Here is a 144,179-nt window from a genome sequence, read left to right as displayed (position 1 = left end):
TTATCAAAATGCCAAGTCTTTTGAGTATATTTCATATGAGTGATGCATTCATATTTGGCTTCTTATAATACTAAAACCCATCACACATAAGAGTGCACCTTTTTTGTTAATTGTGGACATACACTAGTTTAAGGTTTTTCTCAAAACGCCATATAAATGGTGATCAATACAAATAAAATGGTCGATGACCAAATATGGATAAATATAAACGGAGATGGTTAAAAAATAAACACCATAAAACTGGGAACACAGCATATGTTATATCTCAACATTTGCAAAGGTGCTCTGGTGTATCCCAAAGGGCACTTAATATTCCCTCCCTGCACCTTACAACGTAGTGGCTGGTTGTTATGAGAAAATGGAAATTCCTATGCGAACTTGCTTTGCCAAAATGGTAAACACAAAGGGCCTTATTTATGAAGGCCTTGCGCCGCGTCACTTTTAAAATGGGAAAAAGTGACGCACCGGCGGCGCAAGGCCTTCATAAATAAGGCCCAAAAAATGCAGCCTTTCTGAATTCTCTGTGAATAAGCCTTTGCAGTGCGTATTCCCACAGCTATTGCACTATACCCCAACTTTAAACAGGTGTAGGCAATTTAGGGTGACCAACCGTCCGTAAATTTCACGGACCGTCCGTCATTTTAGTATGATGTCCACAAGGCGTCCGTAATTTGGAGATCCCCAAATTACGGACGCCTTACAGACATCATACTAAAATCGAAATGGGAAATCTCAGAAAGGAATACTGTTTCCCATGCGAGAGGCCCCGTGAGTTTAAAAGATTTCTCTTGGGCCTCTCGCACTTATCTCTTTAAACTGAAGAGGCTGCCTGCAGCGGCCCCTCCCGGACCTCTCTTGTGCAGACGTGGAGTGGCCCATTGTCAGTCTGAGACTGCAGCTGATTGTCATTCTATTAGTGCTAATGGGCCCAATTGTAGTGACAGCATGTGGGATGCCTTCTCCTGCATGGGACTAGGGCAAAGCATTCTGCTTTTGTCTTGGCGCCATGCTGGAGAAAATAAAAAATAAAATAACTAACACCGTTTTCACTGTACATTTAAAAAGACAGATTTCAACATACAGCTAAATAAAAAAATACTATTTATTAATGTTTATTGTTACTAGCACAAATCTTGATTGCAGAAAGGGCCCGATGTCGCTTTGCAAAGTTACGTGCATACTGAAAAACTGTGAAGTGCACGATTGGCTCAACCTTATATAAACTTATTTTGACTTGTATTTATTTTGGTTGTCTATTTACTTACTTATACATATATATATATTATTGTGCCTCCTCCTCTGATATGTCTGTAAAACTTATGTTTTGTCCCAAATTTTTGTTCTGAATTTTGACCTTCTGTCCTGAATTTTTGTACTGAATTTTGACCCTTTGTCCTGAATTTTTACACTGACCGTCCTGAATTTGCACCCTGCCAGTTGGTAACCCTAGTAGGCATGCCTCAAAATTGGAAAGTTTCTCAGTGCACCTCTCTGCTATGGAGATTGTGAGAAGAGTGCTTTCTTTTCTTCACATGGAAAAGATTGTGTTAATGCGACTTGGAACTCCTTGTGTTGCTCACATTTCTTCGCTGTAGAGTAGAATGGAATCGATTTTCGTCTGTTTAACCCCTCGGATGTGTTTGTTCAGAAGTGCTTGAATGTAATAATTGAATTTTTTAACGACCTCCATTCCACCTCTGCCGTCTCCGAAGATTTGAGTGCATGGTGAGTTATTTCAATGTGTATGAAAATGTAATGTAAATTAAATGATCGTGTAAGAAAGTCTTCTGTTTTCCATCTGTGGATAATCTATTTTATTTTCAAATAATGTTCTCACTTTATCTTTCCGGTCAATAACCCCCAGGACAAAAATAAGGACGTTCAGTTTTAAGTACAGATTACATTTTGTTTACAATACCTAGCTGCCATGGTCAGTTTGTTTTTGGACTTTAACCAAAATGGAGTCCAAGAACATACATGAACCCTTACCTAGGGCAGAATTTAGAATCTAGGCCACCTTATCACCTAGGCAACATTGCTTGTTCCCAGTTGTGGCAATGAATTTTGCAGAAGGTTGGTTTTATGCTCATTATCCGATTGAAAATGTGTTGTCTTCATGCAGCTGCTGGATTATCAATGTAAAACGCCAGGTGCAGAGAATAAAGATTACTGTCAGGTTTCTCCATAGTCTCTCTCTGTTAACAACCGTGAACACTGATGACTGATCTAGTAAGCTCGAAAAGATATTTTCTTCTTTCCATCTCTTTGCAACTTCAGTTTATTTAGTCCAATGCATTTTAGCCAGGCCTCAACAATATGCTGGTTAACTGCACAGCGATTCCTTATATGATTGCTTTACAATGGGTGGATTGTCTTAGATATTCATGAAAGTGCACTATTAATGTGTTTATCATGGATTTAACATATTTAGGACACCAAGGCTATTCTTTAATAGATCACCATTGCAAATTTACAGATAACACAATTAGAGCTCATATTCGTTTATTATCACAGTGAGCATAGTCAACATGTGTGTTCCACTCTTTAAATAAAGTAACTTGTTCGGCTATTAGATGGAAAGTAGCTAGGTGTTAGGGCTGATATGATCCTCTATTTTACGTGTTCATTCTCAACATTTATATATGTCCTTTTAATATCGAATATAACTCTTTACATGTGTTGAATGCATAAATTCTGTTTCAAACGTTAAAGCCAGACCTACTGACTGTGGCAAGGCCTCAGAAAAAGTAGGAACAAAGGACTGCTTTCTGTACAGAATCCATATAGGAGAGAATTGAATGTGGTACTGTGATAATTATGTGTACTTGGTAGATGTAAAATTGTCCTGCATTTCAATGGAAGCTATTACTAAAGGGGTCTAAATAGCAAACAGCATGTGATGAGAGAGAAATACTACTCTGGGCGAGCCAAAGTCCACTCTGTGCAAGTTCCAAAGAGATGGTAACAGTAGGTCATGCAGGCAGCTGTGCTGTCACATCAGACGTTAAAGCTGTGAAGATAGTTGACACACAGTAGGGGTGGGTTGATGCGCAGCATATGCTTCGTTGGCAGAGACTTTATGGAACTAGCATTGGAGTGTGGGCTGGACACGGGAAGACATGTGGCAAATGGGCACAAGTTTCAAGGCTGGATGGCGACTAATCCACTACTAGTTATTTTTAAACGAACGTGTCAGAAACACTGAAAACACAACATTCTGCAAGGGTTATCTAAAGAGTAGGAACTAGAGAGGGAAGGAGGGAGGGTGAGAGAAGGACAGAAAGCGAGCTGGAAAATGAAGATATATATATATAGAGAGAATGTTCTTATTTGGCGTGTTTTATTGGAGGGATCTGGGGGCATATTATCAAGGGGGTTTATCTCCGCTTTTTTGGCTTTAAAAGCCAAGAAAGCGCAGATAAAATTATCTCCCTATTACCTAGCTGTTGCTAACACCAGTTAGCGACAGCTAGTAGGAGATAGCGACTATTTGGGGCCCCGCTTTGCATGTCAGTGAAATTTATCACTAATGACATGCAAAGTGGGCGTGCCAAGATGTTAGCGACTGGAAACAGTCGCTAACATCGCTATCTCCTATTACCAACTTTTGGAGATATTCGCGCTTAGCGCGAATATCTCCAAAAGCTAACACCTGCCCCTGAGCAGTTCTTAGCCATGTTATCCAATGGTAGGTGGATAACATGGCTAAGAGCATTAGCTCGGTAATGCATGAATATCGCTGACTTGTCAGCGATCTTCATGCATTTCGGCTGATTTTTATCGCTTAGGAGATAAACCTTGATAATAGCAAGGTTCCTAAGCGATGAAAATCGCCGCAGCTCGACGATAAAAATATTGCCGCTAAGCCAACATAGCGATTATTATCGCTAGTTGTTGGTAATATGCCCCCTGGTTTCTTATTACAATATGCTATTTACTTGGTATTTATTTCAAAGTAAATGATTATTGTGTATATAATACTCTTATCTCTTATTGTGACAGATTTTGCAATAACGTTACTCCATAATTTGCCTAATACTGGTGAAAGGTTTTTCATGTAGTTTAAACAGTGAGCAGAGAACCATGGGCAGTCCTTCATCTGATTGTTGTGTATTTGGCCGCAAGCTCCTCTCTAACTGGGACTTTTGGTAACTGATGGCTAATGGTTGGAGAGTAGAGTTCAAGGAGAGACTAAGGAGTAGAGAAGCAGAGTGAAGCATTGTGGACTGAGGCTGAGGTGCAGTAATTGGTCTGCCACAAAGGTGGTTGGGCGTAATTGGTTAGTGCTACTTAGAAGTGGGAAGTTGAGTGCCTGCTTACTCTCTTACTCACACTGCACATTCATTAAGATCTTTGTATGTCTCTTATAAGACTCCAGAAGCTACAGACTACTCTCACTAGCTACTGTACTCTATACAACATACCTTTACTGAGGTAGGAAGAGAGAGAGTCACATTGTAAGTTATGGAACAGTTCCTTGACTGCTTAGTTGGCTTGCATCGCAGGGTGGATTCCGGTGGCTTCTTATTATTCCTGTGTACTTATCAGACCTAACTTTGACCACTTTCAGTGCTTTTGCTGTCATTGTAACTTTTCTTTGCTGTTATAACTAGGCAAGGAATACATATAGAATGGGGATAGCCCAATGCACAGGAATAAGTCAAATACATTGATAAAGAAATAGATACAAATGGAAGGAGGTGGGGCAAATACTACCTAGTTTGTAAAGGAAGGCCTGGTAGAGTCAAACAAAATTGGAACCTATGAATAAAAGCCCTCATCTGTCTACAATTCGAAAATGTAGAGGCCAAAGTAGTTATAAAAGGAAATATTTGAGGAATACAACAAGAAATTAAAGATCAGATATTGAAGGAGAGTATGGGCACTAAACAACAAAAAGGAGAGAAAGGGTAACTCCACCACAAAGGTGGGGAGGGAACTCCTGGTCCCCTGGACTAGATATATAACAACAAATGGAGGAGTGCCCTCTTGGAAGTTGGTTACAACCTCAAAATTATTGTCCTTAGAAGACCCCTCACTCACCAACCTAGTTGGTGACATGCTTCATCATCGGGGTCCCACCCATACAGCCGAATGCCATCTGGGTGTGCTGCAACACCTGACTACAGTGGAGCTGGTTTCTGTAATTTTTATATGTGCAATTAGCTGTAAGTGAGTGTGTTTTAAAAATTGCCCAATACTACCAACTCATGGACTTTATTCCGAAGTGATTGGACAATGATTAAAAAATGGTGGGACACCTTTGCCTGATTAGGTAGGCTATTGGTGTCAATAAAGATGTGTGCTAAGATGAAGTAAAAAAAGGGTTAAAATGGTCTACATGTTTCAACTATGTGTAATTGTAAGGTTTTCGTCAGGACCAGGTCGCGGTATGAGCACTTACTTGTGGTAGTTAGCACAGAAGCTGTAAACCTGAGCGGTCTGTGGTGGGAACCCCGTAGGTGCGGGATGACGCCCGGCAATGTGAAGTTAAAGCGAGATGCTTCCGGGTGTGTGGGCCCGCCCCCGTCACGTGGGGCATGGTTACTATGGGAGCCGCGCATGACATCGGTGACGTCATGGTGCTGGCGCTCCTTAGGAGCTTGCACTTGACAGCAGGATATAGGTTTTTAAGCATAAAACAGGGATATTTTCGGGCATGAAGCAAAGGGGGGCATAACCACAACGATAAATATGACTGTGATTGTGTGCATACAGCAGGGATTTTGAAGAGCACAACTGTGCTTGTGTGCATTCAGCATGGATAGTCGATGGCGTGGAGAGAAGTTACAAAGAATGCTCCAGTCGGGGGGCATGGATGGGGTGATAAGAAGATCATGCATCTGAGCATGTTCGTGCAGAGTACTTCACTCAGTCCATGTGAGGGTGTGTTACTGACGCACTGATGCCAGTCATGCCAGGGTGTCAAAGCATACATGTCTACTACAGAGAAAAAGGGGGACCTGGGCTACACAGGCACTCATACCAAAGAGTCCAGTCATACAATGTTCACTGCAGTATGATCCAGACCAACTAGGTGTAGGTCTAACAGGTCTTGTGGAGTGGTGTGGCTCACTGGTTAGAGGCAGCAGACCCGGAAGCAGAGAACGGCCCGGGACCAGGGTTCAATTCCCGACGCGGCAGGGTCGTGGACCTAGGGTCAGCGGACTCGACAATTCTCGCCTCAGTGCCTACTCTAACCAGGGATCACACTCAGCAACTCTGGGCATTAAGCTTGCCTCATCTCTACAACGGCCCCCCACAGACGCCGGGGATGCCTGGTTTCACCTTGGAGATACCCAGAAGGGACCATCTCACAGGGAAAGCCAGGACGGGTTCCCCAGCGGTCTTCAGCGCCGGGACGCTTACAAGTCCAACACATTTACATTTACATTTATCTAGGGAGCACTGAATTCCAGGGAATATTATCATTGAGGCCAAGTCTATGTGTGGAAAGCCTATAAATCCACTGTTGTTCCTTTTCGAAAAGTCTTTGTTGTAATCTTTCCCCAGTATTTATCTGTTCAATGACAGTCCAGCTAAGGTCATTGGGGGTATGGTTGGACATTAGAAAATGTTCTGTGAGCTTGGTTATGGATTTCTTGCACCTTATTGTGCTTCTGTGTTCACATATACGTTGTTTTATTTTCCTGCTCGTCATCCCTATGTACTGGAGGTTGCAAGGGCACATTATTCGATACACCACATTGGTGCTATTGCAATTAGTGTGTGCTCGGAGGGTCCACGTTTTCCCTGGTTCCAGGGACAGAGTTTTTGTATTCGTGGTGAGGTGGCACACACTGCAATTTCCGCACTTGCAATGGCCTGTGATGTTTGGTAGTCCCCAGGCATTCAAAACGGTCGGCGGTGTGCTATTTGTGTGTTTGGGTCTGGTGTTGACCACACTGTCCCTTATGCTCCTGGCCCTTTTGAAAGAAAACAAAGGTTTTTCCCATCTCAGGTTGCCAGTGTTCAGCATTTGCCAATGTTTATTAATTGATCTTGTGACGCTGTTTGATGCTGCGTTATATGTGGTCACGCAGGTGAGGGGAATGGTTATGTTGTCTTTACTTGTATTCTCTAAAAGAGCTTCTCGCGGCTGGTTCCGTGCCCGTTTCTGGCATTTGTTTAGGATTTTGGTGGGATATCCTCTGGTTTTCAGTTTGGTTGTGAGTTCTTGTGCTTGCTCTTTGTAATCGCTGATCTTACTGCAATTACGTCGAACCCTTAGGTATTGCCGTAAGGCAGGTTTTCTCTGAGGTGCCTCGGGTGAAAACTTTCAAATCTTAATAAGTTGTTTTTTGCCGTTGGTTTATAGTGGGTTTTGGTGACCAGGCGTCCTTCCTCTTTGCTGATGACGAGGTCCAGAAAGACCATAGTTGTGGGATCTTTTGTGTAAGTAAATTTTAGATTAACATCTCTCGTATTAATCCATTCAAAAAAGGAGATTAAAGTGGTTTCAGATCCTTGCCATATGATTATGACGTCGTCAATGTACCGTTTCCAGAATAAAATCTGGGAGGCAAAGGGGTTTTGGTCATTGAGGATGTACTTCTCCTCAAAATCAAACACATACCTTCCCGCTATGCTAGGCGCGAAAGTGCTTCACACAGAGCGTCCTAGCATTTGAACTGAAATTGGTAGAGTCAATCTCCAGATGTATAAAGGAGCTGACTGAGGCAAGATTGAAATTAGATAAGGACAAAGGAAACATTCCACATAAAAAAATATTTAAAAAGGTGACCCTAGTTGAACAATACTACATTAGGATGCTGCCAAGACACTCGAAACCCTCTATAAATGGCAGGTCCAAGCATCCTAATGGCAAAGTAACAATGGAGTAACTCGGGGGCGTGGCCTGAGGCGTCTAGATGGCGGTTGAACTCTAAGAGTGCTCCAGACCCCTCCGTCATCCGCCTCTCATCCCAATGTCTGTGGCTGCCATCCGAACTCCTTACCTGAACACTGGGAATCCCCGGAGAGGGAGCGCTGCTCTGGCGAGTTCAGACTGTTGATTTCGGGCTCCTGGCACCTTACCAGGCTTTGGAGTTGGTGAGGCCCTCCGGCTGCAGCATGGTGGCCACTGCTGAGACCCGCTGGTGATCGCGGCGCTGTTCATCAGGAGGTGCTGGGCGGCGGTGCTGTAACTTCTACTCAGCGGGGAGTCTGCACGTAGCAGTGCCTGGCCTTGGGGAGCTGCCCTGGATGTCCCACAGCCTATCCGGTGCTCTACCTCTCCCATGCCCCGCACACACAAAATGACGGCTCCCAGCGGCCGACGAACCTGATGGGCCTGACAGCCACCCGGGAGCTCTACTTATCCTGACCTGGCCCTGGAAGGATCGGCTGTAGTGTCGGCAGAGGCAGGCAGAGGAACTGCATTCCAGAGCAGTGAGTGGCGTTCCCAGAGGTTAAATAATTGCGCCGACTCCTGCAGCTGAGGCCTGCCCGGTGCGCCAGGAGGAGGTGCCGCCTGGTGAGTGGGAACGGGACTGGGGATCACTGTCATGTTGGGCAGCGGTGCGGAAGGTCATCACGCAGGCTTTTCTCCCCTCCCTCCCCCCTGCATTCCATGCTGTAGTTTGCCTGGGCCCGCATAGACAGCCGTCAACGAGACACCCCCTGTGCCTGGGGGTCCGGCCGATCCGGGAGCGGGGAACTTGCCTAGTGGAGTGTGGTGGGTGCGTTCGGCTGCACACTCCAGGCAGCGGGCCCCACGAATAAACCCACCACCATCCTTCTGCCCCGTCCTGTGCCTCCCCTGAGCTCTGTGATGGGCGTGCTTGATGCGGGCGGCCTGACACCTTGGAGACTGTGCTGTGGGGGTAAAAATTCGGATTCTCAGGCACGCGCAGGGGTAATCAGTCGGGACTGCCCATCCCCCCTGCTCCTGTGGTCACCCACTGTTAACGAGCGGTCCTCAGGATCGGGGTGATGCTCAGATGGGTCCACCTCCTGACACAACCACGCCTAGATTGCTAAAATAGCATAGGTCAATGGAAGGATCACGCGAGGGAAGGTAGGGAAGGAACAGCAGGGAGGGAGACCTGAAACGACAAACAAGAATTCTTGTAGCAATGCTCTCTATGATACCACTCAAGTCACACTAAAAGAACAATGCTATACCTGTAAAATAACAAAGAACAGCAAGGCAATAGATAAGTCTCTTCTTGGCATAAGGTGTTGTCTGGGTGGCGTTGTCTAGGACTATATCCAACTGTGGTAAGGGAAACAATGCACAGAATGAACCCTATTCCTAGGCAACATATAATATATATAAACCTAGTTAATGTGAAGTGTTGAGACATACCCTACTAGGATCATTTTAGCTTCGCAATCCGCCAGGTTACATCATTTACATTCCTGTAGTATGGTAGGATGATAGAGAATATGAAACACCAAAGGAATAATGTAGAATAAGAAAGAAAAGTTCTTGTTCATTGCGGATATAATAGATAGGGTTACATCACCCCTAGAGAACCCAGAACCAACAGTACCTTGTAGCCTTGTCAATGCCAATATTCCAAACCATCCTCTGCACGAGTGTAATCCATAGCTCACCAACAGAGGGCAGTACTCGGCTGAATATGCTGAGCGGTCGCGATGTTCAAAAATGCCCAAATAATAATACCAGTAACGTCCCCCGCATGAGCTGCAGCCGCTAGCTCTCCAACGGAGGACAACCAAGGAAACTGAGGTAAGAAAAAACGTCCTCTGCACGAGCCGCAGCCGCAGCCGCAGGCTCACCAACAGAGGATGCACGGAGAAAAACGGCCGACAATGCAGTTCGATGCAAGCAGCAAATAACGTCCTCTGCACGAGCCGCAACCGCAGGCTCACCAACAGAGGACACACGGAGAATACCGGCCGACAATGCAGTTCGATTGAAGCAGTAAATAACGTCCTCTGCACGAGCCGTAACCGCAGGCTCACCAACAGAGGACACACAGAGACTAATGGCCGACAATGCCATTCGATGGAAGCAGGTGAGTTTTCTTCGCATAAGACGCCTTAGCGCTTGCCAATGAAGAAGAATCCTCCCAAATACGTCTGGACAGAACTTCAAGGGTACGGGTGGCAGGCACCTCCTCAATGTGATTGGCAAAACAAAATGGAATTTCCGACGCCGTTTCCTGGTATGGGCGTTACTAAATAGGGATTCCCTACGACGTCAGACATGCTGCGCCCGGCATGCTGGGAGATGTAGTTTGTCTCCCGATGTCCGCGATGATCCCATATGCAAAGGCAGAGGTACTCCGTTGTATTGCAATCTAATCTGGCGCATGTAACAGTACATCCCCTCCTACCGAGAGCGCAACAAAGGGCCGGGTTTCAGAGGAAGTTTTATGTGGAACAAGGACACCCGTCTAGGCGCATGAACCCCAGACGCCGGTTCCCAAGAGTTCTCCTCCGGACCATACCCTTTCCATGCCACCAAATACCAAACCTTTGCGGCCACTCCTTCTTGAATCTAGTATGCTCTTTACCCCATACTCCATCTCTTCGTTGACCAGGAGAGGTGGAGGGAGTCTCCTCACAGTGGACAACGAGGGCTTCAGCAGCGATACATGGAAAACCGGATGGATCCGTAAATGCAAAGGCAACTTGAGTCTCATAGTTACTGGGCTAATGCACTTCTCGATTAGGTAAGGCCCTATGAAACGAGGATTGAACACACTGTGTTTCCGAAAGCGTATGTTTCGGGTAGATAGCCAAACAGAGTCCCCCTTCTGATACAAAGGTCCAGGACGCCGGTGTTTGTCAGCTGTGGATTTGAACGCAATCTTAGTGGCCCTCAGATTCACCTTTGCCTTTAGAAGCGTGTCCTTGATGTGTGAGACCCTCTTGGCGGCCTCAGGTACATTGCTTTCCTCGATCGGATGGAGAAATGGAAGAAACGGCGGGTGTCACCCATAGTTGCAGTAAAATGGAGACACTCGTGGTGCACTATGAGTAGCATTGTTATATGCGATTTCAGCAAGCCAAAGATAATCTACCCAGTCTTCCTTGCTGTGATCAACGTAGCACCTCAAATACTGTTTCAGTGTTTGGTTGAGACGCTCCGTCTGGCCATCCGTCTGGGGGTGAAAACTGGTAGATAAGGCTTTGTTCATGTGCAAGGAAGAACACCAAGACTTCCAAAACTGGGCCGTGAATTGAGATTCTCTGTCGGACACTATAACACTTGGCAACCCATGCAAACGGGAAACATCCTTTACAATGCAACTTTTACAACGCAGTGCCTTTCCGACGCAACTATTACAACAAAAACCATTACAACGCATTGCGCTGGGGGGCGCTCTAGGATAGGGAATAGATTTAATTTAATATCCAACACCTTCCCTAGTGTCCATGGGGACTGGAGTTGGAATAGTAAATTGTTGTTGTATATCTTTATTCGGTAAAATTGCTCACCATAAAAGAGTACATTTTACACAATAAAAGAGTACATTTTACACAATAAAACAGTAATAAAACTATCAGCAGTAGAAAACCATGATTAAAAACCTACACAATATACAGTACAATTATGGTTATTATGGACCCCAGTCCAACATTCTCATCAGTTCATTATTTCATAATGGTTAATACCTTCAATTACATCCAGTCTGGTCATTTGGTAACATGGAATGCAACTTCAATCTCCTCGAACGTGTCAGCCATGCACTGCTCAGATATTTAGCCACCCCACATACCATGGCAGAAGATGTTGGGTCCGTAGAGAGTACTCGTAAGGCCAGTCTGTGGCACCTCAACCCCAACCCCCTACATGCTGGTTTCAGCCAGATCTTCCGTGCCACTTTGTAAGCGGGGCAGGCAAAGAGTAGATGGGCCACAGACTCCTTAGGTGCCGCGCACCCAGGGCAGGGTCGCGATGGGCCACCCCGCAGTGAACTCATGCACCGGGAGGGTCCCGTACCTTAGTTTTAAATAAAGGGCTCTATCTAGCGGCTTGGTTATGAGGTCAAGGAAGGGTTCCAACTTTCTAGCCCACTTGAACTCTAGAAACCGTTCAGTGAGTAAACCCCCAGCCCCTGCGTGTTGCCTCAACCTGCACCCAATCCCAGTATAACTTCTTAATCACTGGTTTGGGCGGCGGCATTTGGGTCTCCCACACATCGCTCAAACCCACTTGGATAACCAGGTGCCTCACGTTACTCAGCCACCCAATCTTATTACCAGTATCGAGCAGTATTAGTTCATCCAACCCTGCAGCATATTTGGCAAGCTCCTTGGTCCTTCTCAGCCGAACCCAGAAGAGTAGTGGGCGCAGCCGCACTAGATCTTTTAGGGCTCGTCTGCCCAAATCTAGCCGCAGAGGGATCAACGGAGTAGAAACGGGGAGAGCCACCACATCCCTCAAAAACTTATTTTCCGCTAGAGTTAGCTCAGAAACATTTTCAAACCCCCATAGCTCGGAGCCATATGATGCCGCCGGGAGTATCTGGCCCTCATAGATAGCCATGACCGGTGTCACAGGTTTACTTATTGACTCCCGATGCTCCCTCAAGGTCACCCCTGTTACTCTTTTATGGCCAAGTAACATTTTGGCCAAGTGGTCCTTACAATTCATCTGACTGTTTATCCGCACCCCTAAATAGTCGAATGAATCAACCATCTCCAGGGGGGCCCCATTGAGTGTAAAATTGTTTTTAAATCTTTTGGAGGGTGAAAGAGCCATCAGCTTAGTTTTCGAGGTATTGATAGTTAGGCCTCTGTCTATACAAAAGGTGCTAAATCGATGCAAGAGCTTTTGCAGTCCCACCAGGGATTTAGAGATCAGTATGGTATCATCCGCGAAGAGTAGAGTGGGGATTCTTTCCCCCGCCAGGGATGGTGCATCCGTCTCTTCCCCTCTCAGATGGTCCACCACTCCATTCACAAACAAGGAGAAGAGGGTCGGAGCCATAACACATCCCTGGCGGACTCCCCTCCTCACGGGCACCCTGTCTGTCAGCTGTCCTTGGGAACCCCATCTGATCCTCGCATAATTCCCCTCGTGGAGCCTTGCAATTAGGCTCAAGAGTGAACCGGGGAAGCCCATCCTCTCTAGTGTCTCCCACAATTTTACTCTAGGGACCAGGTCAAAAGCCGTCTTGAGATCTATGAAGGCCATATAAAGGCTGCCCTTTATGATGGTAACTCTCTTCCAATAGATAACAAAAAAACGAAAGACCTGGTCCATCGTACCCACCTTTCGGCGGAATCCTGCTTGGAGGTGGGAGAGGATGTTTTTCTCTTCCATCCATTCGCCAACCCTTGAGATGATGACCCTGCCAACCACTTTCTGGATTACATCTATCAAACTGATAGGTCTGTAATTTGCAGGATCCTCTCTAGCCCCCTTCTTATACACAGTGACCACCTCTGCCCCCTTCCAGGAATCTGGCACAGGGTGCCCCCTGGCAATCAAATTCATTATAGTGGCAATTAAATTGGCCCAGGCCATAGGTTCCTCAATCAAAAGGTCCCCTGGGATCCCATCCGGACCGGCCGCCTTCTTTGGGGTCAAGTGTCTAATAGCCACCACTACTTCCGAGGCCGAGAATGGGTACTCGGCCTCCCCTGTAGATTCCCCGCCCCCACCACTTTCTACCGAATAGTAAATTAAACTATTCACTATCCAGCACCCTAAGCACTATGCGTTGTAATGGTATGCGCTGTAAAAGTTGCGTCGTAAAGGCATGCGTGGTAAAAGCATGCGTTGTAACGACGTACATCCCATGCAAACGCACCATATGCAACATCAACAAATGTGCCAGTTGCCCAGCGGTAAGTACCCTTTGGCATGCTATAAAGTGTCCCATCTTAGTTAAGTAGTCTACGACCACTAGGATTGCTGTGCATCCTTTATCCACAGGCAACCCCATGACAAAGTCCAGTGAAATGTTTTCCCAAGGGTAGGAAGGGGTAGATAGAGGTTGAAGAAAACCCTGTGGGTGACGGTGATCCGATTTTTCAGCTGCACACACGCATGAAGATACCCATTCCCTGATATCCACCCTGAGAGAGGGCCACCAACACTGACGGTTGATCCATTCAAAAGTCTTCTCCACTCCCAAGTGTCCGGCACTAGGAGAAACATGACACCATTGGAACACCTGTTTCCTTAATGGGACCGGAGGGACCAACAATCGACCGTGGTTCATTGGGAAGCCGTCCTTGATTTGCCATTCTCTATGCCTCTGAAGCCAAGCCCTCCAAGTGAAGGTGCAGACCCCTCTTCGTATCCCTTTAAGGGAGTCATCGGGTTGTATCACATATAGTACCCGGGATGGGTCAATAATGGCTTTATCAGCATCGCTGACGGGATCCCTGTTAGACGTTTGATGAGTGAGAGCGTAAGCTTTTTTATTCTCCGCCCCTGGCCTGAAGGTTATGATGAAATGAAACCCAGAAAAGAAAAGCACCCAACGAAGCTGGTGAGGTTAAAGATGTCTTGCAGCGGACATGAACTGCAGGTTCCTATGATCAGTATAGACTGTTACCACGTGCTTGGCCCCCATTAGAAAATGCCTCCACTCAGTGAATGCGTCCTTGATGGTCAAAAGTTCTTTTTCAGCAATCTGGTAGTTGCGTTCAGCATCATTCAACGTTCTCGACATATATGCCACTGGATGCAGTTTTCCCATGGAAGAGTGTCTTTGGGACAGTATGGCACCCAACGCTACTTCAGAGGCATCTGCCTCCACTACATAGGGTTTATCTGGATCAGGGTGAGACAATACAGGAGCAGACACAAAGGCTGCTTTCAATGCCAGGAATGCCTCATGGGCCACAGGATTCCATACAAATGTCTGTGATTTCTTCAATAGTTGTGTTATAGAAGCGACTAGCTTGGAAAATTGAAAGATGAATCGCCTGTAGAAATTGGCAAAGCCAATGAAACACTGTACGTCTCTCACATTCTGTGGAGGAGGCCAATCCCTAACCGCCATGATCTTGCGTTCTGCCATTTCTTGGCCGGAGGGACTGAGCATTACCCCTAAAAACTCTACGGTAGTCACATGGAAGTCGCACTTGCTCAGTTTACAGAACAAATGATGTTTCTGTAGAATTTGAAGGACAGATTTCACATATTTGCCATGTATTTCCTCAGTCTCTGAATAAATGAGAATGTCGTCTATATAGACTACCACATAGTGGTCGAGAATCTCCCGCAGCACATCATTCAAAAAGTATTGGAATGCCGCAGGGGCATTGCAGAGCCCGAACGGCATCACCATATACTCGAACAGACCATAACGGGTTTTGAAAGCAGTTTTCCATTCATCCCCACTTCTCATCCTGACCAAGTGATATGCCCCTTTTAAATCCAGCTTAGTGTAGATGTTAGCTTTCTTGCCCTGTTCCAGCAACACACTGATTAGTGGCAAAGGATATCTGTTCTTAACAGTGATTGCATTCAGGGCTCTAAAATCCACACAGGCTCTTAATTCGCCATTAGCCTTTGGTATGAAAAAAAGTGGGGAGGCAGCCGGAGATTTAGAGGGCCGTATGAATCCCAAAGCCAACAGTTTATCTAAATAGGTTCTGAGATGGAGATCCTCTGGTTCGGTCAAGGCATAGAGGCATCCACTAGGTACCACCGCTCCGGGAACAAAGTCTATTTGGCAATCATACTGCCTATGTGGAGGAAGCTCTTCCGCCTGCACTTCGTTGAATACATCCTCATATTTCAGGTATACGGGGGTAACAATACTTCCTTCTCAGCTTCTCTGGCAATACTTAACCCGCAAGCTAACACTGAAGTTGGCATGCTGGACTCTCGTAACAATTCTTCCAGCAATATGGAGAGTTCATTATGACTGTTCTTGTACCCCAGTGGATGTCTGGATTATGTCTTTCCAGCCATGGTAACCCCAATATGACTCCATATTGAGAGGCATGAATGATGTTGAACCTGATTCTTTCCCTGTAGGTCTTTCTGTATAACATCTCAACTTCATCGGTGTTGTATCCTATGGGACCTGTGACCAGTTTCCTCCCATCTACTGCATAGACCTCTTTGGGTGTGCTCTTGGGCACAAGACAGACCCCTATGCGTTTAGCTTAGCCCAAATCCATAAACATGCCAGTGGCACCTGAATCCACCATGGTATGCATGGGTACCCATTCAGCCTGTTTCACATCATAATGTCTATGAACAAATGGCTGGTACCAGCCAAATCCTTGTTCAATAAAGAAGGGATATATGCATGACTCCAAGGAACGCCTTCGCCATTCTTAGAGCCATCTAGTTTTCCGACACCTTGTCAAGGGCAGCGGTCGTCATTCTATTGGTACGAAACCGATTCGTCTTGGGTTTTACCGGACATTCCCGAACGAAATGTCCCTTTTTGCTGCAATACAAGCAGAGACACTGCTTGCGGCGAAGTTCTTTCTCAGCACTGGTTCCTATTTCCATAGGTTCAGAGCCTGATGCATGGCTGGAATCCGCAGACCTTGGATGCCCATAAGAACGAGCGTGTTGCTCCTTTCTTTTGTGGTCCCCCTTACGTTCCCACAATCTATGGTCCAAGTGTAATAATAAATTATTCAGATCTTCACAGGTTGCAGGCTGGGGGTCATTCTGAGCGATGATATTCTTCAATTCATCACGCAATCCCTAATGTAAAAGAGCAGCTTGTTTGGCTTCAGGCCACTTGGTTTCCGTGACAAGCCGCTGAAAGGAATTTAAATAGGTTAACAAGTCTTGAGTGCCCTGTCTAAGTTCCAACAGTTCTTTATCTGTGGCGTATGAGTCCGCTCTTCTGTCAAACACCTTTATGAACTCAACCCGAAAGGCTTCCCAATCATGTATGATAGGATCATCTCTGTGTACCAGCCGGTAGGCAGACAAAATATCGAAATCAAAATATCGATATACAATAATATCGATGTTTTAATATCGATGGTATAGTATATCGATGTGCCATAATATCGACAGACAGAATATCGAGATTAAGGTATGTATGTTAGTAATATCGAAATTTTGATGTTTAGTGTTATGTATTTTATTATGTTGTTTATATGTTTGCTAAATATGTTTAGAAATGTATGTTTGAAAATTAGTAATTATGTTAACATTTTGCGTTTTAGTATTAGAGCGGGTTGTGGGTTTATAGGGGAATAGGGTGGGAAGTAATTTAATAATAATTAAATAATTAATATATATTTTTAAATATTTTTTAATTAATAATTAATTTGTAATTAATTGAAACTAATTAGTTAATTACATTAATTAGATTTAATGTGGTACTATATTTAATTTAGCGTTATTGTTAATTAACAATTAATTGGTAATTCATTATTATTAATTAGTTAATTAAATTAATTAGATTTAATGTGCTAAGATATATAATTTATTGTTATTGTTAATTAATAATTATTTGGTAATTAATTAATGTTAATTAGTTAATTATATTAATTAGATTTATTGTGCTAATATATTTAATTTAGTGTTATTGTTAATTAATAATTAATTTGTAATGAAATACTATTAAGTAGTAAATTACATTAATTAGAGTTAATGTGTTAATATTTTTAATTTATTAATTTTTGATATTGTTAATTAATAATTAATTGGTAATTAATAATTATTAAGTGATTAAATGATTTCATTTATTTATGTGTAGTGGGTTGTGTGTTTATAGGGAAACAACCATTACAACGCAACTTTTACAACGCACTACCATTACAACGAAGCTTTTACAACGCAAAAACTATTACAACGCATGCATTTACAACGCATGTTTTTACAACGCAGATACCTTTACAACGCATACCATTACAACGTAAGTATTGGTAAGTATATAATTATATTTTTGGGTTTTTGGGTCAAGGGGTATTTTTAGGGTTCAGGGTCAGTTTTTAGTTTTTGGGTAAAGGGGTATTTTTAGGGCACAGGGTCAGTTTTTAGTTTTTGGGTAAAGGGGTATTTTTAGGGCTCAGGGTCAGTTTTTAGTTTTTGGGTAAAGGGGTATTTTTAGGGTTCAGGGTCAGTTTTTAGTTTTTGGGTAAAGGGGTATTTTTAGGGCACAGGGTCAGTTTTTAGCTTTTGGGTAAAGGGGTATTTTTAGGGTTCAGGGTTAGTTTTGGGTTTTTGGGGTACAGGGGTACAGTGTAAAAATTAAAGTAAAATTAATTTTAAATTAAATTAATTAAATTAAATTAAATTAAATTAAATTATATTATATTAATTTTTATTAATTTACATAAAAAAAATATTATATACTTACCAATACTTACGTTGTAATGGTATGCGTTGTAAAAGTATCTGCGTTGTAAAAACATGCGTTAATATTTGTAAAATGATATGTATTTTTAAATTAATTTTAAATTATTATTAATACATTTAAAAAAACGATATTTTTAATTTCGATATTTTTGTACAACGATATTATTTTTTTGATATTTTTGTACTTACCATTATGTAGATATAATGTCGATATTTTTGATTTTGATATTTTTGTGTCGATATTTTTGTATGTAGATATTCTGTCTGTCGATATTATGTCATACAACCGTACCAGCCGGACTGCCCATTGTGCTGCATCACCAGCCAGTTATCAGGTAATAAATGCTACCCTGGCCTGGTTGGTGGGAAAGGACCTCAGTTTACACGAGAAGTGCAAAATGACTTACATGAGAAACACCTGTACGTTGCTGGAATCCCCATAAAACCTCTTGGGTGTAGCCAAGGGTATAGAAACTGGCATTTCCACCATCACTGTATTAGGCGGGGTTGCAGATGATGCCCCTGCACTGAAGGGATTCCTTTGAATACCATCTAATCTGTTTCTCAAATCTGCGGCTTCCTGCCTAGATGCAGCTAGTTCTACCTTAACTATGGCCAAGGCTGCTAGTACATTACAAAAAACAGTGGACCCTAGTAGTTTGGGTGATCAGGGTAAGAATAGACACAAACTGGAATAGTGTTTATTTCCTTTGTCCAGCCGGACAGGAATTTATTTGGCGATGCACACAATCAGAAAGTAATGTCAAGGGGGCACAGCCCTTGACCCACAGTGAACAAGACAAAAAAACAAGTATAGGCAAGAACGAGCAAATCGGTCTGTATACTTATAATCAGTGAACAGACTTGATTGTAGTTTGAGTGACCATTGTACATAGTATTCACAAGCATATTCAGTACATATGATCCTATTGTGTCGACGGCGTTTCGTTGCCGAAAAACAAGATAAATGGCATCATCTTCAGGACAAATAAATAAATCATGTTTGTCTTGGAATTATAAACAATTGCCTTTCATGCTACATACAAATGACATTAGTGGGAAAAAATGAGGGAGAAAAGGGAAAAAAAACACAACGAAATTACGTGGCCAGGCATGTTTAAAACAAAAAACACATGGTGGTGCATTTTACTATTCGCACATCAAGGACCGTTCTTTGCTGGCATGCTTAGTGCTGGAGCAACGATGTCAAACTGTGCACTTAAACATCGGTGCAGTGAGTTTGGCGCATAATAAATTCCTGTCCGGTTGGACAAAGGACATAAATACTATTCCAGTTTGTGTCTATTCTTACCCTGATCACCCAAACTACTAGGGTCCACTGTGTTTTGTAATAAGCTAAACGCCCAAGGTCCCTAGTGTACTACCTTCGGGTTTCCTTGTTTCCCATAACAAGGCTGCTAGTACGTCATCAAGAGTAGCCATTATCAGCACCACTCGACGGGGCGGACACAATTTGTGGGTCAGAAATTCTGTTAACGAGCGGTCCTCAGGATCGGGGTGATGCTCAGATGGGTCCACCTCCTGACACAACCACGCCTAGATTGCTGAAATAGCATAGGTCAATGGAAGAATCAAGCGAGGGAAGGTAGGGAAGAAACAGCAGGGAGGGAGATCTGAAACAACAAACAAGAATTCTTGTAGCAATGCTCTCTATGATACCACTGAAGTCACACTAAAAGAACTATGCTATACCTGTAAAATAACAAAGAACAGGAAGGCAATAGATAAGCCTCTTCTTGGCATAAGGTGTTGTCTGGGTGGCGTTGTCTAGGACTATATCCAACTGTGGTAAGGGAAACAATGCACAGAATGAACCCTATTCCTCGGCAACACAATTATATATAAACCTAGTTAATGTGAAGTGCTGAGACATACCCTACTAGGATAATTTTTGCTTCACAATCCGCCAGGTTGCATCATTTACATTCCTGTAGTATGGTAGGATGATAGAGAACATGAAACGCCAAAGAAATATTGTAGAAGAGGAAAGAAAAGTTCTTGTTCATTGAGGATATAATAGATAGGGTTAAGTCACCCCTAGAGAACCCAGAACCAACAGAACCTTGTAGCCTTGTCAATGCCAATATTCCAAACTGTCCTCTGCACGAGCGTAATCCATAGCTCACCAACAGAGGGCAGTAGTCGGCCGAATATGCCGAGCGGTCGCGATGTTCAAAAATGCCCAAATAATAATACCTGTAACGTCCCCCGCATGAGCTGCAGCCGCTAGCTCTCCAACGGAGGACAACCAAGGAAATTGAGGTAAGAAAAACCGTCCTCTGCACAAGCCGCAGCCGCAGGCTCACCAACAGAGGACACACGGAGAATAATGGTCGACAATGCCGTTCGATGGAAGCAGGAAATAACGTCCTCTGCACGACCCGCAACCGCAGGCTCACCAACAGAGGACATACGGAGAATAATGGCTGACAATGCAGTTCGATTGAAGCAGTAAATAACGTCCTCTGCACGAGCCGCAACCGCAGGCTCACCAACAAAGGACACACGGAGACTAACGGCCGACAATGCAGTTCGGTGGAAGCAGGTGAGTTTTCTTCGCATAAGACACCTTAGCGCTGGCCAACGAAAAAGAACCCTCCCAAATAGGTCTGGACAGAACTTCAAGTGTACGGGTGGCAGGCACCTCCTCAATGTGATCGGCAAAACAAAATGGAATTTCCGACGCCGTTTCCTGGTATGGGCGTTACTAAATAGGGATTCCCTATGACGTCAGACATGCTGCGCCCGGCATGCTGGGAGATGTAGTTTGTCTCCTGATGTCCGCGATGATTACATATGTGAAGGCAGAGGTACTCCGTTGTATTGCGCTCTAATCCGGCGCATGTAACACCCACGAGTAGTGAGCAACGGGCCCGGCCCTGCCTACATCACTTAGCCCAGGGAAGGGTCTAGTCTTCAAGCCCCTGTTCTGGTCCTCGTGGGATGGGGCGCCCTTTCTCCTTCCTTCGGCCGCCATTCCAGGTAGTGGAGTGCGGTCTGGCCTGTGCCATCCTGGTGCCCCCTCGTTTCCTGGAGCGGCTTCTCCTGGGTGCACCCCTCGGATTGAATGTCTCGTCCTTCCAGGGGTGCCCTCTCGAGGGAGGAGGACTCTCTGCACCCCTTTGCTCCCAGCAGCATACTCTCATTTGGGGCATTCTGACTATCCTTGGGCCCATCCATCCGGCACCTGGACCTGTTGCTGGGAAGTGAACTGGCATCGACCAATGGGAGAGACAAGGCCTCTAAATCCACGACGGCCCCTACGCCAACGAAGATGGACCGGTTTATCACTACAGAGCATGATCCCTCCGGAGAGACTGATGGGCCCACCCCCTTCCGGGCAAAGACTTAGCAACCATCTTACAGGCAATAAGCGCTTCGCAGGCTTCGGTGGAAGGGAAGATCGGAGAGGTCAAGGTGGATGTGTCCCTTCTTCAGCAAGACCTCCGCAATGCCACGGCCCGAATAGCAGAGGCTGGGTCTCGCCTCTCGACAGCCAAGGATGATATCCTTCAATTGAAAGAACAGGTGGCCAATTTGCGCTCACACACCGAGGAGCTGCATGGACGTGTGGAGGATGCAGAGAACCAAGCACGCCGCAACAACCTCCACCTTGTGGGGATCCCTCAAGGGGTCAAGACGAACCAGGTATCCATCATCGAGGCTTGGCTCACATCATGGATGCCCAAGGGCGCCCTCTCTGTGTGGTTTGTAGTGGCGAGAGCTCATCGATCCCTCGCACCAAAAGCGCCACCCAGGGCCCCATCTTGCCCTATCATACTAAAGATTCTTAACTTCAAAGACCGGGATGCCATCCTGTGCGAGGCACTTTTTCATGGACCCCTCAAGTTCCAGAACCACACCATTATGGTATTCCCTGTTTATACCAAGGAAATGCAAAACCAGCGCCGCTCCTATATGAACGTTTAAAAGAAATTGCCAAACTTGGGCCTGCAATACCGACTCCAATTATCCGCATGCCTCCGTGTCATTTTCCAGGGCAAAATAAAACATTTTGACTCGCCCCAGGCGGCCTGGACTTGGTTGACGGAGGAACATCCCCTCCGACAGTGGCAAAACATGTCCCCATGCCATTGGGCTCTCAGTCCGCGAGGCCTCAGTCACCTGGGCACCAGCGCTGGAGGCGCACACACTCTCGCAGGAGGTACCAGTTTCAGCCAGCAACACCTAGATCATCGCGCCTGGCTGCCCATGGAATCCGAGACTCTTCAAGCCCATCGGGTTCTTCTCCCCGCCTCAGACACCACTCCACTGGCGGACCATTTATGGCTCCTCTGTCAGCGGCTCAACAGGGCTCACCGACGCCAGATTGGGATCTTTCCCACAGCCCAACTCTCTAAGGACCTGGCAGGCGCCGCCTGAGGCGTGGTCTCTATGGGGACATGTTCCAACCTCTGTAGGGGTTCAGAAACATTGCAGACTCATTGCTGTATTTCATTGTCTTTCTGTCGAAACATTGCACATCTGCCTAAATGGAGGGGTCCTCCACGCAGCCCATGGATTCTAGTTTGGTTCTTGTTTTCACTAGTGGGCCGACAGATGCTTCTAGTATAGGGTGGGTGGAGTGGGTAAGGGGAGGGTTTGGATTGGTTTTCCCAAGGTTATTGTTTCTTATTGTGTTGTTGTACCAGCTATCATGAGACACTGCGATTTCTCCTCATTTGGTATACATGGCCTCTTCACACGGAGCTGTTCACACAGGCGCGACTCCCCGAAACACGCCACCACCCTGCTGACCACCTTGCCCCTGGGTCCCACCATTATCAGGGGTGATTTCAACACGGTTTCCTCTCCACACCTTGACATGACAGGCCCTCTGTCTACCACTAGACTTGCACTAGCGAAACAATTCATGAATTGGTCCGAGTCTATAGGCCTCTGTGATGCCTGGCGTACCTGGCACCCTCACATCAAACAATTCACTCACACCTGTACACCATACACAAGAACGCATAGATGCGAATTTTGTTCCTTGGACTGACTGCATTACGATTCAAGATGTCCGCATACTTCCCAGGGGTGTATCCAACCATTCTCCGGTGCTTCTTAGCACAGGCCCCCCCATCGGCACATCCAACATGTAGGAAGAATGCTTGGTTCCTTCAAGATAAAGAATTTCAAAATGTGGTGGGGATGGCGCTTCAGCAAATACTTCCTGACCAATGATGGGTCGGTGTCCTCTCCAGGTACCCTGGGGGAGGCGGGCAAGGCCACCATCAGGGGCTTTGCTAAGGGCCAACTCAAGCGTCAGTGACAGGTGCAGCTGAAGCAGATCACCTCGCGGGAGGCACAGGCGTTGCGCCTCGAACGTTCCCCCCTACTGCTAATGACACTTCCCGAGAGCAACAACTCGCTCATATTCAGGCGGAGATGAGGCCGCTTTCATTAGATGCCGCCCACCAAGCTCCTCTGGGGATCATCAGTAGGAAGAGTATATGGCTGGGGAGACAAGAATGGCACGATTCTCCATAGACTAACCACGTACCCTAGGGCGAACTGCATTATCCCCGAAATAGTGGACCTGCACGGGTCGGCACACCAATCCCTGGTGGCAATGGCTAGCACCTTTGCCTCCTACTACCATCAGCCCAATGCAGAAAGAACCCCGGAATTGTTGCTCTCTGCCCTACTAGAAACGGGAGACGCTTGCCTTCCCCAGCTGGGTTCTACCGCAGGCGGATTTGGCCCGAACTATCACCTGTGAGGAAATTGGCAATGCCATAACCATGACCTCGTCTGGCAAGACCCCTGCCCCTGACGGCCTCCACCAGGATTACTATGCTCTGTACCATGAGACTCACGTTCCTCGCCTCGCAGACCTGTTCGATGAAGCTTTCAAGAAAGGTTCCTTCCCACCGAGACGGATATGGCCACCATCGTGGTTCTCCCAAAATCTCAGCTGCCATCTCATCGTTGCGCAGACTACCATCCCATCTCTCTTATAAATACAGAGGTTAAACGATATGCCACAATCCTCGCCCAGCGGTTGAAGCCCTACCTGTTCACTTTGGTTCCCCCTGACCAGTGAGGATTCATGCCCACGCTTGGAACTCAACACTCTCTCCGGAGGCTGCATTTGGCCTTGGCTCACCGTTACTTGCTCACCCCCTATTTGGCAATCCTCCTCGTAAATTTTGAGAATGCCTTTGATTCAGTGGATTGGAGGTATCTACACGACGTACTGACCACAATTGGTTTTGGCCATCACTTCCGAGGTCTGGTACGCGTGCTGTATGCCCAGCCCCAGGCGCGAGTCTTAGTCAATGGGGTCTTGTTGGAGGCCTTCCCCATTCAAAGGGGAATGAGACAGGGATGCCCCCTTTTGTCCCTTCTCTTCACCCTGGCGATGGAGCCCCTGGCAACCCTAGTGCGGTCCGAGTGTCGCATTTGAGGATGGGAGTTGCCCAAAACGGAGACGGACAAGATCGCTCTCTACGAGTACGATATATTAATTTATTTAGCTGATGCCACTCAGTCGGGCCCTCAGTGCCTCCAGATCCTACAATCCTTTGGGCAGGCCTCCGGCTGAATCCCTATAAGTTGGTCCTAGTCTCTCTACACTTGTCTAGAGTCTGCTATGACTGGCAATCCACAATACCAATTCGGCATCAGTCCTTCAAATACTTAGGGATCTGGGTTGCCCTTCTACCAGAATTAAGCTGGTCCCTCAATGTTACCCCGCTGGTGAAAAAAGCCAAGGCAGACACTCAGAAGTGACAAACATTACCTTTGAATCCCTTGGGGAGAGTCTCCCTGTTTAAAATCATGATTCTCACCAGGTTCCTATATATCCACCAAAACACCCCCTTTTGTTTTCCGAGGGCCTGGTTTCGGGAACTGGACAGTATGGTCACCAAGTTCCTCTGGGGGGGAGAGCACATCTGGTCCTGACCCTATGCCGGATACCCTCATTTGATGTGGGCATCGGGATGACACACTTATACCTGTACTATTTGGCTACTCGCTTACTGAGTATACATGACTGGTTTAATGGGTGCTGGTCTGACCCGGCCTACAGGCTTGAATTAAGCGGGCTAGGTTTGCCCAAAATCCAGTCAATGATGTACAGGGACTCCATTCCACCCATCTTACCAGATGTAACGCGCTCCGTGCTATTGGCCTGGCGGGCAGCTCTGCATCATACTACATGGTCACATAAGCTGACTCAGTGCACACCTCTCTGGCATTACTCTTGGCTCCAAGAGGTCAGTGGGCTACATGGATTTAGATCATGGGACCTTATAGGAATCTCACAATTGGGTGATGTCGGGGTGAGCGGTCATATGCGCTCCTTCCAAGACCTCCGGACCCGATACTCCCTGCACCCCACGCAATTTTACAAACAATTGCAACGGCAACATGCCCTCCACGTACACATATCAGACGACACAAGGATCCCTGAGTACAGCCCTCCCGGAGCGCAGACTATGTTGGGTGACCTGGGGAAGGGGGGTATTTTCCGCATTTACTGGATGCTGGTTAACAACAACCCAACCTCACTGGATTGCCTTCAAAGCCAATGGGACAAATGGGTGGGTGCTCTAGATGAGGAGGATTGGCGTGATGCTCTCATGGCTCCCAAGACTTTTATTGCATCAGCTAAACTCCGCTTGATCAACTATACTATTTGCAACCGCCTACCTCACAGCGGTACGCCTCCACCGGGCTGGCTTTCACCCGAGCGCTTCCTGCATGAGGTGTGGCCATGAACAAGCTGATTTTTTCCACATGGTATGGGCATGTCCACATTTGGCACAGTTCTGGGGGGACATTGAAAAGTAGCTTACAGAAATCTTGGGGTGGGAAGTCCCTCATGACCCACGACATTCTCTTCTGGGGATTACAAATGGGCTGGATGGGTCTAGGAATGAAAAATTATTTCTCAATATGACAATGGTAGTGGCCAAACGAGACATAGCTGCATCCTGGAAGTGTCCAAATCCTCTTGCTCTGGGAGGTGGCGGAGGGGGGTGGACTGGTGTGCCATGCAAGAAAAAAAGATGTACGAAGCGCGAGGTTGTTCAAAGAAGTATCGCAGGTTATTGGGAAATGTTTGGGTACCATGGAGTAGTCAATGTTATGTGTGCAACGTGTATATATTTATTTGTACCTTGAGGGCTCGGACATTATGGATTAATCATGTATTTGGCTGTGAATTGTTATCCTCAGTGTCTAAGACTGATTTGTTGGTGTTGTTTATTGTCGAAACAATACAATCGATCATCGAAAAAACAATGGAGTAACTCAGCAAAATGTTATGGTCAAAGAAGAGGAGTGATATAGATACACAGCAAAAATCAACTTCACATTTTATGAGCTGATTTTTAAGATGTTTTGTGTGACATTCAGTGCAGTGGCACACTGTTACTATTGTCAGTTTTTCATGCATGTTAAAAATGCTCATATAAATTGTGATTTTATGTAAAGTTGTATCATAGTGATTCTCATGTCATATTTAATCATAGTTGAAGTGTGTTCACGTGCAATTTGCCATATTATGTCATGTTGTGTTACAAGGTTTTTTTAGAGCGCGCATACACCAATGGGGTTTATGGTGCTGGTAACAGAAGCAAAGCCTGCCCCAAAGCAGTTAGTCATAGACTTGTGTAAATAGCCAAGTCTTCAAAAGTTGTCTGAATCTCAAGTAGCATGGGATGGATCAGATCTCCTGAGTAAAGGAGTTCCAAATGGGGGGGGAGAGAGACCTGATAAGGGGAGTCTCCTAATTCTTTTTAATTGGAGGGATAGAGAGGGAATTCATCTGGGTAGACCTCAATTTGCGGTTGAGGATATATTTTTTAATTCTGCTTGATACAAAAGCAGGACCTCTACCATAAATGGACTTGAAGATGATTAAGCCTGTCTTGAAGATGGTACGTTGAGGATCCCTAATCAGGGAGGTGATGTGGCAGTGTCTTGGTTGTTGAAATATAAGTCTGGCGCCTGGTTTTGTGCAAGCTAAATCTATGAAAGAGACCTTTATGAAGTCCAAGACAAAGAGAATTTGCATAGTCGATTCTGGAAATGATTAAGACAAGAGCATCAAAGGTGAGAAACTTGCTGATCTACTTGATTTTTTGCAGGTAAAGGTAAATGCACCTAATTGGGGTTTCATCGAAAGGTCGTTGTTGATGGAGACTCCTAGGCTTATGTTGCAGAGACATGCCCATCGAGAGACCAAAAGGAAGGGTTCCACATCATGTTTTTATTTTGAGTTATAACAATCTCGGTTTTATCAGAGTTAAGTGTTAGGTGGTTGCTGTTCACTTAATCCCGGATACACTTCATAGTATTTTGTAAAATTTCCTTGGCTTCAATGGAGTCATCAATAGTGAAGAGGAGCTGCATATCGTCCATATAGTGATCAATTTTGACCTTCATCTCCTTAAGAGAGTGCACTAGGGGATGAATATACAGATTAAAAAGATGTGAGAACAAGAAGACCCCTGAGGAACTCCACAGGATAACTGTACCTTGGAAGATTTGAAAGGGAATAGCCAGATGGATTACCACTGATCCCTTAAAAATTGTCAGCGATCCCTTAAAAAGTGCTGAGCCCCACGGCCTCAACGCGGCCGACCAGCAGTTCATTGTCAACCAGGCTGAAGGTCGCAAAAAGATCTAAAAGGACCAGCCCTTGGGTAGTACATCTGTTGGCTTCCTCCCTCATGTCATCCACAACTGAGAGAATGCAGCATAGTTAATGTATGCTGCAGATGACACTTAATGTTAACATTCAGATTGTGCATATTTGCTGCTGTGATTCTCTCACTTTTCTCTCTTTCAAGAGCTGGACCGCAGTAGTCTGAATAGGTTAATTGTGTTAGCTTCATGGAATTGATATTATTGTTAATTTCACTGCAACAGATTAATTGGCTTTGTTCGCCTTTGCGCAGGGCGGCCTGACCACGATATTCAATCCTGTATGGGATACTACTGAAGGCCATGCACCAGTGATCTTTTTTTGTGAGATGCCTGGAATGGGAAAACAAAGACATCTTATTGCAAAATGTTAGATTTCGATTGGTTCCTGGTTCTTGGGAATTGTTAGAAGCTCTTCTGTGTGACAAAAGTTATATGTTTAATTGTGCATTCCTAAGTTAGTTAGAGTTATAAACAGTTCCCCACTTACAGAAAAGTGGATGCTCGTGTGTGTACTCTATGAGAGCATAGACTTGAGACCCTATATTAACTTTGTCCTGCTCAGAGAGTTTAACTCTCAAGCAAATATGTCTTTCTTTGCCTGATTGAACCTTCTTTTGGCTCTACCTTTAGAGGATGTTCTTGCTGACACCTGCTGCTTAATTTCCTCCACCTCATCCAAATCTTCAGCTTAGAGTCAGGGAATTTCCCTTCAGGAGATAATCTTTTTCTACTAGCAAGTGACTATCTTAAAATAGCTTGTTTTTGTACTTGCTATTCTGATTCATGCCTCACATCATATTGAAATACGGTTTCACAATTCGATTATTGATTTATGACTAATCTGAATGATAGGAGTTTTTAACTTTGCTAACCTACTAATAAACCTTTATCGTTTACTAATCTACTATTCTCTGTTGTCCTTGTGGGGCAAAATGTGCTTCACCCTCAGTGACATATTGTTGAACCTTTTATGTTAAACCCCAATTCGAGAAAAAAAGGTCCATCCACTCAAGTGCAGTTTGTACTTGAATTTACACCAAAGATCTGCATGGTGCAAACCCCATCCCCAGCTGCCTCATATGGTTTGCTTTGGGGCTTGCAGAGTTAGAATCTTCCCCATAGAAAGTTAGAATTTGCCCCAGTCCAGGCTGTGTGACCGAGATTCCATGGTCCAGTTTGGATATTTGAAGGTGGTCCGACGTTCCTGAATCAGTGAATATAGTAGGGCAGGGTTCTCCAATGGGGCACGGCACCATCCCTGGGGGGGCGCGGGCTCCACTCCGATCTTCCCTTTGTGCCCGTTCCTTTGTCTGGGTGATTCTCCCAGGAGGGGGCCAATTCACGGAGTCGACAGCTTCGGCTGCAGTGCGAGGCAGGGTCTCCTGTGCTAAAAACGAAAGCAAACAAATGGACACGCTTTCAGTTTTAGCAGAGGAGACCCCTTGCCTCCCACTGCAGCTGAATCTGTCAACTCTGTGAATTAACCCCCTCCTGGGAGAGTTAGCTCTTCCCAGAAGGGAGAGAAGGTTTCGCAGAGGTTTTGAGGCAAGGGCGGGGTGGGCTCTGGCCCAGGACCCCAGCCTTTCAAGAGGGGTGGGAGTGAGGGGGAGTTGGGGGGGCGGGAGTCCTTCAGTTATTTTGGGAAGGGAGGGAGAGGTTGCAATCCGGGTTTGGGCCATGAATCGGGACAGTGGGTTCTGGTCTGCGGTCCCCAACTTTTGAGGATCTTTGTGTGGGCACCGAAGTGTCGGTGTTCAGGGATGTTGGTCTGCAGATTCGAATTTGAATCATCAAATGTGTGAGGGATCTCGGGTGGAGCCGGCCACCAGACGTCCGTTATGTTGCCATGTGGGTGAATAGATGTATGGGTGGAGTGGTGGATGTATGGGTGGGGTGATGGGTGACATGGTGGATGTGTGGGTAACCTGGTGGATGTATGGTGGGGGGTGGATGGATGCGTGAAGGGGTGAATGGATGGGTGGGAGAGAGGATGGATGCATGAGTGGAGGGATGGATGGGAGTGGATGGATGTGTGTATGGTTGGAAGGGTAGATGGATGGGTGGAGGGGTGGATGGATCAGTGAAATGGTGGATGGATCGATGGGGGGGTGGATGGTGGACGAGTCGGTGGGTGGATGGATGAGAGAGGTGATGGATGGATTGATGTATTGATGGGTGAAGGGGTGAATGCATGAATGGATGGATGGATGAGTGAAGGGGTGGATGTGGGGATGGATGGGTGATTGAGGAGGGTGGATGGACGGGGATGGATGGAGGAGTGAAGGGGTGGATGAGTGGTCAATGGATGGATTCATGAGTGGATGAGTGGATGGATGAGTGGGTGGATGGGTGAAGGGTGGATGGAGGGATGGGTGGCTGGGTGAGGGGGGAATGGAGCGAGAGGGAGAGGATGGATGGATGGATGGATGAGTGAGGACATGGATGAATGATTGGCAGAGTGGATGGGCAGGTGTGTGCATGGATGGGTGAGGAGAGGAGCATGGAGATGGATGGGTCAGAGAGTGCATCCATGAGTGGGGGGAGGGTGGAGAGCGGGATGGATGGGTGGATGGATGAGTGGGGGTTGAGTGGGAGGACGGATGAGTGACTGGGTGGATGGATGAGTGGGTGGGGGGATGGCTGGATGGGTGAGAGGGCGGGTGGTTGGATGGATGAGTGAATGGATGGGTGGGTGGAGGAGTGTATGGATAGGTGGAAGAGTGGATGGATGAGTGGAGGAGTGGATGGATGAGTGGGAGAATAGCTTGGGTGAATGGTTGGATGGATGAGTGGGTGGATGGATGGGTGTAAGAGTGGATTGATTGGTGAGGGGATGGATTGGGTGAAGGGATGGATGGATGATGGATGGATGGGTGAGGGGGAGGATGGAGGGATGGATGGGTGAGATGATGGATGGAGGGATGGATGGTGGATGGGTTTGCAAGTGGTTGAAGGGGTTTGGATGTGGATGGGGCTCAGATGGAGGGACGTAATGAATGGTGGGGGAGTTGGTGGGTGACAAGGTGTACATGATGGATGGGGAGGGTTGTGATGACCTCCTTTGCTTTCTTGGTGCCATGGGAGCTGTGGTTCAGAGTGGATGTGTGGGTAACCTGGTGGATGGTGGATGTGTGGGTAACCTGGTGGATGTATGGGTGGGGGGAGGATGGATGAGTGAAGGGGTGAATGGATGGTGGGAGAGAGGATGGATGCATGAGTGGAGGGATGGATGGGAGTGGATGGGAGTGGATGGATGTGTGTATGGTTGGAAGGGTAGATGGATGGGTGGAGGGGTGGATGGATCAGTGAAATGGTGGATGGATCGATGGGGGGGTGGATGGTGGACGAGTCGGTGGGTGGATGGATGAAAGAGGTGATGGATGGATTGATGTATTGATGGGTGAAGGGGTGAATGAATGAATGGATGGATGGATGAGTGAAGGGGTGGATGTGGGGATGGATGGGTGATTGAGGAGGGTGGATGGACGGGGGATGGATGGAGGAGTGAAGGGGTGGATGAGTGGTCAATGGATGGATTCATGAGTGGATGAGTGGATGGATGAGTGGGTGGATGGGTGAAGGGTGGATGGAGGAATTATTTGGAATTATTTGGCTGCTCCCTTGCCTATGTGTTACTGTTCTGTATTCTATGTGTGCTCATGTTTGGGATCTATGCATCATGCGTGTGACATTTTGCGTGACGTCCAGCTGCTACTTGAATGCGGGCCCCCATGGGCGAGGTCGGGTTCCATGTTTTGGGTTCCGCTTGGTGAAGCACCCATGGTGTGTTCCCTATAGTGGGTTCATCACGGCAGTCCTCCCTTTGGTTCAATTGTGCATGGTGCTTTACATCCTACAATGTATTTGTTTATTTGTTGGGGAGTTTGTGAGATTGGGTTCTCAGCACTTGCGGTGTTGAAGACTAGGTACCGTTCAGGACTGGATGTGGAGCACAGCCTGAGGAAGGCAGTGGCAGGGATCCACCCACAGATTGAGTGTCTAGGTGTGGCTGGACACCAGCACACCTGTCATATTCATGTTGGTGGTGTTGTTGTTGATCTGTGTCCTGTGTAAGGCAGGGCATCCTAGTGGGGAGAATTTGTGCACATTTTGTCTTGGAGGATTGTGTTTTGAGCTGTGTGGTACGCCTCTGTCGTTTCGCCACACCCACTCACAGGCCTGCAGTTTGCTAGGCACTCTTGTTGTGTTGAGCATTGTTTGCCGAATATGGCCCGTGGTGTGCGCGTGGCAGTCGATCATGTGGTGTGCCGGATTCCCGAGGTTTCTGTCGGGTGGTGGGGGGGCCCAACATCTGGGGGAATTCAGCTGGGGGGCTCAACCTGGAAAAGTTTGAAGACCTCTGTAGTAGGGTTATGCAGTAGGGTTATGCACCTTTGTTTATGTGGTGTTGAGCATTGTGGTGTATGCAGATTTGATGAGTTAGTGTGTTTCTCCGTGTGGTGCTCCTTTGGGTCAGAAGAGCTACTTGCTAAAGGTGTACATTTGAAATGCTGCTTTGTGTATATCACTTGTGCTTGTAAAGCGAAAGTATGAGTTGAACTTTGGTTATTAGAATTGTCGTAGTCTTAGATCCCAGGATGAACCTTGAGTATCTTAATTTGTAACTGATCTAATAAGGTTTGTGGTGTCAGACCATGTAGTACCATCGGCCACACAAAACATAGGGACGTATTAAACTTCTATTCTGAGGATGTACTCATTGAGATTGGTGGTTGGTTGATCCTTCAGATTGGACAAGTCAGATTCTTCCCAGTTCTGACAAAGGAAGACTTACCCCTGAGTTAAAAGACATCATGAGGGAGGAATTCTATAATTATATTAGCAACAATATTGGCCTGATCAAAGATGTAGAACCTGTGTGAATAGCAATTAAACAGATTGCATAGTATCCCCGAATGCCCCAGTATAATCTCTCACTCAAGGCGGTGACTGGATTTACTCCTGTGACTGAGTTTATGTTAGAGCAAGACATCTTAAAAGAGATGATAGGGAACCCCTTCAAACCGCCTATAATGGCCCTTCTGAAACTGAACAAGAAATGGAGCATATTGCATGACCTGAGATAGGCTAATCAGTTTGTTGTTTCATGTTGTCCCATGGTACTGAATCCTGCAGTGCTTTTGTTTCAAGTACCCAGTAATGATAAGTGGGTCACAGTCATCGACCTGTGCTAAGCATTCTTTTACATTGCTTTGCATGAGGAGAGTCAATTCCTCTTTGCATTCCAGTGCGAAAATAAAGGTTTGGCATGGTGCCAAGTTCCACAGGGATATACACAAAGCCCCTCGATCTTCAATCAGATACTGATAAAGTATTTGGAGACTTTGTAGTTTCTGTGCAACTCAGTCTTAGTTCAATACCTCAACAACCTGTTAGTAGTGTTGACAACTCAAGAGGCATGCAGACATTGCCCTGTTGAACCATATGGCTGATATTAGGTGTCCATAACCACATTGCAGTACTGCCATAAAAAAGTCCAGTATCTAGGATGCGATATGGAGAAAGGAGCCAGAAAAGTGTCTAAAGAGATGGGTTCTGTTACACTGAAATTGAAACATCCCACAACTCAAAGTGAAGTTAGGATGTTTCTGGGAATGGTGGGCTACTGTCAACAGTGAATCCCTAACATTTCCCTTGTGGCAAAGCTGCTATAGATTCTTATGCACAAAGATGTGTCTTATCTGCTACCATGAGAAAACAAATGCATGAAAGCCTTCCTTGAGTTGAGATAAAGTCTCTGTTGCGCTCCAACTATAGGAATACAATACTATGAGAAGGCTTTTGTGTTATATTGCAGTGCAAGGGATGGGTGCCCCCATGCTGGCTGTGCTCGGACAGATGCATGCCAATTCCAAACATCCTGTTGCATAGTTCTCAGGCGCTCTTGAACCCATAGCCGTTGTGTTACTGGATTGCCTAAAGTCTGTGGGCATGGCTTATGTCAGTATTCGGCAATGTGAGGGGTGTTTTTCTTCCCCGCTCCTGGTCGGGTGTTTTTCTTCCTGCTCCTGGTCCACGCGGTGTTTCCTTGCCACTGCCGCATTCCTTGAATCCTCCTGATTACCCCTGGTGGGATGAGGGTCCCAGGGGCCACGTTGGTGCTGCCACGCCATCTGCGACAGACTGAGCCTCACACTCTGGGGTGGACTGCAACCCCCAGAGTGCACCGTTGCTTCTACACACCTGCCGCGAACGAGGGGGAGGCAGGGTCAATGTGCTCATAGGACAGCCTCTCCACCCGTGGCGCGGGACGCACACAGGATGAAGCCCGGACCAAGGGCGGGCCCATCAGTGCCGTCCGGGACCGGAAGAGGCCAGGCAGGGCTACCCCCCCTTACATCTTCCACCTTTTGTGCTCTGCAGGGACGAGTGCTCTACAACCCATAATGTATTGTTGGTGAAGTATACGTCACACTCCGTGCCTGTTCCACGGACTTTGCTATCTTTTTTAGCCTCTTTTGCCACGAATTCCAGGATGCTTGGGGGGCCTGTTCTTAGCTGAGTGGAGGAGACATACGATTGTTTTGGCTCAATGACATTACGTATAGGACATAACTATATTCAGCGGTGAACTACTCAAGATTGCAGTCATGAGTAAAAGGAAAATGAGATAGATAACCAAAGCGGCCAATACTAATTCGAAATTAGCCGGCCAAACATCATTGTTGACTTATCTATCTGGTGCTATTGGGGCCATAGAACAACAAATAAATACAGTAGAGGAGACGATTACCAAAGGGAGACGGGGAAAATGTCAGAAGACCTGTCGCTCCTAAGCACTCTGAATATTTCTAACCCGTCCTCAAATGAAAACTTAGGTGTACAGGGAAGATCGAATGGGTGCACACAGGAAATTTCCTATCTTATAGAGAGGAGCGATCAAGATGTAGATTCTTAACCACCATCGAAGCGTATTAAGAATCCGTGTGTGAGCGAGGAGGTGCTAAACCCCTCTTCATAAATCACCTGCATATAAAAAACAGGGTAGCTCAGGAAAAGTAACATTGAACACGCAAATCAAGGGACATACTTTAGCCCTAGAAACTTTATTTAAAAAAAATAGATTAAATGTATGCTCATATGATAGGAACACTAGGGAAATTAACTAATGGAGTGGCGACTCTAGAGGGCTATCTAAATGGAAACAATAAAAACCACTGCAGGGGAAATGAGCATCCAATGTAATGGGAACGTATCTAATTTAAATGCACGTAACATCACAAGTGGGTCAAATAGTAAGAACCATCATGCTACCCGAGTCTTAGAACAGGTACCTAGACTGCATTTTCAAAAAAGCACTGCCAGTGGAAATGAGCAGCCGGAAAAATCTGGATACAAAATACAGGATGTCGGGAAAAACTTGAATCCAGGGAGTGGTGTAGGGGCATTAGAGACAATGATGAAACATACATTAGCGACCCCAGTGGCGGATCAATTAGATATACCCCCGGTGGCCACACCTTACATAGCATTTCTGGTCAACGTCTCCAAGATGCTTACATCAGAGCAGGGAACCTGGGAAGAGCTTCGTAATAAATCGTTGCACTGGTTAGGTCGGCACACTGATCTCAGTTAAGTATTGTTTAAAACCTTCAAAATGGCTAGACGGGTCATGTGGGTGGGAAAAGAACGTCAAATCTTAGAGGGTAATTGCATAGTTTTAACATTCAGTGACCCCAGATTAGTACGTACCATTTTGAACAGGAGAGCAAACTTATCTTTTAACTACAGAGAAATAAATGTCTTACTACTGGGGGCTTTTTATCCCCCCTCACCCCGTATCAGCAAAGAAATAAAACCAGGAACCTGAGTAATAGCATAATTAGACCATGGAGCGTGCCACTCCAAAATCGATTTAAGATTCTAGGGTTAATGGAAGGCTACGGGGCATATTAACAAGACAGGCAAAAAAAATGATCGCCACTTTAGCAGCAGAAAACTGCCTCTAAAACTGAGATATTGGGCTTGATAACATGCTCTATGGAATTCCAATTGAAGCCCATGTTAGATGTGAAGGACATCTAACCTGAGCTTCAATTGGAATACCGTAGAGCATATTATCAAGCCCATTATCGCCGTTTTAGCGGCAGTTTTCTGCCTCTAAAGCGGTGATAATTTTATCGCCTGTCTTGATAATATGGCCCTTAGATTGACCAAAAGCACAGTACAAGAGGAGGAGTGGAATAGGGAGGGAGAAAGCGTTTGCGACAGAGGCAAATACATTGGGAGTCCAGGGACATGATCAAAATCATATTACACAGGGGGAAGCAAGACAAACTATATCGAAAACTAAACATAGCCAGATGGAGGGTGACATATTAGAGGATGTAACTGCAAAGCAACACACAAGTGAACACAGACTTAATAAAGAAGAAATCCAGAGTGAGATAGGGAGCACGTTAGGAGATAGGAAAGAAGAACTCAGAAATAAGTAAAACGTGTAAAATAGTATCGTGGAACATGGCAGGGCTTGCATCCAAGGTGAGAGATTCCTCCTGGTTAACGTTCATAGAGGAATATTTCATAACATGCCTACAAGGAACTTGGGTAATCGAAGAAATACATATAAATGGCTTCGGTACCTTCCATACCTCTGCCAGTTTTAGCACGATGGGAACTCAATAAAGGGGGATTATGTACCTATGTGTCTAACATGGCGGGGGAATTGATTGTGAAGCTGGAGAATGGGTCTGAGTTTTATCAGATATTGTCAGTGAGTATTGGGGGAGAGAAGGGAACAGTTTTAATACACTTTTATAATAACATCCCGAAAACCCAAATCACAAAGGTCCTAGCGGATTTATGTCAAACATTGAGACACATAGAAGAACACTTGCCGGGGGATATGTGCATCATATGGGTCGGTGATTTCAACTGTTCTCTATGTCCATATAGCAACCAGGGCATTTGTGGCATAGGTAAAGACAAAGGGGACTCACTAACCCATTTCTCCCACACAATCTTGGGGGACTGAATAAAATAACTTTCCAATTTGATTTGGGTTACGCGAACAAATTATGCATACCCCCTGTACCGTTTGAGCCAACCTTTATTGGGAGGGGGTGTAATTCAGTAATTTACTTTGACCTTATGTCAAATAGGTACTCCTGCAAGGTTTATATCTGTAAAACATGCGAAATAGCGATGAGTGACCATTACCCGATTAGGCTAGACCGCTTTCTTGGAGGGGACACAAAATCCTTCAAATTAAAGAAATAACTTATAATTGTAAAATAAACCTCGCAAAGATAAATGGATATATTATAAACTGGACTAAAGTGGACCCAGCGGTATTCCTTGAAACCGTAGTAAATAAGATGAACAGGGACTTTGAAACCTGTCTCTCGCAGACAGGCGATGATGTACAAGTCTTCTAAGCCTTCCTTAGAATAACAGAGGAAACACGAAATTTACTTACAAGAGTGCAGAAACAGGGCATGAACAAGGCACAGGGCTGGTTTGACAGGGAATGTAGTAAAGCCCATGCACATTTAATGAAAGTTCTAAAAAAAGAGATCAGAAGTAAAGAAGAGGTGAGACTGGTCAGAATAGATTACCAACAAGCAATTATAAAGCGAAAGACCCAGCTGAAAACGGAAGCATGGCAGGCTTCACATCAGGCATGTATAGCAAAGGATAATACTGGTTTCAGGAAGGCTGTTAATGCTCCCTTTTTCGTACATAGGGAAAGCGATATTATCGATGTGGTAATCACGGAAGACAAATGGGTCAATTTCTTTAGGGACCTTTATAAGGATGAATTTTTAACCCAGAGCGAGGGAATTGCTGCTGCAGTAAAGGGAGATGCTAATGCACATATTACGTCTTTCCCCATTAATATTGTAATCTCCTATGAAGAAGTCCTAACGGCCATTAACAAGAGTGCTGCAGGGAAAGCCCCAGGACCTGATGGCGTCCCCATGGATGAATACAAGTCTAATATTGAGCTATGGGCCCGCTCCTAACAAATGTTCTGAATAGTTGTAACCGCCATAGGTTTATCCCCACTTAGTCAGATGCAATCGTGATCCCTATTTTTAAAAAGGGAGATAGAATTAACCTAGTTGCTATCGTCCAATCTCGTTACTGGATGCACTCATGAAAGTCGCCGAGAGGGTCATTTTAAACAAATTACAACTCTGGGTAGAAGAGACAGGCCTACTTTCCAAGTTTCAATACGGGTTTAGGGCAGGTATGGGAACGACTGAACAAGGATTAAATCTAGCATTAATTATAGGTAAATATACATCAGTAAAAAGGGGAAAGCTTTGAGGAACTGAAGTCTAAATCAGGCCTTGTGAGTAAACTGAAGACACATAGTATCGTTTAGAGATTAGCGTGATGCTTCTATTTTAGTTCAGTATAGGTACCCGTGCATTAGTAAGTTTCACATTGACTAGTTTCTTCTGTGTAGCGATATGGGTTTCTGCCTTTTGACGGGTATTATAACTTAACCCGACCAGCGCCATTTTTGTGGCCTAGCTTGTTTTTAGCATTAGCAGAATTCCACCCTTATAGTCGGTAAGGGTCGTTCCCTGGAGAAATAGCATGACAACTGTAACAAACTGCTGCTCCTGCATGTTAGGCCTGTCAAGGTTAGAGGTGGGGGTAGGCCGGATAAGCACATTCCAGGAGGCGCTATGCTAACCCTCCTGAGACAGGCAGAAGGGAGTTGCCCTTATCGACCTTGCTATAACGAGCTGAGCTGAACTGAGGTTGCTTTGTGTCCCATATATGGTCTTTCCTTTGCAGCAACCTGTACCAACTTGTATTTTTCCTTCTTAGGTAACGGTTTCGAAATGTAACAGTATATATGTGATCTCTTGATAATGTGCCAGCAGTCTTCTTGGCGGACCTCGAGGGGTTAGGTCGCGAGAGGCTCCTCTGGCAGAGTTGTATAATAAATGATTGTACCTTCTTCACTGCCAGCTGACTGGTTATTGGGTATTGGTATTGGGGGCTATCAGTAAGTATAGCTCTATATGGTTTTATTTATTTTTCGGTACTTCAGTTGGCGACTCCGCCGGGACTCCGCGTTGGGGTCATCCCTCCGTAATCGGAAAAGAACTGGACTTTAGAAAAGGTAATCTTGGTCGAGGGGGTGGACTGACTGCAGTTTGGGAGTTACTCCGCTCTCCCGATCAGGAGGGCCTCAGCTGCTAGTGGCCCCACGCCGGAGTCCTACGGGTGTAACTCAGAAGCAGACCGTGTTGGTCTTCAGGAGTTGGCAGTGGAGAAACTTGCAATCGAACCTGAGTGCACCAGGTGAGTGATTCGTCTTGTTTTGTGTTGGATATCCATTTGATTTTGGTTTTCGGTATTTGGTGGTTTGAAACCATGGAGAACTTGGTGGGGGTCTGACGGGGCAGTACTGAGACTGCACGGGCAGACGCTCCTGTTTTGAGAAATCTTGGCGAGTAATAGAGATATGAACTGGACGCCTAGGTGTGACTTGTGATAAAGTTCGCACCCGGCCGGACTGCTCTCGGAAATGCTGGCAGTCACGATTGGGTAGCCCCTGGGCAGATCTGGGGCGACGCTTAAAACACGGGCTAAGCCAGAATAGTCCAGGAGGTGAACCAGGAAGACTGCCGGATGATCCGTAGGTCGGTCTATGGTTTGAAAACCTGTGTGGCTATCTCTAGGTAGTCTAAGGACAAGACTACTTGACTTTGGGTTTCTTTTTGTTAAGAATTGGAAAGTACCCGAGTTCTCCATGAGCAGGAGTCGACGTGCTCTGCCTTTTGTTTAGTACGAATTTGTTTTGTCTTTTATGTCGTCCGAAGATTGTTGCATGTTCATTATATGTGAATAATCGAAATCGCTTGAACATGGCCATGTGTATGAGAGTGTTGTAATTAACTTTCTTTCCCTTCCAGCCAGATAAAATAGACTCTAGAAAGATAAGGCCGTGCTTTAGTAAGTTATGCTTTGGCTGTATTTGTCGGAGAGGCACAAGATTGGATGAAAGCCAACCGGCCCCTCCGGAAGGGAGCCCTAGTCATGATATGTATTGCAAACACGGGATTGCGCCACTCTTGTTTAATACTTTATGGCACAAATATACGAAGGATAATGTAGAACTACAGTGGCCTATGACAGGGTCTTTTGATGAAAAGAAGATTCAATATTTACAAGATCGTCTGCTAAACGCAGCAGACAAGCCATGTTTGACACCCTTAATAAATGGCAGAAAGAAGCAAAGCGTAGACGCATCAGAGCAGAAAAATGTGTCAAGATAAAAGAAGGACAGACTGTTACCCAGAAAGCCATCGCCTATGATAAAAATCAGACTGAACAGAATATTGATTGTTTGGATAGACAGTTCAGATTGCAGATAGACAAAAGTTACGTTACTCGAAATGAAGCTGAAGATGAAATTGAGGATCTATTGGACGTTCGACCTCCCCCACCGTATGCGCCGCAGCGCGTGTATCCCGCTGTCCCCCTCCAGTTAGCCACTGCTCCCCTAGCCCCAGCCCCAGTGGTAACTGTGTCTCTACCTACTGCTGGTACTTCAAGTGCCACACCTACCTCATTAAGAGATACAGCTACTCTAATTCCTGACACACCGCAACCCATGGGGAGTTCTCATATAATTATAGCAACCCCAAGTCCTATATGGACTTCTCAATCGGCTGGTACGACACCTGAAGTAAGGGACCATACTCCATTAGGGGACATAAGTGGACTAAACGCTAGGCGACTATTCACGAGGGCAGCAGTTGGATATAGCGAAAAGGTAGCAATAGCAGAACAAGCAGTTAAATGGATGCGAAAAAATGTGTATACTGTGACTGACTTATGGAGTACAATAAGGGATCTTGAACCCGTTATGCAACAGCATGCATTGTATCAAATGTCTCGTTACCTTATTGAAATTTGGGAGAAATGCTTTTGAGACGAGTTGGCTCCGCAGATACTGTACGACATTTTGGACCGAACTCATAAGTTTGATTTAAGTCCAGGGGAAGTGTGCAAGAACGTAGAGACCTTGATAAAATACCGAAGTAGAATGTTCTTGAAATGTCCCAATTGGGATTCTCAACATCCCATGAGGGAAGTGCATCCCATTTTCCATCCTGAAATACCCAAACTATGCAATGACCAGAACGTAGTAACGAGAGATAGAGTATACACTCCATGGAAAAGAAGTGAAGTCCTGGCCCTAAAATTGCAGCTTCCCGATCCCCGCAAGAATCCCACAGCCTACTATAAAGAATTAACTGAAGCTGCAGCTTCGGCATAATGACCTTAGCCGATGTTGAATTGTTTTTCGGACTGTTGGTCCCTGTGGATATATGGCGACAGGTACATGACACTGATCACGTTGCCGAACCAGAGGGAACCTGGGAACAGTTGAAAGAATGGGATAAGGACTGCAAACCAGGGGACAAGCCGAAAAATGAAATTACTACCCTCCCAGCCAAAATTATTGCTCATATGCATTCTTTGATCCCACCTCGCAAGGTCGATTGGGATAAATTGACAGACTGTAAGCAAAATAAAGAAGAAAGTGTTTCCGATTTCTTTACGAGATTTGAAGGCACATTTATCGACTTTAGCGGACAGGACCTGGCTACAGTGGGTGGGATCCGGTTGTTCGTAAATCGTTTTGTGACCAACTTGTTACCAGAAGTCTCTACCCGGCTACAAGCCGCCGAGAGCACTTGGACTACGTCCACCCCTTCTGTTATACTGAGTATGGCCCAGTACTATGAACATAGGGAAAACAAAAGTAAGGATAAAATAGAAAAGAAAGCTAAAGACCTCAAGACTCTGGTGTTATTGCAGCAAGTTGTCAGAGGACGAGGCGGAGGAAGAGGCGTCCGAGGGCCCGGGTCCAGATGGTCGGGGACAGGAAGGTGTGGAGGCCCAGTCCCGTCGTTGGGGGTGAATCAGTGTGCATACTGTAAACAGGAAGGACATTGGAGAGCCCAGTGTCCGTTACTGTTAGCACAGAACGGAGCCGTCCGAGGGCGGGGACGTGGTCGAGGTGGTCCAGATCGAAGTGATATGCGTAGAGAAGAAGTGGCGCAAGGACAGTTTGAATGAAATCATTTTGATAATCCTCAAGGTAGGCAATACTTTAACGAGGACTACGCATTTAGGGATCAAGATGGGTATGTTTATACATAGGACAGCCAAGGACAGAGTGGGGACCAAGTGTTGATACCAGTCAACCAACAAGGACCCTATGTGAAAGGGGAATTGATGAGGACTTCTGAGAATTTTCTGATTGACACAGGAGCAATGAACAGTTCCGTCGCTCGATCATTGGTCCCAGGGGCTGCTCTGTCCGGGCAAAATAATGTTTCAGTAGGATTTTCGGGAGTTCTGGTGGTAAGCCCCATCGCCAGGCCGCTCCCATTCAATATTGGTCCAGTTACTGTTGATTCCCCGTTTCTGTTGACTTCGCATTGTGGTGAAAATGTATTGGGCCTGGATATACCGGGCTATATCGAAAGTCCTAGCATCTATAGTCAAGCCCTTAAAGCAGTTTTAGACAATTTGATTTTGCCTGCGGGTAATGTGCTCTTACAATATGTGGATGATTTTTTAATAGCATCAGACACTGAAGAGGGTTGTAAAGACGCCACTGTGAAACTGTTGCACCACCTAGCGGCGAAAGGCAATAAGGTGTCCCTGTCCAAATTTCAATATTGTCGACAGGAGGTGACCTACTTGGGTCATCTACTGTTGAAGGAGGGGAGGCGTTTGACTCCTGAACGTATTACTACTATTGCTAACATGTCTGTGCCTTGCACCCAGCGTGATGTTCGCGTTTTCTTGGTATTACCTCCTACTGTCGCCAATGGATTCCTAACTTTTCTCTCCTTGCTAAACCTTTGTTATATTTAACCACTAAAGATGTGCATGAACCCCTTCCGTGGACCGATGAATGTCAACATTCTTTTGATTCTTTTAAATCTGCTCTTTGTTCTGCACCCGTCTTGGGTACCCCTGACTACCGTAAACCTTTTGTACTATATGTGCATGAGGTCGACGGTTGCTCGCTTTCAGTGTTAACACAAGGATTTGGTAGTAAGCAAAGACCTTGTGCTTATTTTTCGGCCACATTGGATAATGTTGCCAGAGCGCTTCCTAGCTGTCTGAGGGCCACTGCGGCTGTGGCAGTGGCCATCCGACAGTCGGAGGGGCTCGTTCTAAATTCTAGCCTAACGTTGATGGTGCCTCATGCTGAGGATGCCTTGTTAAATAAAACGAAAACACAGCATCTTACGAGTGCACGCCTTACTGGTTTTGAATTAACTTTGTTTGCCCCACATATCACAAATAAGCGATGTGCTACTTTAAATCCTGCCACATTGCTACCTCTCTCTTCGGATGAAACTAAAAATGATGTGCATGATTCTATATTTCGGACAGAAGAAGAAACAAAGGGGATAATTGACCTCACAGACATTCCTCTATCTGACCCCCAAGGGGAATTGTATGTGGATGGTTCTTGTTTCAAGTTAGCAGATGGTACAACAACAGCTGCATATGCAGTCACAACGCAAAAAACAGTAGTTGAGACTTATAAAGTGCCCTATAGATCAGCTCAGGCTGCTGAGCTAGTGGCATTATTACGAGCCTGTGAATTGAGCGAGGGGTTAGAGGTTAACATCTATACTGACAGCCAATATGCCTTCGGCGTGGCACATAGCTTCGGGCGGCTGTGGAAGGAGAGGGGTTTCCTTACCTCTCATGGTCAGAAAATACAGAATGGTCCCTTAGTGTTGCGATTGCTTACAGCTCTGACATTACCCAAAAGAGTAGCAATAATAAAATGCAGTGCACATAAGGCAGTAGTGGATGATGTGGGCGAGGGGAACGCTTTTGCTGATCAAATCGCTAAACAAACGGCCCAGTCCACACTCACCTCTATGTTTGTAACCTCTTGTGCACGGTGGGTGGAGGAATCTGATTTGTTCAATAATACCATAGAAAGTGTGCAAGAAATACAGAAAGAGGCTACCCCAGTTAAGTTGGTTCGATGGGAGCAGGAGGTGGGAAGGTTGGATGAAAATAACTGTTGGGTTGATTTGACTGAAAGACAACAATGGCTGTTGCCCAATGCTCTGGTGCAGGCCGTTGCGACTATGGCTCATGGCCCAGCTCATATTGGGGCGAAAGGCATTTGTGCCTTATTGGACCCAGTATGGAATAACCCCAATATTCAGAAGACAGCTATCCATTTAGTCCAATATTGTATGGTTTGTTTGTAACATAATCCGGGAAAAGGGGAAACTGTTCTAAGTGGGAACTTTGCACCCCCGAACTTACCCTTTGAAGTGCTCCAGATGGATTATATCCATATGGAGCGCGTCAGCAACCTGAAATACGTCTTGGTGGTTGTTTGTGCTTTTAGCAAATGGGTTGAGGCCTACCCGACTAAAGAAAACACAGCCTTGGCAACAGCAAAAGCTCTTCTCAAAGAGTTCATCCCAAGATTCGGATTGCCCCGTTTGATTTGGTCGGACAACGGGGGACATTTTCATGGGGCCCTTGTTAAGCATATCTGTAATGGGCTGCAAATAAGACTGAAATTCCATTCAGCTCGACATCCTCAGTCAGCAGGATTAGTTGAGAAATATAACGGAATTTTGAAACTAAAAATTGCTAAAATCCAAGAAAGTACTAATCTAAAAAGGCCTGATACTCTACCCTTCGCCCTAATGTCGTTATGAGTCACCCCTCATTCACGTTCCGGCCTATCGCCCTACGAAGTGATTTTTGGACAGCCTGCTAATGTATGGGGAGTACCTAGGCCGAGATCATGTAAAGATGTTGAATATCATATGTTAATAGACTATCTGTACACTCTGACTAAAGATCTTCGTTCTATTCATCAGCAGGTAGCATCCGTGTTGCAGCCCCTGCCAGAGGGCCCCGGACATCGATTGGAACCTGGCCAATGGGTACTGGTTAAGAAATATCAGCGAGACACCAGCCTGGCTCCAAGGTGGTCTAAGCCATACCAGATTCTCCTGGCGACACGGACGGCAGTAAAGGTGGACGGGAAAAATCCATGTGTCACACCTGAAGAAACTGCCCCTCCCGCTTCCTTATGATCAGCAGCATCCCGATGGAATTCTGACACAGGAAAGTGAGAGAGCCACCAGATTTGTTCCTTTTTCCGACGCCCATGAAATAGAGCTGAGGCAAGAAGAAGGAGTAACGGGGTCGGGTGAGGCAGCACCAGTGGAATCTGCAATTGCCCCTGATCCTGTCGCCGTCACTTCTGTTGATAGTGGCTCTGATGAAGGAGACACACCTTCTCCTGTGTTATTTTCTGATCAGGAAGTCCCGGGTCATGTCCGTTACAACCTGCGGCCAAGAAAGCATCACGGTACCTCAGACGAAACAGCTAGGAGATAAGGAAAGACTTGAATAAATAGGGTTTGCTAGATTCTATTCTGGGGTACTGAGCGAGACACTGGACTGAACACGTTGAGAGCTGGAACTTTGATATTTTACTCTGTTCTGAAAGAAAGACCTTTGCATACCAGGGCCCAGGTTGTACGCTTGATTTCCTCGCTGCATCACAAAGTACAAACACAAATTGATGTTTTTTTTTTTTAGATGAACGATAGGAGTCTGCCTGTGAGACTCTAGACGGACACAGGGAAGAAGAACCCTCTGGCAGGAACGTCTGCTTTGGCCCAGTTTAGTTTTGGACTTTTAGCAAGGAACGTACCCCTTTGGTCGTATTGTGCCTGAAGAAGAACACCCTTTTGCTCCACGACATTTACCTTTTTATGAACCCATGTTTTCTGCTTGGACCATGCGTGTGAAAATAGCCTTTGTAGTAATGATAGCAGTTATATTAGCAATTTTTATGAGTGTATTCATATATTTAGAGTACCAGCATCCAATGCAAACAATGATGAAAACTACTGTTGCTCTCCCAGAACATTTGTTGTTTTCCTTAGCTCCCCACAAGGAAAGACATTGTCAAACATATGCTAAAAAGGTATTTGTGGAAATGCTCCATCAAACGCATAGTACCACTAATATTACAGATTGTTGGGTTTGTGGCCTTTTGCCATCGGTCATGCACAAACATGATTTGTTCCTTTCCTTACCCTTATCATACTTAGGAAGTTGCGAAGCATGGTTTCAGATGTTATCGGCCATTTACAACCATTATGTGGAAAACCCCAAACAGTACACGGAAAATGATTATAACATGATCCTAGCTTATATCAAGACACACCAAGGTTTTGACCCAGCAGGTAATGATGGGGAAGGATCTTTGGATCCTAATGCTTGTATGAATTTATACACCACTCATGAAAACAGTACTTGGTTGAAAAATGAACTTTATGATTTCACTAACTTCCATCATACACAGTATTTTCAGCAGTTTATTACCAGAAATGTTACTAGCGAGCGAATTATGCCAGTACCCATTTTGAACACTTCCTCCGCTTTCTGTGTACAAGGTATGGGACATGTACAGGTCGGGAATAGTATTTGTAACTATACCTATAGAATGAAGATTTTCAGCAGCCCGCCATTATTGACCCCTCCAAATGTTTATTTTGTATGTGGGGAAAACGCTTATACCTGGTTACCTCGGGGATGGGCAGGTCAATGTTATTTGTCTTTATTGTACACCCCAGTGTATATAGCACCTTCAAATTGTCATAAAATTCACCAATTATATGATTCCAATGCAGTTCCTAGTAGACGCAGGAGACAGCTCGGAATGTCCGAAGTTGGTCAGACTGACACTTCATTGCAACAGTTTTATGATGTTGCCAAAGGATTATTTCCAATCTGGGGTCCAATATTCACTAGTAGAGAAGTTAGGCGATTGTCCAGGGTGGTGGAGAATGTCATCAATATTACTAGGGCTATTATGACAAATATGACGGAAGAACTTCAGTAGTCCACGAGACTTGTTTCGCTTCAAAACCGGATGGTTTTAGACGTTATCTTGGCTGATCGAGGAGGAGCATGCCGCGTGATCGGCTGCTCCTGCTGTGTTTACATCCCAGACTCCGCCCCCACAGTTCATTTAGCAATTCAGAAATTACATCACATAGCTTCAGAAATACACACAGACAATGGGTTGTGGTCACTCTCTGGTTGGTTCTGGGGACTCGTATCAGCATGGGGATGGAAATTATTAATGATAGTAGCCGGGGCTGCAGGCATTCTATTCACTTGCTGTCTTTGTATGCAATGTGGTCCTGCCTGTTGCTCTTATTGTGCTTCTAAACTTACAGCTTTGATTGTCCCCTCTCCCATCTCCTCCAAAACTCAGATGCTCCAGCAGGAGATTAATGAGTTGATGGCCATTGATGAGGAGGTTTTCCAGGATTAGTTCCTAAATAGTTAGCTACATCACGCTAAAAGGAGGGTTTGAGGAACTGAAGTATAAATCAGGCCTTGTGAGTAAACTGAAGACACATAGTATCGTTTAGAGATTAGCGTGATGCGTCTATTTTAGTTCAGTATAGGTACTCGTGCATTAGTGAGTTTCACATTAACTAGTTTCTTCTGTGTTGCGATATGGGTTTCTGCCTTTTGATGGGTATTATAACTTAACCCGACCAGCGCCATTTTTGTGGCCTAGCTTGTTTGTAGCATTAGCAGAATCCCACCGTTATAGTCGGTAAGGGTCGTTCCCTGGAGAAACAGCATGACAACTGTAACAAACTGCTGCTCCTGCATGTTAGGCCTGTCAAGGTTAGAGATGGGGTAGGCCGGATAAGCACATTCCAGGAGGCGCTGTGCGAAGCCTCCTGAGACAGGCAGAAGGGAGTTGCCCTTATCGACCTTGCTATAACGAGCTGAGCTGAACTGAGGTTGCTTTGTATCCTATATATGGTCTTTCCTTTGCAGCAACCTGTACCAACTTGTATTTTTCCTTCTTAGGTAACGGTTTCGAAATGTAACAGTATATATGTGATCTCTTGATAATGTGCCAGCAGTCTTCTCGGCGGACCTCGAGGGGTTAGTTCGCGAGAGGCTCCTCTGGCAGAGTTGTTGTATAATAAATGATTGTACCTTCTTCACTGCCAACTGACTAGTTTCTGGTTATTGGTATTGGGGGCTATCAGTAAGTATAGCTCTATATGGTTTTATTTATTTTTCGGCACTTCAGCTTTTCCTAACGTTTGTTGACTTAAGCTCATCCTTCGACTCTGTAAAGCATGACAAACTATGGAGCACACTAAGAGAGATGGATGTTGACACCAATTTGCTACTATTCATTAAGGAATTGTACAGGGGAGCGGGGGCGAGGGTTCGGTATGGGAAACAGGGGGATTGCTCAACTAAATTTAGTATATATAAGTGGGTAAGACAAGGGTGCATACTTTCCCCGTTTTTTTGTTTTCCCTATACATAAATAGTGTAGGACTTTACTTGGCATAGGACAGGCAGGATTACCCATTCATTAGGAATACCCCAGTCCCCATTTTATTGTATGCGGATGATGCAGTTAATATGGTGCGGACACAGATAGGCCTTCAAAGAGCTGTTACCAAATTCAATACCTACATGAAAGACAGAGGCTTAAAAGTAAATAAAAGTAAATAAAAGCAAGACCTATACCATGAGCTGTGGGGTTAAGAAAGGTAAAACATGTAAAATTTTAATTGAAAAGAAAAAATAGACAAAACAGACAGATTCTCCTATTTGGATAAGTCGGGTTCATGGACAGCGGCTGTGAATACGAGAAAAAATTCTTATTCCAGAGCCATAGGTGCAGTGCACAATTTCTCCCGAAAATTGGGTGGTAGACCAGTTCCGGAGCTATTGGACAATTATAAATTCAAATGTGTATCTGCTGCAACATATGGGGCAGGGATCTGGGGAATAGCGGATGTCCAACATATTCAACGCTGTGAAAACGTATTTTTGCGTTATCTTTTAGCTGTCCCTGGTTCTACTGCTACGTTTGTATGCCATAAGGAACTAGGCCTGTCTTACATATCTGATATCATCAAAGCAAATCCCCTTTTATTGTGGCATAAGGTGTGGTCTTTTGCTGAGACTAGTTTTAATAGAGACTTACTTGTGGACTGTCTCAAACTAGACGGGATAGCCAGTATACAATGGATTAACTATGTAAAAAAAACTATTGTATGATATTGGCCATCCCGAATACTTTGATTCACCAAGTTGCCTGGAAAGGATCTTGAGAAATAACCTGAAAGTTACTTGTTTAAATCATTTAGAGAACAAGCGTTGGCTTTCTGAAAAAGAAAATACATCAGTTATGGAGAATCACTTGATGTTGCAATGTCAGGGTATACAACCCTATCTGTTACAGGTTCAGAGTTCCTTTTCCCGCATACTTTTAACACGGTTTCACTGTGGGTCCTTTTTCAGAATGGTCACCTTCCCAGAAGCTAAATCTTGGTACATAAATCTGTCACCATGCCCGTGTGTTGAAAATTCCATCCAATCCATGTTACACTGCATGTTTTTCTGTAAATTCTATGATTTACCAAGGAGAAGGTTTTTAATTCCTATTCTTAAGAAGTGGGGACTTAGACAATGCAGAATAGCATTCTTGAGGCTTCAAATCATAGAAAATGAACTGATAACCATGGTCACGTCGTCTTTTTCAAAAGCTATTATCAGACATAGGAACACTATGTATTAATTTGTTTTTAACATTGTTACACCTGACATCATTGGCGTGAGTCTCCCTTCCATTTTTGACGGATTGCCTCCTCTGTTTTGATATGTTTTTGCTGGATTTATGCTTTGGGCACTGTGCCACTGCTAATCAGTGCCACAATGTAAGTGCTCCCTATGTTAAATTGATACTGATTGGATTCCATGATTGGGTTATTTGATGTATCTGTCAGCCCCTAGTACAGTGCACCATGTGTGCCCAGGGCTTGTAAATCAAATGCTGTTTGTGGGCTTGCAGCCCTGGTTGTGCCACCCACAGAAGCAGCCTGTAAAGTGTGTCTTAGGCCTGCCATTGCAAGACCTGGGTGCAGTCTAGCACTGCCATGTCGACTTGGCCAAGTGCACCCACTCGCCAGTCCCTAAACCTTCCCTTTGCTTCATATTAGACACCCCATTGGTGGCCCAAGGGCAGGGTGCATTGTAAGTATAAGGCAGGACATGCTCTGATGTGTCTAGCATGTTCTAATAGTGAATTACAGCCATTTTCGTTTTTCACTATTTGAAGGCTACCTGTTCTCCTAGGCCAGAGTGGGCAGTTAAGATTGTTACATTCTTACAATCCTAACTGACTCAAGGAACATGGTAGAAATTCGAATTTAGTATGCCTGAACTCAGAATAATAAAATACATATTTTAGTAAAGTTTATTTTAATATCCTGTGTTTGCAAATACCACTTTTAGAAAGCAGGTATTTGCTTGCCTAACCTTTTAAGCCCGCCTCTGCTGAGTTGTGTATTGCTTGTCTGGGTTTGTTTGTGACAGGGCTGGGGAAATTCCAGGAGACAGTCTGGGACAGCCCAGTGGTGAATAGGGTGATTTACGTCCAGATGGGAGGGAGGAGTGCACCTGGGACCTGAATAGGGCTGGGCCTTCCCTCTACAATGCTGGCTCCACCCCCTGTGGCTTGTCGATGTCTCTGCCCTGCACAGTGAAAGGAGAAGAGGAATCCTGTCAACAGAGTGCTCCAGAGCTGTATCTTCCCTCCCTTGTGCTGGCTCCACCTCCTGTGGGGCGGCTGATGTCTCTGCCCTGCACAGTGAAAGGAAGAAGAGAGTCATGTCAACAAAGTACACTGGAACTGGTTTGAACTAGAGAACAAAGGATTTTGGGGTATAAATATTGGGATCCAGTCCCATAGACTTTAGATCACTTCTGAAACAAGAAACTTTTCTGCCAAGGAGAAGAACAAAGGAAGCTGCAGGAGTTTGGACTGCCTCTCTGCCAGTGTGCTGTTTGCTCAGTTGGTCTGCAGTGGTTGCTTCATTGCCACGGGAAAGGAGAAGGAACTTTGTAAGGACTTTCATCTACAGAATATTCTCCAAGGGCTTCAACTGTGCTTGCCTCCTGCTGAAGTCTCAGGGACAAACGACTTCACCTCCAGCTCCCTCCTGAATTTCCTTGCTGGGAATTCTGACTCCAGTCACTTGCGTGCCCCTGGGAGCTGGAAGCGAGACGCATCGAGAAGAAACGTGTCGCCGCCGCAGCTGAAATAATCGCAACGCCGGAGAAGCGAGCCTTCGTCGCATCTCCCTGGAAGCATGTGTTCATCGAAGCTGTCTGATGTCGCATCACCGGAGAAGCGTGACGCCATCGTGAGAGTCGCCATCGCATCACCGGAGAAGCGTGTCGCAGGGCCTGTCGTGGCTCCAAAGTACAGAGTCGTCGCAAGGCTGCCAGGGCGTCATCGCATCTTCATCGCATCGCCGCATCAAGGGCGCCATCTTTTCGCATCGCAACTGGATCATCGCATCAAGGCGCCATCTTGCGCACCACAACGGGCCCGCAAGCCGAGAATCAACGCATCACCTCCGCCGGTAAGGCTCACGACGAGTCCCGTACTCTGCGCAAGCATTGAGGCAGGACGCAACCGTTCCACCGGATCATGGAACCGACGCATCTCCCCTTTTGCGAGCCTTTTGTTCACTTTGCGTTATGCATACAGGTACTTTGTTGAGAACTTTGTCGCATTTAACAGCAACTTGATTTAAGAGACTTTAATAATCTTTTAGGTAATCTTAAGTGTAGTATGTGGTTTTTTGCCGTTTGTGGTCTTGTTTTTAAGTCTATATAAAGAATACTTATTTTTATAAAAACTGTGTTGTGTCCATCTGTAGTGTTATCACTGTATCACTGTGTATATTCACAAATGCTTAACACACTGCCTCTGAGATAAGCTTGTCTGCTCCTGCCAAGCTACCAAGAGGGTGAGCAGGGGTTATTAAGGGGTGTAATCCCCTTATCCTGACTTAGAAGTAAGGATCCCTATTTGGACAAAGGTGAATACAATTGCCAACTAGAGACCCCCAGATCTAACATTGGTGGTCAGCAGTGAGGATTTGGACTTTGCATTTGTGTTTCATGTACAGTGATTGGTGTACACTACTAGTGAGTGCAGACCAAACGCGACCACATACTTTTTTTTATAGAATCCTTTTTCCTTGGTCTGTTAGTTTTTTCCTGAAGACTCCCAATTTTTACTACCATGAGTAAACCACCATCTGTGGCATCTATGGATCTTGATTTTGAGGTAGAGAGGTTGGAAACCTACACTGTGAAACAGCTCAAGTATCTCTGCAGGAAATTGAAAGTTGCTACAACAGGCATTTCTAAAAAGGAAGACTACCAGAAGGCGCTGAGGGCCTGGGTAGAAGCAAGAAATGCCCCATATCTTGTGGTGGAGCCTGTTGGGGATGCAAATGGGCAAATTGATGGGCCCGAATTTCCAGCCAGGGGTAGGGTGCAGTCCCCACCTGGCAGCAACATCTCTTCCAAAGCACTGTCCCCTAGAGAGTTGGAAGACAGGGAGAGAAATAGGGCACACAAGCTGAAGATGGCTAAGCTTAAAATGGAGAGTCAGAGGGAAACAGAGAATTACAGGTTGTCTTTGGAAAGAGAGAGAGAATGAGAATGGAGCATGAGAGGATGTTGAGCGAGTTAGAGATCAAGGCCAAGGGCTTAGAAATCAATCCCTCTGGTGGCAGCCCACCATCTGTGCCTTCAGAAGGCAGGGTACATATTCCCAAGGATGTCATCAAAGATTTTCACAAAGGTGAAGATATTGGTCTGTGGTTTGCAGCCTATGAGATCGCAATGTTGGCCCACCGGGTTCCTGAGAAGGATTGGGGAGCGGGGTTGTGGGGCCGCTTTCTGACTGAGGGGAGGGATACTTTGTTAGACCTACCCAGTGAACATAGGATGTCTTATCACCACATGAAAGCAGCACTGATGACAAGGTATGGGTTAACTCCAGAACTCTATACACAGAGGTTCAGGAATTGTAAGAAACTGAAGGGAACCACTTGGTTAGAATATGTGTCTTTCTTTTGCAGAGCTATGGATGGTTGGGTGAGGGGTAGCAATGTTGATCATTTTCAAGCGCTCTATGATTTGATTGCTAGGGAGCACTTGTCTGCTAATTGTTTTCAAGGGCTAAGCCAGCACCTTATTGATAGCAAGTTGACTAACCCTAAAAAGCTTGCTGAAGAGGCGGACAGCTGGGTCAGTACCAGGGTCCACAAGGGTCTTGTGTGAGACTCCGCCATAGGTGGTAAGAGTCCCCAGCAGAAGTGTGGGGGGGGGACAAGGTTAATCAGAGGGAGTTCCAAAAAGGTCCCCAAAGTAATTCCCAAGGGAACCAAGGTAAGTGTTCCCAGCCTCCCCCTGAAAAGAAGTCAGGACCTCCGACAGGTAAACCTGTTCATAGGGGGCCTGTTACCTGCTTTCAGTGTAAGCAGGTGGGACACCGTTGGTATGATCCCCAGTGTCCTCAGAAAGGACATTATGTGCCACCCCGTCCACCACCCCGTCAGATGGCCAGTGTAGCCCTGGGTGGGGAGGAGATGGGTGCCCAAGGTAGGTGGGGTCCCGCAGAAATGTCCCTTGTCTCATTAGGAGACTTTGAAATGGTCCCTAAAACTCAGCTGCCTGAGAACACTAAAAAATACAGGCAGTGGGTGACCATCAATGGCCATAGAGTGGAGGCTCTCAGAGGCACAGGAGCAAGTGTGACAGCTGTCAAGTGTCACTTGGTCTCTGAAGAGCAGGTAGTCCCTCATGCATTCTTCCCAGTTGTTGCCGCTGACAACACAGAGAGCCATTTCAAGGTGGATCAAGCTCCCTTTGAGTGGGGGGGGGTCTCTGGTACTCTTCAAGTAGCTGTGAGGCCATCCATGCCTGTTGATTGTCTGTTAGGCAATGATTTAGAAAACTCCCCTTGGATGAAGGTGGAGAGGAAGGCGCCTTTCGAGATGCTGGGTCTGCCTGAGTGGGCATGTGTGACCACTCGGTCTATGGCAGCTAAGGGTGTTCAAGAGACCCTGGAGCCTGAAAATATGGCCCAGGGACCTGCCTTAAAGAGAAGAGGTAAGGGGCACGGGAAACCAGTCTCTTTTGTTCCCACGGTCCAGGAGGAGGTAGACGTTGAGGGGGATGTCCTGGACCCCACTGGTGAGCAAGTTTCTGAACTGGGGAAACCTACCCAAGCTGACCCATTCGCAGCAAGAAGGGGGTCCTTCCAGGAAGGAATTTTGTGAAGAGCAGCAGAAGTGCCCTTCTCTTGTGGGTTTGAGGCAACAGGCCACAAACCAGGCAGCAGGTGATCAGTCAGGATCACATTGGATCTACTGGGAGAATGGTCTCCTGTATAGCGAGCCTAAGGTTGCTGAGCCTGGGTCAGCCCGTGTGCTGGTGGAACCCCAGCGCTTCAGAGCCTTCCTACTGGGTTTGGCTCATGATGTTCCTTTAGCTGGTCATCTGAGGCAGAACAAGACCTTTGAAAGGCTTGTCTCCCACTTTTATTCGCCCCAGATGAGGAAGAGTTCAGATACTCATTGTAGGACCTGTCAAACTTGCCAAGCAAGTGGGAAAAGTGGAAGGAGGCACAAGGCCCCTCTCTAACTTTTCCCTGTAGTCAGTACCCCCTTTGAACGGGTGGGCATTGACATTGTGGGGCCACTGGACCCCAAGACATCCATGGGTAACAGGTTTATCCTGGTCTTGGTGGACCATGCTACCTGGTACCCGGAAGCCATTCCGCTCAGGACAGTGACGGCCCCAGTGGTGAGACGTGAACTGATGGGGATCTTCTCCCATGTGGGGTTCCCCAGAGAGGGTTCTCTGACTGAGGTACAAACTTCATTTCTAATTATATGAAGTCTCTGTGGAAGGAGTGTGGTGTTACCTACAAGTTCACCACTCCTTACCACCCACAAGGTAATGGGCTGGTTGAAATATTCAACCGGACGCTTAAGGGCATGATCATGGGCCTTGAAGAACCAATGAGGCGTAAGTGGGACGTCCTCTTGCCATGGCTTCTGTTTGCCTACCGTGAGGTGCCACAAAAGTCTCTAGAGTTCAGTCCCTTTGAGCTTTTGTACGGTCACCCGGTAAGAGCACCTTTGAGTTTGGTCAAGGAAGGCTGGGAGCAATCTCCCAGAAAACCTCCCCAGGATGTATATAGCTACATGCTGGCCTTCTGGAACCAGACTCGGCGTTTCAGGGATCTCGCTCAGGCGAATCTGGAAGCCAGCCAGGAGCAAATAAAGCGGTGGTACGATCAGAATGCCACTCTGATTGAGCTTCAGCCTGGACAGAAAGTTTGGGTCATGGCCCCTATAGAGCCTTGTGCGCTCCAGGACAGGTGGACACGTCCATATGAGGTGGTGGAGCGCAAGAGTGATGTCACCTATCTGGTGAACTTGCGGTCTCCAAGGAACCCCTTGAGGGTCCTACATGTTAACTGCCTGAAGCCCCACTTAGAAAGGTCCGAAGTGGGCATGCTCCTAGCGACAGATGATGGAATGGAGGAGGAGACCGAGCCTCTTCCTGACCTCCTGTCTGCAGCAGAGCAAGATGGGTCAGTGGATGGTGTCAGCCTCCTGCCTCCCTGACCCCTGATCAGCAGCAAGATTGTCGTCAACTGTTGGGGCAATTCTCTGATCTATTTTCCTTGGTTCCTGGTGTCACAGAGTGGTGCGTCCATGATGTGGACACTGGCGACAGTCCTCCTGTGAAGCACAAAGCTTACAGAGTGACTGACAAGGTTAGGGCTTACATTAAAGAGGAAATCTCCAAGATGTTTGCTTTAGGGGGCATTGAGTCCTCCAACAGTCCTTGGACCAGCCCAGCGGTCTTGGTCCCAAAGGCTGCCTCTCTGGGTGCCACACCTGAACTCCGGTTCTGTGTGGACTACAGAGGGCTCAGATCAGTTACCAGGACTGATGCACACCCCATCGCCAGAGCTGATGAGCTCATTGATTGGTTAGGGGCTGCACGGATCCTCAGCACGTTTGATTTGACATCTGGGTAATGGTAGATCGCCTTAACTGATTGGGCTAAGGAGATGTCAGCATTCTCCACACCAGATGGACACTACCAATTCCAGGTTATGCCCTTTGGGATGCAGAATGCACCTGCCACCTTTCAGAGGTTAGTCAACCAGGTGTTGGCTGGGCTGGAGGATTTCAGTACCGCCTACTTGGATGACATTGCAGTGTTCAGCGCCAGTTGGGAAGAACACTTTCAGCACCTCTGGGAAGTGTTGATGGCGCTGCGCAAGGCAGGCCTCATGATCAAGGCAAGTAAGTGTCAGATCGGGCAGGGCTCCGTGGGGGACTTGGGTCACGAGGTAGGAAGCAGCCAGGTGGCGCCCCAACAACCCAAGATTGATACCATCCTGGCATGGGAACCTCCAAAGACTCAGACACAAGTGAGAGCCTTTTTAGGACTCACGAGGTACTACAGAAGGTTTGTCAAGGGGTATGGCAACATTGTTGCACCCTTGACTGAGCTGACTTCCAGGAAGCAGCCCAAGAAAGTGAACTGGACTGACACCTGTCAGAAGGCTTTTGATGCCCTGAAGACTGCCATGTGCACAGCACCCGTGCTTCAGGCTCCCAACTTCTCAAAATAATTCATTGTACAGACAGATGCTTCAGAGCATGGTGTGGGGGCTGTTCTATCACAGATTACTGAAGAGGGCTTTAAACAACTTTCAGCCTTCATCAGTAGGAGGGTACTTCCACGGGAACAGAGGTAGAGTGCAATTGAGCATGAGGCATTTGCTGTGGTCTGGGCACTGAAGAAGTTGAGACCATACTTGTTTGGGACTCACTTCCGGGTTCAGACCGACCACACACCCCTCAGATGGCTGATGCAGATGAGGGGTGAGAACCCAAAGTTGTTGAGGTGGTCCATTTCGCCTACAGGGTATGGACTTTACGGTGGAACACCGCCCGGGTACAGAACACGCCAACGCTGATGGTCTGTCCAGATTTTCCGCCTTAGTGAAGAGAACTCCCAAGTGGAAGGGTAGTGCTCCCCACATTTCAGCTGGAGGGGACACGTGTTGGACCTGACATCATTGGTGTGAGTCTCCCTTCCATTTTTGATGGATTGCCTCCTCTGTTTTGATATGTTTTTGCTGGATTTATACTTTGGGCACTGTGTCATTGCTAATCAGTGCTACAGTGCAAGTGCTCCCTATGTTAAATTGATACTGATTGGATTCCATAATTGGGTTATTTGATTTATCTGTCAGCCCCTAGTACAGTGCACCATGTGTGCCCAGGGCTTGTAAATCAAATGCTGCGCGTGGGCTTGCAGCCCTGATTGTGCCACCCACAAAAGCAGCCTGTAAAGTGTATCGCAGGCATGCCATTGCAAGACCTGTGTGCCGTCTAGTACTGCCATGTTGACTTGGCCAAGGGCACCCACTTGCCAGTCCCTAAACCTTCCCTTTGCTTCATATTAGACACCCCATTGGTGGTCCAAGGGCAGGGTGCATTGTAAGTATAAGGTAGGACATGCTCTGATGTGTCTAGCATGTTCTAATAGTGAATTACAGCCATTTTCGTTTTTCACTATTGAAGGCTACCTGTTCTCCTAGGCCAGACTGGGCAGTTAAGATTGTTAGATTCTTACAATCCTAACTGACTCAAGGAACATGGTAGAAATTCGAATTTAGTATGCCTGAACTCAGAATAATAAAATACATCTTTTAGTAAAGTTTATTTTAATATCCTGTGTTTGAAAATACCACTTTTAGAAAGCAGGTATTTGCTTGCCTAACCATTTAAGCCCGCCTCTGCTGAGTTGTGTATTCCTTGTCTGGGTTTGTGTGTGACAGGGCTGGGGAAATTCCAATGAGACAGTCTGGGACAGCCCAGTGGTGAATAGGAAGATTTACATCCAGATGGGAGGGAGGAGTGCACCTGGGACCTGAATAGGGCTGGGCCTTCCCTCTACAATGCTGGCTCCACCCCCTGTGGCTTGTCTGATGTCTCTGCCCTGCACAGTGAAAGGAAAAGAGGAATCCTGTCAACAGAGTGCCCCAGAGCTGTATCTTCCCTTCCCTGTGCTGGCTCTATCTCCTGTGGGGCGGCTGATGTCTCTACCCTGCACAGTGAAAGGAAGAAGAGAGTCATGTCAACAAAGTGCTCAGGAACGGGTTTGTACTAGGCAGAGGCCTCTCTGCCTTCAGAGAACAAAGGATTTTGGGGTATAAATATTGGGACCCAGTCCCAAAGACTTTAGATCACTTCTGGAACAAGAAACCTTTCTGCCAAGGAGAAGAACCAAGGACGTTGCAGGATTTTGGACTGCCCCTCTGCCAGTGTGCTGTTTGCTGGGTTGGCCTGCAGTGGTTGCTTCATTACCAAGGGAAAGGAGAAGGAACTTTGTAAGGACTTTCATCTACAGAATATTCTCCAAGGGCTTGAACTGTGCTTGCCTCCTGCTGAAGTCTTGGGGACAAAAGACTTCACCTCCAGCTCCCTCCTGAATTTCCTTGCTGAATTCTGACTCCAGTCACTTGCGTGCCGCTGGAAGCTGGATGCGCGACGCATCGAGAAGACGCGTGTCGCCGCCGCAGCTGAAATCATCGCAACGCCGGAGAAGCGAGCCTTCGTCGCATCTCCCTGGAAGCGTGTGTTCATCGAAGCTGTCTGCTGTCGCATCACCAGAGAAGCGTGACGCCATCGTGAGAGTCGCCATCGCATCACCGGAGAAGCATGTCGCGGCTTCAAAGTACAGAGTCGTCCCAAGGCTGCCAGGGCGTCATCGCATCGTCATCGCATCGCCGCATCAAGGGCGCCATCTTCTCGCATCGCAACTGGATCATTGCATCGCATCAAGGCGCCAACTTGCGCAGCGCAAGGGGCCCGCAAGCCGAGAATCTACGCATCACTTCCGCCAGTATGGCTCACAACGAGTTCCCTACTCTGCACAAGCATTGAGGCAGGACGCAACCGTTCCCCCGGATCACGGAACCAACGCATCTCCCTTTTTGCGAGCCTTTTGTTCACTTTGCGTTACGCATCCAGGTACTTTGTTGAGAACTTTGTCGCATTTAACAGCAACTTGATTTAAGAGTCTGTAATCATCTTTTAAGTAATCTTAAGTGTAGTATTGCGGATTTGTGTCGTTTGTGGTCTTGTGTTTAAGTCTATATAAAGAATACTTATTTTTATAAAACCTGTGTTGTGTCCATCCGTAGTGTTATCACTGTATTACTGTGTGTATTCACAAATGCTTAACACACTGCCTCTGAGTTAAGCCTGTCTGCTCGTGCCAAGCTGCCAAGGGGGTGAGCAGATGTTATTGAGGAGTGTAATCCCCTTATCCTGACTTAGAAGTAAGGGTCCCTATTTGGACAAAGGTGAATACCATTGCCAAATAGAGACCCCAAGATCTAACAAGCATACATTGTCTTTGTCAAATATTTATTTTATAAATAATATGAGATTTTTTTTTATAAATCTAATGTATTTGGTATAACATGTATTATGATGTGTAATATAAATGTGTTTGTTATTCTGTACTGTGCTTTTATGGTTTTTAAGATACAAAAAGCGAATAAAGCAGTATTTGATTTGTGAGGGGTTAATAATGGAATACTCTCTTACAGTTATAGTTTCACTTTCTGTTGACATGTTGCTTACCAACACTCGTACACACCACATGACAAACACATGACAAACAGTAGGCTGACCCATTTAGAGCAGGTTATCCTCACTGCAGAGAACATCACTTCGGAGGTCCTCCTGTCTCAACCCTGCCACACTGTAGCCGTTGCCTGTTACTAGTGAAAATGATGACAGGGTTGCCCATGATTGCCTCGACATTACAGAATTGTATACCGAGCCAAGATACAACATTTAAGAAATCCCTCTGAAAGACCTTATATATTATCTGTGGACAGCTCTTGTTTAAGATGTGAAAGAGGGATTTTTAAAGCAGCCTATGCCATTTGAACTTGACAAGGTGTACTGGAAGTGTCCTGTTTGCATAAGGTAACCTCTGCACAGCTGGCCTAACTGATCGCTCTTCATAGAGCCTGTTGTGTCTTTCCTCATTTAAGAGTTACCATTTATGCTGATAGCCAATACGGGTTTGGAGTGATCCATGATTTCGAGCAATTGTGTTCCCAGAGGGAATTCATGATTTTGTCTGGTCTCTATCAGAAATGGGAATTATGATATGGACCTATGTGAAGTTCTGTGATTGCCCGCTGAAATATTGGTAGTGTAGTGTACAGCACACAAGAGCAGATGTGATTTGTTTATAACTACTGGCAACCGCTATGTGGATGAACAAGCCAGGTACTGTGCTCTTGGGTCTTGTACATTCAATGGAGACTGTACAAATGAGTCTGAAACTGATGCTGCTGAAAAGCTCTTTTTGACTTTTATTAATATGTGGGTAGAGATCAAGGGATTGTAGGAGGAAATTCCAGAAAGTGAACAGCAGTTGTGCGTCAGAGCGGTGTATACAAAGAATCCGAATGATATCTGGGTATCAACAGATGGGAGGCCTGTTCTGCTAGATGCAATATTGTCTGCTATGGCTAGACAGTTTCATGGCCCATCCCATACAGGGAGAGATGTAATGGTGCCTTTGTTTATGTCACATTGGTTTAATTCCTGTTTCCATGTTATTGCTGAGAATTTGTCACCTGCCAACACAGAAGTGTCACCTGCCAACAGTGAAATGTGGTTAGACTTATTATAGTGACCATGAGTCATATTAGAAGATCAGGTGATCCTTTCAATTGTATTTAACTTGAATTTGTGGAGATGCGCATATGTAATGGACTCTCTTACATCCTAGCTGTAGTGTGTTTCTTCTCACATTGGATGATGGCTTACCTACCAGGAGAAATGGCAGTCTCACTGTGGCCAAACTGTTATTGAGGGCGTTGGTCCCTTACTTTGGCTTTCCTGTTTCTTAGAGTCAGATTGTGGAACTTATTTTAATAATTAGTCTCTTATCCACTAGCCCTGCACATGGATCAGAGACTTCATTGTAGCTACAGGCCTGAAGCTTCAGGTATTGTTAAACAGATCAATCAGACGCTGAAGCTCCAATTTGCCAAAGTGTGTACGTTCACATCCCTTAAATGGGCAATGTCCTCCCCTTGGTACTAAGTCTCCAAAGTAAACCTCACTGGAGGACAGGAATGTAAGTGCCTGAGATTCTCATCAGTGGAGCCATTACATTTCAGTGATGCGCCTTCAGCTGTGCTTGTGAATATTATAAATGATATGGTTCTCTACCATTGCGAAGGATTAACTAATACGGTACATTCTGTCTCTCATCAGGTTGAAGGAGCAATTCTACTTCTAAGTCAATAGTAATACCACAACTCTAGTCCAGGGACTGACTTCTGGTGAAGAAACAAGTCAGGAAGTCATGTCTGGAGCCCCGCTGACATGGGCCCTTCCAAGTCTTCCTGGTGGCCAACATTGCTGTGAATTGTGATGATCTTAATTTGGGAATATGCTTCTCACACCAGAAGAGTAAGACATGTTGGTTATTTTGCATTTTCCTCGGAAGTTGAACATGAGAAAAGCATGCCTCTTGGAAGAATTCTCTAGTAGTCATAACGGTACCAGGCATGATACTATATCTTGAAGTCTATTTTTAGGAATCTTGAATTAAAGAAATATGCTGTTTCACAAAACTTGTAGTTTAAGTGTGGACTGTATAAGGTAGTTGAGTTTGGAGAGTGTAGCCTACAGAGATTAAGCTACCGTAAACTGGAAGAACAAACAAGATGAAAGATGTGAGGTAAAATCTATAAAAAGTGTGGGAAAAAGAAACATTTCTACAGAAAAATACTTTCTGCAACCCTTATGGGAAGCACAATTTAGCTGTTTTCACTCATTTACACCACTATAGAAAACTTGGGAATCCTGAGTAAGCTAGCAGCTAGGGTGGTCCTTTCCAGGATGGATGGACTCAACCCACCCAGCCCTTCAGCAAACTTGAGGCAAACATCGGTCTTTTTTTTTTAGACACCAAATCCAGTCCAATCAGTTCCACAGCCTGAGTCATGGGCCATGCCAACTCTCTGCACCAGCTTTCTACATTGAAGCAGCATAGTCCAAAAGTAGCTTGCAACTCCAAGTTAGGTGTGTTGGAGTTATGCTTTTTCTGAAGATTGTGGCTGCATAAGTGTTATGAGGAACCTTACAGGAAGAAAGCAACAGTAGTGAAGTACGTTTCGCCAGCAGTCTCTTTGATCAGGGATGGTGTAAGACTCCACAGATACTAGGGCTACTGTTTTCTTGAGTGCAGTCATTTTAGGGTTCATAGGTAATGCTGGCCCCATTTCAGAAGAAGTCTTCTAAGACAGTTACTTAAATGGTAGAAGAGGCTTGGACTGCCTGTGCAGAATGGTTCCCATGCTAGAAGGGGATCAGTGACACTCCCAAGTTTTTATCACTTAATCATCCCATATTCCCTATGTCGGACTGGGACAGAAAATGAGCCTAGGCCCCAAACAAAAACAAAAAAAGGCTTTGTAAAGAAACTCTGTAAAGGTGTTTTGCAAGGCATGGAAGACCATGCATTTCTGCTTGACACAGGCGCATTTGTGGTTTAATAGCAGGGAAATCAACAGCAAGAACCATCCAACCAGAGCATAAAAACGGGTCATAAACTGCCAAAAAACTGCTCGCACACTGAAAAGCCCCAGACATGCTAGGTTTTTAGGTCGAGCCTGGGCAGGACATGTGCACATGTGCTACTCTGCGAGGGCATGCTGTATTCAGGTATGAGCTTGAAGCTCAGCCCTCTCTACGCCCATATTGTTTTTTGCCTCGTGTCATTACCGACTGTAAACTGTGGCTTCTCATTGGTCAATAGGCTTAGCAGTCCCTCCTTAGCACCGCTTTGTCTCATTGTGTTACCTCCCATACGGACACCCCCGTTATGTGTGTTATTAGTCAATAGGCTTTATTTACAGCCTTTGAGCACTATTTTCTCAAATAGCTTTGTCCTGCCTGCTGTGCAGGCAAGATAAACTCTCCAAATGCTTTTTTTATAATCTTTATAACACGGGCACCAAACGCAGTTGCAATGTAATAGGTCTCACTTTTGCGACAGTTTAAGCTATTGGCATTGTAAACGACAATGCATTTTATTTATCTGTTTTAAAAGCAACACATAAATAAAAGGCATTCCCATTTACAATGGCAATAGCTCAAACTCTCATAAATGCAAGACTTATTGCATTGCAAATGCTTGTTACAGTAAATATTCAGCCTCTGAAATACCAAGCTGATGCTGGACCGACTGGGCTTCCTCCTACCTCTAGGCCCAAGACCCCCTGCACAGGCAGCACTGCTAACAGCTACACCCCTACCTTACACCAGTTGGTCCTGGCAGACTCCTTGGCGTCTGACACTCGGCTCCCTCGAGCCCCACACCAAAGGCAGCTGTGGGCGTCTGCCTTTCATCTGTGTCAGTTTGACGGCTCCTGCAGCATTGATAGGGGCAGGTCGCCCGTGTACTCACCCATGGTGACTGCTGCTTTTCATGGTTCTGCTTTGTGCTCTGGCCACACTGTCCTCGAAGAGTGTACGACCCGCCAGTCCTCTGTCATGGATGAGGGCTTCAAGCTCCACTTAAAAACAACAGGAACGCGCTTCAAACTTCAAATCTCCCAATGACAGTTCCAGCTTTTGCTTTGTATTTTGCAAGAATCAAAATACAAATAATGAATAAACAGTGGATGAGAAATTCACAACCTACCTGAGACGATTTAAGAGCTACGCTCTTCTGCCTTCATTGCTTTAAACGGGATGATAAAGTCTCAAAGAAGGAATGTGGCTTGGGAAGCCTTTACACGAGGCGTGGCCTGTGTAATTAATGCATTTTAAATAGTGTCCTATGGTTGACAGATATATAAATCGGGTCTCACTTGGCAAAGCATATTCAAAATCAGCAGGATATTTTATTCAACATTTGCATGGCATCCTAATCTAGAGTCAAAATCAATAAAAACATTGCCAAAGTAAGTTTAAAGGTCGTTATTCAGTTGAAATGAAATTATGCTTTAGGCCCTGGAACACCATTTGTAAACAACAGTAGCCATCTGTCAGTTAGTCCCTATGTCACACAAGGGACTTCTGATAACATTGTCTTGCAGTACTAGCATGTGACAGGAAGTAAGGTTTGGATTTTTTTCCTCAGCCAGTATTGACAGACATAGATGGCCCAGGCCAGTGTTAGGCAGGGCACTGGTTCAATGAGCATTTTTTTGCTTTCTTATCACATGGCAGTGCATGGCCCACTTGCTGCACTGTCTGATCCCCTCCGAGCTGTGACTAGTGTAGAAGCATCTAACAGCTATATTAAACCTAGTGCATGCCTCACGTACCCTCTCTGTCCGATGTCATTCTCCTGCCACTTTAAACACCGGCAGGTATTCTTCTCCAGGATTTATCTTTTGAATTTTTAACTTCCTTCTATATTTGCACCTTTACACCTTATCCCAAGTTACCAAGGCCACATTAGCTGTCTCCATACTCCTACTACTCAGCTATTTACATCAACTGGGCACCAGCGAAGGAGCTACTTCCTTTTGGGCAGAACCAAAACGGACATCCATTTCACACATTAATCATGGGTCAGAATTCGCTCTTCCCAGAATGTATGTAAGAAGCCTAGCTATCCTTTGGTAGAAAATAACTTTAGGAGAGTAGGGTCTGCTTCCTATGGTTACCCCCACTTTTTGCTGTGCTTCACTGGTTTTTCGACTTTGGTATGGCTGTGGCCCTGCTAATCAGGCCCACAGCCTAGCTGTACTCTCTCTAAATTGATACCATGTACTTTAGGTACATACCAGATTGGTTACTGAGGCACCCTTGTGAGCCCCTGTATATGGTACCTTAGGTACCCAGGGCATAGGTACACCAGAGGCCTACCAGGGGCTGCAGCATGTATTGTGCCACCCCCTGTTTAGCCTTCCAAACTGACACCACAGGTCTGTACTTACAGCCTGGGTAAGGTGGTGTAAGCACCCATTACTTAGATATAGTATACCTATATCTACCTTATATATAGACACATAGTAACCTATAAGTCACTCATATGGCAGGCCTTGACAATCCTGGAGGCAGAGTGCTTGGTTTTGTGTGAGAGGGTACCCTAGCATGGGTTGAGCCCCTCTGCAGCTTTCAGAACCATCTCCTTATAGCTGTTCTATGATATCGCCATACCATATACTCTTAAGTGCATTATAATGCTCGCGGTTAATGCTAACTTTGGTTTGGCTTTATCAAAACGTGTTGTGTAAGGTGTCAAACACTTTGGAATACTACCCCCCCCTTGCCAATTCTGGCCGCGGGGGTAGCATTCCACCCTTCGAGAGGGAGAATACATGTAGTTACTGGTAAACCCGGTTAAAGTTAAACAGAGCCCCAGCATCACAAAATGGATGCTGCTGCCACAGACACGAGTCTGCCCTCCTGCTGCTGGAGGAAACTCCGGCAGGGGAGGCCTGGACAATAGGTTTCCTGTCCAGGGAGGTGCTGGCACCTCCCCAGACAGGCTTTAGTGTATTGGGGCAGGGTGGGTTGCATTCAGTGAATGCTTTTCAGACACTGCCTGGGGCACACAAGGTGCTCCATGCATTTCCCAGTTCAGACCGGTTGCTGGGGCGCTCAGCCCCAGCTCTGGTGCGAAACTGGACAAAGGGGAAGGGGTGTAACCACCCCCTTCCCAGGTCCACCCATAGGAGGGACCTTAGAGTTAGTCTAACCCCTTAACTTACTATAAGTATAGAACCCCAGTCCCTAGGACTTTAGATTACCCTGGACAAAACTCTGCAACATATATCTTGGACCTTCGACATTCCATTTCGACTGGAAGATGGAAGAAATCTCCCTTGAGGTCAAGGAGTGACCACCCTGTTCAAACAGGCACCAACTGCATCTTTGCCAGTATGCATGTTCGAGGCTCCAGCCGGATCCCGGAGAATCTGTGACACAGGACACAGACTTCCAGACATCTCTGATACTGAGCTGCATTCCCAGCAAAGCTGAGACCTGTAGCAGACATGAGAGATGTGGGACCGGAACTCCTGGACATCCTGTATCTTTGCAACTACACCTACTTCCCGAGGTATCCTGAAGTTGTGTATTCGGGTATTTGAATCTCCTGTCCCAAGCACCTTTTGCACCAAAGTTCGGAGGCCTACACTCCACGAGTGTCCCATAGGCCCGTTTTGTGCATTTCCGCTTGAGGCCCCTTTGTGGTTCCTAGTCCGTTGGCTAGCGAGCCACCTTGAAGGACCATCGTCAACACCTCCTGGACCTTGTGGCTGAAGAGCCAAGCTTCACCTCTTTCACCTGAAATCACCCGACATCGGCTGGCATCTTTTCTCCGCCATCCTGGTCACTGGCTAGTGACCCAGACTCTGTCCCCTCTGCTTTCAGGTACTTCACATCTCTGATACAACCTTGGATCCACCCGGACACTTTTTTTCTGGTCACCTGCAGCATTTCTTCGCAGCTCTCCATTGGAAACGATGACGAAACCCAACACCAAAAGACACCTATGCACCCGGCTTCCCTGGGTGAGGTAACACGAGTACTCCGTGGGTCTTGACTCTCGAAGTGTCCTACTCTAAAAGGGTTCCATCGTAGTTCACCTGGAAGTTCCCTTAATCTTTAAAATTGTAACTTTTTTGTTCTCCATAGAAAGTCAATGATGATCCGCGGCTATGTCTAGACACTGCACGTGTCACCCGTGGGCCTCCTGCATTCTAACCTTAGGTGGTAATAGGTAGCCCCAGCGGTTCTACAGGCCCTAGACCTGCTTTCTAACTCTCACGTGGATCTTATACCACTATTTTAGTATGTGGTTTGTGAGGCCCCTAGGGCATAACGTATACTGTGCAATTTATCGTATGCTAATTAAGTTCCTTGTATTGTACTTTTACCTCTGACCTCATAAAGATTCCAGAGGGGTTGAGTTTAGAAAAAATACATATATATTTGATATATACCTCGTGTGGTGTGCTTTTATTTGATCATTCAAGAGATTATAATTGGCAAACTAGCTTAACTCGCCTCTAAGTCTTAGCTTGAAGGCTGCTCTCCACAGCTACCACTAGGATAGCTTTCTATAAGGTTGACTTTACAACCTACCATTAATAAGGGTCGTTTGGACTGGTGCAAGGTGCCCACTAGAATAGTGGACATCATATACCAGGCCAACTTCTCACAATAACCACTGCCACCCTTCATTGGGAGAACTAACTGCAGGTGACACTGCTTGTCACACTGTACCACCTTTAGTACAGAGCAGTTGTGGGCATAAAATCCGCTCCGTTCGCGGAATTTTCTGCAATTTCGCGGTCCGCGAATCTCGCGAAATTGCAAAAAAATCCGCGAAATCGCGTGCGGGACGGATTTTCAAAAACTGAAGTACATGAAGCACTTACAGGGTTACAGCAGGTGCCCAAGTTGAAGCTAATTGCTTTGTAACCATTTACAAAATGGTTACAAAGAAATTAACTTCAACTTGGGCACCTGCAATAACCCTGTAAGTGCTTCCTGAGTGGCGCCTCCAGAGTTGCTGCCTACTTGCAACTATTCTCTGACCCTGCTCTGACCCTCTAAGCAGGGTCAGAGAATAGTTACACATATGGCACAATGCTCCAGGCTGTCAAAAAAATTAAACCACAACAGGAAGCACTTACAGATAAGGAAGCAGGTGCCGGACTTGAAGCTCAAATTCAGTAACACATTAACCAGCCCCCGGTTGAGGCTGGGCAGGTGTGCTTTCTCCCCATAATCTACAGTGGTGAACCAGAGGGTGCTGTGACAAACCAGAAGGTGCAGTTGTGAACCAAAGGGTGCTGTGATGAACCAGAGGGTGGCAGTGGTGAACCAGAGGATGGCAGTGGTGAACCAGAGGGTGCTGTGATGAACCAGAGGGTGGCAGTGATGAATCAGAGGGTGGCAGTGGTGAACCAGAGGGTGGCAGAGGTGAACCAGAGGGTGGCAGTGATGAACCAGAGGGTGGCAGTGGTTAACCAGAGGGTGCTGTGTTGAACCAGAGGGTGGCAGTGATGAACCAGAGGGTGACAGTAATGTACCAGAGCGTGGCAGCGGTGAACCAGAGGGTGGCAGTGGTGAACCAGAGGGTGCTGTGATGAACCAGAGGGTGACAGTGATGAACCAGAGGATGGCAGTGGTGAACCAGAGGGTGGCAGTGATGAACCAGAGGGTGGCAGTGGTGAACCAGAGGGTGGCAGTGATGAACCAGAGGGTGACAGTGATGAACCAGAGGCTGGCAGTGATGAACCAGAGGGTGGCAGTGGTGAACAAGAGGGTGCTGTGATGAACCAGAGGATGGCAGTGATCAACCAGAGGGTGGCAGTGGTGAACCAGAGGGTGACAGTGATTAACCAGAAGGTGGCAGTGGTGAACTAGAGGGTGGCAGTGGTGAACCAGAAACTACTATGATGAACCAGAGGGTGACAGTGATGAACCAGAGGGTGGCAGTGGTGAACCAGAGGGTGGCAGTTATGAACCAGAGGGTGGCAGTGGTGAACCAGAGGGTGGCAGTGATGAACCAGAGGGTGGCAGTGGTTAACCAGAGGGTGCTGTGTTGAACCAGAGGGTGGCAGTGATGAACCAGAGGGTGACAGTAATGTACCAGAGCGTGGCAGCGGTGAACCAGAGGGTGGCAGTGGTGAACCAGAGGGTGCTGTGATGAACCAGAGGGTGACAGTGATGAACCAGAGGATGGCAGTGGTGAACCAGAGGGTGGCAGTGATGAACCAGAGGGTGGCAGTGGTGAACCAGAGGGTGGCAGTGATGAACCAGAGGGTGACAGTGATGAACCAGAGGCTGGCAGTGATGAACCAGAGGGTGGCAGTGGTGAACAAGAGGGTGCTGTGATGAACCAGAGGATGGCAGTGATCAACCAGAGGGTGGCAGTGGTGAACCAGAGGGTGACAGTGATTAACCAGAAGGTGGCAGTGGTGAACTAGAGGGTGGCAGTGGTGAACCAGAAACTACTATGATGAACCAGAGGGTGACAGTGATGAACCAGAGGGTGGCAGTGGTGAACCAGAGGGTGGCAGTTATGAACCAGAGGGTGGCAGTGGTGAACCAGAGGGTGGCAGTGATGAACCAGAGGGTGACAGTGATGAACCAGAGGGTGGCAGTGATGAACCAGAGAGTGGCAGTGGTGAACCAGAGGGTGGCAGTGATGAACCAGAGGGTGGCAGTGATGAACCAGAGGGTGGCAGTGATGAACCAGAAGGTGACAGTGGTGAACCAGAGGTTGGCAGTGGTGAACCAGAGGGTGGCAGTGATGAACCAGAGGGTGGCAATGGTGAACCAGAGGGTGGCAGTGATGAACCAGAGGGTGGCAGTGATGAACCAGAGGGTAGCGCTGCTAAACTGCCCGGGAGCCCTGTGGGTGTGAGCCCCCGCGCTGCTGAGCTGCCCAGGGGTTGTGAGACCACGCGCTTCTGAACTACCCCGGGGCCCAGTGGGTGTGAGCCCCCGTGCTGCTGAACTGGCCTGGAGCCCTCTCAGTGTGAAAATCATTCGTGCTCAATTGCCTGTGTGCCCTCTGGGTGTGAGCACACATTGTGCTAAGTGCCCCCCTGCCTCCAGTACATAAATACCGTATCACACAGCACCATTATGCACTTGCACCATGAAGTCTGGTGCCTGGATGCTCCTGATCCGTGTAGGTGGTACCACCGTCTGGTGCAGTCAAAATGTAAAGTCATAACTTGCTACACAGCACCAATAAACACGTGTCCCCCCTGGCACCGGTATGCGCATGTACCAACCATGGAGCACCCCCACGCCACTGCACCCTACTGCCCAGTGCCAGCATATGCCTGTGCGGGGCAGTTTAGTATGAGATGGGACATTTTCCAGCAGCAGCAGCTGCATGCACCTGAACCCACTGAGCAGGATCAGAATGGCTTTGTACCAACACGCGCAGCAGAGCTATCTTGGACATCTGAAGGATTCTGGGGTCCTGTGTCAAACGTATTTTTGCATCCATGAGTTTCCCGAGCACCATTCCCGTGTAGCTCCTGTGACCAGGAGGCTGCTTTCTCCTCATCTGCTGCTCTGCTCAGTCTCTGACCCTTTATAAACAAGATGCATGTGGACTCGCATAGAAGCCCCGCCCGTTTGGCCCGGTCCACCACACACTAGCAGTATGAAACGTCTTCCCGCCCGTCCCCACTATAATGGCCAGCTCACTCAAGGGACCTCGGCACCTTTTGGCGCGCTGGCAAAGTTACAGGCACACGTGGTCACATATTTGTGCAAATGGCACAAAAATCCGCGAGTTCGCGTAAAAATTCGCAAACTCGCAGACTTTTTTTGCAACTTCGCGCGAATTCGCGGACCGCAAATTTGCAAATTTCACCCATACTTAGTACAGAGGGTACGATGCAGGGCCGGATTTAGTATTGGTGGTGCCCTGTGCGGCAATACATGTTGGCACCCCCTCAAAACCCCATGACCAACTCGCCATGGATTTCCTCTCTGCCACCATTTGACAATGCCCCCAAGTCTCCACAACAACTGTCTCTTAGATTCATTTAGTTTTTTTGCGCCGCTCATATCTGTTTAAGGTGTCAGAAAACTAACATCACACATACTTTGCACGGGGACAATCATAAGTGTGTAAAGAGGTGTATAACATTTTTTACATAAGACAGAGGCCTACAAGGTGTAGGAGTCCAATGTCATCCATACCGGTCAGCAGTATAGTTTAAGAGTCCTTGGTCTGGAAAAGCACAAATTCAGAATTTAAAATGTAACAACATTGTTAGGGGTTTTCTTTTATAATAAAGAATTGACTTCTACCCAAATGAACTCTTTTTGCAATATTAGGATAAGAAAAGACTGGGCAAAAAAAATGTAGCTGTAATATATTCCTTGAAGTTTGCATGCAGCTCTTTGACGGCAGTTAAGAGCTCACTGCTCTATATTAGGTATTCAAACTTTTAAATTTCAAGTAACAAAAGGATCTCTCTGACAAAAGCGATCACCCGTTGACCTATTTATAATGTATGCACTTTGTGATCTAAATGGGACACGTTCTTTGCAGCAGGCAAATTAACTTTCTGCGCTATTATGAGTCAAATGTATTATGAGTCAAAACTTCCTCTACCAGACAAAACTCCGGTCTCTCTCCAGGAAGAACATTAATCCACCGGAGTTATCGTGACATTTTTTATTGATACTTGATACTTGAAAATTCCTGGGACAAGGAACGTGTCATCTGGGGCATTTAAAACAATAAACATGGTGCCCCTCACCCCAAGTCAGCGCCCAGTGCGGTGGCACTGATTGCACCTGGTGTTATGAGTGTCACTCCTGCCTGCAAAGTTTGCAGTGGCAGCAGTGAAGAAGATAAGCAAATGCGTCTCTTTTGCTCGTTAATCATTTTCTGATTTCTGCAATGACCACAGAAGGGTACGAGAAAAGAATGTTCACAGCAATCTCCTGCTTGCGCCATTAAATGGTCCGTCTCGCGTACCATGTGTAGGGGTGGGTGTAACTGACATAATTCTGGGTAGCGTGCACTTGGGGTAGGATTTTTCTACAAAGTACTCGCGGCATATAAAACTAGTTTCTTAGTGCAAAATGCACTCTTCGAGTACAAAATGGTTGCAAGGATGCATTTTGCGATCAGAAAATACCTCTAAATACACCAGAACATAAACAGTAGTGCGAGCAGTGGCTTGTCCTTGCTAAATGTGCTCTTGCCGTAAGCTCCCCCCGCCCTTAAAAACATATATCCCCTGCCGACCCCTTCCCTTTTATGACCCCATTACCACCCTCTTGAAGTCTGTGGTAATATGCAAGTGTCTTAATTTGACGAATAGGGCATAATAATTTTATTATTGGCAATTCTGTGTCAAAGAGTAATGCAGAATTATCGAAAAGAGTCTGATTCTTCCTGCTAAATTGAAATTTTATGCAGGCCTAACCATGTAGTGCTCGGAATGGAATAAATATGTACTAACAAGGGGAAAGGCATATTTGGTTTCATTGGACCCCCACCTTCAAATCACCACAGTAATATGCGATTCCTTTTCTTTGGTGGACTTCGGCTGGGACCACTGCAGTACCAGCAAGACCGCAAAGCATCTGGTGCACCTGCCTACAAGATTAGTTTAATCTAGGGTGGGTAAGCGGTGCTGCAGTGGTCTCACGGTAGCGGTATGTTAGGGTCATAGGTGAGCCTAACAAGCATACTACTACCATGAGAGAGCCTGCAGCACATTCCTCCATGGTATGGCATGCAAGAAGGGTTGCATGCCACACCATGCAGGAACAAATGTGCAGGCTCCCACAGGAGCATATTCTGACCCATTGAAGGCCGCCATCGCAGTGGAATCCTTGATCTCGGCAGAGGCAGCGGTCTTGTGGTGGTCCAACCCCCACACTCTTAATATGGCGGACGGGTGGTGGTGGTCAGATCACAAATACGGCGGATCCAGGACTGCTGTACTCATAATAAGGCCCCGTAGCATCTCCTCCAACTCTTAATGGTAAGAGAGCTACTCAGGGGTGGCCCAGATTCTTCCCCAACACAGGATGGGTCTGATGCCAATCCCATTGGAGATTGGTTTGAGCTCCACATCTAGTCTAAGGAGAAGCAGTGGGGTGCTAACCGGAAGTCCGCAAGAATCAATTCTCTGAAATCACCAGGGCATTTACACCCTTATACCCCCATAGCTTTGCACCATAAAGTGCAGCACCCAGGGCTTGGCGGTTGTAAATTTGACTCACCAGAGAGATTGGTCAAAAATAGGAACTTCAATAGGATTTTGACACCCCCCTATATGATGTTTTAGTTTGAGTCTCTGCCTTGCGATGTGTATGGCTCACTCTTATTGCTCATTGAGAGTGATCCTGAGGTAATCAAAGGTATGCACCGGTCTAGGGTGGTCCCTTCAGAGCAGGGTTAGATCTAGTTCTGTGGAAAGGATTAAACATCATGTATTTGGTTTTTGCCACATTCATTTCCAAACCCCTCAATCTGCAGAAACAGCTGAATTTATCTAAAATTTTCTCTAGAACCCATTGGAGATTTAGACAAGAGGATCTTGTCAGCTGCGAACATTAAGGCAGGAACCTTCATGCTAGCTAACCTTGGGGCATCGCTATCGCATTGCTTTAGATTGCAAACCAAATCATTGACATACAGTGTAAAAAGTGTTGGGGCAATGACACAGCCCTGTCTAACCCCTCTGTTAACAGGAAATGGCTCAGTCACTTCTTCCAACCGACCACATCAGACTTGGACAAGATTAAGCTTGTGTACCCTTACAATGATTCCAACAGGAAGTTGGGGGACCCTTATGTTTGGTAGCAAAGTGGGCCTGTGGACCAGGTCAAAAGCCCTGCCTGATGTACTGAGGTGATCACTGCCAGTATTCTTGCATAATGGGGCCACTGATTTAAACTTGTCTGATGTAGTCACTATTACAAGACTAACAATGTTAGTAGTTCTGGATAATTTTAATTGCACATAAATAGCTGTTGTTATGGAAAATGTTGGAGACTTCTGCCCTAGACCAAGGGTTACTTATCCCAAACTTCAACAGAACCTTGTTTGGGTTTTTCCTCCAGTCAATGTACATTCCTTCTACAGGCACTCAAACATATGCAATTTTATCAGTGCTGATAAATAAACCGATTTAGAATTAAGTTCACCTGGGGAGTTATACAAACATATGAACTGTAACACTAATAATGTGATTTATTTGAGCTGGCGATCATTTACATCAAGATGACAAATAGAATAGCTAAAACACTCATTAAAAGCACACAAGTAACAAAAGATTCAGAAATGCCTCAGGTAAACTAATAGGCCACTTTTTGGAATTAACCCAGATAGAGAATGACCTCAAATGGCAGATTATAGAATGGCTCACCATTCCCTGATCCAGCAGGAAGCCTGGAAGGCACCCTTTACCTAAGACGAGAGCTGGGTCTTTAAATTGAAAACCAATCTACATGGTTTAAATGATGAATTTCCATGGCACTCTTTTTGTGAGTGTACACATATAACGACCAATCACTATCATTGCAATAGGGTCCTTACTTCTATAATACCTTCAATTCATGAAGACCTCCAGCTACACATACCAACTAATGAGTAAGGTTTTTTCCATGACTTACTGTTTAATATGGATAAAGTGAGGTGTCAGGGTGATTGACCATCAATGACATTGCACAATAGCAACACTTTTTCTCCTTCAATAGCTATGTAATGACTGACCTTGATATTGTAAAAAAAAAAAAAAACAGATTCAAATATCCTCCCCAAAAATATTGTGATTGCAAGAATTTCATTTTACAGAATATAATGTGTAAGAATATATGTTTTTTAATGCTTCAGTCAAACCAATGAAACACCATTTGTAAAGCGGAATACTGTCACCTCTAGGGCTATCCGGGCTCTGTGTCTCAGTTGAAGAGCCAGGTCTTGATTCTCTTTCTGACGTGTGCCAGTGAGGGGGCTGTACGGAGCCGAGGAGAAGGTCATTCCAGGTCTTGGCAGCAATCTAGGAAAAGGACATGCCACTGCTGAAGCTGCGACAGATGAGGGGGTGTGTGCAAGGGCGAGTGAAGAGGAGCTCAGGTGTCTAGGACATGGAGGGCTTTGTAGGCGTGTGTGAGCATCTTGAACTCTCATCTTTTCTGGATGGGGAGCCAGTGAAGGTCTCTCAGGTAGGGAGTGATGAAAATTTTCTTGGGGAGGTCCAGGATGAGTCTGGCTGCAGCGTTCTGTATGGTCTGGAGTCTTGTGAGTGATTGTATTTCTAGTATTGGTAGGGATCCATCTTAATATTTAGCGGAGCATGTGAACAGGGACTGCGTTGACTTGCTGCTTCATGGTCAGTTGGCTGTCAAGGATGATGCTGAGGTTGCATGCATGATCGGTCGATGTGGGTGTGGGTGTGAGTTCTGTAGGCCACCAGCTGTGGTCCCATGCAGAGGTGTTCTTCCAGAAGATCAGTACTTCAGTTTTGTCAGAGTTGAGTTGGAGGCATTTGTCGCTCATCCATTTGGCTACGTTGGTCATGGCGTTGTGGAAATTAGTTTTGGTGTTGGAGTGCGTGAGAGGATCAGTTGAGTGTCATCTGCATAGGAGATTCTGTTGAGTCTGTGGGATCTGATGACTTCTGTGCGGGGGGTCATGTAGGTGTTGAGCTGAGGGATGATCCTTGATCATGCCGCATATTATATCTTAGGACGTGGAGATGAAGGGAGGCAGTTGGATGCTCTGTGTGCCTCCTGTAAAGAAGGAAGTGATCGACTTGAGGGTGTCTTGCTGTATGCCCATGTTGGAGAGTCAGTTGATGAGGATGTTGTGGGAGAATGACTCGAACGCCATGGAAAGGTCAAGGAGGATCAAGGCCACAGTTTTTCCATGGTCGAAGAGTGTTCCAACATCGTCTGTGGCATAGCCAGCAGGGTCTCAGAGCTGTGGTTGGCACAGAATCCTGATTGAGAGGCATCCAGTATGTGGTTTTGTTCCAGGAATGTGGTGACGGCTTGTTGGCTGGTTGCTGGCTTTCTCAAGAACTTTGGCCGGGTGGGGGAGTTAGGAGATCAGACAATAATTTTTGAGATCGTTGGGGTCAGTGGAGGCATCCTTTAGGAGGGGTCTGATGTCTGCGTGTTTCTATCTGTCCAGGGAGGTTTCTGTGGAGAAGGAGGTGTTGAGGATGCTGTGTAGTTGCATTCTGTTTGAGCTTGCTACGAATTTGTAGAGGTGGTGAGTCAGGGGTCGGTGGGCATCCCGTAATGGATGGAAGACATGATGGCTGAGGTGGTCAGGGTGGTAAGCGGTGAACATGTGGTGATGATTTGGCTAGTGTTCACTGGTTGGTTGAGGTTTTCAGGGTTGAGGGTGGCAGTTGTGGTTGTCGATGTGGAAGTTGAGGTCAATAAGTAGGACATATTGCTGAGAGTCAATTGCTAGGGGTGATGTTGGAGATGTTGTTGCAGAAAGAATCTCAGGGTCCTGGGGGTCTGTAGGCGAGGGTGCCTCTTATTTTAGTATACACGTCAGTTTTTAGTTGGAAGTTGAGGTGTTCCATTAGAGGTGTGATGTTGTTGCTAGTGAGTGTGCATCTTATGGTTTCCCTGAAGATGATGGCGATGCCTCTGCCTTGGTTGATGGCACTGCCATTGTGATGTCGGGGATTGAGGATGGGTTGAGCCAAGTTTTGGTGATGAAGGCGACGTCCGTGGAGAGGGTGGTGATGGTGTCCCAGATTCCCGCATGTTTGCAGAGTGAGCGGGCATTAGGCAGGAAACAATGGAGCATTTGCAGGGTGATGTTTGTCTTGTGGGCGGAAGTGCTGTGGGATTTTTTGCAGGTTGTGTCGCAGGAGAAGAGGCAGTATCGACAGGTGAAGGGTCTTTTGGTGGATCGTGAGGAGGAGGAAATGCAGCTGTTTTGGTGTCTGGGGTACAGGAGTTCCTTGGAGGTGTACTACTGGGGGGGCGGGAGACCCAGGGGTCCTGAAGCAGGGCGTTTTCCAACCGGCACTGTGTTGGTGGTGCGTCCACTGTGTGGTCATGTGACAGCCTCCATTAGTGCTCCTGATTGGACAATTGTGAGATATGGTTATCTGTTTTCTGTTGGTATACTTACCATCAGTGGTATCAAGTGTGAACGATAACAATGACAATATGTTTTTCCCATGACATCTTAGTTTCCACAAAGGTACTGTTCTGTTCCATCATTAGAAAGAGTTCCCTTAGTCAAGATCATGTCTTCTTTTTACCTGCACGTTTTCCCTTATACCACACCTAAAGCATTATAGGTAGTTATAGGTTATTTTTACAAGAGGGACTGTGGGCCTGATGTAAGCCACTAATTCGGCCTGCTGAGATGGGCCGAAATATGTTGACCTAACCACTTAGGGACACTCTCTACTTTGGAGCCGGTGTTTAACCTTACCTTTAGGAACAAAGCAATAAAGCAGATAGAGTCCATTAACGAGGTAATGTTAACAGTCACTTTGATCCACTGACCCTATATTAGGAGGGTTCACCCGGATAGTGTAGCAAGAGCTCTGGGCACTTACAACAGTGTTGAGTGCAGGAGGCATTATTCACAGGTTTCTAAGTCCCATTTTAAGAGGTCTCATTAGTGATCCTTCCCTGGTCAACTCAATTATAAGCCTGCACTAGGAGAGGAGGCCTCAGCGTCGTTTAACTGCATGCAAGATAGCGGTTTTCCCGCTGTGCGTGGCGGTTTTGAAAAAGCCACGTTACATGACGAGCTGAGATCGTCATGAGCGTGCGAGCGGCACAACTCATGACGAGCTCAGCTCGTCATGAGCGCGAAAGGGGTTAATAAAATACATTGCCATCTTCTGTCTCGATCGCATAGGGTGTAATTGCACCATTTCAACACAGAAATCTATCTTTTTTGAGATACACCTGCCATATTGTTTATTGTCACTCGTTTATTGACAAGTGTGGCCGAAGATAATTTTTATATTGGTTAGTTTGTTCTAAATGGGACTGTCCAATTACAGTTGTGGCACTTTGAGATTAGGCTCACCAATGGATGCAGATACCTCACCTCTCATCATCAAGCTCGGCAAAATAGTACATCAAAGTACCCAAACTGTGATGTACTAGAATAAATTAGAAACAGGTGCTTTTTTCCCCCTCCCTGTGCAAGGCCGTTGTTCCTCTCTTCAGTCTCACTTACTATGCCACATGCAACAGTCCCCTTGAGAGCCACCGTTGTACGATGGGTAACTGATGTACCTGTAGATCGATGTATGGACTCTCAATCACTTACAATATTGCCAACATCGCTGGACTAATATTCAAATTTTGCCAAAACTGCATGAGTGCAGAATTAAAACTGAACACATTGACAAGGTACCTTCAAAACTTGACAAACTGGAGCAGGAAAAAAAATAACAGAGTAAAGTATTGTCACATGCAGTATAAGCCCTACTATGTATAATCAAAAGTCCACTGCACTTGTATTTCTTGGTAACAGACTTTAAACAAATAGGTTAATTATTAAAGTCTGCTAGTCAATTAACCCTAGTTAATATTCAGCCCAATTTGATTCATGCTGTTGGTCATTATTTCTCCAGGCTGCCTGCTCAGGGGGACTTCAATCCCCATCCGGCATCGGAGGAGTAGGGGCCGCATCCGGCATCACACCAGTAGCGCTATAAAGCACCCTTCATCTCCCCATGACAAGGGCCGCGCTAAGGGTGCACCCAGGCAAAGCCTGTGCCAAGGGCAGGCCCGTCCTTGCCTGTCATTGCCAGGAAGAGGCAGGGCAGGGCCACCCCATCTGTTATTGGTCATTCCTGATGGTAAGCTTAATTGCATTCTTCAGCTTTGCTCTTACTGACTACTTGCCTTGTTGCGCCGTGATCTCTACTGATTGAGTTAACTGACTAGAATTACATTTTGACAAGCGTGTGTCTGGGTATTTTAATTTTCCAGTGCACAATGCGACTGTTGTCAAAGAGTGTAAGACTGTCCTTGAACATCATCCTTGACTCCGAATTAGTGAGAGGCCTTTTGGAAGGCAAGGAAGCCAGCTTACTTCACTCATGTGCACATTAACTTGAACTGGGCCTAAACTCTGTGAAGACTATTACCCGAAATTTGGTCACAGCCACGGGAATATTTATATCTGGTCCTGGGAGACTGTGCTTGCGTGCTGTAGTGTGCCTTTGGTTATTGGGATAGAAGGATTGATTCCCACAGCTAGAGGTTAGGGCATGTAGGATCAAATCCAAGTTAGGGCTCTAGCAGGGTTATTGTGATTGTGGAGGGGTAGTGACAGGGAGGGAACAGGAGAGCTAAGTTATCTAATTTGCTAAATAATTAGATAATTTCTAAGAACCTAATGAGGAAGAAGATCCGGGTCTTGATAATTAGGTATTATACTTCCCTTTGGCTGTTTGGACTATACAGCAATATAGGGAAGCGGAAGGCGGTAGAACATACCCAAGGGGTTGCCAAATACAGTAAACACACACAGCAAATATTCAGTCAAACATTAAGTGAGATTGATCAGTTAATTGACAAGGTGGATTCCACTTTAGGCACTGTTATTGCTCAAAATGAAGATGGCGCCACCAAAGTGACAAAAATGGCCATAAATAATGTCAAGTTGTTAAAATAAGTTAGTGCCATTACCCTCTACCCAATGCTCAAGATCTGACCAACCAGAAGAAATAGAGGATGTAGTGTACTCCCTGACACACCAGCAGTATGTCAAACTAGGTTCCTCCCCCTGATTGAGGACAAGGGCGAAACTCGACTTACTACTGCTACTAATAAGGGTGTACTGGGGACGGGCCTAACATATCCAACACAAGTGACTCCTGATATGACCGGCTGCCTTTGTCTTATTACTGAACTGAAATTTGAGGTGGGAAGAGTTGAAACAGATGCTAGGTCTTCTTGCAGGTAAAATAGATCAGATTTTGAATCTAAGGGGACACTGTTACAACAAGGTAGGCCACTGAGGCCTGTTACAACAAGGTAGGCCACTGAGGCCTGGAAATGAACATGTGACAGCAGTTACTCTACCTGCACCAGCCCTTAGGCCCATGAATATTTCTAGGGAGAGTTTGCTGAGGCCAACTTACTTGACCCAGGTAGCAACTAGTGAATCACAGACCTGTAGATCAACGCTTTACTTTGATACCACAAGATCAGTCAGTAGAAACAGATACACTGCCCTTGCTCCGGTTAGTGGAAGAGAAAGGGATTATATAAGGGAGAGGAAATGTCTAAATAAGGAATTGTCTAAATAACCCAAGATTGGGTTCCGATTGGCAGTGACTAATGTCCCCAAATTGTTAGATCCCACGAATTTTGAAGATGAAGAGTTAATAAAAAACAAAGTAGCCCACTGGATGAGACACACTAAGGTATACTACTCAGTTATAAGGAACAACATACTGGTGGCTAGAAGATACACTAATGCGTCAACACCCCTTGATACAATTGAACTAGCAGTTAGGTGTAAGCATATCGCCGAAGGCCTGTTCATGTTAGACAAACGGTCTTGCACTCTTAAAAACTCAAGCATAAAGTTCAAATACATTGGAGCAGGAGGAAGGGGATTGAAGAAATCTGGAGAAATTGTCCATTAATCAGAGGCCAGGACTGGGCTCAATAGTAATGTCTGACTTGGGGGAGGATCTAGGCACTCCCCCTAATTATAGAGTTCAAATAGAAAGGGCCTATACAGGCACACGTGTCGAAAAACCAGCAGGTACTGCCTCTGGGGGAGCAAAGAACGAGTAAACCAATGGTCATGCTCGAGACTGTATCATACTGAGAGGCGTGGATGAACCCATAGAGAACCATAACCCACCAAGATCCACAGATACACAGATACCCCAGGAAAATTGTAATTTTACTCATTTAGGTAGGAGACATGATGAGGGAGAACTATTACTCTCCGCTAATACCAAAATATGGCCTACCCCTTCAAGTACTCATGTAGAATCGTTTATGAATAAGGACTGTCTATTCATATGTCGCCTTTATGATGCACAGGGAAATCATGTGCTAATGGCAACCACAATATTCTCCTATAATATCGTAGGACTGAACGCTAAGCTGACACTCCCCCATTGGTTTCACTTTATCGATAACTATGATATCAATTTTTTTTAAGAAACATGGTGCACAAGCCCCATTCACAGACTGGGTTTCTTGACATACTTTATCCTGGCAACAAATAGCAAAGTTGGGTAGGCCAGCATGTGGATTGATACCATGAGTCAAGTCCTACCTGAAAAGCAAAATACGACCACTTGAAATAGATAGTAAGGATATATTAGTGATTGAAGTAAGCTGCAGTAGAAAACTAATCAGGTCACTCTTTAATATTTATGTGAGAGGGAAAATGGGTGGGGCTGCTTCGCCGACAATTCAATCCTTGGAACCCTTCCTAGATAGACAGCAGCCAGGGGTACATCGGATCCTTGCTGGTGATTTCAGCACCACATTTGATCCCCTTGGAAGGGATCATGTAGAAATCACAGCAGAGGAAGATGAAAGATGGGAAATTCCCCAATTAAAGAAGGTCATAGTTAAGAGATGGACACCGGCAGCTCTCCAGTTGAAGACCATTACATAATGGTGGATTTAAATTAGTGCCACCTTGTTAATTATATTACTGTACTAGCAAGGGAAGAGAGTGACCACAAGTCTTTAAGTTGTATGATAAAGGACTTATTTAATAAGTTCCAAACCGACTGCATAACCCTTACCAGAACTAGGAACATCAAACATACAGCTGACAAGCACCGCCTTAAGGGGTGGGCAATAAGGAGAAACCAGAGCTCTTAGCCACTACAAAGAATGCTGCCTTGTATTTCTTGCCCAAACTACAGCACTGTAGAAAGGTAACTAAGGATATATGTGAGGTCACTGAGATTGCAGCTCAGACTGTAGTTTCATGTGCAAATAAAAAGTTGGTGTTCATTAGAGAGGATAGTTGGTATAATAGGGATTGCAGAAAGATAAGGTGGCTATTAGCTGGGCCATAAAAGGAAAAGATTACCCACAGATAGCTACTATTAGGAAGATGTATTAGAAGGCATTTGGGAAGAGCCAAAAAAGAGTGGGATGACATATGATGGTAAAATCTAGTGAAGACATGTGCGTCCAAGGATGAATCATGGTTCTGGAAGCTTCTGGCCAGAGGAGTGGATTCACCAGGCTCCAAGCCCCAGAACAATGTCCCCTCTGCTGATTGGGTCTGACACTTTTCAGCTTTATACCATGATGATGGTACAATGCTGGGTGAAATATCTTTGAGGCCTCGTTGACCACTTTCATTTTGCCACCCTTTACTAGGGAGGATGTTTTATACTCACTGGCCACCTTCTCTAGAGAGAGAGCTGCTGGCCGAGACAGTATTCCACTAGATGTCTACCTTCAAGCTATAGATGTGTGGATACATTACATATTGGTAATTGCCAATGTGAAAGCTTTAGGAACTCCCATTCCATCATCCTGGCAAGGGGCATAAGTGGTGCTGGTGTATAAAAAGAGGGGACAGGAGCTTGCCAGCAAACTCAATGCCCATTAGTTTAATTGACTGTCTTCAGAAAGTCTTTTGCCAAATGGTACAGGTAAAGATTAAACAATGGGTAGAAAGCAATAATATTATAAGCCCGCTGCAAGCAGGATTCAGAGCTAAGACATCAACAATAGATCAGGTCTTCAGATTTGCTATAATATATTGGAAGACAGTCTTGATCGGCAAGGGCAACTCGTATGTCACCTTTGTCGACCTTAAATCTGCATTTGATCTGGTACCACGTGCAAGGCTATGGTCAGTCTTGGAAGAAATGGGGATGCCTCCTGACATATTATCTATGCTTGTTAGACTTCATGAAAATAACTTTGCCCAGATTCGGTGGGGCTCGCGGGGACAATTGACTGAAAAGTTTCTTGTGTCAAAGTGTATCCGACAGGGATGTTAACTGGCCCCCACTTTCTTTTTTTATATGTAAATGGCCTGGCACACTGCCTTTTAACAATATAGGCTGATACCCCATCTTTGGCAAAGGGTTAAATACCCCTATTGTTATTTGCGGACGATACGCTTTTGTTTTCCAAAACACCTAGCGGTTTGCAAAGACTTTTAGTTAGCTTTGGTGATTTTTGCATGCAGCGCAACTTAGAGATAAATGTTGAGAAAACTAATTTCATGGCATTCAACAATTCTAAGAAGTTTAAAGGCATGTTATCTCTGGGTTGTGACTTATTAGAAGAGGTGGACTAATTGACATACTTGGGCATCAGACTTGCACCAAATCGATACTGAGACCACCGTATTGATGTTGCAACCATAAAACATAGGCAGAGAACTGGAGTAATCTTAAAAGAACATTGTGCTTCTCACACCATAGGGTTGCACCTGCTTTGAACATTTAAAAAGCGAAAGCTTTGGAATCTGCTATGTATGGCAGCGAGCTCTGAGGGTTTGACAATATTACAGGCCTTGTAAAATCAAAGACCATGTTTATTAGAGAACTGGTTTCACTTCCAATCAGCACTCCTTTGCATCCTCTATTTATGGATTTGGGCATTAAAAAGGAAAGCCCACTTGCGACTCCGCCTATAAAGGCGTATGATATGGGTCATCCCGGAATTGAGGCATTATGCAGCCACCTTAGAGGAGATAATCCAGTTGGATAAAGCTAATAAAGTCCCTTGGCTGTCCTCAATGAGGCAGCTTCTGAAGGTAATTGGTATTGGTGACCTAGGCCCCCTTCCTGAGGTTGAGAAGATTCCATCGAAAGATATGCTGAAAAAATATTAATGGACCCACGCCTTCCAACAGAAAGAGCATGTAGTGGAGGATGCAATGCTGACACGCGATTTTTTAAAAATTAAGTCTACATTTGCGTTAGAGCAGTATTGGTTATCACTCCTTTTGATAGAAAGCTCTACCATCAGTTTAGAGTGGTTCACTCCCTGTTAAAGTGTTTAAAGCGAAATGGAAAAGTTCATCTAGTGAGAAGTGCCCATTTTGTGTAGGCCATAAAGAAACCCTCCTGCATGTGCTATTTGTGTGTCCAGCATACACTAGGTTTTGTTCTTTTTGGATTGCACCAGCTTGTTGGTTGCTGGGCACCTCTAGCCCCATGATTGCTTGAAGAATACTACGTACTGATACTTTCCCCCTTGTATGTATGTGCAGTTGCAAAATTCTTGAGGTTGGTGTGGGCAAAAGTGAGGGCTATTATTGCTGCTAAGTGATTTTAAGAGTTTGATTAGTGTACTATTTTTAAATATTTTCTAAATGCTTTTTATTTTATTATATAATGAACATTTTGTATTATAAATGTTACTGTAGCAACTTATCAATTCTGTAATTAAGGACATGGGTAGCTGGGTATTGATTATCCTCATAACTTTATTGTGCTTAACTATGATCTGTATTTATTTATTTATGTTTTCTCACTTTCATGGCTTAAGCCGAAATATCTGAAATGAAATGGTTCACAAACAATAATGCACAACAGTCGTGCAAACCAAAAACATTAGTCTTCATCAATCATTTATTCAGATAAATAAGAGAAACATTAACTTTAGGGAGCGTTTGTGCATTAATCAAAATGTTCATTTTTAACAGTGGGCAATATAATAATTTATACTTGATTTCATATGTATATATTTATGATGACACTATTTCCATTGAAACGATTTTGCTAAGTGTGTTTTTCTGGCTTTGGCTAATTAAGCCCCAATAGGATTTCAAAGCTAACTTATTCAAAATGAGTGCTACATCATGTTCATGTTTGGTTTATGTTTCTGTTGCACAAAGTCAAGCACGAGTTTGCTAATTTCTGAATTACACTGTTCTTGAAATGATCTCTTTAGCAGGGACTCAGTAGTGTAACATTTTTCTAAGGATCTTTAGCTTGCATGCAGTAGTTTATTCATTCACAATGGTTCTCTTTATGTAAGCAATTTGTTCTGACACCTTCAGGTAACATTAGTTCAGCAGGCTGAACCAATAATTATGTAGTGGGTTAACGCTTATGTGGGTAGGGCTGCATGATGATTTTAAAAGTCAGTATTATGATTTTTTATTTTTTTATTTCTGTGCTCCCACTACAGTGACCTAGCGTCTTCATGTTTCTCTATGGGGAAATTTTGCTATATAAACCTTCAAATTTGGGCTGAGCCACAACCTTTTGGGTTACTACTAAGAATGCTCTCCGATTTCTTCCTGATTTTGCTACACATTTGGGACTAAACATTGCTCAGATCTTTTCACTATTGTGTATATTTCTGAAGTTATGACCTTTATGGCTAGTGAATTCTATGTAATTGAGCAATGTTTGCATTCGTTAACCTGTATTGCAGCTTTTGAATCTTTTGTAAGAAACCTTCATGGTTCCTCTAATATCTGTTCTAGATTTCACTTCGTGAGGCAGTCCTTTCATATTTGAGAGTATTTTGAAATGCTGTTTTATACCTTGTTTCTGTGACTTATTACCTCATGAAACTGAGGTTAACACTGTCCCTAATGCACCTTACTGTTGGTCCTCTTTTTGAGGTGTTAGATTTTAGGGGTAGAGCACACCCATAAATATGTTGGAGCCAAGGATGGTTTCAGAGATAATGGGTGGATTAAAAAACTGCTTTAGGCCCTGTTCCTAAATTGGCCTTCTGTCTAAATTCCTAAATCCACTTTTGGATCAGTTGCTGAGTTCTGATGATTGCATTGCAGCAGTGCTGTTCCTGAACAAAAAGGATTGTGGGTATAAGTAGGGCAGAACGATTCCTGAGATTGAGAGTGTTAAGTGTGGTAGAGATGCATTGTCAGATTTGTAGTTGGGAGGGTGGTTTGTAGAGAGTCATGGTTTGCTGCTCTGTGTGTGAGATTTTTGGCTATGTGATGTTGATTCTTGATTCAGTTGGTGATTTAATTAACATGTTTTCTGATGAGTTTGTCATGTTTGTAATTTGTGTGGAAGGTATTGTTATTGTATTTGTTGATTAAGGTAATAAGATTTGTTGCAATGTAAGATCTCAAGATATTATTTTGGAACTTGCCTGAAAAGTGGTAGTGTGATTCATGAGGTGTCACATTTATACGGAATAGTTTTTTTTTTATTAACTAGGTTTCTTTTAGGTTTTGTGCGTATTAATTTGAGTTGGTGTTACTTGATGTTTGGTGCACAGAAGTATACTAAGAAGAGGTGAATTACCACTGGGAAGAAGTCGGCTTGAGTGTGAAATTGTGAATGACAAGCAGCACATAGCAACTAGTCCCATTCCAATTGATTGCCAGATTCTTTTAATTAAATCTCCTGATTCCCTTATGTTTAGGTTGGGCAGACTAGGTTTATTTTGTTTATTTGTGTGCATTTGGTGAAGGAAAGGGCTTTGCAATTTTCTTCCTATTCACAGAAAAATCACACTACAATTGGTTAGCTGACGCTGAGAGTTGCACTAACATTGGTGAGACACCACCACGGAGTTGCGCTGTCATTGGATATTTGCTGTCGTAGCTGTGCTGTGATTGGTTGACCCTTGGGAGAGCCATGCTGTGATTGGTTGTTGCACTTTTATTCATTTTGGGAAGATTTTGGTTTATTGTGATTGCGAATAATTGGCGCTGTGTTGAAAAAGCCTAAAGCTCCTAGCATACCTGCTGTGGAAGGCGAGAAGATTCCTTATGAAGGATCATCTGTTCATTCATAAGAAACTGGCACAAGTATATTTCCTGTGACAAGAATAAGTAAGTTACTTTACAAGGTATCTATAATATCAGAAAATAGATTTCCTAAGACATAAAATAAATGTGAAAAAGCCACAACCTAGACCCACACAATTGGAAGCATTGAATAATTGGAGAGAGAGAGAGAGAGAGAGAGAGAGAGAGAGAGAGAGAGAGAGAGAGAGAAAAAACGTGAAAAGACAACTTAAAGGTTAATTGAGCCAGTGGTTAGAAACCAGGTGGGGTATTCATGAGAAGTATTGTAAGGAGGATATTTTCGAATCAATGACAGTTTTCCCTGGAAGAATTATTGAGACGGAGAAAAAGAAACTGAGTTTGAAGGTCACAGTGAAAAACAAGGTAATGGAATTTATTCAGATGAGGAGGAGATGTTGCAGACCTCCTCTATACACAGAAGGTATACATGCCTAAGCACATAGACAACTGGTATCCAGTATGGGTGTGGGAGGTGAACCTTGTACAAGTGCACAGGGAACAATTGTGCTTAAAATAGCAAGTGAAAGTACAACTGCAGATGCAAGTGCTCTGCCTGAGAGTGCATTAGCAGCTTTACCCAGTACTAGTAGAGATCCTTCTGTGCCCACTGCACTTCCTACAGAGAGAGAGATTAGTGTTGCACTCTTAAGTTGTTAGTATGCAGTGATTGATTTATGCTGAGCATTCTTTTCCTTCTTTTTACATGAGTATATTCAATATCATCTTGCATTCTGGTTCTAAAATAAAGTTCTGGTGTGGTATTGAATTCCACTGGGTATACAGAAAGTCCCTAAACTTGCAGTCAGATTCTACCGAAAAATGTTGAGAGCTTATAGCTACCCAGTGACTCAGTCTTAGTATAATATAATGATTACCCTCTAGCGGCATCAAAGACAAAAGAAGATAGTAATGTAGTACTTTTAGATCATTTTCATGACAATGGTCATAAGGAATCACCCACGAAAATACAATACTGTAAATAAAGTGATTTATCTTGGTCATCACTTTTAGAAGGTACATGGAATGTTTCTAAACTCTGTGTTTCTGCAATCCTGAAGATTAATCCAAACCAACCAAAGCCTTTAGTGAGACTGTCTCACAGTGTTATCAAAGATCTGCTACCATTTAATGGCAAATGCATGAAGGTCTTCTTGAAATAAGAGAACGTTTTTGTAGTGCACCCACCCTCCAAATAACTGATTATGAGAAATAATGTTATCTCTATTGCCATGAGTAGGGCAGGTGTGTGCTATTCATGCTGACCCAAAAGCATGGAGAAGTAATGAGTGTGAGAAGTTGGCTTGATATATGATGTTCACTAGTTCTAGTGACCACCTTGTATCAGTCCAAACAACCCTTATGGTGATTGGTTGTAAGTCAACCTTATAGACCAGCTATCCTAATGGTAGCATGGACAAAGCAGTCTTAGGCTAAACTCTTTTGGCATGTGAAGCCAGCTGTTTTACCACAATACAACCCCTTGAATACCAGGTGAAAGGACACCACACAGGTTGTTATGAAAATAAACAATATATTTATTAATAACAAACACCTCTGAACTCTTTATGAGATCAGCGGGCTAAGCACTTGACAATCTCTTAGGAAAAATACGATAAGTTGCACAAAATTACAATGGTGCCCTAGGGGCACGGAAAACCATATACTTAGTAAATGGGTTAAGGAAATCGATAGAAGGAATGGAGCTGTCCAGAGGCTGTAGGACCGCTGGGACTACGCAATCCTAACTTTAGGTAAGTAGTAGGAGGCCCACGGGACGCGGGTGCAGAGTGTGAACTCACACGCGGGATGCGTTGCAACGTCTATGGACAGTACAGTTCAAGAAAAAGGTGAGTACGGACAATCCTGACTGGTTAGGACTAAAACGATGCTGCAGGCGACCAGGAGGAAGATGTCCGGTGTGATCCAAAGGTGGATCAGAGATGCTGAAGACCTGAAAGCAGAGGGGACAATGTTCAAAAGTCACTAGCCAGTGACTGGAGTGGAACCAGGAAGGAACCAGATGTCGTTGTCGCAATCAGGTGAAGAGTGGATGCTTGTCTCTGCAGCCACGTGGACCAGGAGGTGTCTTCGACAACCAGGATGGAGGCACAAGCTGTCCCATGCAGGCTCTCGCTGTCGGCGGTGTCGGATCTGGATTTGGAATCAACAGGCCTTGGCAAAGGCAACCCACGCGGTGAGGGGAAACGGCGTCTGGAGTGGACCAGGAGGGTCCAGGGTGCTCCTCTTTTGGAAGGAAGCAAGGGCCAGTCTGGAGCAACCAGACCAGCAGTGTAGTTTTCAAAGTTCATTGTCTAGGAGGTCACTAGCCAGCCGGCAAGTGACCAGACAACGCGTCAAGCAGCAAACAAGCAGAAGGGCCCCACGCAGGTCTCGTGAAAGCTGGAGGGCTGATCTTCGGTGCAGGGGCTGTTCGGGGCTGGGGCTTCTCAATCCCCAAAGCACTTGGTCGAGTTTACCTCGGGAGTCGTGCTGGAAGTGAAGTGCAGTTTCTTCCAAGATGGCCGGTCCCACGTGTCTCGTCGCACCCACGGATCTCAGCTGTGCTGCAGATGTGACTTGAGGTCGGAGAGGTCTGGGAATCTGGGTCTCATCGGAGTGGAGTAGTGTGGCTCACTGGTTAGAGGCGGCAGGCCTGAGAGCAGAAGTCAGCCCGGGACCAGGGTTGAATTCCCGACGCGGCAGGGTCGTGGACCTTGGTCAGCGGACTCGATAATTCTCGCTTAGGTGCTTACTCTAATCAGGGGTTCCACTCGGCAACTCTGGGCATTAGCTTGCCTAATCTCCACAACGGCCCCACCAATTCCGGGGATGCCTGGCTCCACCTTGGGGACTCCCAGCAAGGGACCATCCCACAGGGAAAGCCAGGACGGGTTCCCCAGAGTTATACAGCGCCGGGACACCCCGTTGCTGGGGCAGCTGTGCGCTTTACAAGTATACTACATTTACATTTACATCGGGCTCTGAAGTCTGGTTCCTCGAGGGAAGACGACAAAGTGAAGCCGCTGGACGCTTGATGGTGCCTGCAGTTGCAGGGTGGACACTCCTTGCCCACAAGGGAGATTTCTTCAGTCTTCTGTTGTAGAAAGTCGAAGTCCAGAGTTTCTTCTTGTAGAGTTTCAGTTCAGGATTAATCTAATTTGGAATGGGACCAGCTCCTACCTTTATCCTGCTAAAGGGGGTTGTACTATGACTAGGTCCCTCCTATGGGTGGGACCAGGAAGGGGGGTGGTTACACCCCCTATCCTTTGTCCGGTTTTGTGCCAGAGCTGGGGCAGGGATGCCCCAGCAACTGGTTTGAACCGGTGTATGCACAGGGCACCTTGTGTGCCCCAGGCATGTCTCATTCCTTTCAGGCCTCCCTACCTTTGTCCTAGCCTCCCTCGCTGGAAGGACTCCCAGCAGCAGGAGGTCAGACTTGTGTCTGTGTTGGCAGCATCCATTTTGTGATGCCAAGGCTCAAGTTAACTTTAACCGGGGTTCACAGTTACTTACATGTCGTGTCCCTCTAGAAGGGTGGAAAGCTACCCCCGTCACCAGAATTGGTGAAGGGGTAGTATTCCAATTCGTATGACACCTTACTCGACATGTTTTGATAATGTTATACCAGAGTAAGCATTCAACCGCGAGGATGATAATGCACTTAAGAGTATATGGTATAGCATTATCATGGAACAGCTATTAGGACTTGGTTCCGCAAGCTGCAGACGGGCTCAGCTCATGCCAGAGCACCATCTCACACAATTCCAAGCACTCTGCCTTCAGGATTGATAAGGCCTGCCATAGGAGTGACTGAATATATGTGTCCATTTTGGGGTTAGATATAGGTAACTATATATACAGCAAAGGGTTATTACACCACCTTGCCCCAGCTGTCTTAGCAGCTAGTTGTGTCAGTTTTGGATGGCCAGCCAGGAGTGGCATAATACATGCTTCAGCCCCTGGTAGGCCCTGGGTACACCTATGCCCTGGATACCTAAGGTACACTGCACAGGGACTGATAAGGTGGCCCAGTACCAATTGGTAAATGCCCCTAAAGTAAATGGATGTCAATTTAGAGAGAGAACAGCTAGGCTGTGGGTCTGATTAGCAGGCCCACAGCCAGGGAAAGTCGTAAACCAGTGAAGCAAAAAGCAAAAATCTGGGGTGACCATAGGATTGCAGACCCCACTCTCCTACATAACCCCCCCCCCAAACTTAGGGACATTAAACTAACCTTGACCAGGTGAGTCTTCCTGTTCTAAGTGGAAATACCTGGAGAGACCACCTGCATTGCCATGGTCAGTCCCTGGTCTGTGCTCCACTGTAAAGTCCATCCCCTGTAGGGAAATGGACCACCTAAGAAGTTTGGGGTTTTCACCCTTCATCTGATTTAGCCATAAGAGGGGCTTATGGTCGGTCTGAATCTTGAAGTGAGTTCCAAACAAGTATGGCCTCAACTTCTTCAGGGCCCAAACCACAGCAAAGGCCTCCCTCTCAATAGCTGACCAACGTTTCTCTCTAGGGGTCAGCCTTCTGCTTATAGAAGCAATGGGCTGGTCATGACCATCAATATTCAGTTGAGATAGAACAGCTCCCACACCCAACTCAGATGCATCTGTTTGGACAATGAAGGTTTTGGAGTAGTCAGGACTCTTGAGAATAGGTGCAGTACACATGGCCTGCTTCAGGTCATCGAATGCCTTCTGACAGCTAACTGTCCACTAAACTTTCTTTGGCATTTTCTTGCTTGTCAAGTCATTAAGTGGTGTCACCATGGACCCATAATTTTTGACAAACTTCCTATAGTAACCAGACAGGCCCAAGAAAGCTCTGACCTGTGTCTGGGTGGTTGGAGGAGCCCAGTCCTTTATGGCCTGTATCTTGCTCTCCAAGGGTTGAACCTGGCCTCCACCTACAAGGTGGCCCAGGTACACAACCTGACTCTGCCCTATCTGGCACTTGGTGGCCTTGATAGTGAGGCCTGCCTTTTGCGGGGCCTCCAAAACTTTCCTCAGGTGGATCAGGTGATCCTCCTAGGTGGAGCTGAAGACAGCAATATCATCTAGATATGCTGCACAAAAGTCATCCAACCCAGTGAGGACTTGGTTCACCAACCTTTGAAAAGTGGCAGGTGCATTTTTCAAACCAAAGGGCATCACCACAAATTGGTAATGACCTCCTGGGGTAAAAAATGCTGTTTTGGCCTTGGCATCCTCAGCTAACCTGATCTGCCAATAACCAGCTGTTAGGTCAAATGTACTCAAGAAAGTTGCAGAAGCCAACTTGTCTATAAGTTCATCTGCCCTAGGTATTGGATGGGCATCTATCTTAGAGACTGCACTGAGACCCCTGTAGTCTACACAAAACCTCATCTCTCTCTTACCATCCTGGGTGTGAGGTTTTGGCACTAGAACTACAGGACTAGCCCAAGGGCTCTCTGAGGGTTCAATGACTCCCAATTCCAACATCTTTTGGACTTCTTTCTTTATGCAGTCCCTGACGTGGTCAGGTTGCGTGTAGATTTTGCTCTTGACAGGCAGACTGTCACCAGTGTCCACCTCATGGGTCACCAGTTTGTCTGACTGGGTGTCAGTGAGAACATTTGTCTAAAGTATTGAAGAACCTGTTTACAATCCTTTTGTTGATGCTCAGAGAGGCTGTCAGAAAAGACTACACCATCAACTGACCCATCATCAGAGTTCTGAGTGAGCAGGTCTGGGAGAGGGTCACTCTCTTCCTCCTGTCCCTCGTCTGTTGCCATGAGCAAGCCCATGTTTTCCCTGTCGACAAATACCTTGAGCCTGTTAACATGAAGCACCCTGTGGGGGCTCCTGGGAGTTCCAAGGTCCACCATGTAGGTGACATCTCCCTTTTGTTCAATAATGGTATGGGGTCCAGACCATCTGTCTTGGAGAGCTGCTGGGGCCAATGGCTCCAACACCCACACCTTCTGTCCTGCATGATAAACAGTTAGGACAGCCTTTTGGTCATGCCAAGCTTTTTGAAATTCTTGGCTGGCCTCATGGTTTTTGGATGCCTTCTCCATGTACTCTGCCATCCTGGAGCAGAGACCAAGTACATAGTCCACTTTGTCAAGTTTAGGCTTTTTGAGAGGTAACTCCCATCCTTCCTTTACAAGACATAGGGGTCCTCTTACAGGATGCCCAAACAGAAGCTCAAAAGGGCTGTAGCCAACCCCCTTCTGTGAGACCTCTCTGTAAGCAAACAGGAGGCAGGGTAAAAGGATGTCCCGTCTTTGCCTAAGCTTTTCAGGTAACCCTTTTATCATCCCTTTTAGGGTCTTGTTGAATCTCCCAACAAGCCCATTGCACTGTGGGTGATAGGGTGTGGTAAATTTGTAATTTACACCACACTCCTACCACATTGCAGTCAAGTATCCTGACATGAAGTTTACACCTCTGTCAGAGACAACCTCATTAGGAAACCCCACTCTGGAGAAAACTCGAAGTAGGGCCCTGGCCACAACAGGAGCTGTAGTGGTCCTAAGGGGAATAGCTTCTGGATACCTGGTGGCATGATCCACTACCACCAGTATAGATCTGTGCCCAGATGCTGTTGGGGGGTCCATTGGTCCAACAATGTCTATCCCCACTCTCTCAAAGGGTACCCCCACCACAGGTAGTGGTATAAGGGGGGCCTTTGTTGTGCCATCTGACTTGCCACTGGCTTGACAGGTGACACATGAGCGACAAAACTCTTTAGTGTCTTCAGACATTTGAGGCCAGTGAAAGTGTGGGGCAAGCCTGTCCCAAGTCTTGTTCTGGCCTAAGTGACCTGCAAGGGGAATCTCATGGGCTAAGGTGAGAAATAAACCTCTAAGAGACAAGGGGATGACCAGCCTCCTGGTAGCACCAGGTTTGGGGTCTTTTGCCTCAGAGTATAGGAGTCCATCATCCCAATATACCTTGTGGGCACCTGAAGCATTCCCTGCAGCCTCAGCAGCAGCCTGCTGTCTGAGGGTTTCAAGGGAGGAACAGTCTAACTGTGCCTGCCTCAAGTCTGCCCTGGAAGGTCCCCCTGTCCCAAGAAACTCAACCTGTTCAGGTTCAAGCTCTTCTAGGACAGTTCCTTCTGGGGTCTTTGCGTCAGTCTCCTGAGAGGGCTGATCCTCAACTTGAGGCAGGGGGAAGGCTCTGCCTTAACCCTACTATTCTTCCTCTTGGGTAGTGTCTGGTCCATTCTTCCAGGATCCAGCACTTGTTCAGCTGGTCATTTCTTGGCCTGTGACCTGGTCACAGCAAGGACATGTGAGGAGAGACCTAGCATTTCTACATGAGTCCTGTACTCCACATCTGACCACAGTGAGAATTCCAAATCATTGCCCAAAAGACAATCTACTGGGAGGTCTGAACTAACTACAACCCTTTTGAGGCCAGTTATCCCTCCCCAGGAGAAATTAACAACTGCCATACTGTGATTGGTAGTGACATTGCTAGCATTGGTCACTAGGTAGTCTGAACCTATCATGATCTGGTCAGGGTCCACAAATGTTGGTGTCACCATAGTGACACTGGCACATGTGTCCCTGTAGGCCTGAGCCATTTTTCCATTGATTAAAGGCGTTTTTCTGTATTTGCCCAGAGTACTAGGACTTACAGTAGGGGTCATATCCATGTCCCCAGTACAAACAAGAACTGCCTGAGTAGGCATTCTGACTAAGTCAGAACCCACCTCAGTTCCCAGGGTTAACCCAACTATAGCCTTGGGAGGTACACTACCACTACTAACTGTACTAGGGGGTGCAGGTGTCTTAGGGACAGTAGTGGTAGGAGTTTGACCTTTCTTGGTGCACTCACTAAACCAGTGAGTCTTACATTTACAGTATTGGCACCATGGTTTCTTTGGACCATCATTCTTCTTCTTTTGGGAATTTTGGGGCCACCCTCCTTAGATTGTTGGGGCCCTGTTGAAGACTTCTGGTCATTTTGCTTATTCTCATTATTACCCTTCTGGTCTGCTTTCTTCTGGCCACCACCCTGGTTCTGGTTCTGCTGCTTGACCCTGGTTCTGACCCATCTGTCTGCCTTCTTTCCCAATTCTTGGGGAGAGGTCAGATCTGAGTCAATCAGGTGCTGATGCAACAACTAATTCTGACAATTATTTAAGATTTGCTCTCTCATAATTAGATTATACAATCCTGTGTACTCAGTAACTTTACTACCCAGTAACCAGCCTTCCAAAGCCTTAGTGGCACAATCAACAAAGTCAGTCCAATCTTGAGCCTGGGTTTTCTGGGTGTCTCTGAACATCAACCTGTACTGTTCAGTTGTTAAGGCAAACCCATCAATCAGTGCAGTTTTCAAGACTTGGTAATCATTAGCATCCTCATCTCTAACAGTGAGGAGCTTATCTCTACCTTTACCTTCAAAGGAGAGCCACAATATTGCTGGCCACTGACTCTGGGGTACCTGCTGTACTTTGCAGGCTCTCTCCAGAGCAGTTATCCACTTGTGGATATCATCTCCTGTCTTATAGGAGGGCACTATTTTACTCAGGTGTCTATTATCAAAACTCCTGTCTTTATCCCTAGGGATATTGCTGCCACCAGTGGGGACTACCCCACTCAACTGTTGCTCTCTGGCAAAGGCAAGTTTCTCTTTGGCAAGGGCAAGTTCTTCCCTTTCCCTCCTTAGATTCACTTCCCTCATCTTTGCTTCATGCTCCCTTCTCTGAGGGGATGTCATCCCTCTCTGAGAAGATGCCTGAGAGACATGGGTGTGAATAGATCTGTTAGAGCCTCTGGAGTGAGATCTAACTCGTCTATTTCCAAGGTTAGGCCTGCTTGAGGATGGTCTTAGGGCTCCCCCAGTACCACCTTCATGTAGGCTTAAGTTGGCCCTTGTGAGTCTGCTGACTACCACTGGACCTTTGTCTGCCTCATCCCCAGAGGACTCTTCCTCTTCCTCCTCCTCTACATTCTCTGTTTCAGGGGGGTTGGAGTTAGGATCACCTTCTAAGGGGGGCATGCTCCCATCTGGATTAGAGGGGCCTGGGTTAGAGGCCTTTCTAGCATCATATGGCTCTAAGAGACCTAACAGAAAAGGAGTGGTAGGGTTGGAACCCTGTTTCAATTTCCTGGAGGTACACAATTGTCTCATCTCCTGGAAACTGAGGGCTGCATATCTGGAAAGGACCTGTTGAGGGTCACTAACCACTAGGGGAGTCTTTGAAGTCTCTCCATGGGTAGACATGCTTTCTAGTGAGGTGTAAGTGATGCACCTACCTACACTATGGGTTTTCCTACTGATCCCTTGCTAAGAGTTGTAGTCAGGGTGTGCTAGGCCCGTTTCTACTACAACAGCTGGTTCAGTAGAACTCAGAGTATTTCTAAGCTTGTTATATGTACCTATGGTACCTTATGTGATCTTTCAAATGATATTTCAAGATTATATGTGGTAAAAACAACAGCAAGCTCAAATCCCAACTGCTGCACACCATTGTGAGAAGTTGGCCTGATATACGATGTTCACTAGTTCTAGTGACCTCCTTGTATCAGTCCAAACAACCCTTATGGTGATTGGTTGTAAGTCAACCTTATAGACCAGCTATCCTAATGGTAGCATGGACAAAGCAGTCTTAGGCTAAACTCTTTTGGCATGTGAAGCCAGCTGTTTTACCACAATACAACCCCTTGAATACCAGATGAAAGGACACCACACAGGTTGTTATGAAAATAAACAATATATTTATTAATAACAAACACCTCTGAACTCTTTATGAGATCAGAGGGCTAAGCACATGACAATCTCTTAGGAAAAATACGATAAGTTGCACAAAATTACAATGGTGCCCTAGGGGCACGGCAAACCATATACTAAGTAAATGGGTTAAGGAAATCGATAGAAGGAATGGAGCTGTCCAGAGGCTGTAGGACCGCTGGGACTACGCTATCCTAACTTTAGGTAAGTAATAGGAGGCCCACGGGACGCGGGTGCAAAGTGTGAACTCACACGCGGGATGCGTAACAACGTCTATGGACAGTACAGTTCAAGAAAAAGGTGAGTACGGACAATCCTGACTGGTTAAGACTAAAACGACTGTGAATCTAGACACTAGGAGAGTCAAGCTACCCTTGAGCACCGAAATGCTCTCGTTACCTCACCCACAGGCTGCGGGTGCATAGGTGCGAAGTCGTGTCGGGTTGCTGCGTTGAAGTCTATGGAGTCTGAAAGAAAATATGTTGCAGGCGACCAGGAGGAAGATGTCCGGTGTGATCCAAAGGTGGATCAGAGATGCTGAAGACCTGAAAGCAGAAGGGACAATGTTCAAAAGTCACTGGCCAGTGACTGGAGTGGAACCAGGAAGGAACCAGATGTCGTCGTCGCGATCAGGTGAAGAGTGGACGCTTGTCTCTGCAGCCATGTGGACCAGGAGGTGTCTTCGACAACCAGGATGGAGGCTCGAGCTGTACCACGCAGGTTCTCGCTGTCTGCGGTGTCGGATCCTGATTTGGAATCAACAGGCCTTGGCAAAGGCAACCCTCGCGGTGAGTGGAAATGGCATCTGGAGAGGACCAGGAGGGTCCAGGGTGCTCCTTTTTTGGAAGGGAGCAAGGGTCATTCTGGAGCAACCAGACCGGCAGTGTAGTTTTCAAAGTTCGTCGTCTAGGAGGTCACTAGCCAGCCGGCAAGTGACCAGACAACGCGTCGAGCAGCAAACAAGTAGAAGGGCCCCACGCAGATCTCGTGGAAGCTGGAGGGCTCATCTTTGGTGCAGGGGCTTCTCGGGGCTGGGGCTTCTCAATCCCCAAAGCACTTGGTTGAGTTTGCCTCGGGAGGTGTGTTGGAAGCGAAGTGCAGTTTCTTCCAAGATGGCCGGTCCCACGTGTCTCGTCACACCCACGGATCTCAGCTGTGCTGCAGATGTGAGTTGAGGTCGGAGAGGTCTGGGAATCTGGGTCTCGTCGGGCTCTGAAGTCTGGATCCTCGAGGGAAGACGACAAAGTGAAGCCGCTGGACGCTTGATGGTGCCTGCAGTTGCAGGGTGGACACTCCTTGCCCACAAGGGAGATTTCTTCAGTCTTCTGTTGTAGAAAGTCGAAGTCCAGAGTTTCTTCTTGTGGAGTTTCAGTTCAGGATTAATCTAATTTGGAATGGGACCAGCTCCTACCTTTATCCTGCTAAAGGGGGCTGTACTACGACTAGGTCCCTCCTATGGGTGGGACCAGGAAGGGGGGTGGTTACACCCCTATCCTTTGTCCGGTTTCGCGCCAGAGCTGGGGCAGGGATGCCCCAGCAACTGATTTGAACCGGTGTATGCACAGGGCACCTTGTGTGCCCCAGGCATGTCTCATTCCTTTCAGGCCTCCCTACCTCAATACACAAAATCCTGTCTGGGGTGGTGCTAGCACCTCCCAAGGCAGGAAATCCTTTGTCCAAGCCTCCCTCGCTGGAAGGACTCCCAGCAGCAGGAGGTCAGACTTGTGTCTGTGGTGGCAGCATCCATTTTGTGATGCCAAGGCTCGAGTTAACTTTAACCGGGGTTCACAGTTACATACATGTTGTGTCCCTCTAGAAGGGTGGAATGCTACCTCCGTCACCAGAATTGGCAAGGGGGTAGTATTCCAATTCGTATGACACCTTACTCGACATGTTTTGATAATGTTATAACAGAGTTAGCATTCAACCGCGAGGATGATAATGCACTTAAGAGTATATGGTATAGCGTTATCATGGAACAGATATTAGGACTTGGTTCCGCAAGCTGCAGACGGGCTCAGCTCATGCCAGAGCACCATCTCACACAATTCCAAGCACTCTACCTTCAGGATTGATAAGGCCTGCCATAGGAGTGACTGATAGGAATATATGTGTCCATTTTGGGGTTAGCCCCAGCTGTCTTAGCAGCCAGTTGTGTCAGTTTTAGATGGCCAGCCAGGGGTGGCATAATACATGCTTCAGCCCCTGGTAGGCCCTGGGTACACCTATGCCCTGGATACATAAGGTACACTGTACAGGGACTGATAAGGTGGCCCAGTACTAATTGGTCAATGCACCTAAAGTACATGGATGTCAATTTAGAGCGAGAACAGCTAGGCTGTGGGTCTGATTAGCAGGCCCACAGCCAGGGAAAGTCGCAAACCAGTGAAGCAAAAAGCAAAAATCTGGGGTGACCATAGGATTGCAGACCCCACTCTCCTACAATGAGTTCTGCTGATTGCCACTTTTTTGTGCTAGATCCAGTGACTGTAGCTCTTGCTGGTTGTTTGAAAGCAGTTGCAGCTGTTTGCTTTCCAATAGAATAGAGTGAAGAAATTGTTATCAGTCATACACTGATTGGGTTTGTTCCCCAGTCAGTTGAAATTTTGTTGACTCACACCAGAACCCACGATTTGATAAACAGTTGCCTCAAAAGAAATGAGCAGACAACTTTGTCAGCTGAAAACATTTCAGTCAAAAGGTGCAATACCCTAATTCCTGCAATGCTGTTGCCTGTTTCAGACAATGATGAAGATGATGATGAAGAAACTGACCATCATTTTGTTAACATAACAGAATTGTGTACCAAACCAATGGCAGATAGCAAAGATATTCCCTTTGAAATGGCTGATCTAACTTTGTTTACAGATGTTTCCTGTCTGAAAGACCATCAACGCATACATTCTATTTAAAATAATTATTGAAATATCATACTTGTTAGAAATTGGGTTTCTGGTTGGGAGAGGTCTGCACCCTCTCCAAGCAGGAACCATAATCCTAGTCAGGGTAAGTCACAACAACACTATAAATTAACCTGTGCTCACCCCTGGTACTTTGGCACATAGAAGTGTGGTAAATAAATAAATAATACCCTATTTTTGAATGCATGAATGAATAACAGATAGCTCAATAAATAAGAGTCAAAATTCGAGGTAGTAGGAGTTTTGCAGGTTTATTACAGCATAAAGGACAGGAACAGGACAACCTGCATAGGAATAGGATGGCAGGGCCCAGCAGCGCTGCTGGTGTCAGGATCGGGACAAGGAAAAGGATGACTTTTTTAATAACAGTGCATGAGCATATATACATAACGCAAACACATATCATTACATTGCAATAGGCGTAGCAGTGGGTGGAGCAGAAGGTGTGACGCGTAGCAGTCGCGAAAGATAAGGGTGAAAAGAGGTGTAACAGGGCGTATACATAGACATGTGATGCAAACGTAACAGAATATGTCATGAATGGGGCGGAAACCATGGAGGGGGCTACCTAAGGAGCCGGGACCTCTAACCTGATGGTGTGCGCAAACTAGCAATGACGTATCACTAGGAGAAGCTGGGGGCTATGAACTCTGTGCTAGGAGCAGAGACTGAAGTCTGGAGAGTCAGGGCGACATGTACCTAAGCAGTATCTAGTATCTGATGTTTAGAGAACATGTTGATATAAACTAGAAGTCAGGAGGGGAAAGGCTAACTTGATTCTAAGACTGGACCATGCATTATTCTACATGTAGTGCGTGATGAAGAATATTAAATGACCATTAAATGCAGTATTTCTCTAACGTGGAGACGTGAAGGCTAGACAATGATGGAAACTATTGATGCGATTCAGTAGTTTAGGAATGCAGAGAAGGAGGACTGAACTGATAACTGGAATCATAACATATTCTTGGCAGACTCAGAGGCTGAGCCAGGGTGAGCCGGGCACTGCGAGGCAGGAAGTAAGTGAAGGGTCGAGGATACAGGTGGGGGCTGTATCGCTCCTCAGCGAAGTTTCAGGAGACAGGAGCTGAATCTGATGTCCGGGCCCTTTTGAGGCCTAGAAACGGGGACTTTACAATGGAATAACGTGCACACTGAGAAACGTGGCAACGTAGCTTTACATAGGCCTGATATACGTAGTATTCACGAGAACTGGAAACTGACATACTAGAGGTGGACACAACTATAATTGCGTCTTGAATCGAACATAGGGAATGCATATGCATATTTAATCATGCACACATAACATACGATGGATGACACGTAGGGACACAGAACATGGCAAAATTTACTTTTCCACATTCCCTCCTTGTCACTACGTTTCCATCAGGAAACATCAATATTCATGATACCATCTATCATTTCATACAGTATCATTTGCTCGTCTCGAATTATCTTGGAACGGGATTTAGAACGGGGCTTGGGACTAGGAATACAAGAGGTAGCACAGATGCCGCAAATCGCAGGGCCACATTGTATACAGAGGCAGCAGCTGAATATGATCGCTACTGTAATACCTAGAAAGGACAAGACTTTCCATCCCCAGGCGGAAATTATATTCCAGAACCAACCGGACCATGTCCAGGTGCCTGGATCTTGGTGTATCAGATGGGCAATTTTATGGAGTCTGGTTATAGCTGAATAAACAGACGGCGCGTTATTTGGAATGAAAATGCAGCAACTAGATCCGATGACTCTACAGGCCCCGCCCCTATCGGCCAGTATGACGTCAAGGACGAGACGATTCTGTAAAACGACAAATCTCATAGCAGATTGCTCTTCAGTTAAATTACCTAGAGCAGAGGCAGTCTCATTTACTACAGCTTCAAGGGTTCTGGTTAACCTACGGATTAGCTTACTATTCTGGATAGGTCCTATAAAGAAGAAGAAACCTCTGTTGAAATCTGTATACTGTTCTAGAGCAGTTTCAGTATAATCGACAATTGGGGATTCCCTTCTATGTCTAACGTGTACTAGATGTGTGTTTCTATGATAATCAGGTGGGGCTAGGAAAACAGGTGGCAGTAGGAAGGCAATGTAACAGGTTCCCTCCCAACCGAGGGGCAGACGAACATATGCAGTTTGACCACAAATAAAATAAGAATGACGTGAAGCTTTGAAAATAGATTTCCCACTGTCACTATACTTGACAATAGTAGTACAATCACTATGTCCTACATGTACGGAACCATTATTTCGGACACATAATTCACCTTTGACTGGCAGTACTGAAATAGCAGGTAAGTCTGGAGTAGTATCAGACTGAACATTCAGGACCATGAAATTCGAAGAATAGTTACCTAAATTATACACTTCATTTTCTAGATCTAACCCGGTTCTGTGGGGGAGACCTTGCTTGTCTGGGAAACATGTCCTGTTAAGAAAAGACATATCTGTTGAGGATGACGTTAACGTGGACCATGCTCCACACGAACCATTATGTGAAAATGGATAAGGAAAAAGTGGCAGAACTCCCTTCGACGTCTGGAAAGGGGGGAGTCGACCACACACCCAACAATTAGTGGCATTGCTGGACTGGTGTGAGTAATGTAACATGCGGATGAATGAGTTATTTCGCATAGCGAGGCGGTAAGAGAGTTCATGAGGAGGCAGATCACTAAACGTGTGCTCTACTGTAGCATTAGCAGACTTATTCACATGAGGAACTGGAAGATACAGATAGAATGCATAACTGGTGCAGGAAATCATAAGGCTGAGAAATAATATGAAACTTAGAAAAACGATACATCGGATTGAGTTTTGACTAACTCTCTCACTATGGGGGTCTATTTTATACATGTCAGAAACAGTCTAACCGTTTCACCTAGGGGAGGACTTAGACAATCAAACTGACTGACTTATTTTACTAGACCGGAGCTTTAGCTTATACTCCTGCTGCGGAGTTTTCTCTAACAGGGGGGGTGCAGTAACAATGTCATTTGCGGGACAGTCCTTGAGAACAATATTTTGGCAATCCTTCAAATCCTGGGAAATGTTCTTTAAAACGGGTTTCAGTCCATTAAAAAGTTTAATATGAGAAAGATGCACCCAGCCTTTGCGACCTTCCAACTTCACGGCTGTACGGGTGGTGAGGAGGACTTGTCGGGGCTCCTTCCAGCGGGGCTCCAGCGGACTTGATCTGTCAAAGTTGCGGACCATCACCATGGATCCTGGAACGATTTCATGCGGTGCCACCTCGGTATTGTCTGGAAATGCGGCGGCAACCTGTGAACGACATGAGTTGAGGGCAGACATCAAGGAAGCTAGGTAATCTGTCAGCATATTACTTGAAACATCGGTAATACTTCGGGGTCTAGGAGTACCCCACATATTTGGGGGGCGGCCGAATACGACCTCATACGGGGACAGACCTGATCTGGAATGTGCGACCATGCGCATATAAAATAAAGCAACTGGCAGAGCTACTAGCCAGTCCACACCTTTTTCTTTACACACTTTTGCAATACGGATTTTCAGAGTCTGGTTATGTCTCTCTACGAGACCGGCTGCTTCAGGATGGCGTACACAATGAAACTTCCACTGGTACCCCAACAAAAGGGAAACATGCTTCATGAGTTCAGATGAGAATGGCTGACCGTTATCAGAATATACGACTCTAGGGAGTCCATAACGAGGGAAGAACTCACGAACCAACTGCTTGGCAGTGGTCGCGGCTGTGTAATCTGGGACTGGATATGCTTCTGTCCATCTGGACAAAGCGCATACAACTACAAGGACATACTTGAAACCTCGACATCGCTCCATCTGAATATAATCCATCTGGAGGACTTCAAAAGGATGGTCAGGGGGCTGGAATCCACCTTGTTCCACCGGGACACTTTTACCTGGATTAAACTGACAACATATCATACAGGTACGGACTTTCTGCTTGGCTGCAGCTCGTAAATGCTTGTTGAACCAGATGTTCTGGATACTGTCTAACATAGCTTTTTCTCCTAAATGTGCTGGACTATGTGCGGTATTAATAATGACTTGAACCATAGAGTCGGGGAGAAACCATGTGGCTCTACCCTTCGTTAACCATCCTTGATCTGTCTGGACCCCTCCTTGTTCGGACCATTTCTTGATTTCTTCGGGAGTAGCATGTAACTGGATATCTATGACATCTTGTGTAGGGTCCTTAACTGTCATACATGTAATCGGATCTGGAGTGTGTGTCATGTTAACTGGAATGTCTAGAGTCTGTGCTGTAAGCTTGGCTGTGCGATCTGCTAGATCGTTACCTTGAGAAATGGTGTCAGTAACTTTCGTATGTGCTTTGCACTTCATGATAGCGATAGATGTCGGTAAATGTATGGCATCTAACAGAGCTTGAATAAGGAGACCATGCTGAATCTTGGTTCCATGAGAAGTCATGAAACCTCTCTCCTGCCAGAGCACTCCGAAGTCGTGTACAACTCCGAATGCGTAACGTGAATCTGTGTAAACATTAACTTTCAAGTTCTTGGCGTGTATGCAGGCTTGTGTCAGAGCAACTAGCTCTGCTGCTTGAGCGGACAGGGTGTCAATACGGTGTGTTTCAATAACTTCGGTGTCAGTAGTCACTGCATACGCGGCGACTAGTTCTCCTGTACTTGTTCTCATACATGAACCATCCACATAAAGTGTCAGGTCGGGGTCTGGTAACGGAATATCTGTCAGATCTTGTCTTGGCTTGGTCATAATGTTAACTACTTCCACACAGTCATGTGTGGCAGAATTCGAAGTAACTGATGGTAACAATGTAGCGGGATTTAAAACGTTGCAGCGTCTGATTTCTATGTGTGGCTGGAACAGTGTCAATTCATAACCTGTTAAACGTGCAATTGTCAAGTGCTGAGTTTGTGTTCGGTTTAAAAGAACTTCCACGGAATGTGGAACTTGTACTGTCAAGGAGTGTCCTAAGACTATGGAATCACTTTGTCTGATAGCTAGTGCTGTGGCTGCAACTGACTTGAGGCACGCAGGCAGAGCCTGGGCTACAGGATCTAATGTGCTCGAAAAATAAGCACATGGCTTGTATTGTCCTGCTTGATCTTGTGTAAGAACAGATAATGCTGTACCTTCGCGTTCAGTAACGAAAAGTGTAAAAGGCTTACTGTAGTTCGGTGTAGCTAGAACTGGAGCTTGGCATAGGGCTTTCTTTAACTCATTGAAACTAAGTGTATGTTCAGATGTCCAAGGGAGGACAGTCGGTACGGCTGCCTCCTGTGTCGTTAACTGTATCAGTGGCTTGGCTAGAAATGCATACTGAGGAATCCATTGTCTGCAGTAAGAAGTAAGGCCGATAAAAGCACGTACCTCCTTCTGGGTCTTGGGCTGAGGAAGACTCGCTATTAACTGGATACGGTCAGGTGTCAACTGCCTACCCCTCTTGGACAGTAAGTGTCCTAAGTATACCACTTGCTGGACACAGAATTGAAGCTTAGAAGGGGACACCTTGTGCCCCATCTCGGCTAGGAAATACAAGACTGTAAGGGATGCTCGCTCGCAAGCACGTTCAGAACGGGCTGTGATCAGTAGATCATCGACATACTGGAGCAGGGCAGTGTCAGTTGGCATGTGAATGTTGTCTAGTTGTCTTTTAAGTGCTTGACTGTAAATACTAGGACTTTCTGTGAAACCTTGAGGAGCTCGTGTGAATTTATAGCTCCTTCCATTTAAACAAAATCCGAAAAGGAACTGGCTGTCTGGATGAATAGGGACACTGAAAAATGCGTTCTTGAGGTCGATTACAGTAAAGAACGTGGCTTCGGAATCAATGGCTGTCAATAGGGAAGAGATATCTGGAACGACTGGGTACTGAGGAATAATACATTTATTAAGTTCTCGTAGGTCAATCACTAATCGATATACCGGGGGTGCATATGGATCAGTACGTTTCATGACTGGAATGATCGGAGAGTTGCATACATTGGAGTCAGTTTCTACAACTACTCCTTGAGCGATGAGCTCGTCAATAATTTTGGATAAGGCTGCTACAGCCTCAGGTGGCAATCTATACTGTCTGATTCGTGGTAACACTACACCTGGTTTGAGAGTCACACGATGGGGTGTGATTTGCATGTAACCTACATCAGTTGGACCTTGCGCCCATAGATGCTGCGGGACATTAGACAGTCTGGGATCAAAATCCCGTAATACATAGTGACCCTTAAAGTCACGTAGGAACAATCGTATTCCCTCTGGGGAACAGCATATAACTGCACCTAACTCTTTCAGTGTTTTAATGCCTAATAGATTTTCTGGACATGACTTAGTAAGTAACAGATCAGTAGTACGGGACAATGGACCTACTTCTAGAGTAACTGGCTTTGAAATCTCATTTACGATAGGCTTTCCTGAAAATCCAAGGGAAACATTTCTTGAGCCTGAGAGCGGAGCCCCTGGAACTTCGGCATGACTAATTGTGGTCCTACTTGCCCCTGTATCGATCAAAAACTTTCTGTCTTTCCCTAATACTTGACTGTGAACATAGGGACCTTCTTGATCTACAGGTATCTCGATGAGAGGCAAGCCTACCTCCCTCTCTAGGCTGTTTCATGAATACTGTTGGTACTCTGGATACTCAGACTGTGCATACTGGTACATCTGCTGTGTGACGTGCTGTGTTGCAGCGATAGGCTGCGGAGCTGTAACTGTCTGTGGCGCATTCTGTGGCTGAGGAATCTGGGAAACTTGTTCTTGTCTAGGCGGACGTGGTCTTTCTTTAGTCTTACCAGTAGCTATGTTGTGTTTCAGAACTGCACACTCATTTATAAAATGACCTGGCTGTTTACAATAATTGCAGTTCCCTTTAACGGGAGCTGCAGGATGACTGGCTTGATTCGGACCCCTCTTCTGACTGTCTTGAGGAACAGATTGTGCAACTAGTACTTTCATTTTCGTGTCTTTCATACGTTTTCTCTCGTGTTCTTGTTCTTCTCTGATTCTATTCTGGTGGTATTGGAGCATCTGCAACATCTGGGACGGGGTATTAGCTTGCCAGGTACTTTCGACTTTCAAAACTCGATTTTTAATTTGTGGACTTGAATTCTCGACTAATTTAGTAACAAAAAGGTGAGGGTATGACTCACTACTCGTCTTGAGGCCACTGTTAATGCTAAAACATTTTTCAAATCTAGAATAAAAATCACTAATATCTTCGTCTTGTTTCTGTTTACAGGCTGAGATTGCATCCCAGTCTTCTTTTCTAGTTGTCAATAATCTGGGTAAAACTTGTATTAATAATTCTGGTAATTCTTTACATTTATCTCCGAGACCGGTACCTGGTACTCGTGCCTTATCTTCAGCTTCTAGAACTGCCCAATCGATCTTTTTCTCTCCCACCTCCCATTCTTTTTCCTTGAGCTTTTCATACACCCCTGCGGGCAACAGAACCTTTAACATTTTAATTATATCTGGATACGTGTATTCTCCCATACGGAGCATGTCTTTTAATTCTCTATGGAACCCTGCTGGATCTTTATCATGACAGGGAATTAATTTCTTCATCTCTAGGAGTTCCATCTTTGTTATTGGAGTGTATACAAACACTCGCTGCATTTCGCCACCCGTTCCTCTAACTGGGTGGACTTCTCGTAACGGATTCTGTCTGTCTATGTAAAATGGTTTGCTTTCTGGGGGTGAGACATGAACAAAATGCGGGTTCAGAAACGTTCTATATTTGTGGCGCTGTTCTAGAATGACACTAATTAAATCGGTACCTAGACCTCTCCATCTATGCTGGAGTAACTCGTTCAGGATATCATGTAACGGACCTGGATCAGAATGTTGACCCTCATACAGAGTAATGAGGTGCTGAATCATATACATACCCACCAGTCGTTGCTCGGCTGGGGGCAGTTTCAGAAACATCTGTGCCACTATTTCGTCTGGAAAAGTGGTAGAATCAGTAATCCATCGGACTGCTGATCGGGCTAGTTCTTGTTCATGCATAGTACTCAACTCACTGTAACCGATTCGTGATTTCAGAATGTGATCGGTAGCTTGAAACACTTGTTCTAGAGAACCTTGTTCTGGTGCTGGATGATGGAAAGTAGACTTGGGTTCTAGACGTAAATGGCGATCTGGAAATCTAGGTTTTCCTACATACGCTATTCTGGCGGAATTCTCGTCGTCTATCTCTTCAGTATCAGAGTTACTTTCTTTCTCGTTTACTTGTGCTATTTTACGTTGTTCGTGTATCTTTATTATTTCTTTACGGATCTTCTTGTACATACTCTCCATAGCACCGACGGTCTTGTGCTTACCCTCGGCTATATTATCACTCCACCTTGTCAGGATTTTCATTTCGGCCGGATCTTTAGACGTGTAATCTTGTTCTCTTATTAGACAATTGATCAGAAACTTTAATATCATGAGCTGGATCTCGGCTTTCCTTTGAGACATGGCCTCGCTAATGCTTTCTGGATCATCCCCTGTACGGATGAAACGATATATTCTGTCTAGATCTTCTTTCATATTCGGTAGGGTGACTAGATACTCGGCCACCTTTCTTACGCGGAATGAATATAAAACCATATTATCCTCGCCTGGGACTGGATCATAGCCGCATTCGGCAAGGGATTTTCTTATTTCTGCTACAGTCTGATGTCTGGGCGTACGCTGTGACGCTTGTGCATGTAATTCGGCTGTCGTTAAACGCTTGTGTAGCGGCGGGGTTTGAGGAGTACCTCCCCCTGCGGCCCCTAAACTAGAGTCGTCTACTGAGGCTCTTCGTCCTGGCAGAGTGGGAAATGGAAATGTAGGCTGGACTTGTATGGCGGGCTGGACCGGGGGTACCGTAACAGGTACTCCGGTGTCTGGAGGAGCGGGAAGTGCCTGATTTACAGGGACTGGCGGAGCGCGAACAGGATTTGCATATTCTGGGACTGTGTCGTCCAAATAGGACGAAATAAAAATATCAGCTGCGGTCTGTTTGTGACGTAGCTTGGTCGGAACTAATGGTGGCGGGAAATTACTGGATGCCTCTGGGGTCGCTTTTGGCAAGCCCTCGGCAAGGAGAGGATACATACCCCTAATAAGGGCATGCCTCTGTCTGTCTGACTGTTCGGCTTTTACTTGTTCACCTATCTCGATTAGTTCTTTTTCTTGTGCTCGTTCTAAGGATTCTCTACTTAATTCTGACTTTCTGATTTCCTTTTCAGTTCTTTTATGAGCTTCTTTGCGCCATATCTCGATGGCATCTTTCTGTGACTGTCTGGCTTTCTTTTTCCATAATGCTTCTTCTACTCGCATGATGCATTCGGCATCCCATGTACCCGATACGGGCCATCTATACTTTTCTTCTAACTGTTTGGTATACTCTACCCATAAATCTAGATACAGTACGGCGCTTATGCCATGCTTCTGATACATAAAATGACCTGGACTGTCCCTAGGCGGAACTGGAACTGCTGCTTCCAGCAGACCCTTTCTGGTTTTTAATTGACGTAATTTCGAAAAGAGCGGCATGACTGAACTATGATCTAGACACAATACAATACACAATAAACACGATACTTATTCCCCATTCATACCATGACATTAAAATACATGAAGAACATTTAAAAATAACAGTTCGAACAGAATACTACCTGGAATACGGAACACAAAATACATGAATTTTCTCGAGAACAGAACTGACTAGAACAGGAACTAGATGCACTGCTGAAACAGTACGAAACTTACCGGTCTCATACAGAGACACGTCAGGACCCGCATCCACCGAAGTGGACACTTCGTTTGTGGGTCTGTGTACCACCAACCCACGGACCAGAGTCAATTAAATTGACCCTGTCTAGATACCACCCCAGTAACGGTACTCACCGGGCAGCAAGAACGGAAGGCCTCAGACTGGACGGGACTGCTTGGACGCCGGACGGGCGAACTTCGGACTTCAGTTACGGGTGGGCCTCCGGATACCTCGGACCTTGGACTCTCGGCTTGGGCTCTGGTCGGGACTCGCCGCGTTCCTCCACCGTCTCGTTTGGATGCTGGACCGCCTCCTCCGTCTCCTCCGTGGGCCTGAGGGATACTTGAAGCAGAAATATCTGCCAGTGCGCAGAAGAGTTCCGTCACGACTGCAGAGGGTCAGGGGGTCGGCGTGGCTTCACCGACGCGTGGGGAAAGGGCAAGTCCCTATTCGGGCGCCATTATGTGGTAAATAAATAAATAATACCCTATTTTTGAATGCATGAATGAATAACAGATAGCTCAATAAATAAGAGTCAAAATTCGAGGTAGTAGGAGTTTTGCAGGTTTATTACAGCATAAAGGACAGGAACAGGACAACCTGCATAGGAATAGGATGGCAGGGCCCAGCAGCGCTGCTGGTGTCAGGATCGGGACAAGGAAAAGGATGACTTTTTTAATAACAGTGCATGAGCATATATACATAACGCAAACACATATCATTACATTGCAATAGGCGTAGCAGTGGGTGGAGCAAAAGGTGTGACGCGTAGCAGTCGCGAAAGATAAGGGTGAAAAGAGGTGTAACAGGGCGTATACATAGACATGTGATGCAAACGTAACAGAATATGTCATGAATGGGGCGGAAACCATGGAGGGGGCTACCTAAGGAGCCGGGACCTCTAACCTGATGGTGTGCGCAAACTAGCAATGACGTATCACTAGGAGAAGCTGGGGGCTATGAACTCTGTGCTAGGAGCAGAGACTGAAGTCTGGAGAGTCAGGGCGACATGTACCTAAGCAGTATCTAGTATCTGATGTTTAGAGAACATGTTGATATAAACTAGAAGTCAGGAGGGGAAAGGCTAACTTGATTCTAAGACTGGACCATGCATTATTCTACATGTAGTGCGTGATGAAGAATATTAAATGACCATTAAATGCAGTATTTCTCTAACGTGGAGACGTGAAGGCTAGACAATGACGGAAACTATTGATGCGATTCAGTAGTTTAGGAATGCAGAGAAGGAGGACTGAACTGATAACTGGAATCATAACATATTCTTGGCAGACTCAGAGGCTGAGCCAGGGTGAGCCGGGCACTGCGAGGCAGGAAGTAAGTGAAGGGTCGAGGATACAGGTGGGGGCTGTATCGCTCCTCAGCGAAGTTTCAGGAGACAGGAGCTGAATCTGATGTCCGGGCCCTTTTGAGGCCTAGAAACGGGGACTTTACAATGGAATAACGTGCACACTGAGAAACGTGGCAACGTAGCTTTACATAGGCCTGATATACGTAGTATTCACGAGAACTGGAAACTGACATACTAGAGGTGGACACAACTATAATTGCGTCTTGAATCGAACATAGGGAATGCATATGCATATTTAATCATGCACACATAACATACGATGGATGACACGTAGGGACACAGAACATGGCAAAATTTACTTTTCCACAGAAGTCAGGATTAACTGAAGAGGCAATGTGTAAAGTATTTATGCAACACTTTAAACAATAAAACTGTGAAAATACCGCACAAAAAGATACCACACATGGTTAGAAAAATAGAGCTTAATTTAATGTACAAAACAAGAACACAACAACAAAAATCCAATAAGTTGAACCGGAGTGATGAATTTTTAAAACTGATATGTAGTGCTTAAAGGCATAAAGCACCAACTGGAGCATTTACCAGGATGCACAGGGGCGAACTGTGCTGGGACTGTGAGGCAGTGTGCTCTATACCCCGGTTCTGTTTAAAAGGCTCCCTTGAGCCAGCAAGCTGACGAGCTTTGGAGATGCACCTGTGTGGCTGTGAGTGGTACTGTGACCTGAGAGGAACTTTGAAGCATTTCCAGCAACCCCAGAAGATTTTTCTTTGCTCTCTAAAACTGCTGATTTCTACTGATGAAGGGCTCAACCCAGAAGCACGTGTCTAGAGATATACAGCAATGTCTGCGCCAACTTTTGTGAAAAACTCCAGCTAATTTTGAAGTTGGTTTGAACTTTGTACTGCGTTTACCAGGATGCAAAGGGGCGAACTGTGCTGGGACTGTGAGGCAGTGTGCTCCCAACCCCCATTCCACCAAATGCAGCAATCTGGTCATGCAAGATTGGATCAAATCCAAAAGTTCTGGCTGACTATGTAAGACCTGGATAAGAGCTGTGCCAAGACTCCCGCTTGTGGGGAAAAAGTTTGCTGGGAGCAAGGAAACCGTCACTCGTGGTCCGTGGAGCACAGAGAGCTGCTGGTATCATGTCTGGATGGGCTGGAGCCTCGTGAGTGGTGATATTCGTTGTGGAAAGAGTCAAACTTGAGGTTGCTAACCCTAGATCTTTGTGCAACCTGCAAGGTTCCAGAGCGAAAGGGTCCATTTGTGTTCACATAGAGCCCAAAAACTTGACTGAAATAGCAGAAAGACCACTTCGGAAGGACGAGAACCTGAGTGGCACCTCTTAATGGTCAGGAGGTCATTTGAAGATGGGTGCAGGAGCGGTGGAGAGCCTATATTGCCTCTGAGGCTCAGATCAGGAGGTCAGCAGACTAGCTCTATCAGTCACTTTGCTGTCTTGTGTTCAAGATGTAGGCTGCAGGTCCAGTTATTCTTCCCGAGGCAAGAAGGTCAGCAGGTCAGCACAGCAAGAAAGCAGTTCTTCCAGAGCAGCAGTCCAGTCATGTGGCGGTCCTTCAGCAGCACAGCAGTCTTTCTTCCTTTCAGAGTATCCAGAGGTCCAGACTTTCTCCTTTATACTCCATCTATCCCTCTTCTTTGCTCTCTACTTGTTTTCTCATTGAGACCTAGCCGCCTGACTGACACCCGGTGGAGCTACCTGATAGCTATAGAGGAGATTGGCTGTGGACTTCCCCCTCACCCGTCACCTACTCAGCCGGACTTTGGGCAGTCTCTCCTTCATCTCTCCATCCATCCTATCTCCATCCTTTCTCCCTCCTACATCTTACCCCACCTCCTTACCCTGCTAAGCTCCATTTATTACATCTTCCGACATTCTTGAAATGTTCTCTTGTAACTGATGCAACTTGTAATTGGTGTAATTTTGTAATTTTGTGGAACATTATGTAAAGCGCTCTGATACCTCCGGGTCTAGCCAGCGCCATATAAAACTCACATAAATAAATAAATAAAGTGCACTGTAGTGGTATGGTCTGAGGTCCAGTTCTTATAACCAGTGATGCCTTTGAAGTGGGGGAGATTTCAAAGAAGTGCTTTGAAGTACTTAGAGGTCCTTCCTTCCTGCCCTGGCTCCAGACTCACTACAAGGGGCTATGCTGACATTTGTTTGGGGATAGGACAGAGCCTTTTCAGGTGTAATTGTGAGGCTGTTCCCAACTCTTAACTTCCATCCTCCCAGGATGGCCCATTAAGTCACACCTAACCTCCCATTGTATGTGGCTGTCTGGAAGGAATTCACAAAGTCCAACTGTAACCCTCCCTAGATATGTATTGGAGACAAGCTGTATGCAGGCACTCAGGGCCAGGAGCAGAACAGTGCCATCTTTCTAAAAGTGGCATTTTAAAAATTATAATGATAAATTCGACTTTACTATTAAAGAGGATTTATCATTACAATTTCATAGATACTAAATATGATAATTTTACCTTTTTCCAGTTGGGAATTACAGCTTTTTAAGTGTAATAAGGAATCCCCAATTTTAATCTATGGCCTAACAGTAATGAAACATGAATTTGGGAGTTTTTCACTACAGGACATATAAAACCTAAAAGCACATGCCCTCCCTTTCAATTACACAGCACATGCCGTATGGGCTACCAAGGGCCTTCCTTGGAAGTGTTGTATATGTAATAAAATGGTAGTTTGAGGCTTAGCAAGGGGTTTTAAGTGCCAGGTCAACATGGCAGAGTAAACTGCACACACAGGCTCTGCAGTGGCAGGCCTGAAACATGTTTAAAGGGATACTTAGGTGGATGGCACAATCAGTCCTCCTGGTCCACTAGAATCATTTAATTTACAGACCCTGGCCACATGTATTGCACTTTACTAGGGACTTATATGTACATTAGATATGCCACTTAAGTATATGCCAATCTTAGCACATTTTAGGGAGAGATCGTATGCCCTTTAGCACTGGTTAGCAGTGGCAAAGTGCACAGATTTCAAAGTCCAGTGAAAAAACGAATTCTGCAAAAATGGGTAAGTGGGAGGGAAAACGTTTGGGGGTGGCCCTGCAGAAAGGGCCATGTCCAACACTTGTCTGATGTAACTTCAGCAGAAGTGGCAGAAATGATTGCTCTGACATGGATTTGCTGGCTACCAAATTAATTTAATTTGGTAATGTTTACAGACAGCTATAATGGATTTTGAGTGGTACATGATTCGAGGCAGCTATGGTCGCAATTGGGCTTTATGATATCCTGTGGTACTCCAATCAGGAACAGTTATTGTATTCGCAATCTTTCAAAACTAAGATTCTGATCTGTGAAACACAATTATTGTGTTCCTCTTACCAAAGTATCCAGATTATAACATAGGGCCATATTATAAAGAAAGGGCGATACATTATCGCCGCTTTTATCTGCAGGATCTGCCGATAAAGCGGCGATAATGGGCTTGATAATAGGCCCTTGTGAATTCCCATAGAAGCCCAGGTTAACACCAGAACCTGGGCTTCTGTGGGAATTCACAAGGGCCTATTATCAAGCCCATTATCGCCGCTTTATTGGCAGTTTCCTGCCGATAAAAGCGGCGATAATGTATCGCCCTTTCTTGATAATATGGCCCATAGAGTCCTGAATTTATAAACTAAATAAATGAAATGAAAAAACTCTGATGCCTGATTTTTGATTTTCAATTATCTTTAAAAAAATAGATTTAGAATTGTTTTGAAAAAAATCTTGACTCTGAGTGATTCTGTTTTTGAGTCTTTCATTCCACAGTAAAAATGGCATGCGGCAGATGCTATAAAATAGTTTGATTGATTTCACTAACAGTGATATTTTTAGATTTTAAGTGGTCTTTTATTGCGCCTTACTTCTCTGATGGAAATGTTTCATCAAAAGCTGAATTAACTGCAATTCATAAAAAAGTTTAATGGGACACACTGACACATAAGGAAACATTAATGTATAATTCTAAGAATAAAATGCATGCAAATTTATTGAAAGTATGTATAGCTAACTTGGGTGTCAGAAATTGGTTGATCTGTACTTTTCTCCCTTCTTTTGCAGGTGAAGGATCAACACATTATCAATTGCCAATGTTCTATCGTTTGTTTTATGGTGTTTTTTCTAGTATTTTTAATAAGGAAATGTTTTTGTGCCATATCTGTGGGATTTCAGCACTGGAAGACCTTACTGTTTCTGAAAATTCTGGATGTTCGATGACCTTTATTAAATATTTAAAACAAATTGCACAACAAAACCAGAGCACTCAAATAACTAAAGGGGAGTATGTGTGCAGTTTGAGTAAAGAAGAACCTGAATTTCTTAAGGAATATAATAAGAGGAGAGTAACAGTTTTGAAAGACTGGAAGAATGAAAAGAAAATTGGAGCACAGATTGAGGCTTAAGAAGAATTTTCAATTTAAGATTTGAATCCAAGATTGAGAAAGTAGCATGAGAGAAAGGGTGATTTATGCACGTCGTCGGTAACTCCTACAGGAATTAGATCAATAAAGTTTGCGGCAAAGAGTGAATGTGAAAGAAATTATATTATTAATGGTGAGTTTATGGTTGGTGAAGAGTTAATACTTAGGGGAATTTATTATGTGTGTGACAAGACTGCCTATTTTGACCTACCTCTTGATTGGCTGAGCTCCTACTACCTGGCTTTAGTGTTCCCTTGGGTTTAACATGTGAATGAAAAGAGCTATGTTGTTAGTTGTTAGAAAACAGTGAAATTAGGTTTTAGGCAAATTGCTCAGAATGTATTAGCAATGATTTCATCTATTGGAGTGGCTATAAATGTTATGAAAAATACAAAATTGACTACATTTGTGGACTGGTTTACCTCTGACACTGCTGGTGCAGTAACTCATAAAAACAAGGAGCTATTTGCTATGTGGGCAATGAATATTTAAAACTGCCTAGCACTGGATATCCTTCTATTGAAGGAAGGCGGAGTCTGCAGGGTTTTGAAGGAGAGCGAGTGCTGCACCTTCATCCCGGATTACAGTAAATTTATTGCGGCATAAATAAGGACCATGACTAATGTTTCTTGTGATGTCAAATCTTTTATAGTATTATGTTATATTCTTTCTTTCCCTGCTTCTCTTACTTCATTCCCCATGTGACATCAGTATGTTCTATGCCAGCCTTGGCATGCTCTGTGTTGATTTTCTAGTAAGATTCTACATTCTAGATGTTAGCTTATGAGTGAATTACTGTTAGTAGCTCAGTTGCATCTGGAGCTGTTACACAGAGGATTGTATATTCTGTGCTGAACTGAAAATAAACCTTCTGCTAAAACTTCTGAAGTCTTACAAATGGCTTATGGGAATCTGCGGTTTCCTGGGTTGGTGAGATTGAGAAGGGGTCTAGTAAGGTTGGTGAGTGGGTTGGTAGTTTGGGTGGAGCATACTAAGGACTATACTAACATCTATAATTTGTGTGTTAATTTGTGGAATTAATCTCATTCTCTTGTTTACATTTTCTGAATTAATAATCTTAAAATGTGGGTGTGAAGAGAAATAGATGTCCTCCAAAATGAAAAGATGCAAAATGGAGAGGCAAGATGCCAGAGATTGACTATATAATCAGCTAAAGATGTTGGAAGAATCAAGACGCTAGAGCAGCCGCTGCCCACAGTGGGAGTATCTGCAGGGCGGTGACGTGGGGAGGGGCAGGGTGGGGGGGTAGTAATCTATGGATTACGGAGTTTTACAGATAAGTAAACATTTAAATAAATAAAACTAATTTTGTTGCGCGCACTGCATCGCATTTGGTGATGCAGTGCACTCAATGAAATTCATTTAAATATTTACTTACCTGGGAAGATCTGTAATCCATACATTACTACCCCCACCTTGCCCCTCCCCACGTCACCGCCCTGCAGGTACTCCCACTGCCGGCCGCAGCTGCGCTAGAGACAGAAAGTGATGAAGATTGTGTTTTAAATAGTTTGAGTATTTTAGTGATAATAGAGTCATCAGAGGGAGCTTTCGGGCATTGATCAAAAATTTTCATTATTGACAGCATGCATAATATTGTTTACATGTAATTTCACATGTGTATTTTAATACAGTCCTATTGCCATTGAAGTGGTTTTGGTATGATCTGTTAAAGTGTGTTTTCCTGGCTTCTGCTAGCTAGGCCTTAACTACATCTCAACGCCATCTTGTTCAAAATGTAAGTTGTATTTATGTTTCTTCTGCACATACTCAAGCAAGACAGGAGTCTGTTTATTTTTGAATGACACTGTTTTCAAGGAAAACACTCTAGCACGGACTGGCTATTGTAAGATTTCTCAAAGGTTCTTCTGCTTGCGTGCAGTATTAAATTCATTCACAATGATTCACTGACACCTGCAGATGATATTCGGTAGAACGGGCTGTATCAATTTTCATGTAGTGGATTAGTGATTAGGAGGTAGGGCTGTATGATGACTTTAAAGTTTGTATTCTTATTTAATGAAAATGTATTTCTTTGCTCACACCACAGTGACTTTGCAGTTTCCAAACTCTTGCATTCAGATATTCACTATATAAACCCTCTAATTGGGTGTGAGCCAGAATATTGTGGTCTGTACTACAGATGCTGTCTAATTTCTTACCAATTTTGCTGCACATTTGGGACTTAGACATTCTCTGACTTTGTTACTATTCTGTATAATTCTGAATTACTGGCCTTTATGGCAACTGCATTCTATGCAGCTCAGCATTTCATTATCCTGTATTATGCTGTTCAATATTTTTTGTAATAAACCTTCATGGTTTCTTTACATTCGTCACTAGAAGTTACTTATTGAAACAATCCTTTCTTATTTGACTGTATTTTAAAATGCTGTTTTATGCCATGTCTCTGTGGCATATTGCCTCATGTAATTGAGATTAGCACTTCACTCGATCCACTGAACAGTGCTTTTAAGGTGTAAGATTTTGGAGATAGAGCGGGCCCACCAGTTTAAATCTCACAAGTAATGAACTTGAAATTCTAAAGTAAGCCCTGTTAGTAATTCACTTCTCACTTTCTCTCACTGTATCTTTAAATAAGTGTTTTTAAATCAATCAAATTATTGTGATGAAGATATGAGCTTTCGGTTCAAGGGATATTTCCGACTTGCATACAGGCAACTACTGAAACTTACATGAAGAAGTATTAGTGCTGAAGAAGTTGAAGAACCATGACACAGAAATATACACCTATCTGGACCATGAAGGGAGTGAAACATGAAAAGAATACTCCCAAACAGGCACTGTTCATAAATATGCTTGGTAAAGGCACCAGTTGAAGAAGAGACAAACTCTTCTTGCAGCCAGACAAGTTTATGCTATCAGTCCAAGAGAGACAAAGTAGTGTTTCAGCTCAGAGAGTCAATCAGACTTAGGAGCGCAGAAGGAAAACTCCAGACACCAAGAAACTGACTGACTGCATGACTGACTGTATAAGTGACTGATTAAATGTGTCTTTCTGAATGCATGGGTTAGTGACTGATACAGACATTCACACAGTTTTGTGTGTCAGTTGGGTGTAAGCGGTTGCATGGGTTGATGAGTAGCTAAATTAGGGTCTATATGGGTTATTGGTTGGTTTTCTGAATATCTGTATGGGGGCCTTAGTGTCTGTGTGGGTGGGGCGTGTGACTCTGGGCATAGATGTGTGAGTGAGTGATTTACTGGGTGTATGGGTTCAAGAGTGCATCTGTGAAGGGTTGTATGGGTGGGTTAGTGTGTGTATGGGTGTGTTGGTGAGTGAATGGATGCCTCAGTGGTACATGTGTGAGTAACTGCATATGTGAAAGGCAGTATATGTGAGTGTTGGAGTATATAAATGACTATATGTGAGTGTGAGTGACTGTGAGAGTGGCTGTATGGATGAGTGTGTGCTTGTATTAGTTATTGTATACGAGTGTAAGTATGTGTTAGTATATGTTTGAATAAGTGAGGTGGTATGTGTATAACTGTATAGGTGAGTCAATGGGAGTATGATTGATTATTTGCATGACTGACTAGGTGTGTGAGTAACTCTATGGATGAGTGGCGGTGTATGAGTGTCTGTATAGATATGTAAGTGGATATGATAGTGCCGTATTGATGGTTGACTGCATTTATGAGTGACTGTATGGGTAAATGAGTAGATGTGTGTGTAGACATACGAATTAGTGTGTGGGTATGTACTAACTGGTATTGTTGTGTCTATGGTTTTGAAAATGGTAGTCTATTTTAGAGTGGGAGTATCAAAGGTTATATTAGGGTATGAGGAGGTGCAACAGATTATCATGTGGATGATGTCATACGTTTTGTACAAGTGTACTAACCATAACATCACTGAAACCTGTGTTTTTTTTAGTGAATTTTTAAGGTTTTTTTAAATGCTAATTTCTAACTATAACGTCCCTGAAACCTATGTTTTTTTTCAGTGAGTTTCAAAGGTTTTTCAAATGCTAATTTCTAACTATAATTTCCCTGAAACCTGTGTTTTTTTCAGTGAAATTCAAAGGTTTTTTTAATGCTATTTTCTAACTATGCCTACAAAGGTAGGACATGTGCAGAACGAGGAAGAATGGCACAGAAAGAAGTGTAGTGTAGTTCCTATATTCCCAATAGGCTCTGCGCATTGGAATAATATATCCTATAGAAAAGACATATGACTGAGGTCCGCTAGGTCTCTATTGAATATATTAAACTTAATAGTGAAAGCCAGCTAGCTCAGAAGTCACTAGAAACTTTCTCAAATTCACAAGAAGGGATTAGTTTCTGACAACCACATAAACATGACAACTTTGTCTCCCAAGAATAAGAAATGTATCTCTAGAGTTGCGGAAACAATAGATAAGTATTTCACTCAGTCAATCATGCATGCTTCGTTTCTACAGAGGTGCAGAGAAATAAAGAGACAGGCGTTTTCAATAAAAGGTTTAATTGAACAGTCTTCTTTTTCGTGCAAGTAAAGTGAACTGCTACAATCGTAATGCAGACTGCAAAGTATAATGCGTACAGCGAGAACAATATTATAAAATAATACTGTAAGAGCATTGTATGGTTTCTGAATCATATATAAATACATACATAAATAACAATGGCTAAAAATACTCAACTGGTGCTTCTAAAATACGCCTATCTCAATGTACCTAACCTAAGTCTAGTACGAGGTAAGAAGTAAGTGTGGTGTAGCATAGGTTTAGTTTTTCTTTGCCAAGAATCTATCCAAGATTTCTCTAGGTTCTAATCAGCTCCATACCTTAGTTTAGAATGAAGGAGGTCTGGTATCTCAGTCTCAGGACTCGATTTCCCAACACCCCGCAAGAAGAGCTTGGAAACACTGGAGCTGGATTCTCATCAGGAGAAATGCAGCCTCTCGATCAGTGCGTCAGCTGGAGGGTCGGCTTCCTTCGGTACTTGCTGTAGCGAGCTGCGTCGGGCAAGTAGATAGTCTAACTGCTCCGAACCACCATGTCTTGCTAGAGCAAGTGAAGGCATATTTATACCTTGAAGGTGTTTAGTTTGACGTAACGTCGGGCATAATAACGTCAGGAAAGAACCCCTAGGGAATAGTAGCTCTTTGCAAAGTACATGAGTTCTTGGACAAATCAATATTCAAGCAAGGGAAGGTCCCTGACTGATAAGCCGATTTTCCAAGAAGTCGTTGTGACGTTTGGTACAGGTGGAAGTAGCCATGCCTGTATTTGGTTTGCATGGGCTATGTCTAAATAAGGGAATGATTTCCATGCCTATATTAGGGCAATGTGAATTGTACCTACATAAGGGCATGAATCATGCTAAAATTCACTCGAGTCTAAAACGCCACACAACAGAAGCAAGAGGAATGCAGAAAGAGGCAACAGAAGTCCAAAAAGACAAAGAAAGATGCAGACAGAAGCAAGAGATGTGCACAAAGAACCAACAGAGGAGCAGAAAGAGGCTTTGTTGCAAAGTCATCCTGTGCCTCAACTTTTTGCTGATGGGTACTGGTGCTAACTGACTCTGACTAATCAGGCCTGGAGCCATTGCTGTGTTGAAAGACACTTAGAATACAGTTAAAACACCCACATACACTAGGGCACACCATGGGTTGGGGTACCCCTGTGATTGGCATGACCTCCCCTGTATGGCCTTAGTACATAATAGGACAGGGGGATTAAAACTACCTCTAACTAAGAGGAGCAGAATTAGGCAAGAGAAATGCATAAAGAAGCAACACAGGTGCTGAAAGAGGCAAGAGAGCTGCAGAAAAATAGCAAGTGAAGTACAGAAAGAGGCATGTGAGGTGCAGAAAGAAGCAAGAGCAGTGCAGAAAGAACGAACAGAGTTATAAAAAAGAGGCAAAAGGGATGCAGAAAAGGGTATGAGAGGTGCACAAAGAGGCAAGAGAGCTACAGAAAGAGGCAGGAAGGGTGCAGAAAGAAGGAAGAGAAGTGCAGAAAGAGGCAAGAGAATTGCTGAAAGAAGAAACAGAGGTGTAGAAAGAAGCAAGAGAAGTGCAGTAAGAGGCAAGTAAGGTGCAGATAGAAGCAAGAGCAGTGCAGAAAGAACCAACAGAGGTGCAGAAAGAGGGAAGAGGGGTGGAGAAAAGGGCAGGAGGGGTACAGAAAGAAGCAAGACAGGTGCAGAAAGAAGCATGGAAAGTGCAGAATGAAGCAACAGGGGTGCTGAAAGAGACAAGAGAAGTACAGAAACAGGCAAGAGAAGTGCAGAACAAATCAAGAAAAGTGCAGAAAGAGGCAAACGAGGTACATAAAGAGACAACAGGGGAGCAGAAAGAAGAAAGACAGGTGCAGACAGAAGCATGGAAAGTGCAGAGTGAAGTAACAGGGGCAAGAGAAGTGTAGAGATAAGCAAGTGAGGTGCAGAATGAGCCAACAGAGGTACAAAAAGAGGCAAGAGAGGTGCTAAAACAGGCAAGAGAAGTGTACAAAGAGGCAAGAGAATTGCTGAAAGAAGCAACAGAGGTGTAGAAAGAAGCAAGAAAAGTGCAGAAAGAGGCAAGTGAGATACAAAAACAGGCAGGAAAGGTATAGAAAGAGGGAAGATGAATACAGAAAGAGACTACAGAGGTGCAGAAAGAGGGAAGGGAGGTGCAGAAAGCACAAGAGATTTGCAGAATGAGGTCAAGAGAAGTGCAGAAAAAGAAAGAAACGTGCAGAAAGAAGCAACAAAAATGCAGAAAGAGGCAAGAGAGGCCCACAGGGAAGCAAGAGTGGCTTGCACACCATTAATACCAGTTTAACACCCACCTTTAGCAATAAGTAACAGGTGACCATTCTAGGTTTGCAAAGGGCCTTCCACCACGCTGTAACACTTGTAGCTGCATTTTTGGTAACGATTGACCCATTTCAGCTAGAAACAAGGCTTTCTTTGTTCAAATCTGCAGATTAGGGTGCAGATGATGAAATATGTGGCTAATCCAGAAAATGTATAATTGTGCAAAAGTAGGTGCAGCCAAACAGTCATATAATTCCAGTGGCCCTGCTCATACCTCTAACTAGGTCCACAAGTGCTCCTCAGTGATTCCATATTTTTTGTCTCACTGAGTTCATAGTTGAGCTTCTATGGAAACGAGGAAGACTAAACCTAAGGTTACCACTCCACAACACAGTCTACCATACCAAATAATTACTCTCCATAACACATAATCCCACTCTACATAATTCCTATACACTAAATACCACATACTTTCTATCCACATAATTTCAATCCACAACATATCACATAATTCCACTACACACAACGTACATCCACTCAAATCCGAAGAACATTAGTAAAAAACGTTTGCATTTACAACTTCAATAGCTCTAATTCTTTCAAATGAGAAACCTATTACATTGCAAACACTTTTTTAACTATTAGTCGTGTTTGCAGAGTGGTGGAGAAAGGGTGCTGGGCGTCCGACCAGCGCTCAGGAATTCCGGTGCGTAGGGCTTACAGGAGGTACCAGTATGACTTCTTGTCCCCCAAAGTCCCTCCGGAGTAAGTTAGACTTCATCCTCCATCTTGTAGTCTGCCAGGAGGCGCGTTGCAGAATGGTGGAGAAAGGGGGGCATGGCCTCCTAAGTTGTTTTAGCAATCCCACTGAGCGGGACTTACTGGAGGTAACAAGAGGTATAGTTGGCCCCTATGGACATCCTTGGGGGCTAACTACCCCTCCTACACCGCAGCATTGCTAAGTTCGAAGGGGAGGCCACACCCCCTCTTGCCATCACTCTACAAACGAGCTCCCTGGTGTGCTCTGGGATGGGAATTGACGTCCCCTTCGCTGCTAGGGGTCCTTTAGGGGCCAGCTAGCCTACCTCTTACCTCCAGTAAGCCCCACACAGTGGGATTGCTGAGAGGTGAACAAAGGCCATGCCCCCTTTCTCCACCACTCCGCAAATCCCCCAGGCCTCGGGGGTCAGGGTGTTTCTACCCTGTCCCCTTTTTTTGTTTTTTATGTTTGTTTTACTGTTTTCTGGCACATTCTAAGTTGAGGGATTAAGTCCCCTTTAATACTGAGGATCCCTGGGGGCCAACTAGCCCACCAGGTACCTCCAGTAAGCACCACACAGCTGGGTTGCAGAGAAGTGATCCAAGGCCACGCTCCCTTTTTACACAACGCGGCAAACGCCCAGGCCTAGGGGGTCAGGGTGTTCTACCCTGCCCCCTTTTCTTGTTTTTTATCTTTGTTTTACTGTTTTCTTGTGACTCGGTTCTACCGAGTCACAAGATGGCTGCCAACAGTTCCTGGTTTGGAGCGTTGGCAGCCAATGAGAATGAAGCTCGTGCTCGGGAGGGTTCGTGAACTCACTGCGCTCACAGATATGTAAATTTTTTCCTTTCTAATTTCTCAGAAACTACTGAACGGATTTACACTACTTAAGAAAAGGTCTCTTTCTGAACCAAGCCCTACCTTTCTGCCAAATTCGGTGTAATTCCATTCAGCAGTTCGGGCTGTAGCTTTGTTTAAAGTTTCCCATGGAAATTAACATGGGAAAAACGTGTTTTGGGACCCCCATGTTTCTCAGCCCCTGCTTGTCAAATCACCCCGAAACTTTTAAGACAGGGGCTAACCAGAGCGGGCCACTAGTTTTGAAACTTTCGCGAAGATTCGTCAACCAACGCCAAAGTTATTGGGAAAAGAAAAAACAATTTTTTAATAGAACCGAGGTCCTAACTATAACTACCTACTGGCGACTGCCAGGAGGTAATATATATATATATATATATATATTCACTGAAAAAACCATAGGTTTCACACACGTTATAGTTAGGAATTAGCATTTAAAAAACCTTAGAAACTCACTGAAAAAACCATAGTTATCACACATGTTATAGTTAGCGTGACATTTCACTCATACAAAACCTTTGAAATTCCCCCGTTATAGTTAGTTCAGCTAACTATAACTCGCGCCCCCGCAATGCACTGCTGATGACGTCACATATTACATCACTCATGACATGGTCAGTGACATCACTCATGACATCCCTGATGACATCTCAAATGACATCCCTGATGACATCACGGATGACATCATCCTTGTGGCAGACCTCCTCTCACTGTAATATAACCTTTGATACACACGATCAAAAATAGAAACTAAAATTAAAAAAAAAATGGAGATACCAATTCCAGTTAGAACAACCTATTCAGTAACTCCAAAATCTACATACACATCCAGTCCTGGATGAATTTGTATGTATTAGGGGGGGGTTTACAACCCCCTTGTGCCTCTTTTACACAACCGTTGCATCACATTTGTGATGCAGCGGTGGTGCAAAAGATGTGCCATAATGTATGGTATTTACAATGTGACGTAATTGGAAGGTGCATCACATTGTAAAGCCCTGCGCCAGAAGGAGGCTTTCCTGAGCAGGTGGGGGGTGTTCTGGCGCAGGAACGCCTCCTAAAAGAGACTAAGTGAAACCTAAAAGATTTGATTCAGTCATTTTTGGGCTTATACTGTGTCAAAACCCTGCACCTGTTTGAAGCAGGTGTAAGGATTGACACAGCATTATGAGCATAGGGCCCAAAGGGATTCCTGGAGCTGCATTGCGCTTCCAATGCAAGTCAAGCAATGCACCGTCTTCACAGCACAGATACATCACATATCTGTGTCATTTTTGCCTCATAGTGCACCACATTGTAAATACGATGCATCCATGGTGGTGATGTTACAGTGAACAATAATTGTCATATCTCTGGGGATATACCACTTATTGTACAACTACTAATTACTGTTTTAATGTAGTGAATGCCTTACTACACACTGATCAATGAGTCACTAGAAAACTATACCAAGAGTAACAGAGTGTTTGGTGGAAGTGAAAAGATAGAAACTGCGAAATTCAACATAAATAAGGCAAATATGCAGGTACATAGAACACTGTATGCACAGTCTGTAGAGGGTTGAAACACTCTATGCCCTAAGGCCCACTTTGCACCATGAATACCTGACTACTGATATAGGCCTCTTTTATGAAATTTTGCTGTAGAAAAGTGCAGCAGGCCTTCCTACTACGCTTCCCTATGGCAAAAGAAAAAGGCAGGAATGCGCCATATCTATAAGATACAGCGCATTCCTATCCTTTTCCCTTGCGCCAGCGCACAATGGTCTGCCTGCACCAACGCAGGAACCTTTGCACAATTGTGCAAGGGTGCCTGCATTGCAAGGATGATTATTTTTGTACAGGTAGGGAAACCTTTCTGTTGAAAAATAATCACAAGAGACGTTTCCTTTTTCTACGTGTGCTGCAGAAAGCAGCACACATAGAAAAAGAAAAAATTAAGAGAAATAAAACTATTTTTCCCCGTTGCACCTTTCTTACGCCTCCCCTGGGGAGGCATACACTTTTGGCAGAGCCTCAGATTTACGATTTTTCATAAATGTGGGGCAGTGTCAAAAGGCCATGGGTGTTGCTGGGAACACTCCCAGCAACTCCCATTGCACACCCCTTTAACGCAGAACACTGCATTAAAGGGGCTGATATTTAGCAGGCAACAGTACACCAAAAAAAGTGCCTTAGTGCTGCCTGATAAATATCACGCTGACAGCTGTGCCACAGAACATCACAAAAAGTAAGGTTCCAATGGCGCAAGAAGTCTCATAAATGAGGCCGTGAATGATTACAATTCTGCAAGAAGAGTGTCTAGATGAATGTATACCAGCTTTACTTTTAGAACAGTGTATGGATAAGCACATAGCGCTGTATGGTTCACAATAATACTGAAACACTAGTATGAGACTGGTGAAAGTCTAAGAATACAGACTGGGGAATTGAGGTATAAAAGGCAAGTCAGCCGGTGTATAGAACAGAGGATACATAGTCTATAGGGATTTGAAGCAGTCCATGCCCTAAGGCCTACTTTGGTACATAACTACTTGGGAACCGACTGAATGCTTACACCTCTACAAGGAAATTGTTTAGCTAAATATATAGCACCTTCACTTTTAGAACAGTGCATACATCAGAAGATACTGCTGTATGACTCATTACAATACTGAAATAGCAGTAGCAGAATGTTTACAGGAAGTGTCATGATAGAAACTAGGCAATTCAAACTTTAAAAGACAAATTTGCAGATGTTTAGAAAAGTGCATTTGTTATATATAGGTGTTTCTAAGCAGTCCATACCCTTAGGCCTACTTTGCTGCATGACTACTTCGAAAGTGGCAGAATGATTACACTTCTCGAAGGAGACTGTAGAGCTGAATGTATAACTGCTTAACTTTTTATACAAGCATATATTGCTATATGGCTCAGTACAATACTGAAACAGTAGTAGCAAAGTGTTTGGAAACCGTATAAGGATAGAGACTGGGTAATTAAAAGTTTAAAAGACAGGTTTTCAGGTGCATAGAAGAGTACATGCATAGTAAACCAGAGTTTGAACCAGTCCATATACTAAAGCCTACTTTACTAGACAAATATTTCGGTACTGACTGGATGATACGACTTCTGCAAACAGTGTCAACCTGAATGTGTAACTGCTTCACTTTTACCACACTATATAGATAAGAACAGCAATGTCAGAGTGTTTGCTATAGGTATAATGATATAGAGTGTGGAATTGAAGGTATAGAAAACAAGTGTGCAGGTGCATAGAAGACTGCATGCATAGTCTATAGGAGTTTTAAAGCACTCCATGGCCTAAGGCCTACTTTGCTCTATAATTACTTGGGTACTGACTGTATAATTACACTTCTGCCAAGAGACTGTATGATTGAATTTAAAACAGCTTCCGTTTTACCACAGCGCATACATAAGGACACTCCAATGAATACCTCAGTACAATACTAAATCAGCAATGACAGAGTGTTTGCTGCAAGTGTAAGGAGAGAGACTAGGGAATTGAAGGTATAAAACACAAATTTGCCGGCACATAGAACAGTGCATACATAGTCAAAAGGGTTTTGAAACAGTCCATACCCTAAGTCCACTTTACCTCATACACACTTTCATTGACACTTTTGGACTTATGCTGCATCAAAACCCTGCACCTGCTAGAAGCAGGTGTAAGGATTCACACAGCATTATGAGCATAGGGCCCCAACAGCATTGCTGGAGATGCATTGCACTTGCAATAAAAGTCAAGCAATGTGCCATCTTCACAGCACAGATACATCACATATCTGTACCATTTTTGCCCCATAGTGCAACACATTGTAAATACGGTGCATCCATGGTGGTGATGTTACACTGCACAATAACTAGCATATCTATGGGGATCTACCACTTATTGTACATCTACTGATTAGTGTTTTAATGTAGTGAATACCTTACTACACAATGATCAATGAGTCACTATAAAAGTATACAAAGATTGACAGAGTGTTTGGTAAAAGTGTAAGGATAGAGACTGTGGAATTCAAAATATAAAAGGCAAATTTGCAGGTGCATAGAACAGTGTACGCATAGTCTATAGGGGTTTGAAGTACTCCTTGCCCTTTGGCCCACTTTGCACTATGAATACTTGGCTACTGACATAGCACCTCATTTATGAAATTTTGCCGTAGGGAAGTACAGCAGGCATTCCTGCTGCACATCCCTACGTCAAATGAAAAAGAGTAGAATGCGCCATATCTATAAACTGTGTTTTTTGCAATTTTCACCCCGAGTGGGCTGGGTATGCTCAGACGTGAGTCCCAGGCTCTCCACACCACTGGAGTCAAGCTATTCAGGCTGAATGAAGGCTGATAGCCAGAAACCGGTCCTTGGATGCTTGATTCCGGTCTGGGAAAGACATGGCTTGGTAGTTCAGACTGGACTGTTCCCATGAGGCACAGGGTCAGAGCTGATTTGCATATAGCCAGGGTCTAACCCAGGGTGGTGTGGAGTGCAAAACAACGATGGATTTAGGCCCAGATCCTTGTACTGGGGTGAATGTATGACATTGTTCTACATTCGGTCCATCAACTGTGTTTTTTGCAATTTTCACCCCGAGTGGGCTGGGTATGCTCATACGTGAGTCCCAGGCTCTCCACACGTCTGGAGTCAAGCTATTCAGGCTGAATGAAGGCTGATAGCCAGAAACCGGTCCATGGATGCTTGATTCCTGTCTGGGAAAGACATGGCTTGGTAGTTCGGACTGGACTGTTCCCATGAGGCACAGGGTCAGAGCTGATTTGCATATAGCCAGGGTCTAACCCAGGGTGGTGTGGAGTGCAAAAAAACGATGGATTTAGCCCCAGATCCTTGTACTGGGGTGAATGTATGACATTGTTCTACATTCGGTCCATCAACTGTGTTTTTTGCAATTTTCACCCCGAGTGGGCTGGGTATGCTCAGACGTGAGTCCCAGGCTCTCCACACCACTGGAGTCAAGCTATTCAGGCTGAATGAAGGCTGATAGCCAGAAACCGGTCCTTGGATGCTTGATTCCGGTCTGGGAAAGACATGGCTTGGTAGTTCGGACTGGACTGTTCCCATGAGGCACAGGGTCAGAGCTGATTTGCATATAGCCAGGGTCAAACCCAGGGTGGTGTGGAGTGCAAAAAAATGATGGATTTAGGCCCAGATCCTTGTACTGGGGTGAATGTATGACATTGTTCTACATTCGGTCCATCAACTGTGTTTTTTGCAATTTTCACCCCGAGTGGGCTGGGTAGGCTCAGACGTGAGTCCCAGGCTCCCCACACCACTGGAGTCAAGCTATTCAGGCTGAATGAAGGCTGATAGCCAGAAACCGGTCCTTGGATGCTTGATTCCGGTCTGGGAAAGACATGGCTTGGTAGTTCGGACTGGACTGTTCCCATGAGGTACAGGGTCAGAGCTGATTTGCATATAGCCAGGGTCTAACCCAGGGTGGTGTGGAGTGCAAAAAAACGATGGATTTAGGCCCAGATCCTTGTACTGGGGTGAATGTATGACATTGTTCTACATTCGGTCCATCAACTGTGTTTTTTGCAATATCTATAAGATACGGCACATGCCTCTCCTTTTCCCCTGCACCATAACTCAATTGTTCAGCAAGGGAAACACACAAGAGACTTGTCTTTTTTCTATATGTGCTGCAGAATTCAGCAAACATAGAAAAATTAGAAATGAACAGAAATAAAACTATTTTTCATTGTTGTGCCTTCCTCACACCTCCCCTGGGAGGTGTAAGCTTTTGTCACTGCCTCAAATTTACAATTTCTTGTAAATCTGGGTCAGTGTCAAAAAGCTATAGGTGTTGCTGTGAATGCTCCCAGCAACACCCATTGCATACCCCTTTAACACTATTTTAAAGGGTCTGATATTTATTATCTAGCAGTATGCCAAAAAAAATGAGGTATTTGTGCCTGATAAATATAACGTAGAAAGCTGTGGCACAGAACATCACAAAAAGTGACGCTTCGATCACACAAATAGCCTCATGAAACAGTAGAATGAGAGTGATTGCTGAAAGTCTAATGATACAGACTGGGGAATTCAAAGTATAAAGGACTCGTTTATAGGTACATAGAAGCCTGCATGCATAGTCTATACAGGTTTAAAGCTGTCCTTGGCCTAAGGCAGAGCCTTCCAAACTGTGTGTCCCAACACAGTACTGTGTCGCCTACAAATAGTGGGTGTGTCGCAACCACTTAGCTCATAACGGCTGCTAATTAAGAGGAATTCCTTAACACTCTGCCCTATGATCTTTGGAACACCTGTGAAGTGCAGCAGTGCTAACAGCTCTCATGTCCAGGCTAGACGAAGGGAAATGCCGCCTGTCTATCAGCTACAAAAAAAGGACACTAAAGGCTTTTAGTGTTAATCGGGGCTCTGCAATTCCTTTTGTGGAATTTTTTTCGGTGTCTTGAAGTTGCAGAACAAAGCCTTAACCTCGGCCTTGGCGGCCTGCGCTCAGCGAACCCAGGGAAGCCTCTTGCAGAGAAGCTGGATGTACAGTATGCATGCCAAGTTAAAAATATGTGTCCATGCGTTCATAGTTTATCTTCACTTTTAGTGCACGCCAGAGCTATTCTGCATAGAACCATTAGAGACACATTCCATGGCTGCTCTCTGAAAATTCAAGGCACGTTCTCTCTGCTTGCTCTCTTATTTATTGATGGTAGAATATTCATGATGTGTTGTTAGTGAAAACTGTGCACAATTTAGAAAGAGTAAACCCTATAGAAGAAATGCTCTGCGTATGGATTAAGGCTTGGCTTTTCTTGTGTTGGTGGTCTCTAGACGGCAGATATCTGCTCTTGCAAAGGGCTCTAGTAAACCCCTTTCAGGGTTGAAACCAGTATAGAACTCAACTTAACTTGGGTTTAAGGGAGGGTTTCTTGCTGGAAGAAAATTGCAAAACATGCTGTCTTCCCCCTCTGAGACCTTTTAGCAACAGAGAGAGAGGGAGACAGAGAGAGTGAGTGACACAGACGGAGAGAGAGTAAGAGAGAGGTAGAGAGCAAGCGAGAGGAAGGTAAACAGAGAGAGAGAGACAAAGGGAGACAGAAAGAGACAGAGAGAGAGGGAGGGAGAGAGAGAGAGAGAGAGAGACAGAGAGAGGGAGGGAGACAGAGATAATGACAGAGACAGAGACAGACAGATAGAGACAGAGACAAGGACAGGGGCAGAGAGATAGAGGCAGAGACAGACAGAGACAGAGAGGGAGACAGAGGGAGGAAGACAGGGACAGACAGAGACGAAGATAGATGGTGACAGACAAAGGAAGGGTAACAGACAGAGAGAGGGAGACAGAGAAAGAGGGAAACCGTGGGAGACAAACAGAAAGGGAGAGTGAGGGAGACAGAGGGAGGGAGACAAAGGAATATAGACCTGGAAATAAAAGCTATAAAACACAACTTTGCTAGTGCATAGAAGAGTGCATACATAATCTATAGAGCTTTGAAGCAGTGCATGTCCTAAGGCCCATTTTGCACCATGAGTCCTTGGATACTACCTGAATAATTACAATTCTGCAAAAAGAGTCTCTCAAACCATGTTTAATTTTAAATCATACATTTATTCCTGTAACATATCATAATTTAATAGAGCTTCTAACATCATTTCGTCTGAAATTTCATTTTCTTCATTATAACTTTCTTCACTTTTCATGTAACTCGATGTCCTCTAAAGCTTCAATAAAATCCTCATCCATTGTTTTATCGAATAAATTGCAGCTTATATCTCCAGCAATATTTCCACCTTCATTTTCACAATCAATAAAAGGTACATTTAACTCCTCTATCAAAGTGTTAGAAATGTCAATACTTTCTTCTACATAGTTCTGCTCTTCTTCCATAGTGATTTTTTTAAAGGTTGTTGTTCCTTGTAGAAAAACATAAACACTTTATTTTATCGTCTTTCCTAATACTTAATACACAACTAGCTTTATCAACTAATTTTCCCTTTAAAAAATATTTTACAAATACCATTGTCAACTACTTTAAAAGACCATATTAATAAAATTGCTTATATTATTTTTTAGTTAGAAAATGTTATTACATTTCCAAACCAGTCACTCCTTATCACTATAAGAAATAACTAAGGCTATTATAATAAAATTCAGTACTAAAAAAAGTACAAAATATTTATTCACCTTACCAGTTCCAAAGTAGTTGATGTGTTGTAGTTAAATGCAAAGAATACAGGTACACTTAGTATATATTTTATTAAATGTATTCAAAAATGTTTAAAAGATACAAACGGTCTTTACAAACTTATGTACACCATGGACGTTCTCTTACTTCAGCTCTGTAGAAGAACATCCCATCGATCATTTTTAACAGTTAGTTATACTTACCTTCAAAATAATAAATAAAAAAATAATTATTATTATAGATTTAGCATCTGTAGAAGACAAAAAAATACACTTACAATTTATCTTTTACAACACAAAATCATTTGTAAAGCATTTCAGATGCCTTTTTTGCTGTTCTCAGAGTATATTGAAATTCACTAGAAACAGTGAGTTCAATAGTACTCATCACATAACAGCGGGCAAAAAAAAGACAATCAAGAAGATTATAAAAAAAAAAAAAACAACAATCTCAATAACAATCTTAAATGTTTTTTTCTAAGACCAATTTCTTAAGTAACTATGAGGTATGAAAAAACAAAACGCCATCATTAATTCCATTATAAATAATATTACTTACAAATATATGCAGTCAAAATTGACAACAAAAAGTCATTAAGAGTTTCACGTACTTTTCCCCATGGCCAAATAGTATGTGTGAAATTCTTAGTTTAAAAGTTGTTCAATAGAAACTCTGAGCGTCTGCCTCCCAGCCTTCAGGTCCAAAACCACTGACATCATTTGCACCGTCTTCCACTGCTCATTCTTCAGTTCAACGCTATTCAACATCTCCATGGCCACCCTTACACAAATGGTCCACCAACTCAACCACAACATTATCTCCTACATCGACGACACCCAGCTCATCCTCTTCTTCACCAAGAGCCACATACCACAAAAAACAACTTCCACTACACAATTAAGGATGTCACCAAGTGGGTAAGGAGCAGCTCTTTAAACATGAATTCACACAACATGAAGATACTCTTCCTCAAACTCACCCCCTTAACTTCAGATAACTCCTGCTGGTCAACTACACTGTGAACAGTACCAACACCTACTGACCATGTACACAACCTATGATTCATATTGAACTCTTCCCTCTACAAGTGTAAACAAGTCTACAGCATTTCCTCATACTGCTATAACACCCTCCACATTCTCCACAACATTTACAAGTACATTCTAAAGAAAACAAGAAGAAACAAACTACACTGTGGCAACACACTCTACACAAGAATTCCAGCCAAACACCTATAACGACTACAACCAATCCAAAGCACCTCCACCTGATTGATCTTCAATGTCCCCTGCTACAGCCACATCACCCAGAACATGATACACCTATTCTGCCTCAACATCAACCAGAGTATTACCTTCAAGCTCCTCACCCTCAGTTACAAAATATTCTACAACACCAGACAAATCTACCTTAACAGCAGTAAACCTGAAAGGCCAAATTTTGATCTTAAAATTTTGGCTTTAAAAATATTAGAGAAGAATTTGGTAACTCTTTATGCAAACGTTGCTTAAAAACGAATTGAGTATCATTACAATGTATCCAACCTTTCCAACATTTTAAATAAACAGTGTAATGTCCAGATGTTGTAGAAGGTCCATCATGAAAAATAATTGCAACAGCTACAAAAGTTCTTCCTGATATTGAAACTTGACCAGCTACAAAATATTTAATTAAAGTTTCCAATTTTCTTCCATCAGCTCTACAACGTTGCAGCATTAAAATAACATACGGTCCATATCTTTGTATAAGTAATGTTGATGACATTTCTGATTTACATTGGCTACACTCCATGTTTTGACTAGCTCCTCTAACTAGATTGTTAAAAGACACTGATTCACAGTCTGGTAAAGTCAAATATATGAATCTTTCAGTGTCTATGTTAGTGCTACATGTAAACAAACAATTTTGACAGTTATGTTGCCATTTATAAGAAAGGCCAAAAATATGTTCAATATCTATACCTTCATCTTCCAGTACACTAAGCATAAACGTTAAAAATTCCTGACAATCTTGCTGAATATTCTGTGTAAATTGAGTAGAACCAGAACATATGTCCAAAACATTTCGAGTATCAGAAACACTTTGTATTTTACTTTTATTACTACTATATTTATCATAAACAGAATGCAACAATGAACATAATCTTTTGTCCCGATTTTCAACAATTTGCTGTTGCAAACTTTCAAGAAATAAAACAACATTAACTACTACATTAGCATAGCAGTTGACACCACAACTATTTTCAAACCGATAACCAACATTCTCTTCAACACTGTCCTTTTTCTTTTTGCTTGCAGGCGCAACTTCATCTTGTTTTTTTTCTTTCTCTACAGTTTCGCTACAGATATTCTCAAATCTTTTTTTTCTACCTATCACACGCTTTTCAAATACTGGATATTGACCTAAATTGTGAGCACATTCTCTTCTTAACCTATTATAGTCTTTCACACAATTTGCATCTGCACTAACCTTTGTCTCATCAAAATCAATCAAGTACAATCCAGATAAAGTTCTGACTCGGGACAAAGCAACATATGCCATACCCTCTTTAAACATGGTACTTCCAATACTCACTAAAGCACTATCTACACTTAAACCTAGAGATTTATGAATGGTCACCGCATATGCCAAACAAATAGGAAACTGTTTTCTGCGTACATACAAATATTTTACAAGCAAGAACCGAGATGAACAACGACTAAATTGTTGTATTTCAGTAATTTCATCAAGTTTGATCTTCAAAAATTCAATCCCATCTCTATTTACATAATTAACAAAATCAACAATTGTACCCATTGCTCCATTTACTAAACCTTTTTCCACATTCAAATTACGGCATAAAATTATCCTACAGTTTACACATGCATACAAATTATTTTCTAAACCAGCAGTTTTACTTATCGACTTCTCTAAAGAATCCAATTTCCTCTTCAACTTTTCAGTCAAAATAATAGTGATTCCTTCATGCTCTATTTTATCAGTAGCTTCCAATTTTATAATTTCTTCATTTTCCAACTTTAATATTTCTTCATTGAATACAGAACATTCACGAAGTGTTGGGATTAAGCAGATTAAAGACTTGTTTTTTGCAATTTTCATATATATTTTCTCTGGAACAATATTTTCATTATGAAACAAATTGGGAAGTAATCGTCTCAGTAAAGCTTGTTTGCCATGTTCTGTCACTTTTCCAATTCTTACATCTTGAAGAATTTTTCCATAATCTGCATCATTTGCCTTACGCATAGTTGTAATAAGTTCCTTATACTCAAAATATGACCGAATATTAACATTTCCAATGCTCCCCAAAGACTTTCTGGTATCTTCATGTGCCAGTGTTTTAAACACCGGTTGTCCTTTTACAGGAGTAAGTTGTAGTAGATCTCCAAAAACTATGACGTGTTTTCCTCCAAATAATACGTCATAGTCTGTTTTAAGAATTTGCTGCATTCTTAAATGCACAAAAGCAAACATTAAGTTTGATACCATGCTTACCTCATCAATAATGAGAACTTTCATTTTCTTCAAGACTCTTGCAACTTCAAAACAAGCTTCTCCAGATAGCTTGTAGTATTCTAATTTGTTTTCATGCTCTACTGGTAGCATTAATAAACAATGTAAAGTAATTCCTTTAATATTGTGTTCTGCCAACCCAGTTGGAGCAGTGGCAAGACAAGACAAATACGAGTCAGTTGTTCTGTGTAAATAAGTTGAAATTACTTTAATTAAAAAACTTTTTCCTGTTCCAGCTTGTCCACTCACATACAATCGGATAGGTTGAAATGATGAGCAAGAGCACTCTTACTTTTCATGAAGTAATCCATGGTTCATCTGTTCTCTCACTTGCTCATATATTTGTTTCTGCTCAACATTTAGATGTTCTTCCAAATTTCCTACGTTTCTTACATGTTCTTGGGCTTGATACATTACTGTTTCCACCTCTTCCATAGCATTTGCTGCTTCATTTTGAATAATTGGTTCTCCTAATGGATCATGACTTAACGGAGCAGAAGTTTGACTGTCTTGAGAACTGTCTCTAGCAATCTCAGCTGCAATTGTAGCTTCTTGTTCAATTTCATCGTTCAACATTTTCACATAATTAGCAAAAACAGGACATTCTATACTATCTTTAGTTGCATTGAAAGAATCTTCATAGCTCTCGAAATCTCCAAGTAATTCTAATTCTGAACGCCATGGCTTGAAAAGTTGCAAAAGAGCTAAATAGTAAAATTCCCTTTTGTCAGGTGTTTCGCAACTCAGTTTAGGGTGATTAATCAAATGTCCTTTTCTTTGTTTCACCAGACATCCTTCAGAACCAATCACGGCATATATACCATTATTGATGTTTTCTGTAATATTCTGTTTAAAAATATAGTTTTGCAGCACTTCATAGAGACAAATGTTCTCAAGATGATGACTTCTGTTTGGATAATATGTATCCAACATATTTGTTTTCACAATATCTGTACTTTATGGCTTCTTTTCAGCTAAATATTCAATTTCTTGTACAGATTTAAGTACTCGGTTTCGTGTTGCAGCAAGACCTAAACTCACCCAAATGATTCTTCTAGATTTGGAGTATAGACTTGCAGATGATAAGCGATCCGAGCATTCATACGCTCCAATTTCTCAATGAGATAATGTAGTGAATGAGCCACTTTAGTGGTCTGATGATCTGTGATGACCCTCGATCATCACCATTGTGTACTGATTTTAGTGTGCTATGTTATTTTAGCCTTAATGTAGGATGGTCTTGCATTACAATAATCTTGCCAAAGAACAGAAGCTATGGGATGTCAAGGTGCAGAGTTGTTGGTGATGGTGCACTCATGTGCTCCATAGTGGATACTGAGGGATTAAGTGCATAGTGTTATTTGAGTTAGGTGAATTATGACTTTGGCCTATTGGCTTTGACGTGGTAAAATAGCATTCTGCTTTCCAAGTAGTAGAGGCCTATGCTTGAGCAACTCCATATTCTAAACTGCAGCCATCTTCTGAGCCTCTGTAGGTGAGAGGTTATATTTTAGATTACATTTGTTGTCCACCAGTAGTGAACCAGACAGAACCGGTTCTTATCGGGTGGAATGTGCTCTCTTCGTGCCGAGTCAGAGCAAAACGCTTGGCCAGCTGTTTGTTGTGCTCTTGGTACGAGGTGGTACAGGAATCCAGTGAGAACTGTGGGCGGAGTTAGCTAGAAACTTCGATGGAGAGCTGCATTCTATATTAGAGAAAGGGGGTCCGAGAGATGCTCAGATTCAGAGAGTTTCTGAGATGGAGAGAGAGTTTTTCTGAGCAGCAGAGAGAGAGTTTCTGAGAGGCAGAGAGCTTCTGAGATGCTGAGATGCTGAGCTGAGATGCTGGTCTGGTGTTTTGGCGGTCTGATGATACATCACGGTGCAGACGTGCAGACGTGTGTGTGCAACAGAGAGTCCGGAACCCACCAGTGAGGGAAAGAGAGACGGACCCTTCTTCAGATGGCAAGACGCCTAAGATTATGGTGAGGTGTTCGATGTATATCTAACTTTATCTAACTATGCTTTTATTTTCAGGCTCTATGTATATCTATGTGCTGATGATTGCTGCTAATGTTTACTGTGATGTTTAGTTATTTCTTTCTTTTGTCATCCTATTATCATGTAATAAAGAAACCCTAGAGCATATCATTTGTTTGCATTCCTTGTGAGGGAAGGTTGAGACCCCTTTTTTACCAAGTACTTACAGAGGGATGGGCGATTCCCCTCTAATGGGTAATTGTTGATACGGAAGGGAAAGTGCCTCCCATCAGGGATGTCTAAATTACATTGCCAGGAGGAGCATGCGTTGTTTACCCTCTCGGAAAGTGAGGTGTTGTGACTTGTTGTTATTTGCGAGCTCCTCAGCAATGGTATTATATGTTGTCAGTGTTTATTCCTTTCTTTGGTAAGTATTGTGAAATGTGGTGTCTTTCTGGAACTGAGAAAGGATGTGGTAAGTAATGACCTGGTGACTGACAGACGCACCAAAATATACAAAGAAGGTTGTCATTACAGATAACATCTTCAAACTGTAAGTATATAATTTCTTACTTAGACTCTTCTCGTGGGAAATCTCTTCCCACATTTCCTTCAATTCTGTCTTTTCTGATTTCGTTATGTACGATGTTACATATCGAGCAGCAGCAATGGAATTGTCTGTAACATATTAAATATCCATGTTAGCATTCCACATGGACAAAATGACTGGGTTGTAGTCATTTATGTATTTTGAGTCTTCATTTCTTCCTAAATTGTAGGTATTTTTAGGAGACTTTCTTGTGATAGTATGTCGAAAAGATGACATAGAACTGTTCATTCTTCCTTTCGATATTACTGGACGTGGTAATCCAAAACGGCATTTGGTGTAGAATTTGTCCTTAGATTTGTACTTTCGACGACAGTATTTCCCACAACAATGGCTTTAATCGTAAGACTTGTTTTCTTAAGTCCTTAACCTGTGTGCTTTTGGGTATATCACATGTAGCGTATTCTTCAATAAAAGACAACACAGTATCATCTGAGTCTGTTCCAAATTTGGGAGCATCTTTGATCCATATTAGCATGTGTATGTGAGGAGTACCTCTTGCTTGATACTCCTTTCTCCAAAAGAAGTCCACAACCTCTCCAAGAGGAGGATTTTTTTTATTGGTGATAAAAGACATCATAGCTTCAAATCTATGATTGAAATACCTGCATACATTAACTGTATCCAAAGAGCACAATTCTCCAGGTGTCTTGTATTCAATATTTATTATATTTGGATTTGCCTCTCGAAGAAATTGAAGTAAATCATCCCAAGCATATTCAGCACAGCTTAGAGTAAGGAACCATGTAGGAGTTTAAGTTCTCCATGACGACGGTACCTGTACTCATTAGTACCACGCTGACATGCCATGAGATTAATTAGCTGAGATTCCAAAACATTATCTTTCTGGTGTACTTTATCCATAAATTCCTTTGCCGAAACATTTTGCAGATGTACACCTGTTTTCAATATATGGTTTACTGCATAAGAAAGTACAGACAAAGCACTCTCAAACAAAAGATGAAACAAATACGGAATACATTGTCGAAATCTTGGATCTTCTGCATACAATCTTAATGTCCGGTATTCAGATGCAGGAATCTGCACAGGTCGGTCATCATATCGTCCTCCTTTACCTGTAGGAAACAAATGTGGGAAACAACGAGCCTCCAAGCTTTTTTCCCATACACTAATGGGACTTCCCTTTGCTTCTTTCATTTGGAATAAGTCTATAGTATTCCCCATCACTTCTTTGGAATGCAGTGGATGAACACTGTAATGTTCATAGATTTCTTCAGTTCTGGACACATCCACTTTTTCAATTTGTCCAGATGGCAAGTCAGTATCTTCTTCTACAGTTGTTTCTTCTTCACTCATAAACACGTCTTTAGAATATTGATTATTTTTTATCAGATACAACGTTGCCTTTTTCACTTTCCTAACATCCACTAATTCCTGCCAGATTTTCTTCCTCTTAGTAGGAACGCCATTAACAAGAATAACTAAAGGTTCATCTTCTACATTTTCTACACCAACTGTTTCAATATCTTTCTTTAAATCTAATGGCAAATACACAACTCTTCCCTTTAATCCTCTCTGTAAATCCATACGAACAATAGCCTGAAAAGGATGCACACACAAGTATTTAAATCCACCAGTTCCGAAGGAATATTTACCAACTCAAAATTATTATGCACAGCTCTAGCAGGCATTTTATTCTCGTCTACTTTGTAGAACAATATTCACAAATACGCTGATCACAACCCAAATCAAAAGTATTTTCTACCAACAAATAAGTTACAAATATCATCCACTCCTTATTATTTTCCTTTTCACATTTTAAATACAGATCAACAGTCCTAATCTGATTTTTATAAAGAGTACATCGACAACAAATACAAGAATAATTTGGTGTTTCACCTGAAATCACCTTGAACTTTCTTGCTCAAATTTTTCTATACTGCAATGTTGTACATTCTCTTCTACATTTCCTTGTACTAACGTATCAATTTCAGCACTATCTTCTTCTGTATCCAAAGTAACTAACCTGAATTTCATCACAAACGTTCTTTACATCTGACACAGATCCATGCAAAAGTGCACTGTTCAACTTCTTTAACATTAGAGCTGGACTTTTTGCATAATACAACGTTCTGACTAATTTCCTCATTTCAGTATGATGAACTGCCAACATCCTGAAATGGTGAAAAACACAGCTACATACTTTTTTAGAAAGACAAGCCAAAGAATGTCCTGGCAAACCAGTATTTTCTCTCACTCTGCAAGGGTCTAATCCTTGCAACATCTTAATCTTTTGTTTAACACTTTTCTTAGTATAGTTACGTAAGAAATTGCGTAAAAATTCAATAGATTCCTGCCGTCCACTACAAATACTACTGCAATTCCAAGTGTACACTGGAGCTGTAGGACGTCTCCCTAAAACCTAATCAGCTAACACCTCTTCTGCATTTCTAGGAACAATTTTCTCTTTCTCAATAGGACAACCATTTTTAACCTCACAAGCATGACCTGTAGTGTCAACTGCATGCAACAACTCTTTACTCTGAAGATAACTCTCCTCATTAAAAAGGCTCAGAACTTGAACTATGTTTCCATTCACCCAAAAAACTTCAGAAAAATTACTTCTATTAATTACTCTTCTCCACTTACTTTTGCTCTTCATTAAATGGATTGGCTTATCTAGTGATCGAATTGGTAAACAACCTTTACCACAAAGTTTTTACCACGCGGTACCTTTACCACGCGGCCGTTACAACGCAAGTCGTTACCACAACTTGCGCTGGAGGGCGCTGTGGGATAAGGAATTTTATAAATTTATATTCCAACACCTTCTCTACTGTTACGGGGACCGGTGTTGGAATATAAAATTATAAAAATCCTAAATCCGCGCCCTCCAACGCAAGTCTTGGTAACGACTTGCGTTGTAGCGGCCGCGTGGTAAAGGTATGCGTTGTTACAACCTGCGTTGTAACAACGTACATCCGATCGAATTCTATTGATTACTAAAACAAAACGTTTTTTTTTATTCAAAGCTTTCTCAACTACATTTTCAATACATTTCCTCTTCTTATAAAATGCAGTTTTCTTCTTACAATTCTTTATTAACTTAGTTAAATTCAACAAAATTGAATTATAAAACATCTTCTTCCTTATTTCCTGAAATTGTTTTTTCCTCCTTTTACTATATACATTTTTTTCACACGTTTTTCCATGGTTCTTGTCTTTTCTCTTAGTTGCAGAAACAGTAACAGTATTTTTTACTTTGCACACACTACTGTTACTGGTTGACAATCTTCGCAGAAAAGTCTTAGTTTTCAAACCAGGACTTTTTTTCTTTTTGTTAACACATTGTTCTTCAGGTATATGTTGTAGATGATTTCTCTTTAAATAAAATGCTTTCTTTCGTCCTTTCTTCTTTTCTATTTTAGAAGGCATGATAATCTTTTTCAGTGATGATCAAAAGAATTTATTATAAAAAATATATATCACTTTAGAAAAATAAATATATCAAATACACTATTATATTACTTATAAGAAGAGAGGAGATATTATGACAACAAATATAAGAGTATGAAAATAGAAGGACTTACAACAAGAGAAAGAGGACTATGAGACAATAGGAAATATAAATAGAAAAGAGGATATAAGCTGACACTGCAGGATCAGGGGATAAATAGAGTATGAAAAAACTGAAAAATATGAGGAGACAATGAGCAGTATGAGAAGAAAGGTGGCAGTATGAAGAGAGAAGGGAGAGTATAAAATGAAAAACACAGAGTATGAGGAGACAGGGGGGCAGTATAAAAAGAGGTTAGACAAGGGAGTATAAAAAGAAGTGGGACTATTAGGAGACAGACGAGACAATGAGAACAGAGAGACACTAAGGGGCCCATAAGGACGGCGGGCAGATTGCCCCCGCCAGGCTGGCGGTACCCACCGCCAGCTTGGCGGGGGCAATCCACCCGCCAACCCAACCAGAATGACCCCCCGCCATGTTAGCATGGCTGGGGGGTCCGCAGCGGTCGGAAAGACCGTCCACCACTTTTCCGCCCCGGTCACCTTGCAACCGGTGCGGAAAGGGTTTAACATGGTGGCGGTGTCTAATACACACCGCCAGCCATATCATGATGGGCCTCTGTAGATGCCTTTCCGTAGCGGCGATGCCGCACCGGAAAGGCATGCGGTCTTTACTGTTGGGGTGTGATTGAGGGTGCACACGGGGGTACCCGTGGTATCCCCCAGCATTTCCATACACAAAGCAGCAGGCACTGCACGGTGCCTGCCGTTTTGTGTATGCAAAAGCATACATGCATTTTTAGCATTGTGGCGGGCGGTCCTGAGAGCACCGCCCGTCACAATGTTAAAAATGCCACTGTGGCGGGTGCATCCTAATACCTCCAAGGGACCCCCGCCGTTATTGCGGACAGTCCCACTACCGTGAGTATGGCGGGTGAACTAAGTCTGCCCACCATCCTAATCACCCCTAAAAGAACAGAAGGGACTATTACAACAAGCAACACTATAAGAAAATACAAGTGAAAATAAAGAAAGACGGAAAATATCACAAGAGAGGAGACAGTATAAGCAGAGAGAGGTAGACTATGAGGAAAGACTGCGGAGATTATGGAAAATGGTGCAAGTATAATTCCTTAATTCACACAGATGCTCAGTGTGATTCTAGACAAATTATTTAAAACCATACATTTTACCCAAACACATTTACCACACTAAAATGTTTAAGTGACTGAAAACATTCTATATATATAACCACTACATTTCAGTAGACAATCCTGACTAAAAGGACAGGAGGAAGTATGAGAAGAAGTGGCACTGTGAAGAAAGACAAATTAAAATAAGGAAATAAAGGAAAATATCAGAACAGAGGGAACACTATAAGCAGAGAGAGGTAGACCGTGAGAGAGACAGCGGAGATTATGCAAAAAGGTGCAATTGTAATTCTTTAATTTACACAGACACTCAGTGTGATTCTAGACAAACATTTTTAAACCATACATTTCACCAAAACACATTTACCACACTAAAACATTTTAGTAACTAAACACATTCCATGTGTATGACCACTACATTTCAGTAGACAATCCTGACTCATTTTGCAAATACATTTCCAATTTGCTGCATTATATTTTTGCCAATATTACATTAAAAAATGAGACACAATAGAACACGAAAGAGGCCCAAGGGGCTTGTAAATCTGCCCAAGAATGTAAGCAGCAGTCTATGTTTACTGACTGGAGAATAATTAAGAGAGATATATGATGAGAGAGAGGGGAATAAGAGGTCAGAGGAGAGACTATAAAAAGAAGGGGGACTATTAGGAGACAGAAGGAGACAATAAGAACAGAGGGGGATATGAGAAGAAGTGGCACTGTGAAAAAAGACAAATTAAAATAAGGAAATAAAGGAAAATATCAGAACAGAGGGGACACTATAAGCAGAGAGAGGTAGACTGTGAGAGAGACAGCGGAGATTATGGAAAAAGGTGCAAGTGTGATTCTTTAATTTACACAGACGCTCAGTGTGATTCTAGGCAAAAGAATTTAAACCATACATTTCACCAAAACACATTTACCACACTAAAACATTTTAGTGACTAAACACATTCCATGTATATGACCACAACATTTCAGTGGACAATCATGAGTCATTTGCAAATACATTTCCAATTTGCACCATTATTGTTTTGCCAACATTACATCTAAACATGAAACACAATAGAAAAAGAAAGAGGCCCAAGGGGCTTGTAAATCTGCCCAAGAATGTATGCAGCAGTCTATGTATACTGACTGAAAAATTATTAAAAGAGACATATGATGAGAGAGAGAGGAATAAGAGGTCAGAGGAGAGACTATAAAAAGAAGGGGGACTATTAGGAGACAGAAGGAGACAAGAAGGACAGAGGGGGACCAAAAGAACAGGAGGGAGTATGAGAAGAAGTGGCACTGTGAAGAAAGACAAATCAAAATAAGGAAATAAAGTAAAATATCAGAACAGAGGGAACACTATACGCAGAGAGAGGTAGACTGTGAGAGAGACAGCGGAGATTATGGAAAAAGGTGCAAGTGTAATTCTTTAATTTACACAGACGCTCAGTGTGATTCTAGACAAAACATTTTAAACCATACATATCACCAAAACACATTTACCACACTAAAACATTTTAGTGACTAAACACATTCCATGTATATGACCACTACATTTCAGTAGACAATCTGACTCATTTTGCAAATACATTTCCAGTTTGCACCATTATTTTTTTGCCAACATTACATCCAAAAATGAAACACAATCGAACAAGAAAGAGGCCCAAGAAGCTTGTAAATCTGCCCAAGAATGTATGCAGCAGTCTATGTATACTGACTCGAGAATTATTAAGAGACACATATGATGAGAGAGAGAGAAATAAGAGGTAAGTAGATAGAATATAAAAAGAAGGGGGACTATTAGGAGACAGAAGGAGACAATAAGGACAGAGGGGGACTAAAAGGACAGGAGGAAGTATGAGAAGAAGTGGCACTGTGAAGAAAGACAAATTAAAATAAGGAAATAAAGGAAAATATCAGAACAGAGGGAACACTATAAGCAGAGAGAGGTAGACCGTGAGAGAGACAGCGGAGATTATGCAAAAAGGTGCAATTGTAATTCTTTAATTTACACAGACACTCAGTGTGATTCTAGACAAACATTTCTAAACCATACATTTCACCAAAACACATTTACCACACTAAAACATTTTAGTAACTAAACACATTCCATGTGTATGACCACTACATTTCAGTAGACAATCCTGACTCATTTTGCAAATACATTTCCAATTTGCACCATTATTTTTTTTGCCAACATTACATCCAAAAATGAGACACAATAACAGAAAAAAGAGGTCCGAGGGGCTTGTAAATCTGTCGAACAATGTATGCAGGAGTCTTTGTATACTGACTGGAAAATTATTAAGAGAGAGAAATGATGAGAGAGGGAAGATTAAGAGGTCAGAGGTGAGACTATAAAAAGAAGGGGCAGTATTAGGAGGCAGAAGTACACAATAAGGACAGAGGGGGACTAAAAGGACAGGAGGGAGTATGAGAAGAAGTGGCACTGTGAAGAAAGACAAATTAAAATAAGGAAATAAAGAAAAATATCAGAACAGAGGGAACACTATAAGCAGAGAGAGATAGACTGTGAGAGAGACAGCGGAGATTATAGAAAAAAGTGCAAGTGTAAATCTTTAATCTTCA

Source organism: Lissotriton helveticus, chromosome 8, assembly GCF_964261635.1.
Source record: "Lissotriton helveticus chromosome 8, aLisHel1.1, whole genome shotgun sequence".
In the NCBI taxonomy this organism is placed as follows: Eukaryota; Metazoa; Chordata; class Amphibia; order Caudata; family Salamandridae; genus Lissotriton; species Lissotriton helveticus.
This window is presented reverse-complemented; position numbering follows the sequence as displayed.